The 117,709-nt window shown below is 32.9% G+C and overlaps 13 protein-coding genes and 5 pseudogenes across 18 annotated transcripts; 14 read left to right on the top strand and 4 right to left on the bottom strand.

Moving 5' to 3' along the window:
• Window positions 1-11,293: 11,293 nt before the first annotated feature.
• On the top strand, window positions 11,294-13,097 carry LOC107613211 (topless-related protein 1-like). The gene is made up of 8 exons (XM_021109997.2): window positions 11,294-11,407; window positions 11,524-11,649; window positions 11,766-11,875; window positions 11,985-12,150; window positions 12,269-12,378; window positions 12,474-12,543; window positions 12,646-12,719; window positions 13,032-13,097. The coding sequence occupies exons 2-8, from the start codon at window positions 11,553-11,555 to the stop codon at window positions 13,095-13,097; spliced, it is 693 nt and encodes a 230-aa protein (XP_020965656.1). The 5' UTR covers window positions 11,294-11,407; window positions 11,524-11,552.
• Window positions 13,098-16,255: 3,158 nt separating this feature from the next.
• Window positions 16,256-21,697, top strand: LOC107611639 (putative terpene synthase 2). Its single transcript, XM_088497694.1, has 7 exons — window positions 16,256-16,390; window positions 16,549-16,831; window positions 16,920-17,292; window positions 18,411-18,629; window positions 19,182-19,320; window positions 20,555-20,803; window positions 21,242-21,697. Exons 1-7 carry the CDS (start codon window positions 16,256-16,258, stop codon window positions 21,536-21,538), a joined length of 1,695 nt encoding a protein of 564 aa, XP_088353820.1. The 3' UTR covers window positions 21,539-21,697.
• An 11,534-nt stretch (window positions 21,698-33,231) lies between these two features.
• On the top strand, window positions 33,232-35,306 carry LOC107613213 (uncharacterized). The gene is made up of 6 exons (XM_021110001.2): window positions 33,232-33,312; window positions 33,799-33,891; window positions 33,983-34,117; window positions 34,211-34,332; window positions 35,069-35,178; window positions 35,296-35,306. Exons 1-6 carry the CDS (start codon window positions 33,232-33,234, stop codon window positions 35,304-35,306), a joined length of 552 nt encoding a protein of 183 aa, XP_020965660.2.
• A 7,093-nt stretch (window positions 35,307-42,399) lies between these two features.
• LOC110262420 (sesquiterpene synthase pseudogene) lies at window positions 42,400-43,432 on the top strand (annotated as a pseudogene).
• Window positions 43,433-44,524: 1,092 nt separating this feature from the next.
• HCF173 (high chlorophyll fluorescence phenotype 173) lies at window positions 44,525-50,302 on the top strand. Its single transcript, XM_016314554.3, has 13 exons — window positions 44,525-45,357; window positions 46,312-46,524; window positions 46,634-46,838; window positions 46,993-47,068; window positions 47,171-47,306; window positions 47,437-47,541; window positions 48,047-48,127; window positions 48,766-48,855; window positions 48,991-49,056; window positions 49,356-49,412; window positions 49,511-49,588; window positions 49,671-49,718; window positions 49,845-50,302. Exons 1-13 carry the CDS (start codon window positions 44,794-44,796, stop codon window positions 49,914-49,916), a joined length of 1,791 nt encoding a protein of 596 aa, XP_016170040.1. The 5' UTR covers window positions 44,525-44,793; the 3' UTR covers window positions 49,917-50,302.
• Window positions 50,303-51,021: 719 nt separating this feature from the next.
• On the top strand, window positions 51,022-53,685 carry LOC107612805 (uncharacterized). The gene is made up of 3 exons (XM_016314556.3): window positions 51,022-51,627; window positions 52,322-52,366; window positions 53,217-53,685. Exons 1-3 carry the CDS (start codon window positions 51,173-51,175, stop codon window positions 53,272-53,274), a joined length of 558 nt encoding a protein of 185 aa, XP_016170042.1. The 5' UTR covers window positions 51,022-51,172; the 3' UTR covers window positions 53,275-53,685.
• Window positions 53,686-55,609: 1,924 nt separating this feature from the next.
• On the bottom strand, window positions 55,610-56,884 carry LOC107612806 (histone deacetylase-like protein). The gene is made up of 2 exons (XM_016314558.3): window positions 56,673-56,884; window positions 55,610-56,585 (listed from the first exon to the last, which is right to left on the bottom strand). Exons 1-2 carry the CDS (start codon window positions 56,765-56,767, stop codon window positions 56,216-56,218), a joined length of 465 nt encoding a protein of 154 aa, XP_016170044.1. The 5' UTR covers window positions 56,768-56,884; the 3' UTR covers window positions 55,610-56,215.
• A 1,739-nt stretch (window positions 56,885-58,623) lies between these two features.
• On the top strand, window positions 58,624-59,316 carry LOC148549950 (uncharacterized). The gene has a single exon (XM_088495867.1). The coding sequence runs from the start codon at window positions 58,624-58,626 to the stop codon at window positions 59,314-59,316; it is 693 nt and encodes a 230-aa protein (XP_088351993.1).
• Window positions 59,317-62,778: 3,462 nt separating this feature from the next.
• On the top strand, window positions 62,779-64,074 carry LOC107611640 (protein FAR1-RELATED SEQUENCE 5-like; annotated as a pseudogene).
• Window positions 64,075-68,415: 4,341 nt separating this feature from the next.
• Window positions 68,416-70,729, bottom strand: LOC107612807 (putative oxidoreductase At4g09670; annotated as a pseudogene). Its single transcript, XR_015896512.1, has 2 exons — window positions 70,267-70,729; window positions 68,416-69,159 (listed from the first exon to the last, which is right to left on the bottom strand). The product of XR_015896512.1 is annotated as a putative oxidoreductase At4g09670 (transcript).
• A 1,345-nt stretch (window positions 70,730-72,074) lies between these two features.
• LOC107613510 (protein COFACTOR ASSEMBLY OF COMPLEX C SUBUNIT B CCB3, chloroplastic-like) lies at window positions 72,075-74,101 on the top strand. 2 transcript variants are annotated; one of them, XM_016315542.3, is made up of 3 exons: window positions 72,075-72,196; window positions 72,283-72,326; window positions 73,459-74,101. In XM_016315542.3, exons 1-3 carry the CDS (start codon window positions 72,154-72,156, stop codon window positions 74,035-74,037), a joined length of 666 nt encoding a protein of 221 aa, XP_016171028.1. In that variant the 5' UTR covers window positions 72,075-72,153; the 3' UTR covers window positions 74,038-74,101. The 2 variants fall into 2 exon arrangements, with proteins under 2 accessions (XP_016171028.1, XP_016171029.1); XM_016315543.3 differs by lacking the exons at window positions 72,075-72,196; window positions 72,283-72,326 and adding an exon at window positions 72,827-72,963.
• A 944-nt stretch (window positions 74,102-75,045) lies between these two features.
• LOC107611641 (putative aarF domain-containing protein kinase At1g71810, chloroplastic) lies at window positions 75,046-77,724 on the top strand (annotated as a pseudogene). Its single transcript, XR_015896585.1, has 9 exons — window positions 75,046-75,162; window positions 75,613-75,691; window positions 75,808-75,858; window positions 75,930-76,070; window positions 76,176-76,220; window positions 76,335-76,439; window positions 76,531-76,572; window positions 76,668-76,835; window positions 77,436-77,724. The product of XR_015896585.1 is annotated as a putative aarF domain-containing protein kinase At1g71810, chloroplastic (transcript).
• Window positions 77,725-78,826: 1,102 nt separating this feature from the next.
• On the top strand, window positions 78,827-80,589 carry LOC110265773 (uncharacterized). Of its 2 annotated transcripts, none has more exons than XM_021109022.2 (4): window positions 78,827-79,133; window positions 79,598-79,873; window positions 79,987-80,475; window positions 80,548-80,589. In XM_021109022.2, the coding sequence occupies exons 1-3, from the start codon at window positions 78,956-78,958 to the stop codon at window positions 80,322-80,324; spliced, it is 792 nt and encodes a 263-aa protein (XP_020964681.1). In that variant the 5' UTR covers window positions 78,827-78,955; the 3' UTR covers window positions 80,325-80,475; window positions 80,548-80,589. The 2 variants fall into 2 exon arrangements, with proteins under 2 accessions (XP_020964681.1, XP_088353126.1); XM_088497000.1 differs by having other exon boundaries at window positions 78,869-78,948.
• Window positions 80,590-80,891: 302 nt separating this feature from the next.
• On the bottom strand, window positions 80,892-81,572 carry LOC107611642 (uncharacterized). Its single transcript, XM_016313547.1, has one exon. It carries the CDS (start codon window positions 81,570-81,572, stop codon window positions 80,892-80,894), a length of 681 nt encoding a protein of 226 aa, XP_016169033.1.
• Window positions 81,573-85,035: 3,463 nt separating this feature from the next.
• LOC107614105 (uncharacterized) lies at window positions 85,036-93,554 on the top strand. 2 transcript variants are annotated; one of them, XR_015896918.1, is made up of 4 exons: window positions 85,036-86,328; window positions 86,488-86,589; window positions 91,579-91,640; window positions 93,523-93,554. XR_015896918.1 is itself a non-coding variant. In XM_016316339.3 (3 exons), the coding sequence occupies exons 1-2, from the start codon at window positions 85,245-85,247 to the stop codon at window positions 86,568-86,570; spliced, it is 1,167 nt and encodes a 388-aa protein (XP_016171825.1). In that variant the 5' UTR covers window positions 85,116-85,244; the 3' UTR covers window positions 86,571-86,589; window positions 91,579-91,921. The 2 variants fall into 2 exon arrangements, 1 of the variants encoding a protein (XP_016171825.1); XM_016316339.3 differs by lacking the exon at window positions 93,523-93,554 and having other exon boundaries at window positions 85,116-86,328; window positions 91,579-91,921.
• Window positions 93,555-98,215: 4,661 nt separating this feature from the next.
• LOC107611643 (laccase-15-like) lies at window positions 98,216-101,312 on the top strand (annotated as a pseudogene).
• Window positions 101,313-107,113: 5,801 nt separating this feature from the next.
• On the top strand, window positions 107,114-108,896 carry LOC148549951 (uncharacterized). The gene is made up of 3 exons (XM_088495868.1): window positions 107,114-107,897; window positions 107,968-108,356; window positions 108,429-108,896. The coding sequence occupies exons 1-3, from the start codon at window positions 107,114-107,116 to the stop codon at window positions 108,894-108,896; spliced, it is 1,641 nt and encodes a 546-aa protein (XP_088351994.1).
• A 3,011-nt stretch (window positions 108,897-111,907) lies between these two features.
• LOC148549952 (uncharacterized) lies at window positions 111,908-113,977 on the bottom strand. Its single transcript, XM_088495869.1, has one exon. It carries the CDS (start codon window positions 113,975-113,977, stop codon window positions 111,908-111,910), a length of 2,070 nt encoding a protein of 689 aa, XP_088351995.1.
• Window positions 113,978-117,709: the final 3,732 nt, after the last annotated feature.

Raw genomic sequence — 117,709 nt, forward strand, 5'->3', positions numbered from 1 at the left:
ATTAATTGTTATACATATTAAAAGTAGTAAGATTTTTTATTTAATGTTAAAATAATATATATTGATTTAAAAAAATTAATAGTAAATATAAAAATAATTATTAACAAAAATTTTAGTAAAATCACAATTTAATAATTAAAAAATTATTGAAGGCTAGGTATCTTAGAAAAAATAATTTAATTATTAATTTTTTAAAAATATTTTGGTAAAAATACAATTTAATCAATAAAAGAATAATTTATTAAAGGATATTTTGGTAAGCAAAATTTAATACTAAAAAATAAAATTTTTATTAATGGGTATTTTTTCAAAAAATAATTTATTTTTTCTTAAAAAATGGATAAAATTAACATTAGTTAACACAAAAAATTTAAAATGGATTAAAGAGGAGGTTTTTTAAAAGTTAGAAGGGAGGAGAATGTACATTTATAAAATAGAGGGGAGGGGAGTGTCATTTTAGCATCTCGTAGGGGAGGGAAATAGAATTTTCTCTTTAATTTAACATTTAATTAAAATTTTATATATGCATGTAACATTTATAGTTGTTATATATTTATTACATTTAAAATTATCTATTTATTTCAAAAATAATTAAAGAATGCAAAATAATAAATTTTTTTTGGCTATTTTAAACTGATTTTTATTATCTTTCAAATATTTTTGTTAAGCGAAAATACATAGTGCTCATTTTTGTGGGCACATCGCATTTTTGAAAGTTCAATTCACATTATAATTAAATTTTAATGAATAATTTATTTTTTGAATGTTTTTCCTTATTCTTTAGTTATGTAAAAATTATTTTAAGAACTAAATCTCATAATATTGAACAGTTTGAACAGAAAAGAGAACATATTGTCTCATACTTAGAATGCTATATGAGAGAATGTGATATATCCAAAGAAGAAGCCATTCAAGAATTGCAAAAGGGAGTTACAAATGCTTGGAAGGATATAAATGAGGAATGCCTGAAGCCAACTAAAGTTCCAATGTTGTTTCTAATGCGTATTGTCAACATGGCAAGATTTATTGATGTGATGCACAAAGATGAAGATTGTTACACTCATGCTGAAGGAAAAATGAAGAAATGCATTCAAGCTTTGCTTGTTGATCCGGTGCCAATAATATGAGAAGGAAGGATTAAGAATATGAAACCTCTTATGCCTAAGCAAAATATAATGTAATAAAACTGAAGGAGAATTTTCTTATTTAATATATAAGAAAATATGGGAGAATAACGTTTTTTTTTAACAATGTAAACAATAGGTTAAAAAGAAAATTTATTTTTAATATTTAAAAATTTTGAATTAATTAAATATAACATAGTTAGTAGGTCTGAAATGCAGCCAATTATTCACGTTGTTCGCATCTCTTATTGTTTACCTAATAAAATTGTTAATATATTACCCTTTGAATTATCTAGTTATTTACACTTAGAGATTGTAATAATAAAATTTACAACCTTTGCTGCTAATGAAATGCTATAATATAACACTTAATTATGGTGAATAAATACTAGAAATCCATCAAAATTCATATTTTTGCCTGTTATTTTTAGCTATTATTTCAATGTTTTTAGTTTAGTAATTTAATAATACATATTTTAGCTTATACTTCTAAACATTAATGATTAATTAATGACAAAAAATAATAAATTTTAATGATCACATAATATTCTTTTTTATTGTGTAATCAGTTTATTATCTATGGACCAAGATCCTCTGCCTCACTAGTCACTACTTTGTCAATAAAACAAAAAAAGAGCAATCTCAACAAATTTAAGATTAGACATGTTGGTCGCAATGAAGTTTTATTTTTTTATAAATTCTTGAAAATTATTATCATGAAATAAATTAGTCTTTTTGTTATTTTGAATGGATTAATTTATTTTATAATAATTTTTTTAGAAATTTAATTATCTTATAATAAAATTTGTTAAGAATTTATTTATTTATACTCAAAATTTGGTTGAAAATGAAAGAAAGACTAGTTTAATAATTCTTGAAAATTTTTAGTGAATAAAAATTCATTAATAACTAAAGATTGAACAATTATAAATTGACACATTTGACACTCCAATTGTACATTAGTCTAAATACTTTATGAATTTCTTTGGTTCATATAGTTGGCATGTTCATCCTTACTAAAAATAATTGAATTTATAATAAATTTAAATTGATTGAATGATTAATTTATTTGTCTGTATAAATAAATATTAAAAATTTAAATTTTGTTTTAATTAAATAGTTAATTCACTTGTTCTAAATTTGTTGAGTTAAAAAATACCATAAAAAATTAGCAATAATGATTTTGTTATATAATATATGTTGAATGGCAGCCTCAGAAGACAACCCAGACCTTTATGACTGAGGCTGAATGGTTGAATAACAAATATATACTAACAATAACAGAGTACATCCAGATATCAACAATATCATCTGTTTATCCATTCCTTGTGACAAGTTCTTACATTGGCATGGGAGATATCAAGACATCTTCAAATGGGTAACAAGTAAACCCAAAATTGTTAGAGCTTCCACAATTATTTGCAGGTTCATGGATGACATTGTCTCTAATGAGGTATATTTATGTGAAATATACAAACACAACATAAAAAAAATTCAACTATCATATTAGGTATATACAATAACTAGCCACCAAATTAATTATTCGTATAAAATATATATTGAAATATTAAATAAATATTAAAAATAAGTTTAAAAAATATATGTATTTATATAAAAAGTAAAACGAGAAAGACAATAATTTAAAATGATCTTATTTAATTTAACATCTAAAATTTCATATATGCATTTATAATTACATACTTATTATATTTAAAATTATCCATTTATTTTAACAATAAACTCCACCTATGTTACATTTGCGGTACATAGCTGGTCCCAAATCCGGATAAAGGAGGAGGGTTGTGTTAGGTTTTTGACAACCAACATAAAAATATAGTCGAATCCACATGACATGAATCAAAGACATTATTGCGCTAAAGCTAGGTTGTTTTCCGGAAGTAACATGCTGTATGGCTCGAGTACGGTGTCAAATGAGCAAGAGCCGCTGCATCGGTGTCCGGATGTAGTGCTAAATGAGCAAGGGTTCTCGCATTTTCGTGAATGGACGAGGATAAATAAGCTAGTTCACAAAATAAAAGGTAAAGGTCGGAGCGACAGAAGGTTGAGATTTGGGACATGGAACATAGGCACTCTAACAGGAAAGTCCATGGAGGTGGTGGACACCATGACAAAGAGGAAGATTAACATTATGTGCCTACAAGAAACAAAATGGGTTGGTGCAAAGGCTAGGGAGTTGGATACTTCTGATTTCAAACTTTGGTATACAGGAATGGTGAAGAATAGGAATGGTGTTGGAATTATTGTGGATAAGCAGTGGAAGAAGGACATAGTGGACGTCAAGAGGGTGGGAGATTGGATCATCTCTATCAAACTTGTGGTGGAGGGAGGTGCTTTCCATGTGATTAGCGACTATGCACCGCAAGTGGGTTCGGACGAACAACAAAAAATAAGGTTTTGGGAGGATCTAGAGAGTTTGGTTCAAGACATACATTCGGAAGATAAGATTTTCTTAGGAGGAGATTTGAATAGCCATGTTGGGAGAGAAGTGACTGTGTATGGGAGTATTCACGGAGGCCATGATTTCGGGGTGATCAATGCCGAGGGTAAAACTATTTTAGACTTTTTCTCAATCTTTGATCTTCTCATCACAAATACATGTTTTAAAAAGAGAAACGAACATCTTATAACCTATAAGAGTGGCATGACAAGCTCTCAAATCGAATTTTTCTTGTTGAGGAGAGTCGACCAAAAATTTTGCATTAATTGTAAAATTATCCCGGGAGAGAAATTGACAACACAACATAGGGTGCTCGTCATAGATTTTCGCATTGAGTAAAAATTGAGAAAAAATATCATACAAAGAACCCAAGAACGAGGTGGTGGCGGATGAAAGATGAGGAACAAATAAGCTTCCTAAAACGAGTAGGAGAAGAGGCAAAGTGGGATGGGAATGGAAGCACAGAAGAGATGTGGAGGGAGATGGCAGAAGTTATTAGAAGAACAGTAAAAGAAAGATTTGGTGAATCTAAAGGAATAGGACCAAGAGACAAGGAGTCCTAGTGGTGGAATGCGAGTGTATAAGAAAAGATAAAGATAATAATAGAGTGCTTTAATTAAAGAATGGTCTTTATACCGCAACGCAGATAACTAGGAAAAATATAAGGCGGCTAAGAAAGAGACAAAAGTGGCTGTAAGTGAAGCAAGAACAAGAGCATATGAGGGTCTCTACCAGTCTTTGGACACGAAAGAAGGAGAAAAAGGTATATATAAAATCGCAAAGAGTCGTGAAAGAAGAACGAGAGATTTGGATCAGGTTAAGTGCATAAAGGATAAGGATGGAGAGGTGCTGGCTCAAGAGGAGAAGATTAATGAAAGGTGGAAGAGTTACTTGTACGAGTTATTTAATGAGGGACAAAAGACTCTTCCGAGCCTTGGTCGGTTATGCACAAGGGAAGAAGATCAAAACTTTGACTACTATCGAAGGATTCGAGACTTCGAGGTAAAAGAGGTTCTAAAGCAGATGAAAAATGGTAGGGCAGTAGGACTTGATAATATCTCGATTGAGGTTTGGAAAGGCCTTGGAGGAAAAGGCTTCAACTGGTTAACCAAGCTTTTTAATGAGATTTTAAGGTAAAGAAAGATGCCCGATGAGTGGAGAAAGAGCACCTTGGTACCTATCTACAAGAATAAGGGGGGATATACAAAGTTGCAAAAACTATAGAGGGATCAAGCTCATGAGTCATACCATGAAGTTATGGGAAAGGGTGATAGAACGGAGGTTAAGAAAAGAGACACAAGTAACAGAGAACCAATTTAGATTTATGCCAAGCAAATCTACCACTGAAGTGATATACCTATTAAGAAGGATGATGGAGAGGTATCATAGTAATAAAAGGGATTTACATATGGTGTTTATTGATTTGAAAAAATCGTATGATAGGGTGTCAAGGGAGGTCTTATGGAAGGTTTTAGAAAAGAAGAGAGTAAGGATCGCATATATTCGTGCAATTAAAGACATGTATGATGTGGCCACAACTAGTGTGAAGACTCAAGGTGGTGTGACAGAGGAATTTTCTATTGGTGGTATAGGATTACACCAGGGATCATCCTTAAGTCCATACCTTTTCACATTAGTCTTGGAAGTACTCACAGAGCACATCCAAGAGCCTGTGTGAAGAACGAAACTCTCGCACAATCTAGAATTTTCACAAATAAATTCGCGTTGTAAGTATAGCTTCTAGACCGACAAGAATTCCTTTCTTACAAAAGTTTGGTTGTCACAAGTAACAAAACCCAAATAAATTTATAACCAAAGTATTTAAACATCGGGTCGTCTTCTCAAGGAATTGCAGGGAAGTGATCTTATTATTGGTTATGGAAAAGGTAGAATTTTGAGTTTTTGAAATAAGAAACAAGTAATTTAAATGACAAGGAAAATAAATTAATAATTAATAAAACTCTTAGCAAGGTATGAGAATTAGAAGTCCTATCCTAGTTATCCTTATCAACAGTGATGAGAATTGGGTTTTAATCCCACTGAGTTAACCCTTGCTAAATAAAGGAAGGTCAAGTGGACTAATCAATTTGATCCTCAGGTCCTAGTCAATTTCTAAGGAAAGACTAGAGTTATTGGAATTCAATTCAATTAGCAAAAGTAACAATTATCAATCACGATGAGTTTGATAACTCAAGAGTCTCCAATTAATCAATTAAAACCAAGAATATAAAAAGCTAAATAAAAATCATAAATCTGAAATACCTCAATTGCATTAATAAAAGAAAATCAATTTAGACACAAAGAGTTCATAAACTAAATTGATAAAATAAATAAAAAGGAACATTGAACCTGTAATGAAAATAAGCAGTCTTAAAATTGAGAGAAATCCTAATCCTAATCCTAAGAGAGAGGAGAGAACCTCTCTTTCTAAGAACTACATCTAATCCTAAAATTATGTATATGAATGTATGATAAGTTGTTCTACGTATATCCCTTGATTCCTCCATTATCTGACTTATATTCTGTGTTTCTGGTTTGGATTTCGGCCGAAAAATAGGGTTCAGAAATCGCTGGGGGCGTTTTCTGCAGATTCTTGTACGTGGCGTCTGTCACGCGTTCGCGTCATCTGGTAGTTTTCCTTGTCACGCGTACACGTCGGTCACGCGTACGCGTCAATTGCGTTCTGCTCAGGGCGCGCGTCCGCGTCATCCACGCGTTCGCGTCGCTACATTTTTGCGCTAGGCATGCGTTCGCGTCGTCCATGCATTCGCGTCGCTGCCTTTTCTTCAAAACTCCATTTTTGTGCTTTCCTTCCAATTTTGTATGTTTCCTTTTTGTCCCTTAAGCCATTCCTGCCCTATGAGATCTGAAAATACTTAACACACAAATCACGGCATCGAATGGTAATAAAGGGTAATTAAAATTAATATTTTTAAAGCATAGGAAACATGTTTTTCACATATATCATAAAATAAGGAAGGGAAAGTAAAACCATGCAATTTACATAAATAAGTGGGTGAAGAATTGAATAAATCACTTAAATTGAGCACAAATTACATCATAAAATATGGGTTTATCACTGTGCCATGGTGCATGCTTTTTGCCAATGATATCATCCTTATGGGAGAGTCAAGGGAAGACCTAAATAAGAAGCTGGACTTATGGAGAGAAACTTTAGAAGTGTATGGTCTGCGCATAAGCCATAGCAAGACGGAATATATGGAATGTAAGTTCAGTTTGAGAAGGGACAACCCTAATATAGAGGTGAGGATTGGAGAAAACATCCTACGAAAAGTTAAAAATTTTAAGTATCTTGGGTGCATCATACAGGAAAATGGAGATATTGAATAGGATGTAAATTATAGGATCCAAGCAGGTTGGTCAAAATGGCGGAGTGCATCTGGTTTTATATGCGACAAAAAAGTACCTTTAAAACTTAAAGGTAAATTTTATCGCACCGCTATAAGGCCGGCTATGCTTTATGACACGGAGTGTTGGGCGGCCAAAGGGGAGCACGAACATAAGCTAAGTGTGGCAGAGATGAAGATGTTGAGATGGATGAGTGATCATACGTGATTGGATCAAATAAGGAACGAAGATATAAGGGAGAGAGTTGGAGTAGCACTCGTTGTGGAAAAGATGGTTGAATCGCATCTCAGGTGGTTTGGACATGTGAGAAGAAGACCGATAGAACACCCAGTCAGGAGGGTGGATGAGATGGAAGATGGATAAGGAGCGAAAGACAGAGGAAGACCTAAGAAGACCATCCATGAAGTGGTCAAACGAGATTTACATGTAAACAGTCTCTCTGTAGACATAATACATGACAGAGCACAATGACATCATTTGATTCATGTAGCCAACTCCACCTAATGGGACAAGATTTTGTTGTTGTTATTTTTGTTGTAACTTTAAATTGCATTGAAATGGTTTTTTTTTATTTTTTTTAAATATTTTTGTTAAAAATTCTTCTATAATTATTAGAAAAAAGTTTAAGAGTTAATAATTTTTATTTATATTGGCCAATATTTTTAGTGAATAATCTTGGTCTAGCAGTTTAGTATCTTATTTTTAGTTAATATTTTTAAATATGATTAATTAATTACGAGTCAAAAATAATAAATGGTGTTAGTCTTGTAATACCGTCAGTAAATATTATCCAAGAGAACGAACTTTACTCTATATATTGGTGTATGGTACGTTTCTATGTGGACACTTGTTCCTCTGAAATGGCAAAAAAACTTGTCTTAAGTCAATTATAGTAAACATAATAATAATAATAATAATTCTCTACAACTTTAGTAGATAGATGCATGAAAATGTCAAGTTTGAAAAAGCTAGCTAACTCACCAAATTGTGTTCCTCATATTCGCACCTTTGCACCTAACTTTGTTTCAATTCAAGTACCGCATATACACGTCACTATTATGGAATTTCAAGCACTTTTTTCTTTCTATTCATCATGTAACACAACTACACAAGAACCAAGACTATTATTTGTTGTAGCATGTTAAATATATAAAATATATATTAAAAATAAAATAAATATTATATATAGTAATTGATTTAATAGTTAATTTTTTACGCGTCATATAATTTTTTTTGTTTGTTTTATTATTACTAGCATTTTGCTGGATATTTTGTACCTGTGTTAATGCATATTTTTATATATTAAAGTGTATTTTTTGCATTAAAAAACTGGATTTCATAATAGATGTATAGATTACATTTAAAAAGAAAATTAGGTCACCCCTATATCAATATACTTTTGACTAATTAATTACTATACTAGTTACTAATATTGGTTTAATTTCTACAAAGAAAATAGCTCCTTTTTATGGATATATAAGTTCCTTATTTATATGTGTATCTTTTAAGACAGCGATACCATTCAATAATTCATGAAAATCAGCAATAATTCAATAATTCAAAATAAATGTTGTTAATAAATTTAGGAAAAATTCATGTTCTACCACTATTTTAAATTCATGTGAAATTAATCATTAAAAATTATTAAATAATTTAATATATTTAATCACTACAACATTTTTTGTCTATTGCAACATATATTCAAAACAACACTTTAAAAATGTTGTCTAAAATATATATAGATAACACTTTATACTAGTGACAAAAAAATAGAACTATAACAACATATTTTAAATCAACACACTATAAGTGATGTCTTTGATAAATTAAAAAACACTTATTAAGTGTTGCCCCATTAAATATACAGAAACAACTATTATAAAGTTAATATCTTACTTTTTATAAGAGTTGTCTTTAAATTTATTTTAAACTTTATTTTTTAAGTGTTGTCTAAAGTTTTTAATGCCTCTTCTAAAAAATAAATTTTATCCTTAATACATATTTTAACTTTGATTATCATTTTCTACTAATTTTAAAATAAAACAAATCCAACTTAATAACAAAAAAAATAATAAAATACAAAATTAATTACATTGCACAGGAAAAAGAGAAGACAGAAGGAAAAAATGCACGGTGAGGAGAGAGAGACAGAGAGTGATAAAGAGAAGAAAAGAAAGGGAGAACTGCCATCAAACGAGGAAGAAGAGAAAGAAGGAGAAGAAGATGACGGAGAGAGAAGTTGCCACCGCCACTTTCTTCACCTCCAGCACCGTTTCTGCCTTGCGCTGTTGTTGTTATTTCTACCTTGCGCTGCCAGATTTGCCACTACTGTAATCCCTCTTCTCTGCTCGCCGTCGTCGTGTTTCTCATTACTCGAGCTCACGCCTTGTTCTGCTCTGCTCCGTCGTGTTTTTCTGCTCGCGCCGTTCTGAAACCTTTGCTCTGCTCCGCCGTGGTGTCGTGCTCTATCCTCTCAGGCAAATCAACAACTCTCCGCCGTTCACCTCTTTCACTCAAGCCTCTCGCCTCAGCCTCGATCCTCAGCATCTCTTCCTCCATCGTCGTCGTTGAAGGCTTGTAGATTGATTTTACATACTACTTGATTAATTTAGTTGAATTAATAACAATAGTTCCAGTATACATCTCTCTCTCTCTCCACGCACATCTCTTTCAGTTTAATCGATTGAAGAAGCTCACATAATCCTTTTCTTCTTTTCATTGTTTTTGTAGTTTCGAGCTCGATCATGTCGAAGGACAAAGACTTTACCAATTTGTCGCTCACCTTCAAATACCTCTTAGGTTTGATTTAAATTGTTGTTTCTTTTTTGAGTAATCACAATTTAGCAATGTGATTATAGTTTAATTGTTTCATAATTTTTATAAAATAGTATTGCATTCTTAGGTTTGTATTTTGTTGTTCTGTTTTGTGTTTGGGAGTGCTTAGTTGCCAATCTTTGAACACAGGCATCTTATGGCTCTGTGTTTTCCTATGAAGATTATCAAAGAAGTGTTACTAATGGTGAGCTTCAAAAAAAGATGAATGATGAAAAAAAGATTACAAGGTGTTGCACTTGCTCTATTCTGTTTATTTTTAAGAACATTGTCTTACTCCTCTACACAATCAGTGGTTTGAGTTATCTTCAGTTTATTCATCAATAAAAAGTTTGGAAATATTGATAGTGCACTAATTATATATAACTAATTCACATGAATTAATTTTTATGGGAGAATCGATTTCCCTCTGTTCTTCACAATGCACATTCATGTATGGCATTTTACTAAGCTGATGAAAAGCTTTTTTGTTAGCTGAAACTTCTGCTCTTCTCCGCCATTTTGAAATCTCTGACTTGCACTGCCGTTGCCATTTCTACCTGCGCTGCCGGATCCGCCGCTGCTGTAATCCCTCTTTTCCGCCTTGCGCTGCCTGAGTCGTCTCTGGTTGTCATCGCTGCTCGATGGTTGTCGTCGGCTCGCCAATGCCTTACGTCCTCGCTGCTCTGCCTGAGCTGTCTCTGCTGTAATCCTTACTGCTCACTGCAATCATGTCTTAGGTTAGGGTTTTTTCTCCTCTGTAATCTTAGGAAGCTAATTCTATTCTCAAATTGGGGAAATTGAGGAATGTGTTTAGGATGTATATATGTTCTTTGAGAGGGTCTAGTGTATGTGCTTATTGAATATGCTTTGAGGTTCGAGGCCCAAACATGTTCAGAAACAACTGTATGTACTGTGTATTTTTCCTTTTCTTTCTATTTTCACTTTCATCATCATGATGTGTGTATTTTCTGAGTTTCTTGTGCTGAATTTTCAATGTTTTCCCTAGCTTGTGGTTAGTACGGGCAACCGCAGAAGCTTTCACAGTTGCTGATGCTCCTGCCAAGGTTTTCTTTCTTCTGATGGAAAACACTGAGGAGATTTTTCCATTTTGCGCACAGATCTTCCAGTTCCAGGCTTAGTGGTATTAATTTCTTAAATTCTGAGCTAAGTGATATACATATAGTGGTCTAAGTTTTTTGGCAATTAACTTAATTGAACATAACTTGTATAAAAAATGTATTGCTTTTCTATAACAGTATAGCTTTAAGATAATACTATTATATTGAAGAGATTTTATGCATCTCAATAATAAAAACTAAGCTTCATTGGTATATGTGCAGGTTACTTGTGGTAGCAGCTGAGGTAATCAGTGGATATGTTATCATTTGCCTTCCCTTCTTATATGTTTTAATGTTTGCATTGTACGACCATATGCTCATATGCTCTGGTACCAAGATTTTCTATTTATGATCCTTGATATAGTAATATACTAACTAACTAAATGTCAAGTTTCACCTTTCAGTAATTTGTGGATCACTCATGTGGACAACCCAACGGTGCAAGAGCTCCATCTCCTGCTAATAATCCACTACTAGGATCCTTGCCAAAGGCTGGAGGGTTTCCTCCTCTTGGTGCACATGGGGTGGGCTACTTTACTGATTTGGTTTCGTAGGCATTACATATTGTTATCTTTTGGTTCTTATTTTGGTGCTGGACTATTCTGTGGTTAATGTGTATAGCCTTTTCAACCTACTCTAGCACCTGTGCCAACACCCCTGGCTGGTTGGATGTCAAATCCTACCATTGTAGCACATGCTGCAGTTTCTAGAGGAGCCACTATAGGTCTTGGTATTGCTATAGGTCTTGGTGCACCATCAATCCCTGGTAATACATTTTCTTGCGGCCTGCTATTCTCGAGTTTGTAGTGGTTTTAACATCTAATTGGCTATGGTTCTAAATTTAATCTCTTACTTCTGACAAGTTTCATTGTCTTATTTAAGCTACTTTGAAGGACCCTAGGACCCTTCCAACTAATCCTTCTGTTGACTACCCATCTGGAGATTCAAATCATGTCTCTAAGAGAACAAGACCAATGGGAATGTCGGATGAGGTAATCTGATAACACTTAGGGAAAAAATCACTAGTGGTCTTGTAATTCTTATCTATACAAATTTTTACAACTCACATTTCTGGCATCAACTTTTCATCATGTTGTGCAGGTAAATCTTCCTGTCAATGTGTTGTCAGCCACGTTCCCAGGTCATGGTCATGGCCAGGCTTTTAATGCACCATATGACTTGCCAAAGACTATTATGCGGACTCTGAACCAGGATTCATCTCCTATGAGCATGGACTTCCATCCAGTTCAACAGACTATACTTCTTGGTCTGCTGCCTTTCTAAGACCTTTCAATAGTGTTTTTCACTTGAGTTAATTGTGTGTATTTGATGTTATTGTTCTCAGCTAAACATAAGTTCTTCCTTCTTTTCATCCAATGTATCAGTTGGTACAAATGTTGGGGACATTGCTTTGTGGGAAGTGGGTTCTACGGAGTGGTTGGTCTTGAGGAATTTCAAAGTTTGGGATCTTAGTGCCTGTTCAATGCCATTTCAGGTTCCCCTTTTCTCCTTTATACATGAATTTTTATACCAAGCCCGGCTACTTGTAACTTATAGTTACTGAAATAAAGCTATATATGTGCAATTCAGGCTGCTCTTGTCAAAGATCCAGATGTTTCTATCAACCGTGTGATTTGGAGTCCAGATGGTGCTTTATTCCGTAAGTTGAAAGTTTTTAAATTATTCATTTATGATATTCTCTAATGTATACTTTCTGAAGTCAACGCAACCAATCATTAATATGACTTTGTTCAACAAACAGGAGTTGCTTACGCAAGGCACATTGTTCAGATATACTCTTATCATGGTGGCGATGAAGTACAGCAGCACCTGGAGGTAGACACAAACATTTGCATGCATACACATTGGATAATTCTATCTTCTTACATTAGATTTTACTTATAACCATTTGCAATGCTTACAAAATTTATTTATTGCTTGTCAAGTATCTGTACCTTTAATTAAGGAGCGAAATTTCATTGATTAGAAGACTCTAAAAGCATGTATGTTATTCTAGTACTATTCCCTAAACCTTTATTATTATTATTTGGAATGGAAAAAACATAGCACTATTCAGAGTTGGAATTAAAAAAAAAAAGGTGGAATTACGAACATAACTTCCCCCCTGATTTTCTATTATTGTTACAGGCTTTTAATGCTTTTGGGGAGTCTTGTGGATCGGTGATTCTGGATGCAGGGGTGAATATTATCTAGCTTTTATTTCTTGATCCTCGTTGAAAACCACCTAGATTTAATGTAACGTGTTTTTAGACTTAGTGGCGAAAATTGTGTTAGGAATTTGTTGTTACTTGATTCCCATTTTATTGTAAATTTTAAAATAATTACACATGTATGAACAAAAAATTTTATTGTAAATTTTATTTTTTTGTATTTTTATTACAAAAGTAATTTTTATTTTTATCAAAAAGGCAATTCTTTTATTAGTTGTATATTTTGAATATTAGACAACACTTGTATGGTTGCATATCTAAAAAAAAAAGTAATACTTGTATAGGTTGCATATCCAAAAGAAAAGGCAACACTTGTATAGGTTGCATATTCAAAAGAAAAGGCAATGCTTTAAAAGGTTGCATATTCAAAACTAATAGGCAACACTTTAAAGTATTGCAAATTCAAACTTATAAGCAACACATAAAATGGTTGAATTTTATTGTAAATAGGCAACATTTTTTAGTAGTGGTCAAAATATGAGAAAAGACAACATTGCAAAAGTGTTGTCTCAAACACACTTTTGAAGTGTTGTTGTTTAATTTTTCAACCAAAGGCAACAGTTACCAAGTGTTGCTCTCAAAAGCGTTGCTTTTGAAACAAAAAAGTGTTGCCTTGATCTAAGGCAACGGCTGCATATGCAACGCCGTCCAAAAACGTTGCCTTAGGTCCAAAAGTGTTGTCATAGAGCAAAAGCAACTTTTTGTCAGTCTTTAGGCAACACTTTTTAAATGTTGCCTCAACCTGAAAATGTTGTAGTGAATTAAATTATCAGTTAACTATTTTCTGCTATCAATTTTATAGGAAGTAAGTTTTCATCATATTTTAAAATAATTTTTTTATTTGTGCTTGCGGATATTGCAGAAATTTGACTCTTCACGAAAAATTACTAAATTTTAAAGATAAAAATATGTAATTTTTTTAATCATATTTGTAAATAATCGCATCAAAATTTAATTTCTAAAGTATTTTTGAAAATATATATTTAATATTGGATATTTTAACACATTTTAAAATTATTTAAAAATATTTTTGTCGATAACAAAATTTAAATGTATTTTTAGTAATTTATCCTTTAATTTTTTACTAATAAGATTTTTTGAGTGGAATGATGATGAAAAAAGAAAAAAACATTGTTAGGTTATAAATATAATAAAAGAGATGACGTTTAAGATGGCTATGGTATAATGTCTATGAAATTGATGACTACATTTCTATAATAAATCTGAGATGAACATAAATGATAGACACGTTAGTGCTATAGAAAATTCCTTATACGAAACAACAAGTGGTACTCAAAATTAAATGGCAGGCATGTCTTAAATATTTAAGTAAAAAACATGTGCGTGAATTATGATAAAATCTCCATAGACTAAATATTAATATTGGTGTTTGAAATTATTCGGGCTTTAAATTGTTTTTAAAGTTTTAGTTTAGTAGTTAATTTAGTTAATTTAATCTCTAAAATTAACATCTGTTATTTAAATTAAATTTTTTAGTATTTTTTATTAAAGATGTGCTGACATAGCGTACTAACGTAGATCATCAGTGATATCATGTGTTAGTATGAGATGAAATATTCTTTTTATTTATTTTTCTTTAAAATAGAACATTTTAACTAAAGAAATATTAAAAAAAAGTAATTGTAATTTATTATCATTAATGAATTCTATTTCTTATCAAAATTTTCTAATTTCTATTTATTTGATTTTTCAAATTAATTTATGCACTACAAAAAATTATCAAAATAGCGACCGAAAAAATTAGTTGCTAATAGCGATTGATTTAGCGACTGATATAGAATTTTTAGGACCAAAAAAATTTTTGTCGCTAAATTACATTCAGTGACCGATTTAGTTACTAATTTTAGATTTTCAAACCAGGCATCAGCGACCGATTTAATTACTGATTTTATCAGCGATCGATTCTCTCAATGACCAATTTAGCGACAAAAAAAGTTGTCGCTATTTAGCGACCGATTTTATTAGCAATCGATTTAGCCATCAATATCATTTAGTACTAATTTGGTGGCAATGATAGAAAATCGGTCGCTACCGACCAAAATTGGTCGCTATTTTTAAATTAATGACCAAGGTTTTAGTGACCATCAGAATCAGTCACTATTCTAATAATTTTTTATAGTGATGTAAGTTAATATATATTTTTTGTACATATACCAACAAAATTATAACTACTTCTACTTTAATTATTGTTTTCAACGACCATATATCATATATTTCGTTTTCTATTAAAAATGCTCATTACATTTTTTAAAACTTATGTAGTTATAATTTGCATTTGTTTGGTTGAGTTTTTAAAAAATATTTTTTTGATTTATTTTTTTAAATATTTTTTAAAAATATAAAAATAATTTTATATTTAAATATTTTATATAAATAGATCATTTTATCTATTAATTATGTTTAAGTATAATAATATTAAAATATATTTTTATTTATTTATTATGTAAAAAATATTTATTTTTTAAGTATAAAGATCTTTTTAAAAGAGATGTAAATTATAGCTTATAAAAAAATTATTTTTTAGTATTTTTATTTTTACCATTAAAAATTTATCAAACATACTAAAAAATAAAATAAAAAAATAATTTTTTAACAATTTAATTACACCTAAACAAACTCTTTATATAAAAGGCATATTAATTTATTTTATCTATTATAAATTATAATTAGAGAAATACTAAAAGACTATAAGAATTTTTTATTTTTAGTCATTACTTAACTATCAACTCAATTCATTTAGTATATAGTTTTTTTAGTCTAGTAATTTATTTTTTGATTTCTTACGGTATCTCCCAGTTCGACGAGGTAAAGATTAGTCCGCCATGATACTGAACTCCATTTAAGGGTTTACTATTAGCCAATAAATTATTGCATGCACAAAATAAAATTCTTTTAGTCTAATAATTCAATAATATACTTTATTCCATGTTTTTAAATATTAATAACTAATTAATAAATAAAAATAATAAATTTTGATTACCCTTTATCATTCCTCTTATAATTTTATACCCTGTATGGCACGGAATTTTAAAACTTGTTCCATACTTATATAGTTATATATATTAAGGGTATCTATTATAGAAGTTATAACATAGAATCCGATCCTCAAAAAAATCAAGGATGTCTAATACTAACACTTCAGTACTTGATTGCTTCAAACCTGATGCAAAATTCAACACGCGTGATCGGAACACTGCAAATTATCATCCTAGTATTTGGAAGGATCATTTCCTTCAATATGCTTCACAATCCATGGTATGTATATATATATATTGGTAGCTATAGATAGTGATTATGGTATTTTAAAATTTACATATATTTATACACATATATATAAGCATTTAGGTATATATATCTTTTATTTTATTATTTTGTTTCTTTATTAAGACTTTCAACACATGGATACAATGCAGGAATTTGATGATGAAACGAAGGCACAAATTGAAAAACTGAAGAAAGAAGTAGTCAAAATGCTTATTGATATCTCTAAACCCATTGAAGAAATAGTTAACTTGATTGATTTAATATGTCATTTGGGGATTCATTATCACTTTGAAAGCGAGATTGATGAAGTGCTGCAACAAATTCACAAGAATTATACCCAAAATGGAGAAATAATAATTGTTGATGATAACCTTCGCTTACTTGCTTTGCTTTTTAGGTTATTAAGGCAACAAGGATATCACGTTTCACCAAGTATATACCTTTTTCCTATTCTTTTTAGCTTATTTTTATATTTTGGCTTTAAATAATAACCTTAGTTTAATTTTTGTACAATATCTAGATGTGTTCAACAAATACAAGGATGAGAATGGAAATTTCAGTGAAAAACTTGTGAAGGATGTGGAGGGATTGGTAGAGTTGTATGAAGCATGTCATCTCAGAATTCATGGAGAAGAAATATTAGATGAAGCTTATGCATTCGCTTCCACTAAACTTAAATCCATTGCGACCCAATTGAAGCCTTCACTTGCAGCACAAGTCAATTATAGTTTAAAGCAATCTTTACACCGAGGTTTGCCGAGATTGGAGGCACGCCGTTTTATTTCAATATATGAAGAAGATCCAACCCATAATCAAATTCTACTCACTCTTGCAAAATTAGACTTTAATTTCCTACAAAACTTGCATCGAAAAGAAGTTGGCAACATTTGCAAGTAAGCTCTTTAATTTTAACCACAAAATCATCCTACTAGGTTAAATAAGTTTCAAATTCATCATTTTAGTTAAATGTTTATATTGTTCCACAAAAGTTTAAAATGTTTAGTTTCGGTATATATATATTGAGAATTAGACTGTTATTTTTTTTTTTAATGTTTATGTTATAGTAGGTTAATTGCTGATATATTTATAAAAAATATTAGAGAATTACTAAAATTTATTATTTTTTATTATTAATATTTAAAAAAAGATTAAAATATGTTATTAAATTATTAAATTAAAAAAATTAGATTAATAACTAAAAATAATAGTGAATAATAATAAATTTTTATAGTCCCGTAACCTTTTTTATATTTTATTAGTTATGTTAGCTGTGTTTTAATTTCTGTGCTAATATACATTGTCACGTCAAATTAATGAAAATAAACAACACAAAGAAAAACAAAAAATTATTACAAGATAAAAATAAGAAAAAATTATTGAAAGAAATCCAAACAAAAAAAATATATATTTTGTAAAAAGATTTTTTTTCCTCAATAATTTTGTATTATTATTGCTAGACCTCTAAATAGGGCCAGGAGGGACCTCATCGCCTAATTAAGCATACCTTGTGCACCTTGCATCAATAAGATAAACGTGGGAAAACAACAAAACTAAAACAGTCAACAATAATTTAATACATATTTAAGTTAACAAAAGTCTGATGTGCACAAAAAAATTAACTAACAAATTAGTTATTATATCTTTATGTATAAATATATATTATTGTATAATTTATTTTTAATATATATTTTATATTTTAATATATATTCTATCATTCTATGTATGTGATTAATTTGGTGTTTAATTTTTAATATACACATAAAATAATTAATTAGATAATTACATTTTGAATTTTAAATACATAATGTTTGAATTTTGGAGGTTCATTTTTTTTGCTAATTATTAAATAAATAATTTTTATTCTCTCTTAAGTAGTCTACTTAATTAACCGAATTAATCACATCAATCACTAAATTATTTATTTACTAAACACACCATAATTATATTGTTTTCCAAGAATGCTTCTTGTTCTTATTGTCATTGTTATTGTGTTTTTGTTCTTTAATTTTAGGTGGTGGAAGAAGCTTGACGTTGCTGCAAATTTTCCATATGCTCGAGATAGAATTGTGGAATGTTGTAATTGGGTTCTAGCGGTTTATTTTGAGCCCCAATATTCTCAAGCTAGAAAAATATTGACAAAATTATTGGCTCTTACATCAATTATTGATGATACATACGATGCTTATGGAACTATAGATGAACTAAAACTTTTCACTGAGGCAATTGAAAGGTTGGTAAAAAATTATAAATAGACAATATTTTTTGTTATGCTAGGTAGTCAACCTAATATTTTATACTCTAACTTTAAATAAAATTAATTATATTATCAATTTTTCTATTTTCATTAGATTCTCACTCTTTTTTGAGTTTTTTTCTCTCTCTCTCATAACTCTTTCATTTATTAACAGAGTTAATGCAATTAATTAATTTCATTAGTTTGTTATCAATTTAAATCGATTTTGGATTTTCTTCTTTTTATTAATTTCAAAATTCTTAAAAAATCTATTGAGGTTGCAACTCCATTTGTGCATTTGTGCATTTTTCCAACCATTTGTGCATTTTTCCAAAATTTTTCTAATTTTTTCTAAAGAGCTAAAGTAAAAAACCATACAACATAGTCAACAACCAAAACCTTTATTTCTTCGTATCTGAAATTCTTAAGAAAAATATCATGCCTTTCTTAGTTTTAAGATTTGAAATTTAATTTGGAATTAATGGTCAGGAGATTTGTGATATTATTGCATTGGTACCAAATTAAACTTTTTAAGTTGTTTCATTCTAGGTGGGATATTGGCTGTTTGAATAATCTTCCAAAATACATGAAATTAATTTATGTGTCTCTCCTCAAGATTTTTGAAGAAGCCGAACGAGAACTTGAGAAGCAAGGAAGAGTACATTGCATTAAATATGCCATAAAAGAAGTAAGATTCTCTTTTGACCATTTTACAATATGTTATTTTTGTTATTTTGGTTGTTTACAGTATCTTTCACATAAGAAGGGATATAAATATACAACACTTACTTAAATAAACGAGTGAGTTGATGAAACTAATCTAAATTGATTTCGATAATATTTTACTTGTTTTGTTGTTAACCTTATTCAATTTGAAAATAGAGTGCATCCAACATGTAAATTAATGGTAAATTAGTCTAAATACTTCATGTTTGTTTCTTTGGTTGGCGTGTATATCCTTAATAAAATTAATTGAATTCATCACATTACAATTGTTTCGAGACTTATCTAGAACTACAGTAATTTGAATTTGAACGTGAGATCTAAGATGTTTTTAGGTAAAAAATTCGATATCTTCGCCTGAATTTTTTGTGAGGAGATATGAAGTGATTCTGTAAGGAACTTTAATACTTATAAGTTAGTAAGGATTTTAGATAGTTTTTTAGTATATTAGGTAGCGTTTGGTGGAGAGACAGAGACGGAAAGACTGAGACTGAGAGATAGAGACTAAGAGACAGGGATCGAAATAAATCTCAGTATTCTATTTGGTGCAAAATGGGATACAGGAATTGAAATAAGAATGAAACTCTAATTTAATTTGCACAAAGGGTAAAATTGGAATTAATTAATTAAAATGAAAGTATTTTAGGTATAAAATGTTATTAAAATTTCAGTTTCAATCTCTAAAAATTTCAGTCCCCTGTGTCCCTACTTTTTGGAGGTACTGAAATACTGAAATTTTAGAGATAGAGACAAAAATTTTATTATCAGTCTCTAAATTAACAAACATGATACTGAGTCTCAATCTCTCAGTCTTTGTCTCAGTACTTCAAAACAAACGCTACCTTAGAGTTAAAAAATACCCAAGACAGAAGAGATATTTATATAAATATATAATGGTCACTCTTGTAACTTTCCCTCTTATTCTAGTAGGTAGTTATTTTTCCTTTTATCTAGGGATTGCTATGACTCCACATATATATATATATATATATATATATATATATATATATATATATATATATATATATATATATATATATATATATATATATATAAAGTCAAACACATAGTCATTGTAGAATTGAATTTTATCTTACTTTAGACCTAACTTTTAGTTTTAGGCTAGGGTATGAACAATAATATTTTAAATACATTATTATCAATAATGATTTTGTTATATAATATGTGTTGAATGGCAGTTTCAGAAGACAATTCAGGCCTACATGACGGAGATCAAATGGTTGAATAACAAGTATATACCAATAATGACAGAATACATCAAAACATCAACAATAACATCTGGTTATCCGATGCTAATAACAGTTTCTTACATTGGCATGAAAGATATGGCCACAGAAGACATCTTCAAATGGGTAACAAGTAAACCCAAAATTGTTACAGCTTCCACAATTATTTGCAGGTCCATGGATGACATTGTCTCTAATGAGGTATATACAAACTCAACACAAAAGTTTAACTACCATACTAAATATATATACAAAAATTAGCCACTAAATTAAATAATACTAGAAAGATAATAATCAAAATTATTTTATATAATTTAACATTTAAAATTTTATATATACATGTAACATTTATAATTATATGTTTATTATATTTAAAATTATCCATTTATTTTAACAATAATTAAAGAATGTAAAATAATAAGAAAATTTTGGCTATTTTAAACTGATTTTTATTATTTTTTAAATATTTTTGTTACACAAAAATACATAGTGCTCATTTTTGTGGGCACATCGCTTTTTTAAAAGTTCAATTCACATTATAATTAAATTTTAATGAGTAATTTATTTTTTGAATGTTTTTCCTTATTCTTTAGTTATGTAAAAATTATTTTAAAAACTAAATCTCATAATATTATACAGCTTGAACAGAAAAGAGAACATATTGTCTCATATTTAGAATGCTATATGAGAGAATGTGATATATCTAAAGAAGAAGCCATTCAAGAATTGCAAAAAGGAGTTACAGATGCTTGGAAGGATATAAATGAGGAATGCCTCAAGCCAACAGAAGTTCCAAGGCCGTTTCTAATGAATATTCTCAACCTGGCACGGTTTATGGATGTGATGTACAAAGATGAAGATTGTTACACTCATGCTGAAGGAAAAATGAAGAAATGCATCGAAGCTTTGCTTGTGGATCCGGTGCCAATAACATGAGAAGGAAGGATATGAAACCTCTTATGCCTAAGCAAAATATAATCTAATAAAATTAGAGGAGAATTTTCTTATTTAACATATGAGAAAGTAAAGAGGAATAACGTTTTTTTTAACAATATAAATAATAGATTAAAAAAATAATTTTAATTTTAAAATTTAAATTTTGAATTAATTAAATATAATATGATTAATAGGCCTTAAATACAATCAGTTGTTCACGTTATTTGTATTTCTCATTATTTACTTAGTAGGATTGTTAATATATTATCCTTTGAATTATCTAGCTATTTACCCTTATTGTAATAATAAAATTTACAATCTTTATTGTTTATGAAATGCTATAATATAACACTTAATTATTGTAAAAAATACTAAAAAATCATTAAAATTTATATTTTTTGTTATTATTTTTAGTTATTATTTTAATTTTTTTAATTTTGTAATTTAATAATATATATTTTAGTCTACACTTTTAAATATTAATGACTAATTAATAACTAAAAACAATAAACTCTTATTATCATATAGAATTTTTCGTTATTGTGTAATTGGTCCATTATCTATGTGTCGAAATCTTCTGCCTCACTAGTTACTACTTTGTCAATAAAACAAAAAAAGAGAGCAATCTCTAACAAAATTAAGATTAGACATTTTGGCCGTAATGAATTTTTATTTTTTATAAGTTTTTGTGTTATCATGAAATAAAATGGTCTCTTTGTTATTTTGAGTGGATTAATTTGTTTTATAATAAATTTTTTGGAGATTTAATTGTCTAATAATAAAATTTGTTAAAAACTTATTTATTTATACTTGAAATTGATTTTGATTAAAAATGAAAGAAAGACTAGTTTAATAATTCTTGAAAATTTTTAGTGAATAAAAAATTATTGAAAAAATTAAACTTCTTATCCAATGGACTAAGGCTGACTTTGATAAAATATTTTGAAAAAATTATAAAACATACAAACTCCTCATTTAACATTTGATAAATAAAAAATACTATATATTTGTACTTTTAAAAGATAAAAATACTTTTGAAAGCATCTATTTATACTCTAACTCAAAGATATAGCCAAGTCCAAAAATGTAGCTCACTCAAGAGATTCAACTACTATCCCTATCCGACCTCTAGAGGTCGGGCACGACCACGACAGTTCAGCCTATTTATGTGAATAAATAATTAACTCCTAAAATATCTCTCACTTATCTAAAAGGGAGATCTCAACAACTTTCCTAAAAAAAGGAACAATTATCCATCATTAAAGGTTGAACTACTCTAAAAGGTGATTATCTTTTCTACTATAAATAATATACTAATATCCTCAGGTATATTTAGAATCCAATCTACTAAAAACCTGTTTTAAACCCTTGCTAATTTAAGCATCGGAGTCCCTTGCAGGTGCCACCCCGACCTCCTCACGAAGAACTCGGACGGCGGCACCTCGGCACCAATACAAATCGGACGCTGCCTCAGAAAGAGTTTAGACCTTACGTCTAGGCTAAATTCAATCTAGTTTCAGGTAACCCTTGAAACATTGACGCCGTTACCGGAGACCTAGAAATTTATAGCCAATCATGGCGGACAATCAGCTCGAGGACGGACACATGGTGTCGGAGTCAGAACCAAAACCTCATAACGATGACCGAGCACTCATGATACCTCCACGGCATGATAGAACGAGTGGTCCTCACGGGGAGGGAACATCAAAAAATCCTCTACCAAGGAGAATCCATTTAAAGATACATCCACCAGAGATTGAAGAACCCTTGCATCTAACCGAGATCATGGGACTCGTACACGGGTACCATGGTCGATTAGAGAAACTTGAACAGGAGATCGCGCGACAAAGAGAGGCAGAAAGAGATTTGTGAAAAGAAGTACGGCAACGAAAAAAGTTAGAAGAAAAGCTCTCGAAACTAGAGGCCGGCCTTAAGTCAGAGTAATCGAGCGGATCGAGAGGAAAGCCCTCTTGGAGGATAAGATCCATTCATTGAAGAGATCATGTAGGCTAGGATTCCTAGGATCTTCAAAAGCCATGATATGGACCTCTATGACAGAACGACCGATCCGAAACACCACCTCAACAATTTTAAAAGTCGGATGTACTTAGTTGATGCGTCTGATGTAACTCGCTGTAAAACTTTCTTGATGACATTATCTAAAGCAGCGATGAAGTGGTTTGATAGTCTACCATCTATCTAGGTCAGTAACTTGTTTCAACGATCTTGTAAGAAAGTTTCTCACCCGCTTTTTGATTTAAAAAGATAAGGTCAAATATGCTCCTAGCCTTCTAGGGGTCAAACTAAAAGTCATAGAAACTCTCCGATTTTATATGGAGTGATTCAACAAAGCTTGTTTAGAGATTCAAAATTTACCTACAGAAATAGCGTGATAATGGGTTTGGTCAATGGCCTCAAAGAAGAGTCGTTTCTCAATATATATCTAACCGACATCTGACCTCTTTGTATGAAGTACAAAAATGGATGGAGAAGTACATTAACATGGAAGAGAATTTCCGACTTAGAGAGCTAGTTCTAAGGCAAAACCCTCCCTATCAAGCTCGAGATAAATATAAAGAAGCAAAGAAAAAAGAGGAATACAGCTCGGAGAAACCTCGAAGAATCATAACTACACCCCACTTTGAGTTTCTCCTGTCGACATCTATAGGAAAATCTGTCACACTGAAAAACTTTCACCTCCTTGTCCTATTAAGCACAAGAAAGTTGGAAGTCGGACAGAATATTGCGAATATCACAAACTATATGGACATTCTACCAATGATTGCTATAATCTGAAAAATGTGATAGAGAAACTGGTTAGAAAAAACCCATTAGAGAGATGCCTCGCTAAAAGATCGGACGATCCTGGAAAAAGAAAGAGAGGTGATGAAGACAAAGGTCGATGAGATCGGCCACCACAAACCCCCTGATAGGCACGTACATATGAAAAATGGAGATTTGCGGGAGGGTGAGTAACTAAATCTTCTCGCAAAAGGCATCTCAAGGAAGTATACCAAATCGGGGAGGACTACGACGTTGCCGACTTTTCCACAATTTCATTCACCAAAAAAGATATTCAAGGAGTGACACCTGGTCATGACGATCCTATTGTGATCACTATGATACTCGACAATGCAAACCACCACAGAACTCTGATAGATCGGGGAAGCTTTGCCAATATATTATTCAAACTCATTTTTGACAAGCTCGGGTTAGAAGAAAAAGAGATGAGAGCTTATCTCGACAACCTTTTTGGGTTAGGAGATATGCCTATCCAACCTCTCGGCTTTATCTCCTTGCACACCACTTTTGGTAAGGGGTTGAAGTCTAGAACTTTGAGTATAAACTACATTGTGGTCCACGTAGCATCAGCTTACAACATGTTGATAGGTCGGACAACTTTGAATCGACTAGCTGCGGTTGTTTTCACTCCTCATCTCTGCATAAAATTTTCGATTTTAAAGGGAATTGCTACCATCAGAGGAGATCAGAGGTTGGCACAAAAATGCTATAATAAAAGCTTGAACCTACGAAGAAGCATAAAGGGTAAAGAAGTCAACGCCGTTGAGTTCAGAGGTGTCTGAGCACGAGAAGAACTACGACCACAACCTAGAGAAAAAATTGAAGAGGTTCAAATCGAAGACCAGGGGAAAAAAACAAGTATAGGAGCCAACCTTAGTGAAAAATTAAAAGCAGACCTCGTTAAGCTCTTACAACAAAATTCCGACTTCTTCGCCTGAAAAGCTTCCAATATGTCTGAGATACACCTCGACCTTATGTGTCACAAGCTCGCTATTTACCCGAACTCACGACCTGTAGAACAAAAACGATGGAAGTTCGGCCCTGAAAAAACATAAATTGTAGAAGAACAAGTACAAGCCTTATTAAAAGCCAGGTTTATAAGAAAGGTAAAATATTTTTTGTGGTTACTATAATTTATAATATTATTTCAAATAAAGATAATAGATCAATTAATTCCATCTAATACAATATTCACTACAAAAAAAAGAGTTTAAATGGCATTGATATTACGGCGGTTTTAAAGAATCGCCGTAATATTCGGACATTATGACATTTTTGATGCTGCCATAATTAACTTTGTATTTGGTGGCAGTTCTGGTGATTATGGCGGTTTTGAACCGTCGTTTTCACACGTATATAAAAAAAAAAACTGCAATCCCTAGCTCATTAAATGAAACACATCATACGGCGCTCTCGATCTCCTTTCTCTCTCTCCTTCGTCTCCTCCGTGTAAAGAAGTTCTCCGACAACGTCGTTCTTCCCTCTCAGGCTTCTCCTCTCTCCACCGGTTACGATCATCTAGGTACCTCTCCCTCTCAAGTTAAACTGAAATAGTTACTCTGTTAGAGAAGGCGAAACCGAAACTGAAATTACTGATTTCTTCGTTTTTGTTTATGTTATGGTTTCAAAATTGTTTTTGTTGCTGATTTTTGGAAATTTTGTTTCTCTGCAGCTCTGCGATCGGGTCTTGTGTTGAAGCATTCGATTGACGTTGGTACGGGGGTGATTGATGCTGAGTACAGAAGACCGGTTGCGGTGATACTGTTCAACCAGTCGACGATCTCAGATCTTGGATCTTGGATCTTCCTTCCTCACATCTGCCGTCGACACTGCTTGCAAAGCCGGCGAGGTTATTTTCGTAACCTTACCCCCTCCTTTCTCTTTCTCCCCATTCTCAGATTTAGTGCCAATGTCTTTAGCAGCTTCTGCTCTGCGTGATTTGCGGTTGAGGTTGAGGTAGCATGGTGATTGCCTGATTGAGTGATTGGTGACAAGGTATTTAAAGTGATTACTCATAAAAATTACTAGACAAGTATTATGTAAAAATATAATTATCTTTGATTTTTCAACATATATTTTTTGAATTCATAATTTTAACTAATAAAATTCTTAGTTATATGATTGTTTTTTTTTCTTGTAACAAATAATTTTAACTAATGAGGATGTGTTTGGGATAGAAAAATCTCTGAGGGAATTGGAACAGCTAGCTGACACTGCTGGCTTAATGGTTGTTGGCTCTACCTACCAGAAGTAAGTTCTAAGTTCTAAGTTCTAACTGCTTTGTAATTTATTTGTTTTTCTTGGTTTGGTTTGCCTTCAATTTGAAACATAGCATAGTTCAACACAAAGGTCGACTTCCCAATGCATTGAAGATGAGACTTATGTTTATGTTGCTTGAGAGGAGGGAAATCATGGTCACTGAATTATTTATAGATAGTGAAGATTACAGAAATTATTTAAAAAGCTGTATGGTAACTTAAAATGTTATTATATTAGTATTTATTATTCAGTGGTCAAGATTCAAGATTTAGTTATTTTGTTATAATTTATTCGGTGAAGGAATTTCTTTCTAATTTGTTGAGATTAACCATTGATTGTGGATGACCTCAATTGAAGATTTGTGGTGGTATTTATTCTCTTTATGTGTCTTGTTTAGTTGAAGGTGCCAGAATGCTTCGGTACTATTTATGTGTCTTGTTTATATTTTTTTCAAGCAGCGTGATTTTATCTAAATTAATTGCGCTACAAGCCAAATGGATTTCCTTTTAAAAATTATTTATTTTCTTCTTAAGTGCTGGTCGTTTATTGAATTAATGTAGGTAATAATATCGTTTATTGAATCAAATGGATCAGAGGTATGGCCTTATGTGGAGTGGCTCATTTTTTTTTATATATGGAGGCTTTGTGCGTGTGTTTTTTGGATATGGAATCATGAAGGCACAATACAAATATATGGGGCAGTTTTTTTGGTTAGTGTCAGGTCTAAAAATTCGGATCATGCGAGTTGTTTAGTGGCATGTTTTGCATAGCAAATTGGTAGGTCCGATTTGAGGAGGAAGAGATGTTAGAATTCTGGAAGATGGTAATCGACCCTCCGAATTGTTAGCAGTGTTGATTTTTTTTTTTTGTGTTGTGTTATGAAATCGGAGGGTCCGAGTTGAGTTTTTTATTATTTTTTTGAATTCACTAAAGGTAATCGCATGGTCCGATTTGGTTGGGACTTTAAATAAAAGTTGGTGAAAACTGGATCAGAACAACCACTCTCGCATCTTCTTCTTCTCCTTCTTCAACGGTTCTTTCTTTTGGTTTTTAGTTCCTCTGTTTCCTTACTTGTTTGGCATAATAGCTAAAAATCTAAAACCCAAGTTTATGAGCTTGTTAATGTGATTGAGAGAAATGAGTGACAGAGTGTTATTGAAGGTGTATTATTTTGGTCAGATTTTGTTACAAACATCTGAAGGAGTAACATTTGTTTGTGAAAATCCGTTAGATGTTGTGATTCCTTTCACAATCTCATTTGAAGAGCTCAAAGGTGTGATCTGTGAAAAGATTCATTCTGAGAGGGCAAGAAGGATATCATGTATTCTATATAGATATCCTATACAAGTGTTTGGTGGATTCGTCCAGTTTCAAACCAAATATATAACGGACGAAGCGAGCATGCAAGATATGTTTTCCATGTATATTGAAAATCGGAGTCAACTCTCGTTCATCGAGTTGTATGTTGAGTTTGAGCAATCTGAGGCCGACCGGAATATTCTACGAGAAGATTACAATAGTGACAATGAAGAAGAGTTCGAAAGCAACTACGACGAAGTTGTTAGTCCAGATGGAGATGAGGTTCAAGGTGACGGAGCTATGGCTCCGGATGTGTCTGATGTGGCAACTGCACTGGCAAACGATGTGCCGTTTGAGGAGCCATCATTCATGCGAGTTTTGGATTTGGAAGCCATGCATGTTCTGGAATTTCCAGATTATATCAGTGCACGTACGTAATTCTCCGTATTTATAAGAAGGATTGGAATTTTTTATTAATTTATCTTGATAGTTGGACCAAGTAGCTAAGTGAGGTGTGAAAATATACTTGATCAGTATTTATTTTTGTTTACCTATTTGTGTATTTAACTTTAAGATAATAAATTTATAAGAGAGTTATTGATTTAGTTGAATATAAATTAGAATTTATTGGTTAAGTAGTAAATTAATTAAATATCCGTTAGTATTTATGAGTTAATTTAGTAAATTAAGTAAATACAAATTGGTATTTATTAGTATTTATTAGTAAATTAGTAAATTATATTAATATAAATTAGTATTTATCAGTATAGAATGGTAAACTAGTAAATTAGTTAAATTAAAATTAGTATCTATTAGTAGATTAGTTGAATATAAATAAGTATTTGTTAGTAAATTAGTTAAATATAAATAGTTTGGAGGTTTTTATCATAATTGATGCAGTAAAAATTGTTTCACCTTTATTTTCGAATATTTAAATATTTGTGTTTTTAAAATTGGTTGTATGGCTGTTCTGGTGGCAGAAATTTCTTTTGTCGCAGATGGTGAATTTGCCGTTGGGATGGAATTCAGTTTCAGGGAAGCTGTTATTAAAGCGATAAAAGAGTATACTATACGAAGAAGCGTAGATTACCGGGTGTATGAGTCTGAACTGTTGACATTTTATGCGAAGTGTACATAGTATGGGTCAGGGTATGATTGGCTTATCCGGGTTAACATGATTAGCCGGAAGTACTGTTAGGATATAAGAATGGTATAATGACAGTCACACATGTACGAGAGCCACAATTTCTCAGGATCATTCGAAGCTGAATTCGACCACAATTAAGCAGAAGCAATTAATTTTTCACTTCTTCCAAAATTTTAATAATTATAATAAGAAATATTAAACAAATTAAAAAAATATTGCGTTTCTTTTAAACTGCAACAACAATGTATATAGCATCATTAACACACTAACAATAATAATAATAATTAACACACTAACAATAATAATTTTTATACAAAAATAGTGAAAAAATTTTTAAAAAAAATTTAAAATTAGTCCTAACCATTCTATGTATATTTCTAAGTTCAGATCCTAACAATAATAATAACAACTAAATTTCTAACAATAATAACTATAATTATAAAAATTAAAAAAATTTTAAACCAACTTACATAATCTAGCAAACTGAGATAGTGCATAATATGAAGCTCAGGACGATCAACATTTTTAATTTTATTTTTTTTTAGCATTTTCCTATTTTTTCCATCATGCAAACCCACCAGCAGCAGAGAAATGAAGAACAATAATGGAGTTTTGAGGTTGAAAGTGAAGGCTCAAAGTAATAACTCGGATGGTGAGAGTTTTTGTTGCACCTAGCGAGTTGGTCTGTGGGGCACCATTTGAGGAGCTATGTTTGCGTGCCGCGTGTCCACCATGCAACAAAACGGACCATCCGTTTTTGTTGCTACAAGTCGGACCCTTCGTGTTGCACCTTATGTGTCGTACGGTCCGATTTGCAACACACCTGACACCACATCCATGTTCAGCACCCCCTTTCCCATAACCCGGTGCAACACAATCCAAAAGTCCATATAGAAATTAAAAACTGTATGTGGAGTAGTGTTTATTTTTCTTTCCAGAACATTCATGTTTAATTTGCCTGAAATAATATTAATAATAGTAATAACAATAATAACTGGTTTAATTAGTCTTAAGCAGGATTATTATATATTCTGATATAAAAGATATATGTTCAATTCCTACAACTTCCAATATATATATATATATATATATATATATATATATATATATGGATTTCCGACCACTTTTATTAAATATAATTTATATGTATGCTCAATACTACTTATTATATATGTAAATGGTGCATTCAATCCAAGTTACGGTTGTGGAAATAGTGTCGCATGATTTATATTTTGTTGGCTTAACATAAATCTCGGCACATTGCGGAATTTGATTGGATAAATAGTTTGCTTAACTGTATTATTGTATACTCAATGTGTTATGGTATTGAATATAACTAGCCCCCTGTATATCTTTGAAATTTTATATAACTGATTAATTTCTGCTTAAGGTCTCAGGTTCCACAATATTATCTTTGAGATGGCTCAATTGCTAATCTTATAATGACTTAAATAGTTTATCTGCAAAATTTTATTGTCCTAAGGAGTAATTTTTTTTATGCAATGGTCTACATCATATTTACTTCTAATAAAGAATGTATTGGAGTAAAAAATAAATTAAATTACATGTATTTTTTTGTTGACTAAAAATAAAATACAACTGAAACAAAACAAAAACTTAAGAAGAAGAGAGTATATCGTCTGCTATAATCTCAATTAAATCATGCTTAGGTAGATAGCAGCCATTCCGTATAAGGAAGTTTATTTCGCACAGCATGTTTTAATTAGGTGTCTTTGTATCCTATGAAAAGGAAAGAATGGAAAATGAAAGATCAAATTCCCTACATGCTTCTATGATTTTATTTTGTTGCTAAGAAATTTTCCTCAACCTACACTCAACAGTGATAATCTCATTCTTGAACTTGACAAGCTCATACTTTTTATTTTGAAAAATTAATACATTTAATCTGTTGTAGGATTTATCCGTAATGGCCTGTTTCTCACATGCATCGGGAATCACTCACATAGATTAATTGAGCTTATCTCATTTGATTACAAGTGGCTGCTCTATAAGCCGTTGTTTAGTGGGGTCTGCATAGATATATTTAATAAATGGAAAATTATAGTATACAAATTAATGAGCATCTAGAGATTCCTTTATTTCTTCTGCTTGAGTTCCGGAGCAACACGTGATTATGATGTCGAGGCATGGGGAGGCGGCCTGACAGGGCTGGCGAATAGGGGGGCTCTTCATGAGTGATGGCTGGCTTGCCGCAACTGTAACGGCGCCACATAAAGCCTGGGCAAACATAACGGGTCTTTGGGCTGGACCTCATAATCTCCAAAAAAATGGGCCGATTCATACGCTTTCTTGTCATTATTTGCTCCTTGTAAGTAGTGGACTGAAAAATGAATTTTTCTAGTGAAAATAAATGCAGTCGGGAAAAAAAAATGAAGGAATAAAAAAAACGCTGGAGGGAGACAGGCCAAAAGGGAAACTGTCCGTAGAGTGAAATTGCAACTCCGATGGGGTTATGATAAAGTTACTAAATTAAAAGGAAAATACAGTAGAACAAAATAAAATCTAATGGAGATAAAATAGAAAAATTAAAAGTGTGCCTGAATGCTGTGAGTTATGTGTATTCTAATGGATAGTGTTTAAATTAATTTAATGTAAATTTTTTTATGGTTACTTTTTATAAAAATGAATTATTTTTGAGTTATGTGTATTTACTAAAATGAGAACTAGACTTCGTTAGATATCTTTAAATTAAACAAGATAAGCCAAAAAAAGTTTATTAATCGATGACATATTTTTGTTATTGATAACTGTATGACATCTATTAATATTAATATTTTTTAACATATATTTGAATAATGTCATAGATACTAATTAATTAATAAATTAGAGAATAAGTTGATATAGGAAATTAAATTTTATATAGTTAGTTAATTATAACCGGGTCTACCGATTGAATCTGTGATCCACCGGTTGAAACCGATTAGAAAGAGCCATAAGGTTCGTGAGAATTCAGAAACCGGCAAAGCAACCTCGAACGGGAAAAATCCAGAAAGCGCACGCCGCAACAAACCGACCAGTTAACAACACCACATTCAGTGTCGACCACATTCCGAGTAGCACGAGGAGAAAGAAGAAGTCGATGTCGCGATTCCTCTCAACTCCTACGGCATCACCCGCAAAGCCGTCACCTGAAGTGGTAAAAAGGCTTCCAGTTGTTCTTTGTTCAATCGTGAAAACTTCTTACTCACTGATAACTTGCGTGCCTGCCGTTACACAATCTGGTGGCATTGTTTAGGTGGTTTTAACCTCCGAGACCGACGGAGACACCCCTGCATTCAACACGGAGGATAACGTAGAACGTGTGGGTTCTGGAGTTACTGGACGGCATAGGTGCAACGACCGGCCCCCTGCTCCCGACGACGTGGTCAACGTAGGTAGTCTGCTGAGTATAAAGGTTGAGCGAATCCCACAGGTTAGGATTTACATTCGATCTTTCAACACAGCATGCCGAATCTTATTATGGAATCACGTCCTCTGGTGTGTAAGTTATCAGTAACGTGAACTATATCTTACAGATTATCGACTTGGTCTTCCGTCCGAAGGACATGATGAATTTGTCCGGGCTGGAGTTAGTCGTAGCAACCTACATCTTTAGCAGAGACCTTCCACAGAGGTACTTAAGCACGGTCACGACATGAGTTTAATGTGCTAGAGTTCGACAAGTCAAACTTACTCATAATAAAAATGAAACAAACAGATGAACAAACAATAACAAGTGTCCCACCTCTAGCGAATCAGTTGATTAGAGAAATCCAAGTTTGATTTCCCAGATATAGAAGATATTACAAGTAATTTAATCGTCGATGATAAATAATGTGATAGTTACGAAATCTTTAGAAAGGCACTAGTAGTAAACATTAAAAGTATCAATGTCAACATATTGAGATAACAAAGAAATACTTATTAATCTATATCCTAATTGATGTATTAATTAAATTATTAAAGTTTTTGGTTACATACTTACCTTTATATACCTCAATATCACGACAGCGAAATTCTGATCGACGTCGGCGACTGTATCTCTAGTAGGGGAGCGCTTGCCACAATGTGAGATTGTCGATGATGTGAGTAAATAGTACTAAACACACTAACCATTCCAACGATTGCCAAGCCGACTATGTTAGCTCTGTTAATCCTGCTGACGAGGTTTCCTATTTTTTTAATAATGCAGGTCCTTAATGTAGTGGTTCGCATGCTCACAACTACCTCCGAGCGACAACGTTGGTTCCTACCCACAAGTATTATGGTAAGACCTGCAACCTCAATGTGTACAAAAAATAAATGCGGTGATGTTCAGCACTAGCTGTACGAGTTACCCTAAGTAGGAGCTGTTTAATTAAGTAGGATTTACATACAGAATGCCGAGTGTTTTTCGCTAACCCCTGACAGAAAATGTTTCCAGCTCGAAATTGGAGACACTACCATATAAATCAGCAAGTTAGTGTTAAAGCACGTTATCCGACTATATGCAGCATGAGTATTAAGAAGTGACTCCCGAATCCCGAGAGATGCATTTGATATATGATATCTGTACGCTTCGTTACGAGTTTCGAAGAATAGTGATTCCACTTGTGCATGCTGAGGGCTAACTTTCGTGATTTCAGTGCGCTGTTCATTATTTTTAGGTCGATTAAACGATTAGTAGAGGTTTCTTGTCGATAAATTTTTTATGGGTTTGACCCTGCCCTTGAATACCAAGTCCTCTAACGATGTGCATGTTTGTAACTGTTAGCAAGCTGCAATCGACGGTCGTTCCATGACGTCCGAAAACATGACATCCCTCCGTAATAAGTACATGCGGAGCAAGGTGGATCGTGTCACGAGGGTACGTACACAGGTCTATGTTTTACTTTATGTTGATCACATGGATGGATAAGTTTATTGCGTGGCTGTTGTTGGGTGGGGGGTATCTGTAGATTTATCAGCCGATGTGGTGTGACTGGCACTGGTACCTAATGATTATTGATGTTCTAAGGAAGAAGTTGATCTATCTCAACTCACTTCAGGACCCGCATCAAACTGATGCAAGGAAAACAGGGATGATGCGAGTGGTAAGCAACCATTTGGTTGTTAAAATGTGACGTCTTGCAACCTGATTTTTCATGCACATGAGTATGATTATGAAGTATACCTATTTTTTGTAGGCGTTGTATCTCGAGGGACTCACTTTAGGAAAGCCGTGGCTGTCGGGCGACGGGGGGCTGTGTCCGAGGTTTTCGGCATTTGAATTTGAAGAGCCGGATGTCCCTCAACAAGAGGGGAACTCGTAAGTACATGGCATTTTATATACCATGTGTTCCTAGTACAATCTCTTGTACGTGTTACTATCTTATAATGGAAAATACTAAAGACTACAACCAAATGTGACAAACTGCATTCCATTTGGTTAACCATGTTGATTACTCGCACGTGAGAAAAGTGGCATCTGATCTTTCCATACTTATGCAATTTCAGATTGATCGGAGATAAGTTAATAATAATGAAACAGGAAAATGGTGTAAATTTTAATAACGCTCACAACTATTCTGTTGTTATGAAATCTGGAATTAAGTCACTAAGGGAGAATTTTCATTCTGAGTCCTAGAGTTTGAAATTCAAGATCTTGATTCACCCACCTAATGTCTTTATCCGCTCGGATGAATGTTTACCCACTTACAGATTTTACTCAGATGCATTTGCATGTCATTCACAAGTGTGTCTACACTGTGTAACAATTAACTTAGCAGATATATGTTTAAACTTTTCAGTTGTAATCCTATGGTCTACGAGTGTATTATAACAATCGATTCTTTTTGGATTACCATAAGATAGGGACTCTTTAGAGTGTAGATTACTGTGTAAAAAACATTCCTCTAATCGATGAGGACTGATGAGCGGTCTTGAGAATGCAGATTACTGTGAATGAATGTGAAAATCAACGTGATAGTGAGCTCTTATTTTCTTTCATGTACAATGATGTCTATTGTATTGTTTCCTATCATTTATTGCTTTGTTGATTTCAGTATTGCCAAAATTCCGATAATTAACTGTGTGCCTAAACAGCATGGACTGCGGCATATGGGTGGCCCAATAGATGATTCGGGAACACTTATGGAAAGATTATGGAGTACAGGTATGTTGACGAATGTGATTTACTGAAACATTTATATGGTACCCTGCGTGAATGCTACTAGTAGAGTATTTCTTGGTGGTAACAATTTTGATCTACATCTTTATCCATTTGTTTCAGCATGTGAATAGTGCGACGCGCATGCGGTTAGCTGTGGACTGTGCTGAAATCATACAACGGAATTGCACAGGAAGTAGTCGCAAAGGCATTTGCACACTGGGAGATGAAGTCAACCTAGCCAACTGAAAATTGTCTTTGGATCCGACCAGTGGTTAATAATTTTGCAGGGGCGCTAATCAGGGTCCTTAATTTTTTGCTCCAGCCCTTAATGTTTCGGGACCAACTTGAGATGACATCTCGAAATTGTTTTTTGTTTGTAAAGTGTGAAACATCACTGCCACCCTCTTGTTAATATGTGTACATACTAAACTTGTTTCATAGACTTCAAATTTTTTGGGGTTGTATGCGCTAGTGTATTGTATACCGAAAGGGCTGTTTTAATTAGAAATGATGCTCAGGAGTTTTCAAAAAAAAAAAGATCCACGCCTGAAAGCTTCATCTTCATCATCCTTGCACATTAAAAGGACCCAATTTTTTTCTCCGATTTTGAACGCCACACATGTTAGCAGTATCATGACTTATCCCTTGTCAGGGAAACATTGTTAACGCCTTGGACCGGAAACACCTACCCCGAAGAAAGAATCCCCAACAACCACCTTTGATGACACATTAGTTGTGATAGGCACATGACACATTAAAAACGCACTTCATTCACCACTATCCCTACTTCCACATTTTACTTGCAGTTCACCTGTATAATTTCTTGTATCTCATTTGGTCATGATCGACATGCATTATGTATTTTCTCTTAATTTTGTGGGCTAGTATTAGTAAAAGATGGCCTGCTACACATGGTCCTATGGTTCCTGGGCATCCGGAAAGAAAAAAAAACAACTAATTCACCAGGAAAGTTAAAAGTAAAACAAGCCAACATTCTTTCAATCAAACTACTAATACACATTTTGTATGTGATACATGTTTACACGTCACCAATCAAATACACAGCTATCATATTTTCTTAGTTTGCCCAAATACTCATCGAACTCATGAAGGAAGAAGCTATTCGACCACAGTATACATAAGACAAGATACAGCCTTGACATGAGCACGACACACATGCACAGAACTGATATTTCTCCTGTACAAAAATAGGGAAATAAATAGAATACAAGTTGCTCCTGCGGGGGGTTAAATCCCAACACAGCGACACTGAAACTGCTGCTTCATTGGCAGCAATCGCCACCTTCATTGCTTGGGGACGCTACCAAGTTTTCCAGTGCCGTCCATTCTACGTATGACATTCTGTGTAAGGCCAAAAAAAGTTCGCTATCAAACAATTATAACCACATGGCAGGAGACTAAGAGCACAAAATAAGCAGTATTGAAACCGGGTTCTCCCAACTGTACCTGCCTCAGCCACCTCTCAAACAAATCCTCATTTGTCCACGCATTGAGGTTCCCGAAGCTGGTGCTGGCAGCCTGTGCGGATGGCTGAGCAATGTGCCTGGAGCAATTTTGTGTCGTGTAAAATTGCTCGATGTGTTGCCCGTCGAGGAAGAAGTTAGCCCCCGCACCCCCAACACCGACGGGGTTGCGGCAAAATGGACTGCTACACCTGTGAGTGATAGACGGAGTCGTCCCATCTGCTTGCGTCGGGGGAGTGTCACTAGGGTTCCCGTTCTCCGGTTGCAGTCCCTCCTGATCAAGCAAAACATTTTCACATAGATGATCAATTCTCAATGATTTTGGGTCATCTTATGTATGCCCAACTGATTGTTCTAACAGTAAATTTGTAAATAATATTTTCATCAATTCATCAATTTCATAAATTCTCAAGAAATATCCTACGTAACTTGTTATTTTGGCCTAGTCGACTATAAAGTGCACCCTCAAGGTAGCTTAATGTCAAGACGCTTATCAATATAGATACAGACACGGTTTATTTCACAATGACAGTTGTTTTACCTACCTAACTGCAACATTGAAGGATCTGCCAATCAACATGACTCAAACATTATAATGCAAACATAGCTAGTGTATGAGTAACAAAAGGCATGCTAAGGTCAGCAAGAGGTAACACCAGACTATTATAACAAAAAGCAACAACACTATACAAAAAACTTTACCAACTTCGTTAAATTCTCTTCTGCCGGAATCACATAACATTTGAAGGTAGTTAAAAAGTAACCCAATTGAATCGGAGAGTTGTACTACTCCAACTGACATAGACATATCGTATCAAGTATTATTTTTAGGGGTGTAGTCAATCCATTATTTTGTGGCGTCACATTCTGGCAAGTAACCAAACAACATAACCCACTTGTTTCGAATCTACATAACCCACTTGTCGTCTGAGCTCCTCCTAGGTGACCCCAGAGTAGATGTGATACCATCCCAGGCGATACAGCGAGGTCCCAGACGCGTCCCTGATATGGACCAGGTTCCTGATGTTCCAGACAGACGTCGTGTTGAGCGGAGGCATTGTGTAGGGACACGATCGAGCCAATGCGAGTGGAGGTTGTTGCTTGTTGGAGGATGCCATCAATGTGATGGAAGGGAGGGGTTGTGAACGGCAAGGGGGGAGGGGTCGCGGCCGTAGAGAAGCTAGAGGTTGTGGTCGAGGTAGAGCCCGACATGGAGGGAAAGGCAGAGAGGATGAGGGTAGCAGTGATAAAATCTGGAGTGGTCCTTGATATGTCATCGTCACTATCATCAGCTATCGTGGAGGGTTCCACATCATCATCATCATCATGTAGTGCATCCTCAACCCCATCCAGTACTCCACCCTCTCCGAGAATTGGGACTATAATAGGAGTACCGGATGTCGCAATCACAACCTCCCCCAAGGGTCTAGTCTCACCAACTCCTGCGTCACCACTGCGGTTCAGATTAACTGCAAAGAACAGAGATACAACTAAAACTGCCTCAGATACAATCACTGACATATAAAAAAACTAAATATACAAACTAAGTAGTTAGATAATAAAAAAATTAAATATACAAAATAACATATAATAACATAAACTTAATTAACAAATAATAGTAAATTAAGTAAATAACCAAATATATAAAAAATATAAAAAAAATTAGGTAAGACTAACAGAAAAATAATAAAAAACAATATTAAACAAAAAATTACAATGCTAGAGGTATATAATTTATTCTTCTTATCCTTTCATCCTACAACATAACATTTACTAATCCTTAAGAAATTGTAATATTAAATAGTAAATACAATTTATTTGTTCTATTTTTGTATGACTATGTGTCTTTGTTGTTAGTTTAATAATTCTCTTAAAATAAAAAAGAGTAAAAATAGAATTTTTTTTAAAAAAGAGGAGTAAAGAACCACTTGTTGAACTAGTAATTTTTTTTAATTTGCAAAAAAAAAGGCATGAATTAAAGAGTAGAAGATAAAAAGATTAAAGAGATAAAGAAAAAGAAGAATAAAAAAATTGTTACTGTTGGTCTGCTGCAAAGTGAAAGTAAAAAGTTTGAGTGAATGAGGACATTAGAAGAAGAATAAAGATTTATATTAAAGACCTAAAAAATAATATTACTGTATTAGTACTACTAGTTCACCAAGTAATGAGTTAGGAAGAGGTTGGAAAATAAAAAAAAAAGGGGGCATGTCTACTATTTTTTTTTTAACAAAAACTAAAATGAGGTTGGGGGAGTGCCCCCTTTTAGTTCTATGTGTTTCCGCCCTTGTTTGTGCTCCTTAATCTATAGTTGGTAAATATTTTTTCATGAACTTTCTTTAGGTAGTGCTTGGTGGAGAGACAGAGATAGAAAAATTGATACTGAGAGACAGAGATTGAAATAAATCTCAGTATTCTGTTTGATGCAAAATGAGAGACAGAAATTGAAACAAGAATGAAACTCTAATTTAATTTGCACAAAGGGTAAAATTAGAATTAATTAATTGAAATGAGGGTATTTTAGCTATAAAATGTTATTAAAGTTTCAGTCTCTATCTCTAAAAATTTTAATCTCCTATATCCCCACTTTTTGGAAGTACTGAAATACTAAAATTTTGGAGACAGAGACAGAAATTTTAGTACCAGTCTCTGAACCAACAAACATGATACTGAGTCTCAATCTTTCAGTCTCTGTCTCAGTACCTCAAAACAAATGTTACCTTAGTAGGTAAAGCCTGGGTGGACAATACCTCATTAGGGGAGAGATTATTATAAGAGCATATCACCTTCTTCCACAACGGACACTCCTCTTTTGAAAACCTCCACCACCACTTAAACAGAAGTGCGGTGTTACGAACCATTGCATTTTCGACTCTTAACCCCTAGCTTCTTTGGAACTTGGATCACTTCCCATCTAATCAAAGCCATACCATTCCTTCCATCATCCTTATTCCACAAGAACCTTGTCTGTAACAAAATCTGTTTCTCCGCAATGACCTTCGACATCTTAGATAAGCTTAAATAATAAACCTGCAGGCTACTTAATACAGCTTTGATGAGCACCAGCTTTTTCGCTTTATTGAGAATCTTCGATTTTCATAAGTTGAGCTTCTTTTTCACTTTGTCTATAATTGGCTTTCAAGTCTTGACCAATCTCGGATTAGCTCCTAAAGAAATTTTAAGGTATCTGACTCGCAAAGTAGCTTCATTGCACATTAACAAACTGCACATACTTCGAACCCACTGATGTTCACAATTGATTGGGATCAAACTGGATTTATCGAAATTGATGCTTAACCCCAACATCAACTCGAAACATCGTAGGAGCTTCTTGTAGTTCTTAATAGTCTCCTCATCTGGCAGACAGAACAACATAGTGTCATCGGCAAACTGGAGATGTGACAATTCTATATTGGCTCTCCCAACAAATAAAGGAGATATCCGGCCATTTCTAACTGCCTCTCTAAACATTCTATATAGGACATCAACAATAAGTACAAACTATAATGGAGATAGGGAATCATCTTGTCTCAGACCTTTTTCCATCTTAAACGATTTTGTTGGTGAACCATTTATCAACACCGACATAGAAATTGTGGTTACAGACTCCATAACTCACTCTCTCCATCTTCTCCCAAAACCCATTTTCTGCAGAACAATATCCACAAAGTTCCACTTAACTCTATCGTAAACCTTTTGAAAGTCCAGTTTGATTATTGCAGCTTCTTTTTTTCTCATTTTAAGCTAATGTATCGTTTCACATGCAATAAGAGTCTTATCATATATTTTTCGATCTTTGATAAATGCACTATGAGTCTCTCCAATTAGGTTTAGCATAACTGATGTCATCCTCCTAACCAATACTTTAGAAATCACCTTATACATATAACTAATTATACTAATTGGTTGAAAATCTTTTATCTCCAGCCCCAATGAATCTAACTTGTAAATTAACTAGTATTCATTTTAAATTTGATCATATTTGCAAAATTTATGAGATACATATACTGCTGTATGATCGATCAAGTTTATTCCATTGAAATCTGTTAAAGCCAAACTTGAGTTAATAATCCTTTGACACAAAAAGATGCAAAATTCAAGAATTGAAATTCGATTCTTTAAGTTTTTTATTTTTATTATATGAACAAATTATTTTAATAATTAAGTTTAATTAAAGCTGATTTTTTTGGTGTAAAAAAGGATGTCTTTTTATATGTGTAAAAATACATATACTATTAGTAGTAACTAGGGTATGTTTCTGTATCAAGTTTTTTATTTAAAAAATAAATAAAAATATATAATAATTATTACTATAAATATTTTACAAAGTTATAATTAAAATTTTAAAATTTAATATTTTTAATGTTAAAAATAATTAGTATTTGTCTTAATCAATTTAGGTTAGTTGAGTAGTCATTTTATTAATCTGTTTAAATAAGCATCAGGATTTAAATTCTATCTTGTATGTATAGCAACCCATTAGCTAATGACAGCCTTTAAATTGAGTTTTAATATGTGGTAGATTAGGATTTGCCTTGCCAAGTTTGAAAGAAATAAAATTTTGTATTTTTATATTAGAAATAGAATTTGATATTTATCCTAATAAAATTAAATAATTGATTAGTTATAATTAATGTATTTAAATAAATAAAACAAATTAAATAAAAATATTTTAAAAAATTAATTAAATTATTTAGTTGATATAAATAATTAGTATAATTAATTTGATTTGATTTATTAAATTTTAAAAAATAAATCAAAAAATAATTTATTAAATTAATTAATTGATATAATTAATTTATTATAATTAATTGAATTTAATAAATTAAAAAAAATAAATAAAAAAACACTCTTTTATAAGACAATATTTTTTTTAACTAAATTAATCTATATTTATTGTATTTAATTATAATAAATAACAAATCATCTATTTTAATATATACCTTATAAGGATGTTATGTTTCTAATAAAGTAAACTCACCTTTTTATTGTATTCACTACTAATACCTCACATTAAATTAAGTTGAATTGGTTTATTGGTTAGTTTATTAGTCTGTTTATATAAGTGTTGAAAGTTCGAATTTTAATTTGTGTATGCAGCAATCTATTAGCCAATAACAAACTCTTAAATAAAGTTCAATACTACAACAAATTAAATTAGTCTTTAACATGCTGAACCGAAGAATACCGTAAAAAAAAAATCCCATTATTATATTCGTCTATCAGTTTCATCACGTAGAATTATACTGTAGTAATTTTATAGACAGACAAATTCTATCTCTTAATAAAACACTTATCATACGGTTACAGTATACATTATATTTTTATACATGTAGAATGGCATCTTTTTTTATACAGTAGAATTTGCCTCAATTATATTGATCTAATAACTTAAAGATTAATAACAAAAATTTTTTGTTAAAAAAAAGAATTTAAAAAATTAAAATAGAAGTATAAAAAAATTAATTAAACTTAATTATAAAAATAACTTATTCACTTAATATTTTCATATATAATTTTTATGTATGTGGAACAAATTGGACAGTTATGAATTGATATATTTCACAATCTAATTGTAAATTAGTCTAAATATTCATTAATTTCTTTTGTTTATGTGGTTGGCGTGTTTATCCTTACTAAAATAATTGAATTCATCACATCACAGCATTGCAAATACACTATCATCAATAATGATTTTGTTATATAATACAAATGGCAGTTTCAGGAGGCAACTCAGGCCTATATGACTGAGACTAAATGGTTGAATAACACGTATATACCAACAATAACAGAGTACATACAGATATCAACATTAACATCTGGTTATCCATTCCACATGACAAGTTCTTACATTGGCATAGGAGATATTGCTATAGAAGACATCTTCAAATGGGTAACAAGTAAACCTAAAATTGTTATAGCTTCCACAATTGTTTGCAGGTTCATGGATGACATAGTCTCTAGTGAGGTATATTTTATGTGCAATATACAAAACACAACATAAAAGTTCAATTACAAAAATTAATCACCAAATTAGTTATTCGTTTAAAATATATATTAAAATATAAAATATACATTAAAAATAAATTAATATATATATATATATATATAAAAAATAATATTAGAAAGATAATAATTTAAAATTATCTTATTTAACTTAATATCTAAAATTTTATATGTAACTTTTATAATTACATATATATATTTAAAATTATCCATTTATTTTAACAATAATTAAGAAATGTAAAATAATAATAAAAATGTATACTGTTTTAAATTTGTTTTTATTGCCTTCTAAATATTAATTTTTGTTATACAACAATATATAGTGCTGATGACTTTTGTGTGCATATTGTATTTTTGAAAATTCAATTTCATATTATAAGTATAACTGATTTTAATGAATAATTTTTTTGAATGTTTTTTTTTATTCTTTAATCATGTAAAAATGATTTTAAAAATTAAAATCTCATTATATTAAACAGTTTGAACAAGAAAGAGAACATATTGTCCCACTCTTAGAATGCTATATGAGAGAATATGATATATCTAAAGAAGAAGCCATTCAAGAATTACAAAAGGGAGTTACAGAGGCTTGGAAGAATATAAATGAGGAATGCCTCAAGCCAATCAAAGTTCCAGTGATGGTTCTAATGCGTATTGTCAACATGGCACGATTTATTGATGTGATGTACAAAGATGAAGATTGCTACACTCATGCTAAAGAGAAAATGAAGGAATGCATCAAGCTTTGCTTGTCGATCCGGTGCCAATAAAATGGGAGGAGAATTTTCTTATTTAATATATTATCCTTTGAATTATCCAGTTATTTACACTTAGAGATTGTATGAATAAAATTTACAACCTTTTGCTGGTTAAGAAATACTATAATATAACACTTATTGTGTGGTTGGCCTGTTATCTATAGAGTATAGACTAAAATCCTGTGTGGTTGGCCTGTTATCTATAGAGTATAGACTAAAATCCTCTGTTTTACTAGTCACTACTTTGTCAATAAAACAAAAAAAGAGCAAATTTAATATTAAACATTTTGGTTGTAAAGAATTTTTATTTTTTATAAATTCTTGAAAATTATTATCATCAAATATATTAGTCTCTTTGTTATTTTAAAGAAACTAATTTATCTTATAATAATTTTTTAAAAATTTAATTATCTTATAATAAAATTCGTTAAGAATTTATTTATTTATAATTAAAATATGATTGAAGATGAAAAAAAACTAGTCTAATAATTCTTGAAAATTTTTAATGAATTAAAAATTATTAAAAATTAAAATTTTCCATCCGAAAGATTTCGGTTTAGTTTGATAAAATTTTTGAAAAGGTTTTAAAAAACACAAACTCTCTATTTTGTATTTAGTAAATTAACAAAATTATGTACTTATACTTTTAAAGATAAAAATACTTTTAAAGGTATTTAAGGTAAAATTAAAAAAAAATAACGTGTATTTATCAAAATTAAAAAATTTAATATAATTTTATATATTAATTAATATTTAAATTTAATTTTTATATTAATTTTTATTATAATATTTTTAAATTTTAAACAATATTTTATTAAATATATTTATTATTAATGATACTTATTAAAAATTATTTTTAATTTAATTTATTAAAAATAAATATTAAACATTATGAAACTAAGCCTCTCCCTCTAAAGACTTGGGGTGGAACAAACTGCATCCAAAAGAAAGTTTAAAGGATCAATATTTTTGTTAAAATTTGATCAATATTTAATTAATAAAAAATAATTTTATATTATTAAATATAATTTTAAATCATTAAAAATATTGATAATATTTAATTGATAATTATAAATTATAAAATTTGCTGTTTCCTACCATCTTTATCCAAAAAAACATATGTCCGAGCTGCAACTAAAGAGTATAGAGACGTGTACGTGGAAGCACCCAAGTCACCATTTTCCCTCCTTTCTTCTTTCCCATACCATGTGGTCCATAATTCTCTTACCTTCCTCTCCACAACCTTCACCTTCCAAACAACATCTATTGCTCTTTGCTGTACATCACACTGTTCCCTCTCGCAACAATTTCCGGTTCCCAAACGGTAACTAACTAACTAACAAACAAACACACGCACCTGAAATCCAAGAATCATGAGTAGCGCCGCGGCGGCAACAACCGCTAACACTGCTCTCTACTCAAACACTAGATTCTCTTCGGAGCTTCTAGCACCTTCCATCAACGCCTTCTCCAAAACGCATTTCAGCACGTGCTCTAATTCTCTGAGACCGAAGAGGAACACTCGGTTGATTCTAGCTCCACGGGCTTCTCCTCCTTCCGATTCCGCCAAGAGCACCGAAGACAGCGGCAAAAGAAAAAGGAGAAAGAAAAGTGACGACGGCAACGGCGGCGACGGCGAAGAAGGCGAGGATGATGATAACAGATTGCAACTTAGCCTTGACGACGTGAATCCGGTGGGACTGGGAAGGAAGTCGCGGCAGATTTTCGATGAGGTTTGGAGGAAATTCTCGGGGTTAGGACAGATTTCCAGGACAAGTCGTACGGACGATGAAGAAACCCTGTTCATAAGGGAGGGGCCGATGTGCGAGTTCGTTATTCCCGGTGCACAGAACACTACTGTTCTTGTTGTTGGTGCCACAAGTCGCATAGGCCGCATTGTGGTCCGTAAGCTCATGATCAGAGGTTACCTTGTCAAGGTGCATTGTTTCTCAATCTTTTCCACTTAGAGTCATGTTATGTGTATATATTAGGATTGTTAGGATGTGTAAATTCACCGTGCAGTTGTTTTTCGTGTTGATAGTTGAGAATGGTCACGGTTTTTAACTATCCAACTTCACAACTGCATGGAAGTCTGTGTTAGTAATGATGTGAAGTAGGGAGATCATTCAGCACAATGTTTGTTTATGCATGTAAAGCTGCCTTCCATGGGCATCCAATTATGTCATATATATATATATATAAGGTTAATGCTCACTTTGGTCCCGCTAGGAATGCGCTTCAGTCATTTGGTCTATGTAGGCTTTGATGGGTCAAAATAGTCTCTGTATCTAGCAACATGAGTCGAATTAGTCTTTTGAAGATCTCTCAAGGACTAATGTAACTCATGTTAAGAGACTAATTTGACTCATGTTGCTAGATACAGAGACTATTTTGACCAATCAAAGCCTACATAGACCAAAATGACTGAAGCGTATTCCTACAAGAACCAAAGTGAGCATTAACCTGGAATGTATATTTGACTACATGAGATGAGTCCCACACACCTGTCGAATGGTAGAAAAGGTGTGTTGGCTTGGTGTGGATGACAAAGGTGAGTACGTATAATATATCTCTAGCTCATACAATCTGCTATCTAACGTTATCCATTACATTCAGTGAGTGCTAGTGATGTATGATATATGTATTGAGCCAAAACGAACAAACAGATAACAGGTGGCAATATTTGTGTTTGTATATATGTATAATATGAGGGCAAAACAAGGAAAATGTGGAACAATATCTATAAAATCACACACTCATGTGGAACATCATTGCTGATAATTGCTTTTAGATTTTGTCTGACATAAATTGGTCTACTTTGATTTGATTTGGCCTATTTTTTGGTCTTGCTCTGCTTCATGACTTCAGTTAATTCTTTTTCTGCATTAAAGGCTTTGGTAAGGAAAGCAGATCAGGAGGTAGTGGACATGCTCCCAAGGTCGGTTGAGATAGTGATTGGGGATGTTGGCGATCCGGCAACCCTCAAGGCTGCTGTAGAAGGCTGTAATAAAATAATCTATTGTGCTACTGCCCGCTCTACCATTACAGGTGATCTCTTCAGAGTTGATCATCTAGGAGTTTATAATCTCTGTAAAGCATTTCAGGTGTGACTCAATTCCTTAAAATCTCTTCCCTTATGCCAAGGTGTTGCCTGTATGCAAGCATGTCTTCTCTACTGTGGTTTATTTATCAGTGCTTATATTTGATTTTCAGGATTACAACAATAAATTGGCCCAGTTGCGTGCTGGTAAAAGCAGTAAAAGCAAGCTTGTGATTACCAAATTCAAATCTCCGTCTTCATTGGATGGATGGGAAGTTCGACAAGGAACTTACTTCCAGGATGTAGTTGCCACAAAATATGATGGAGGGATGGATGCTAAGTTTGAGTTCACTGAGAATGGAGAGGCTGTTTTCTCAGGTATGGTGGATCTTAATGAATAATTTTAGCTGGGATTTTTGGCTGCATTGCTTACAAGAGAAGATTCATACGCTACTACTTTTAGTGTAAACAGGGAGTCCAAAAATTCTCCTTTGAGTTTTGACCCTATATATTCTTTTGTTGTTACTTTTAGGGTATGTCTTCACTAGAGGAGGATTTGTGGAACTGTCCAAAAAGCTTTCTCTACCTCTAGGTTCCACTCTTGACAGGTACTGGACACCAAATAAATAATTATTTTGTTTTGTGTTTCTGAAGATATAAACTTATATCTTGATTTATGTATAATGAGTCAAAATCTGTCATGTTGTTAGATATGAGGGTCTGGTTCTTTCTGTTGGTGGAAATGGAAGATCCTATGTATTAATTCTCGAGGCTGGTCCATTGGCGGATCCAAGTCAGAGCAAGTTATATTTTGCAAGAATTAGTACAAAAGTCGGATTTTGTAGGGTAACAATCATTGCCTTCTAATGAAGTTATGGTCCATTGATTCTACATTTTTTTTATTAACCTGCTTTGAATTCTAAGTCATGATAGGTAAAGTTATAGCTTTTGTTTACTATCTTTATTTATGTGGCAGGTTAGAGTACCATTTTCATCATTCCGGCCTGTGCAACCAGACGATCCACCATTGGACCCTTTCCTTATACATACATTGACTATACGCTTTGAGCCTAGAAGACAGGTTTCCTTTTGGCAAGAGCAATTTTAATTTACACATGTTGACTGCATCTTTTCATGTAGATAGATTTACAATCCCTTTCTTGTGCATATATTATGATTCCTTCTCTTGTACTTACACTGACAAATCACAATCTTGTTCATTACATTATTGGACAAAAAGCATGATATTGTCCCAAAACTAAATAAATTCTACAACCTTTTTCTATAGATGAAGAAATTTTTTAGACGGAGAAGAAAATACAAAGATTTTTTGGATGGGGTTAAGATTGTTACATTGTGAACCTAACTCTCTCCCCAAAAGCTAGAAGCTAGTTTAGAGAAAGACTAATGCTGTGAGAAACCACAAGGCAACAAACAAGAGAAATGAAGAAAGCTTCTAGCTTTCCCTCCTTTCTTTTTTAATTCTATTTTATTCCTGGTCTGTCTTTTTACCATGTTAATTTTTGTTTGTTCAAAGTAGGTAATATTTTCACCCATTGCTCATTTTATATTCATTATTGTTTCAGAAGCCTGTCGAAGTAAATGCTGAAACGAAACAGGATTTGAGAAGTTTTAAGCTTATATTGGAATATATAAAAGCCTTGCCTGTAAGTGTTGAACTACAGTTTATTCTTCATTATATAGCATGAACAATAATGTTGATTTGTGTGCATGTCTAATGTTCAATGTATGCTAATTGTAAAGCTTGTTTATTTGTAGATTCCGATGGTAGAGCTTATTCGTATTATTTATTACTTCTTGCTTGAGATGAATGAACCGGATAAATGATGTCCAAATTTCTTTTTCTTGTTATATTCGTGGGCAAGGATGCCAGCAACAGTATGGGTCTTAGTCTTAGCAGTTAATGTTATCAAAGCCTCGAATTTTCTGTCTTTCGCAATATGGAACTTTTGTATGGTGCTCTCAAAAATTCACTTCTCTCTTACACACTCGCTCCCTCACTGACACGAGTGCACATGCGCCCAATTGTATGTTTCACATTAGTTGCATGAGTTTATACCGATCCTAATCAAATAATTGTTCTGTGCATGGTATCATGCTATTGTCTGTTGTCATGTTAGCTATGTGAAAAATTCTTGCACAGCATAAATGTCATTGTTTGAAAGCAGAAAAACCAGCAAGCTGAATGTGCTTAATAAGGCATCTTGATGATATATATTCGGCATTAACAGTGATTATTCCTTTTTGTGTGGTGTTAATCTTTTGTTTGTGTGTTACACTGCAGACTGGGCAAGAAACCGATTTTGTTCTAGTTTCATGTTCGGGATTAGGAATTGAACCTTCTAGACGGGAGCAGGTTCTTAAAGCCAAGAGGGTTAGCTCCATCCCTTGAGTATTTGTTGGGATTTATTTGAGACTTTCTTCTTCTCTATTTATATTTTAATTATTTAGTTATATATCCTGGGTGAGGACTTATACCTGATTATGGAGCACTGTTGAATGTGTCCAGGCAGGGGAAGACTCCTTAAGAAGATCTGGTCTTGGATACACAATAGTTCGTCCCGGACCCCTCGAGGTGAACTCTATGTTGCAAATTGGAGGATATAGTTGTTAAGCTTACCAAATGGCTTCTGGGTTTCTAGCATATGCTTAATTGTATCATTGGAAACACTATAAGTGTCTTAGGAGTTAGAACTGAAGTTAGGTAAAGAAACAAATTGAAATTAAAGAATTGAAGACGAAATGGTCTATTTATAGGCATTTAAACAAAAAGTGTAATGTTGAAAGATGTTCGGCATATTCATTCAGTTTGTGGAGTCATAATCGTAGTTTTCTGTTCTGTTCTTGTTGTCTAACATTCAGATTCTCTGACAGGAGGAGCCTGGTGGGCAGCGTGCTCTAATATTTGACCAAGGAAATAGAATATCTCAGGTCTGTGTATTCTATTAAATATCAGATACAAGTATTTTTCTGAGTTTATTTTTCGTTTTCCAATGCATAAGCCTATACCTTTTCCAATGCATATCCAGGGCATCAGCTGCGCCGATGTGGCTGATATATGTGTGAAAGCACTACATGATTCATCAGCTAGAAACAAAAGTTTTGATGTGAGTATAACACTATATGCTAAAAAGAATAAGAATAGGCTTAAGCCAAAAGAAACTAAACTGAAGTCTTAACCTTGCCTAGGTTTGTTATGAGTATGTTGCTGAGCAAGGGAAGGAGCTGTATGAGCTGGTAAGTGAACAATGGTTAATATCATGTGTGTTGGAAAGAAATATAATGAGAAAAAAAAAGTACTTCTTTATGATCTGGTATGCATTCATGCAAACTCATCCCTTTTTTTAATTTGTGTTTGCTTAGGTTGCACACTTGCCTGACAAAGCAAATAACTATCTCACTCCAGCACTTTCTGTCTTGGAGAAGAATACCTAATCACCTCCAGTTGAATACAAAATACTTTAGGTTATGTTTTGCCTGGGGATAAAGAGTGGATTGAAAATCTTTGTGGATGAGTTCTACGTGTAATTTTTATAAATTACACTCTCATTCATGAACATTGTTATACCATTTTAACTCCTCCAACCAAACATAGCCTGAAAGCTAGATTTTAATGTATATGTGTATGTTCATATTCTACCCAAAATTTAATCTTTTTTCCTATAGTCAATAGATGAAATGCATTATGCAAACAAAAGCATGGATATGTAGAGCCTTGTTTGATAAGATGTACAGACTGAGTTCTTGGATCATTGGATGTAATTCTTGTAACAGCTTCTGAAGTAAAGGGAAAAATCAAAACTGCGAAAACCTTGCTAAAAGGCATCCCGTCTCGATTATTGTTGGTTAACCCTTTTTAATAATATAATCTCTTGAATGAGCACTAGGATCACGAACAAATGGAAGTAAGAGAGGGCTATGCTAGAGGATAAGCTTGTGAATTCTGATTGTCTTGTTATCGGATCACTGCCAATTAATGGGTTGCATAATAATTGGACAGTTCTAAACCAAATTGAAATTCAGCTTGTCACATGATCTGATGGCTTCTCGTGTGATTTTTACATGGAATATAGTTGTGCAAATATAGTTCCCATTTTCGTTAACTTCCCTGGTTAGTTTTCATGGCACAGAGAGGGCCAGAGAGGCTTCACCACAACACTTGTGGAGGACATGCATTCATGATGGTTGTGGACTTTGTGTCTCTTGAAAGAGCCACACTAGATTTTAGGAAAAAAAAAAAAAAAAAAGAATAACTGTTGATTGAAACAAATAAAGTTACTTCAGGAATTTGATATTAAGATGAGATCAAGCTTGAATGAGGAGTAAAGTGATTGCTATCAAATTAAGACAGTAAAACATATATATAATAGAAGTTATAATTTTAATGGCGATTAATAATTCACTTTATAATCTTATTATTTTTCGCAGTTTAGAAGATTGTGCATTTTGACACATGCATATAAGATGGAATATTTATTAGATAAAAACAATGGGATGCTAAACGAAATTAGATTTAAAAAAAAGAACAATGGGTTGAAATATGATTTTTCTTTTTAATATTCACGTTTAAATATGCAGGAACTAGAGAAATAGTGGAACATTTAGAAAGAAAAAAAAAATAACATGGTAATTTAATATAAGAAATTGTGGGGATAGAATAGAGAAGAAATTTTGGCAAGAAAAGATAGATAATGCAAATTTATGGCCCAAGTTTATCGCCCCACTCTGCTTGTAGTTCCTCTTTGCCTTTCCTACGAGATTATGGCACATCAACAACAAGAAGAAGAAGAAGAAGCACCGCCATCAGCTGCAACTGTTCCAAGAAGAATAGTAGTAGCAGTATCCAAAGCAGAAGAATCGTCAATTCTCCCCCGATGAGCGGAGCACTCATCGGATTCCTTACGGCTTCGGCGGTTATGGCTTCTGTGGCAATGGCGGCAGTTGACGCGATTGGCGAACCGGCGGAGACTCTGTCGAACATACCGCAGACACTTTCCGGTGAGTGCGCGGCGGAGAAAGACTGCAAGAGAGGGAGGATACAGAGACCCAAGTCAAGGAAAGCGGAATCTTGCACAATTAAGTGCGTCACAACTTGCATTCGTGGTGGTGACGGTTCTCCGGGAGAAGGCCCTCTTAACGTTCGAAGGTATATCAGCAAATCAAATTTTTCCTTTGAACATTTTTACCCAAAGGATAGCTAACTTGTTAGACACGTATTATATTAAATAATTTTATCAAATTATTAAGTGAATTTAATTTTAATGTACTATTAGATTTACACGAGCATTCAATCATGTAATTGCGTAATGTTATATCATAAAAAATAATTATTTTTTATATTGACCGCATCTAAAAAAATAGATGTAATTAAACAGTATAATTCAGTGCATTAAAATTAAACTTTTGTTGTTCTAGAAAATAGAAATGGTTTAACCAATTAGCATGTATTAACATGTTGAGTTGTTAACTTGCTATTATAATTCTATAATCAGGAACTAAGTTGAGTTGTTTTAGTGGTTAGCTCACTAGTTTGTTTAACCAAGTGTCGGAGTTCAAATCCCACCTTGTGCATGTAGTAATCCATTAGCCAGCGACAATCCTTAAATGGAGTTTTGATCCATGACGGATTAGTCATTGGCCTGGTGTACTTGTTTTGGTATTGATCTAAAGATATAGCAAAAAGTGATGAAATAGTTTCACTTAAATCTTGAGATTAATTTCTTAATTCTTTCCATCAAGAAAAATATAAAGATAAAATGTTAAGATCTCTCTGTCTCTCTCTTTTTGAGCCAATATTGATTATAGTGGTTTAAATACTATTTGAAATTTGAATGTTTCAGGCCTCTGGTTGTTTTCAAGCAAGGTTTTCGAACTCGTCAATACTGGTAAATGAATTCAACTACTATCTATACATATGCTATGAATTGTGTCAACTAGTGCCGGCTAAACCACTAGGATCAATAGAATACAATATTGAAGGTTTTGAGCAGTTTAAACTTCATTACTGACAATGTAACACAAAAAGTTAGAGCCATCTTTATGTTCCAAAATTAAGAGGAGTTACAAGCTAAGTTTGATGATTGATCCTTGCTGACACATTAGCATAATGTTAAACAGAATTTGTCTTTCGGATGCTACAAAGCAATGATCAAACTTTAATAGATTATTTTCTTAGCAACTTAGATTTTCAAGAACCTATATTGAAGTTAGAATGGTCTTTAAGCTTTTTTATTGCTTAAAAGTTAAAACAGTTTCTAACGTTTTTAAATTAGTCCTTAAATTTTTTATTTTCAATAATACCCTCATTCTTCTCTCATAATTTTATACCAATCCTTCATCGTCTTTCTTTTTTATTTTGTTCTATCCCTAACCCTAACCATCACCACCACCAACTTGGGGGTTCTTGCTGCTTTGGTGGTGGGTTTGATTATTGATTTTGTTGTTATTATTGTTGTTGTTATGGTGGTGGTAATGGTAGTATTGATGTTGGAGTAGTGTTAATGAGATTAAAAAGTAAAATATTTTGGAAGAAAAACGATACTGAAAGGTTTCGAACAAATTATGGACTATTTTAAAAAAAAAAAAGTTAAAGATTCTCTTGATTGTAAATTCAAACGTTAGTGACCAAAATAATACAAATTTACTCTTTAACTTTTAAAATTAATATCTTTACTTAGAACCTTGCGTAGACACTCCAACTATTCAACTAATTAGTTCATGTGTTTTCCTATGCAGTCTGGTGGAATGTTCGGACATTTGTAATTTGATAGGTGATGCTGATGATGGACCTTAAATTTCTATACTTTCTATATTATTCAAATTAATTTTCATAAAGAAAACAGGCTGACCTCTAAAAATAGCTGAGTTTCTTAATCATCGTAATTATATTTACCTATTCATGTTAATGTATGAAAGAATAGTTATCAAAAGGTCGTATCTCTATAAGGACATCATGCCACCTTTTTGTTTTTGGGGTGAGGGAGAAGAATAAAGAAAAAAAAAATTGGTAACCTTTCAAATTCGTTGGCCAGTGTAGAGGTGTGTGAATAAACTCATCTGAGTTTGGTCCAAATATTTCCCCTCCTTGCTCTGTTGTTGTTAGGGTAATCCTGACTTTTTTTCGTTGTAATTAAGTAATTATTGTTTGTTGACTCCTTTTTAATTGTATTTTCATTTGATTGATAGTTGTTCATATTGTTCAAAATTTTTATTGTCTTCCTAGCACTCCCTTTTTTTTATAAGATACATCATATATTCCAGCAATGTTCATTATGAGTGAGAAAAAAAAAAAAAAAACATGTAAATTATCATTACATATGATCTGTCGCACACATGTTTATATATACTCGAAAATTGATTGTAATTAGTCATTATACTAACAGTCGACATTATGAAAATATTATAATTGTATATTCTAATAATAAAAATTATTTTACGTGGTTAATGTAATAATAATAATAATAATAATAATAATAATAATAATAATAATAATAATAATAATAATAATAATAATAATAATAATCAGTTTTGAATTATTATTTAAAAAATTTTAGTTGATTTTCAAGATAGATTTTTCTTGAATAAGAAAAAGAAAATACACCCAAACATGCTTTTATAAATTACGAATTAATACTCAAATTAATTTTTGAAATTACACTTTCACCTTAATAGATTTTAGAGTTTCAATTTACCAAATTTGGTTCCGGCAACTTGATATTTGATCTTGTTTTTGTCACAAAACGCATGTTACACTAGACTCTCTAACAGTTATTTGATGTGATAATTTATTTTTTTTTTAATTTACTCCTTAAAAAACCTTTAAAATCTTTAAATGAAATTAGAATTAGGATTTCAAATATTTAGTAAAGAGTAAATTGAAGTAAAAAAAAAGCTTCAATTCAATTATCATTTCAGACAGCCGCTAAGAAATCTAACAAGGTAACTATCAACACGTCGTTAACAGTTTTGTGATAAAAATAATGTGAGAGACTAATATAAATCACAAATATTAAATTAAAAGATCAAATTAAATAAATTAAAACTTTAACAATTAAATTAAGATATAAATATAATTTCAAAAACCATTTTAAATATTCACTAAATATTATCCTAGAGTCTCAGTTGTCCAAAGTATTATTAGAATATTTGTAACTATATCCTTTGTAACAAGAACAAATTCATTGGATATTTGGAATTGAAAATAAATTCTTAACCACAATAGTTCTCTGTGACAAGAGTAATTTTATTGGAGTTGCAATTGATAGTAAATTCTTAAATATAGTAATTTACTTGTCTACGTTATATATCCCTTCAATCTTAAATTCTTAATCCAATTCGAAATCTTCTAACTCTGACACCATCAATGGGGTTATCGTTAGCATAAATTAGGATGTTTGATTATTAAAATTAAGTAATTATTCACATAAAGATGTTTTTATATTAAAATAATAACAAAAAATTATTAAATATTTGACTAAATATAATATGTGCTAATACAATAATACTTTAACTATCATTTTTACGTAAAAATATTTTTGTGTGAATAATCATTTTAAAATTAAGGATCCAAATAAAGACTTTATAATAAACTATCAAAACAACTCTCAATGCAGTTTTTGCTACAAAACTCATTTCCAAAAAAAATTCCAAACATAACAAATTAGACCAAATTTAGAATATAAAGTTGTAATGGAAACCTCCTACCTCCTAATTGTTATTTGTTACTCAAATGAGATAAAAGAAACATCCTCACATAAAGATACTAGTGATATTTTAAGTAAGCCACATGCAGTGTGATATAGGAAAGGGGAGTGCTAGGGAGACAATAAAAATTTTGAACAATATGAACAACTACTAATCAAATGAAAATACACTACACCCTAATTTAATGCTACTAATTAAATTTACTCTTTTAAAACCCTATTAATTCACATTATTTACACATTGTTCAAAAATCTTGTTTGTTACCTATACTTTTCCTAAAAAAAAAATAGTAACACGTCTCAAGTTTTAACCTCTGGAAACTCGAATGTTAAGGACCTTATAACAAGTCAAATCTACAAAAATAAACAAAGAAAAGATAGAGAATGATATTCAACTGAAAAAGAGAGAGGAAACAAAACAAAACAGAACAGAATAGAACAACTCTAAATAAAACAGGGTAGTACAAATGAAGGGAGAAGGGATTCGTAATTTGTACTACATCTACATGTACTACAATGAACAACCCCCACACACATCCAACAAAGTACTACTACTATGGGAAAATTGCAATATTAAACATTTGAGTATGCTCATAATTCATTTTAAATTACCATTAAATTAAGAAAAACTCTTGAAAATTAATCATTTTTAGTATTTTTTATTATTATTTGATCAGTACAAACACTAAAATAATTTTAACAAATAAATTTTATTAATTTATGTTATGAATTCTAAAAAATATGAATATAAATTATATTTATTTATGTGTATAAATTTGAATAAATATAAGTATAAATTATATATTTTTTGTATATAAAATTTTTATAAATATAGATATAAATTATTATTAATCAAATATTTAAGGATTATATAAGGTTGCTTTTAAATTATATTCGAAACAGATTTTTTCTTTAGTGGGATATTTCAAACATATCTTTACGAGATGAATGTTTATAGTGACAAACAATATAATTGATAATAACTACGTATACACACATGTTAAAACAATTATTTGATCAATTTTCGGTTTTTCACATAGAGAAGCAACTCTCTTTGTTGTTGCTTCTTAGTTTAGTTTTGTCCACCAAGAGCGGTGGCGCCGTCTTTGATTGGGAACCAACGGCCTCGTACCTCCGCCGTGCCGCCGGCCTCGGAAGATTTTCCGGAACGATGGTTTCCAGCGAGCTGCCGTGCCAAGGCGGGCATGCCCTTTTCTCACTCCATTTGCTGCCGCTGCCAACCGAAGAAACTAAGGATGAGTTATTTGATGCCACTCTACTTTTCATGATCTCCTCAGCAAAAGCTTCATGACCCAATAAAGAATTATTGATGATCAATTCCAACCCTATTAATGTCACTCCCACCATAACATGTCTCTTCCAATTTCCTTCAATTTTCACCCTTTATATTATATTACAAGAAGGAAATTATATTATTATATATTTGTATGAATTGAAGTGTATAGATATGAATATATTAAAAACTTACAATGAAACTTGAGGTGGCTTTATGGGGATTAGAGAAGCATTTGGAGCTTGGTTTGAAGTTGGAATGGGAAGGTTGAGGAAACAACTCGTTCTCATATCTTATGAATTTGAAGATTCAAGATTCAATCAATTCCTTCCTTTGATCCCTTTCTTGTTTTTTTGGGTGTTGTGTTCTATCAAGTCTTAATTAATGTAACTTAAAGAGAAAGGTGCCTATATATGTACATATATAGTATACGAGGAAGATGAAATAAATATCTTATATCTTATAAATCGGTAAATAGAAAATTAAAAAAAAAAAAAGAAAAAAAGAAAAAAAAAAGCGGTGCATGGATGTTAGTCAAATCATCACGGCAACTTTTGACGAACAAGAAATATCTGTCGTATTTATTTTCCGTGCAAAATATTTAACAACATATTTATTATTCATCAAATGTTGAATGTAATTTTAATAAGATTTGTACTGCTTTATTCAATATTAAATGATAAATTATTCGATACATATAACATCCTATACAAAATAAATAAGTTGATCATCACTTATATAATTATATAAAAATATCTTTATATATGAATAATTAATTATGTGATGTATACACTAAAATTTAGTCATTAAAGTAACTTTATATAAAATGAGTTAAAATACATATATTTATAGTAATTAATTTAATGATTAGTTTTTAAAATACATATAATATTTTTAGAAGACAATAATTAAAACATAAATAATATTTATTTTAGGACAATTTACCATAATAAAAAAACAAGCCTCCAAATGTATCACAATAAACATTTTGCAAAATGGATGTCGAAATACATTTTTTTCATAAACTATATAAACCGCGACAGGAGTCCCGTGGTTTACGAATGCACGTAATCCGCTACAGGGGTGTCGCGGTTTACGTTCGAAGCAAAGCATCACATAATATGCGGTAGGGGTGTCGCGGTTTATGCTTTGTCAAATTCGCCTATATATACCACTCAAGATAGAGAGTGGGGCATTTGAGGTGAGTCATTTTCACACTTTCACAAATGGATAGTGAAGAGAGCTTGTTGGGTCTAGTCCACTGCTTTGGTAAAATAAAAAAAAAAGTAATAGGCATGGTGTTAAGTCACTGATAAAGAACCACTGAGCATTTTTATCCGTTCGAATGATACTTTGTCGGATCTAAAGAGGAACATATTGCAAAAGGCAGGGTTTTATGGGGCCAAGTTGGTGAAGAAGGTGTTCTACAAGATTCCGATGGCGGTCGTGTCAAGTGGTGTGCAGTATGAAACATTTGTGATAGGGTCGGATGAAGACATGGAGGTCTTGTTTCATTGTTGGCGGAGTTTTCCGGAGATGAGAATACATGAGTTGTTTGCCAAGTTGGAAGACCGTGTTGACAGTTCCAGGGCTTCAGCGCCAAATCCTCAGTCGACGACGGTTAGCTAGAACACCTAGTTTGATTACTGGTCTTGTTGGTAGTGGTGAGCCGGATCATGTTGAGGATGCAATGTGGGAAGATGATTCGGACGATGAGTCCGATCACATATCGGGGGATAGTGAGGAGGAGACTCCGATGGCCCCACCTGCACCTCAGGGGCCATCCAGTTCTGGGTCCCACCAACAATCGCCCCATTCCTCGATGCTGAACGTGGAAGCAGTGAGTCAACAACCGGATGAGGCACACACCTACGGAGGCCAAGGATTATACAAGGGCAATACTTCTGGAAAATTTCAGATTGCATATCGACCATATTGCATTCGACACGTTGCATTGCTCTCAGTTTCAAGGGTCAGGATGCAAGGCGGATGCTCGTGAATGCGGCGTATGCCAAGACTGAGGCTGAGTTTGACTACTGGTTTGATATTATGAGGAATGAGAATCCGGCCATGTGTGATTGGGCCAATCAACTTGAGTACGATAAAGTGGACCCAACACCCGGATGGAGGCAGACACTTCGGCCACATGACGACGAACATATTAGAGTGTGTCAACTCTGTCTTGAAGGGGACACGGAATCTGGCAGTTACTGCACTTGTGAAATCCACATATGGGAGGTTAGCAGAGCTTTTTGTCGTCCGAGGACAGACAACAAAGGCACAATTGGGATCAGGCCAACGGTTTTGCCAAGCGCTGGTCAAGGCGATAGAGCGCAACTTGAAAGATTCTAGGTGCTTCATGGTTACTCTGTTTGACAGACATCAGTCTGAGTATACCGTGGCTGAGACGACTCCTACCGGTAACTTTTCGCTTGGGACGTATCGGGTTTCTCTCAGAGATCGCACTTGTGACTGCAGGTACTTTCAAGCTCTCCATTACCCGTGCTGCAATGCGATTGCATGCTGTGCTCAGTCCCGGTTAGACTGGGCTATGTACGTCCATGAGGTTTATACCATGAGTAAGGTGTTCAGCGTATACCTGATGGGGTTTTTGCCCCCTATTCCAGAGGGTCTGTGGCCATCGTGCACCGGTCCTACTATCGTTCCTGATCCTAACATGAGACGTGCCAGAGAAGGGCGACCGAGGTCAACAAGAATCCGTAACACCATGGATGAGGCCGATACTAGTCGGCCGAAGCGATGTGGGCTATGCAGACAGACAAGACACACTCGCAGGACTTGCCCTCAGCGAGGATCCGCCTCCAGTGCCGAGGCATAGGTGTCATTAGGTCGTCATGATTAGCTTTCATTTTTCTTTTCTTATTTGTGTTCTTGTCCTGTTTTAGTTGTACCTACTGTTCGTTTTACGGTGACGTGGTTATTGTTAGCGATTCTCTATGTCGTTGTGATTCTCTTGAGTAAAGGTGTTCTAATTTTGTTGGTAATTCTATGAGTTCAAGAGACTAATTTCAATTAAATCAAAGCACCAACCTATGTTGCGCCATACATAAAAAATGCAAACCAAAGTTTCATCCAAAAACTACTTATCCTCCATGAAAAATGAACTTAGTCCACACTAAAGCATAAACCGCGACACCCCTACCGCGGATTATGTGATGCTTTGCTTGGAACGTAAACCGCGACACCCCTGTAGCGGATTACGTACATTCGTAAATCGCAGGACTCTTGTCGCGATTTACATAGTTTATGAAAAAAATGTATTTCGGTATCCATTTTGCAAAATGTGTATTGTGATAAATTTGGAGGTTTATTTATTTATTATGATAAATTGTCCTTTATTTTATTAAAAAATTAATTTAATATATCAAATTATTTACGGATACTATTGTTTTTATCTATAAATAGGTAAAATATATTTTTTGTCTCTAATATTTGTCATTTTTTTAAAAAATATCCCTAACATTTAATTGTATTCAATTTTGTCCGTAATATTTTTGGTTTGTATCAAAATTATCTCTGAATATTAATTCTATGTAAAATATTTGGGACAAAGTTAAAAACGTTTAGTAAAGATAATTTTGAAACAAATAAAAAATTTTAAGAACAAAATCGAATGAATTGAAAATATTAAAAATAAAATTAAATAAAATTAAATATTAAAAATATTTTTAAATAAAATTACAAACCATAGAAATAAAAAATAATTAATTAAAAATATTTTTCATGGTAGGAACGTGGTTGTTCTCCCAAATGCTTGCCGTGTTTGCACATAGAAGAGGACAGAGAAGTCGCCATCTAAGGAGCCTTTCATTCTAACTTGTGTACTCTTCTTTCCATGAATCTTGGGTTGAGAAGTTAGACTTCTCTCTACATCCCTAATACACCAACTTCGTATATTTTGCATAACTTAATTAATTAATTAATTAATTTCAATTTGAAATGTTCAAATCTTAATGGATCCCTAACAAGATGCCAAGAGATTATTAGGTATTTTGTGGTTTTGGAAAAAAAATGTTTTATTTCATTTAATGTGCTTTCTGTTTTTAGATTTATATAATTGAAAAAGTAAACAAAACAATATATTATATAAAATCCTGAATACAAAATATACTATAAATAAAAGAAGTCGTGGTTAGAATTAATATTTGGGAGTCCCTTTTTTTATGACCTATTAGAAAAGAAGACTAACATTTCTTTTGGTATATAAACGGGCCAAAGTCCCAAAAAAAAAAATTATACTGAGAATAAACGAGGTAAAAATGTCTTTTGCTTATTATATTTATTAGTAATTTAACTATTTTTTAGGAGGAATATTCTAAAAATAGAATCTTGAGTCTAAATTCAAATTTTTACACACTAAACAATCTGTATATTTGTTGTCTTTTTTATAGATATTCACAAAACAAATTTGCCAATTTCTTTGTTTCCACCTACTAATGTCCTTAATCAAAGTATTTGAGTTTTAAAAATTTTTCTGGATTATTGATATTAATATCTACAACAGCCTTGGAGTCACACCCCCACTTTCACATTCCTTAAACCCACAAAGTCCACAATCTATGCTAGTTCTATTCCCTTTTTGATTTATCAAAATTTTACCACAAACGCCGAACACTTCCTTATGTTAAAAGAAAATCCAGTCACCCATTTGTATCTTCGATGGTATTTACGTTAGTCCATAGTTTCTTTGTCCAACATAATTAAAGTTTTTTATTTGCAGAATAGTCATTAGCTTATTATTACGATATTAGTATTGCAACTCTTCTTAATTATAATAATAACTCAATATTGGTCATTTATAATTATAGAGGTAAATATCAAATCGTTACTCAAAAAATTTTGACTTTTATAAAATAGTATCTGATTTTTGTTATTGACAAAATAGTCTCTAAAAAATTTTAAAATTTAACAAACGTGTCCCCAAACTCGTCGAAACACATCTCCAACGAGCACGATCCTAATATGGTCACCGTATTCTGGTGACCTGATAACTCCCCAACCCAAACCCTAATCCCTCCCCCTCCCCCGGCACTCCCTTCTCTCCTTCTCTAATGCACTCCCCTTTCCCAATGCAGCCACCTCTCCCTACCCAACGCACTCCCCTCTCTCCCCCCCCCCTCCCTTTTAAGTAGCTTCCACTCCTACCTTAAAAGTGAATCCACAATATCAATATCATTATCATCATCATCATGTGGTGGCTGCAACATCATCAATAAAGATTTTACACTCTTGATGTCCCCACCATCACCACCATTATTTATGTTATGTTGAGTAAGTTGTTGAAAGTTTAGATTTTTCAGCCTAACATCAACAGTAAAGCCAACCCCAAATTCAATTTTAGGTGGAATTAGAAATGAGACTTGGTGTTCATGTCCTTCAGTAACAACCTGGAGGTTGATAATGTTCTTGGTGATGACAACGAAAAGAAAAAGGTGAGACCTTTGGGCTTGTTCCTTGATAATGTTCTTGATAATGTCTTTCATTAACATACATACATACATACATATATATATATATATATATATATATTAAGTCATGTTTCTTTTCCTTTGTTCCCAAATGTTTTCGTTGAAAATTTTTCCATTATATATACATAATGGACTAATAATAATAATAATAATAATAATAATAATTCTTTTATTTTTTTTGAAGTATTTCATTATAATAAAAATTACTTAAAATTCTAATAGATCTTAAACTCAAAATATTATTAAATTTAATTTAATTACTTTTAGAAAAATATTTTTTTTTAAATTAAATAATAAATTACAGATAAATTATTATGTAATTTTTTTCAAAAATCCAGAGTGTCACAGTAAGAATTTTAAGCAATGTTTGATGGAAACGATTTTTCACATTAAATGGATGAAGAATATCAAATAGATAATATTAAAAATATTGTCATAGTTGATTTTCTGAACAGAAATGCTCATGAGATGAAATGTTTTCTTTTTTCTAATTTTCAGACAGCATTATTTCTATTACCATTATGCAAAATCTACTGGTTTTGGTGTTAGGAAAAGTAAGTCTTGAAAAAATAGTAAAGAAAAATATGTGAAGCAATTATTTGTCTTCTCTCGTGAGAGATTTAGACCAAAGAAATATTATAATATGAAAAACAGAAAAAGGGAGCTAAAATCTAAGACTCATTTGCCTAGCTAGGTTTGTAGTTCATTTTGTGGCTTACACCAGAAGATGACATGTGACTTTGTTTGTTCACTCGCACAATCATAAATCTCTTTATCGTAGGTTAATTGGTTTTCTTCCTACATATAGAAAAATGACAGAAGCTGATGCTGGTCAAATAAATATGAAGGATGCAGGCATTAGCATGCCCCATATATATGCTATGTTAGCTAATCAAGCAGGTGGTTATGAGAATGTTAATTATACCTTAAGGGATATGTATAATGAGATTGCTAGGCGAAGATGTCATGTCCTAGGTGATGCTAGAGCAGCATTGCGATACCTCAAAAACCAGAAAGATGAAGATCCTTGCCTCTATTATAAGCACATAGTTGATGCTAAAGGGATGTTGCGAGCTTTATTTTTGTGTGCTAGAAGAAGCTAGTTACAGTATGAAGTGTTTGGAGACGTGCTTGCCTTTGATAAGACATACAAGAAGAAAAAGTACTTGTGTCCGATAATAGTATTTTCCGGTGTGAATTATCACAACCGAACAGTGGTATTTGGAAGTGCTCTAATTATTGATAAGAGTAAGGATGTCTACGTGTGGTTGTTACAACAACTATTGGCAGCCATGAAGAAAAAAACACCTGTATCTGTGATTATAAACATCAATGAAGTTTGCAATTGAGGTAATATTCCCAAATGTCCATCATAGATTATGTGCTTGACACCTCATTTGGAACGTCACAAGTAATGTTGGAAACCCAAAATTCACATCTATATTTAAGAAGTGTATGCTAGAAAATTATGAGATTACCGAGTTTGAGTAAAAGTGGTTTGAGATGGTTGAGGAGTTTAGTATAGCTAAAAGAATTGGATTATTGACATGTATGAGAAAAGGCATATGTAAGATACTACACATTTTCAAGGCAAGCTTTTTGTAGGATTTAGGACAACTTCTTGATGCGAAAGTTTGCACTCTATTATTGCGAAGTATGTTAAATCGCAATATAATTTGGTTGAATTCATAAAGCATTTTAACTGATGTCTTACCTACTAACCTACATATGATATAAGGAGGTTGAAGCTGACTATGTTTCCATATTTGGTCTTCCGATACTTAAAACAGCATTGGAACCTTTAGAAAGGTTTGCATCAAATGTCTATACACGAGAGAGATATTATTTTATTTCGACTAATGTTTGTTAGGCCTGCAAGAATGAAGGTTGTACAAGATGAGGCATTTGAGTCATTTGTGCTTTATACAATATCTAAATATAGAAGTTTAAATACTTCATGGGAGGTGTCTATTGATAACGAAATGACGAATTTCAATTGTTCATGCTTAAGGATAGAATCTTTTAGAATTCCATGTGAGTATATAGTTTGTGTGTTGGTGTTTCTTAACATCCTTGAGCTGCCAAAGTCTCTTGTGTTGACAAGGTAGTTGAAGAATGCCAAGACAAGCACTTTTGATTCAAATGACTTTACTTAGGACTCTATAATATTGAGCCAATATGGATGCTTGATAGATTGGTGCCGGCAACTGTCCTATATTGCTAGTCGAAGGAAGGAGAGATTCCACCTTATTCGGGATACTGTTATAAGCCTAATCGAAGATTTCAAAATTGAGGATGGACAAGAGAAGCAAGTTGGTGCTGAAGTTGATGGTTCGAATGACATTTTTTCTAAGAATCCACAAAATTGTAGATCTAAGTGTTGTCCAGGTGAGAACGTGAAACAAAAACCACAATGACGCGGTATTTGTTGCATGGAAGGGCACAATAAAAAATCTTGTCCATTAGCAAAGGATATTCAACAAACCAATGCTAACTGTGCAACTTCTCATGACATAAATGGGAACCTTTTCTAGAAAGACTTGGATGCAGATGCAGAAATGGTAATAACTAGTTCAATAATTTGCGTACCACAAAATGCTAAATTATATAATTTTCATTAATAAGGATACAGATTGATCAATATTTTGTTTGCAGAGATTTTGAACATCTGATATTAAAGAAGATTATGATGAAGAACAAGAAGAGTTTGGATAAGAAGTTTTGATGCAAGTGCCAACATGGAACTTAGTGAATAGATCTCAATATAATGTTACATAATTTTAGATGTCAATTTTTTTATAATTGTTATGAATTATGATGAATCATAAGAATTGAATGGTAGTTTAGCTTCATAGAGTTGCTACCAGCAGTTATGATGTTTATGCTTTTGCTTTTGCATTACCATAACTGACTTTGATGTTCATGGTTAATTGAGATTTTATCTATATATTTGAACATTAATCAAATTATTGATGTGTGTATTGGCATATATTTTGAAGCTATTATCAATAAATTATTTCTTGCGTTGAATGTTTGGTTTTGGTTAGACGAGTGAGATTTATCCATCTCCCTCCACCATGTCCAATTTAGGAAGAGCCTCCAAGCCCTTAAAATCATGAATATTCGAATTGGTATTATTGAATTAGCATTCCATTAGCAAATAGGGTGGTTAAGTATGTAACGAAGAAATTATTGATGGATTTCAAGGTTTCTTTCAAAATTATTTAACTATTAATAGTTCATTTCTTAATTGATAACTTTTCACTTTGTGCCAACGATGGGAGATGTTCTTGCTTCACTGACCCCAATTTATGCAGTGGAAAATGTTCTTACTATCCTCCCGCATAAGATAGATTATTTTGTTTGAAATCGTGATTTTAATTTCTGTTATAAAACACTGCAATGGTGGATCAGCAATTGGTGTCATTATTGAATTCCTGTCTACGCTTTGTTGAGTAAAATCAATACTGCTAACTGAATATTTGGTTAGCAAATTTGCTTGTACTCTTCATAGTCTTTGCATTTATTTTCATTATGGCACATCTTAAACTTCATCATCTTGAGTGATCTCTCTATATTGTCAGAAACCTTAATTAGTTCCTCCATAGACTTCTTTAGTTCTCTCAAGTCCTTCACATCTCTCCTTAAATCCAGTAAATAAACAACACCAAAGTCTATGTTAATGGTTAAACAAGTAGGGAGTGTAGACATGTTTAAATGATTCTATTCCTTTAGATTATTGAATTAGTATAATCTAATGGTTAACATACTTCAATTGCATGTAATAATTCATCTGTAGACATATTTTGCAGTTGCGGCAAAGTCGGATCTTGCGTAGAGGTTGCACTCGTTGCAACAAATTCCACACCATTTATACGCATAAAAGGATCAGTTTCAAACCTGCAACTAAATATTGGCAACATTAATTGGCAGTATATGTAAAATGAGCATTGAAATCAATGAAAAGTTAAATTATTCACTTGGAATTTGTGACGGAATTAGATGCAACTGCAGTGACATCCTCTGCAATGGCCATTGAAATTGTAAAATGTATCGTGACAAGGTTAGATTGGTTGACAACAGCAATAAAAGTTTACAAACGGTATCCATTATAGGTTTTATAAAGGAACAATCATGGGAGACAGACGGAGTGAAATAAATTGATTTGTCCTCACATTTTTGCACTCACCAAAATTAGGAAAAGGAATGTAGTATGCAGGATCCTTCAATACACATTTAATTCGATGCTAAATTTAAAAACTTAGCTATCACATTTATGAGCATTCAAATTTTTGGAAATACCTAGACGTTGCGCTAAATGTCAAATTTTAAATTTTAATATGTCAGATTTTAAATTTAAAATGTGGTATACAAGATCATTCAATACGCATTTAATTCGATGCCAAATTTAGAAACTTGCTATCACATTCATGAACATTTAATATTTGGAAATATTTGGACATTACGCTAAATGGCAAATTTAAATTTTAATCAAATTTTAAATTTAAAATTTAGAAACATGCAAGAAAAAAAATTCGGTTATGGAGATTGTAGGATACTATAAGCTTACTCTACTAGCTGTTAAAACCGCTTCATTTTAAAGAAGGAAGTAGTCATCACAACTGTTGTAGTCTCTGAATCTAACAAGTTCATGCAAAAACTCTATGGTACTACGTCTTGTTAAGCTTTTTTGAATTTCTTTCTTTCTTTCCATTAAAGATATGTTGAATCTTGTCACCATTTAGTGATACTTTGGTAGTTTCTTGTGTTGTCATAATTTGAAAAACACTTGTTATTCTTTCCTAAATAATGAATAACTCTTTATCTTTAAAAAAAATTATTAGTTAACAATGCTATTAATAATAAAAAAATATAACAATAATATAAAGGGCAATTTACCATAATAAATAAACTGACCTCCAAATTTACCAGAATACATATTTTGCAAAATGGATACCAAAATGTATTTTTTTCATAAATTATGTAAACCGCGACAGGGATCCCGCGGTTTACGAATGCACGTAATCCGCTACAGGGGTGTCGCGGTCTACGTTCGAAGCAAAGCATCACATAATCCGCGGTAAGGGTGTCGCGATTTATGTGTGATTTGCAAACGTGCATAAACCGCTACAGGGGTCTAGCGGTTTATGCTTTAGTGTGGACTTAGTTCATTTTCCATGGAATATGAGTTATTGGATGAAACTTTGGTTTGCCTTTTTTATGTATGGCGCAACATAAGTTGGGGTCGTGGGATGTGGTGTTTATTTATTTATTTTTGTTCTTATTTCTTTTCAGACTATGCCTTCTCTAACTATGGACTTATTTCATTGGCTAAGTTCTCTGTCATTTTGATCAAGGAAATCTCAACGATGATCCTGATTCTTCCTTCAAGTTTAAGAACAATTTATTTTTATATAATATCAAATGTGAAATAAATTAGAATCTTAAAATAATTAATTACATTTATATAGATCAACCATTAAAAAATAAGACTAGTAAGTTAATCTATTATTCATCATAACTCTTTTAATTCAGGTAGTACGTACTCAGTACTAAATAAAAAAATTTAACAAATATACTTTCAATCCTAAATTTTAGAACTATAAATTTTAGAACTAAATTGACTATAAATTCAACAAATATATTTCATATTTGATATTATATAAAAATAAATTGTTAACTTAATAAAAAATTAAATAACTAAAAACGTACATTTAATAAAAATATAATTTTATATTTTAAAATATTAAAAAATACATTTTAAAAATAGACTATCTAAACATATTTTTATTATTTTCAACATTTAGAAATAAGATATCTTTAAAAAAAAATTAAATGTAAAAAATTGAAAATAAAAAATAAAATCTAAACCTATCCCTAACAATCCCCTTCTCTCTTTCTGTGAAACATCCAAGCTTATTATTATTTTAGTAAGAAAATTCAATATGATTAGACATGGGTGAAGCATTGAAACTGGTGAAAACTATGCTAAAGTTAAAGGTTTAGGTTGAAAAAATGTTCAACTGGGAGCAAAAAACACATATACACAGAAATCCCCAGACCCCTACCGTATTTTCTAGCCATTTTACATATCAACATAAACCACTGTAGGAGTGTAGCGGTTTATGCACCACATTTGCAATTCACACACAAACTGCAACACCCAATAGCGGATTATGTGCAGTTTGGCTTGAACGTAATCCGCGACACCTCTGTAGCGGATTACGTGTATTCGTAAAGCAAGAGCTACAACAACCAGTCATAAATAAAAGCAAAATGTAATAAGTTGTTACAAGAAAAAAACATTACTTTCAGTGTAAATTGTAAAACAATACCAAAACTAGTTTTTTCAATCTCTTTCCATAGATGCTGAACTCCTAAAACTAGTTGTTGATATAGGAATTGAGATTCCTAAAATAAAAACATTAAACAATGAAAGTTGTGTTCATTCACCATCACCACCATTGAAATACACAAGCAACGAGTTTCCAATGTTTTTAAGAACAGATTTTTACAATGTCTTAATACAAAATGAAGGGAAAAATGTGTGACTTAAGCAGCAAGGTACAAGCTCCTTCATTCTTGAATTTGAACAGGCTCAAAGCCCCTTTCAATTGAAGCCTTCACAGCATCTAAGACCAGCTGTGTTTTCCTACTAATTGTTGGCCACTTCATCTCAGGTTTCGAGTTCTTGAATTTGATTTCGGTCACCAATTGCAAAAACTCTTACCATAAGAACCTCCTGAGGGAGATCAGTGTTTACTGTATGCTTGCTTGGCTGAGAAGCCCATTTTGTAACAAGGTCATCAAAACCTGACTCAGGCTGCATAAAACGATGCCTCTTTCTCTTCATAAGGGATGATAAAGTCATGAACATGCAGAGTTCCTTTTGTTCCAACGGCAGTTATGTCCATTGCCAAGTTGGCCATGAAGGAGCAATAGAAGGTTGCTACTTTCCCGTCTTCCCAGTGCAGCAATGCGCCGCAAGCCATTATCACCCCTGCTTTGTTGAACACAGGATTGCGCGAGGCAATTACAGTTTTCGGTAATTCATAGTTGGCAGCCCACAGGATTGCCCTAACACAATATCAACCTTCGTCGCCAAGGGAACCAAGAGCATCAAGATCCGGCTTTGCGCGAATGTCGTTCTCCAGAAAATCAGGGTCAACAGCAAATGTAAAATAGGTCTGAATCTGAGCAACCCAGAAAGATCCATATATCAACATAAAGCATACATGCAATATAAAACATTAAGATTAAGATTATGTTAAATTAACTGATGTGGAAAAAATGATGAATATACATCCTTAACTAGGACAAAATAAGAAAGCTGAATACAAAGCAAACAAAACTAAGAGACACATTAAAAAGCAAAAGGATCAAATACACAAACAAAAAGCTAAACATGAGACTTTTCTTCCTTGCTTTGGCTTTTATACTACTTATAGAAACTTCTAAAAAGTTCCTAACAACATAATTTAGATGTAGCCGCATGTTTTATATCAAAATAATTGCTTATTACTTTGTATCTAGTACAAACTTTTTTTACACACAACAAATAATCATCATATGTTGACACACAACTCTTTTGACTATCTCAATCAACACATCAAATATAAAACACATTTATCAAAATTAATCTCGCTTCTACTCTTAGAAGTGAGCACGGGTCGGTTTGGTTCGGGTTCAAGATGAAATTAGAACCAAACCGATTAAAATGTAATTGGTTCAATTTGATTCGGATTAATATTTTTTATGTATGTACCCGAACCAAACCAAACCGATTAAGAACGGATTGGTTCAGTTTAGGTAATTGGGTATCGATGACTTTGAAATTCATAAAAAAACCAAATTTTTATCTTAAAAATTCAACAATAACATCAATAGAAATAATCGAAACATGTTAAACATCAAATACATTAAAAACTAAACTCATTAAAATCTAAACATACTAATAGTGAATAATCTTTGTCTAATGGAAATACAAATTTTTTAATTAAACAGCAATTTATTTATTTAATTAATATATAATCGGGTTTATGGGTTGGTTCGGATTCTACACCCCTAAAATCGATACCCGAACCAATCACTAACAAAGGCCATCGGTTTGGTTCGAGTTGGACCCGATTACCCGTTGATTCCAGAACCAATTTAATTGGTTTGATTTGGATTCGGACAGATAATCGAGTACCTACTACCGTGTTCACCCCTATCTACTTCCACTAAAAACTAGTTGTTTATTTCGAATAAATAAAAATAAAAATTGAGAATATAATGAAACTAGAAGTAACGTATATTACCGATTTGAGCTGGCCAAAACGGTGCGCATCGGAGAGAAAATCCTTCATCTGATTGGTCCTAGGGTGGTGCATCCACATGGTACCATCCATGAGCTGCACCCCTCTGGATTCACAGGCCCGAATGATCTCATCGAACTGAGACGCATTCAAGGCCACGGGCTTCTCAAGCAGCACGTGCTTCCCCTTCTAAGTTGCAACCACGGCCCAACGCACGTGCGGGCTCGTCGGCAGAGGAACGTACACGGCGTCCACCTCGGGATCGTCCAGAACCTCCTCGTAGGAGCCGTACACCTTGGCGTCCTCCGGGTAGCCGTTGGCGGCGGTGAAGCGCCGGGCCTTGTCGATGGAGTAGCTACCGATGGCGTGGAGTGTGGCATTTGGAGCTAGTTTGATGGCGCGACACTTTCCGGGCTATGTCGGCGCATCCTATCACGCCGAATCGGATTACCGGCGTTTCTGACATTTTCTTTGTTTCTGTCAGAAAAGACGAAACGAAAGGCATTTCAAAACGTTTGGACCCTTAAATGGTTCCAAAACAAAACATGTTTTTTAAATGTTTTAATAATAGTTAAATAGTTTTTTTTTTTTAATTTTAATTATAAATTAACTTAATATATTTTATTTAATTATAAAAATTATTTTTTATTTTATAAATTATTATTTTATTATTAATCTATTATATTTATTAACAATAAAAAACAAAAATAATAACGAATCAGATCTTTTATTCATCGTAATAACGAATCAGATTTTTTATTAAATATAATTTTTTAATCGATTGAAATAGTAAAAAAATTTATTACAATCAATAAAAAATCTGATTTGTTATTATTTTTATTTTTTATTGTTAATAAACATAATAGATTAATAATAAAATAATAATTTATAAAATAAAAAATAAATTTTATAATTAAATAAAATATATAAAATTAATTTATAATTAATATTAAAAAAATTATTTAACAATTATTAAAAAAATTTAAAAAATATATTTTATTCTAAAACTATTTAATGGTCCAAATATCCTGACAAAATCAAATCCTTTGGCCAGTGAGTTGTGTGTTGTGTCCAGTTTTCACTTCTCACTGGTCAATGAAACCTAGGGGTGCACAAGACTCGGTCTGGCCCGAAGACCCGGACCGGACTCGATGACTTCGGGGCTAATTTGGTCCGACTTCGTTATGGCCCGGTCAGACCCGAGATTTTAATAGATGGCCCCGGTTATTTATTAAATCGGGTTCGGGTCAAGCCTCGGGTCACCCGGCCCGGCCTGTTGGACCCGTGTAGTTGTTTGCTACTTAATATTTTGTTGTTATTGGTTGGTATTACACTATAAATTATTATTATTATGTTAATCTTGTGTTGGTTGTTAATTTTGTTTTAATTGTCTTTTGAACTTTGAATGTTTAATGTGTAATTGATATAATTATTATTATGAAACTTTAAATTATTATTATTAGATTCTAAATTATTATTATGCGAATGTTGCATTGTTATGGAATAATTATTTTTAAAAATTTAGAGGTTCAAAAAATGTAGAATCTAATTTTTGGTGATATCGTGATAAAGTTGATCAAGACCCGGACTTCACCCGGTCTAGACCCGGCTTAAATGTGGCCCGAAAGTAACACGATTTCATCGGGTCTAGGGTTGGGTAAGGGTCTCATAAATAGACCCGGTCATTATTTAGAGTCGGGTTCGGGTCACGGCGAACCCAACTTCACCCGGCCCCATGTGCACCACTAATGAAACCTAATAATGTAACAAATTAATTAATATATATTTTTTTATAAATATATACTATTTATTATGAAGGAGATAATGCTTTAGCTTAGGTTCCCTAACCGCCACCATACTGTGTTTTGGTGAGGACCCAAATAGATAACAATGGCCACCCAATCCTATCTGCTCAACTCCGTTTATCTCAGAGGTACTCTCTTCATTCTCCCATTTCTCAAACTCGCTTTCTTTTCATTCCAACTTCTTCTCTTTAATCTCCCTCCCACAATTTTGTAGGCTGGCAACCTTCAATTTCCAAGTCAAGCACTTTCGCTGTCCCAGTGAGTTGGAACTTCATTTGCCTCAAATTTTCTATTTGCCATGCTTTCTGCAGCTGAATTTGACAAAACCCACTTCAAAGTTTGATTTTTGCAATCTTGCCATTCATGTTCATATATAGAAAAATTAAAACTGTAGAAAGGGGCGAAGTTGAGTGTAGAAGTAGAAGACACACCATTTGGGTTCGGAGTGGAAGAAGGCGCGGCGGGCAGAGGTAGTTCTGCGGGTTGTGGTTGTGGGTCCTGGTTCAACCATGCAGGTGAAGCCATTTATGAAGCACTGATCTGCATTCAGAATCAGGAACTCGAAAGAGTGAGTGCGATATTAGGAGCTAGGTTTTATGAAATCGCAGCGAGAAATGAGAATTGTAAGTGGGTAATAATAATAATAATAATAATAATTTGTAACGGCGCATAGGGTACAAGAAACTTGGGAGAAGAAAAGTGAAGGATGGTAAAGACAAGCCAGTGAGAAAATTAGGAGTGAGTTTGGCGCTTTATGGGGTTTTGAGTTTTAGAGATTGAAAAGGGAGGTTTGTCAATAATATAATTGGGGTGAGGACTGAGGTTGGTGTTGCCTCCTGCTTGCGATTCATTCAACGGGGTAGCGCCTTACTAAAGTTTAAAGACTAAAAAGATGGTAAAATACTACGTTTTTAAAATGGGTTTAGCTCTAACTTTTGTACTAAGAGCTTAGAATTTGCCTAGCGCTTTGGCTGTTAATTTTGCCTTATGCTTTAAACTAAAGTTCCTGATATGGTAAAGCTGCAAACTTTTAACTGTGTTCTTGTAAAATATACTAGTTATTGGAGTATGAGAAAATGACATTTCAAATTTCTTGTCACTTGTGTTGATTAACTCAGCATGAACTAGCTCTGTTGTTTATACTACTAAATATAGATATGTTGATTGGTAGAAATGATTTATCCTTTGAGTTATCATCTTAAATGTTCTTCTAATTACTAAATGAAGGAAGAATTTAGTTATTTCTTCTTTTTAAGATTGTAAAACATGGATTGTATCTTCTCTTAATCTAACATTTAGACAGATTTTTAGGATGCTGCATGGTATAAAACTGGCTTTTCTAGGAAGCTACAAATTTTCTCAGGATGCTTTTGAATTTTATTTGTTGTAGGTAACTTCCAAGTATCCTACTAAACGAAACATCAATGGAAGTACTTCTAGGACCTTGCAATGTTGCTCGTGTTACAAAGAAATATCTGAGGCAGCAGCAGCAGCTACTACTGCACAGACCACACTTGATTCAAAAGCAGTCTTAAACAGTGTCAAACTCAGCATACCTGAGACATCATTACATTATGTTCCCTCAGATTTCATGAAGAGGTTGGTTCTTGCTGACTTGGATCCTGCCACTGCAAAGCTAGCAATTGGGTTTCTAGGCCCTTTTCTCTCAGCATTTGGTTTTCTCTTCATATTGAGGATAGTGATGTCATGGTACCCTAAACTACCTGTGGGGAAGTTCCCTTATGTAATAGCCTATGCTCCCACAGAGCCTCTTCTCATAGCAACAAGGAAACTGATTCCTCCCCTTGCTGGTGTGGATGTTACCCCTGTGGTCTGGTTTGGATTGCTTAGCTTTCTTAATGAGATATTAGTGGGTCCACAAGGAACTTTTAAATATTATGAGAAACTTTTTGCAGTCAAAGTTAAATATTTTTTTCCTTTCAATTTACTTTGGGCAGGAATAGACTGAATACATTGTAGAAATAGAAATATGCAATAAAATTGTTTGCACTTGGTCCACAGAATTACAGAAATATATGGCTTAAACATTCTTTTGTTAGAATCCCTTGTTCTGGATGCAATTTAATGTTTTTCTTGTGCTTTCATTTAGCAATAATTTATGCAGTATTAATGCTTTAATTGTTAGTTGTTATTTGTTATTTATGAGCAGGCAGTTATGTGGCTCTATACCTGATGTGGTGATTCCTTTGATGTATAAGGACTATACAACGCACAAAGTTCTCGTGATGGAATGGGTTGAGGTATTTTACTATTTGCTGTTTGCTCACCACATTTTAGCACACAGACATTTCAATCCCTGCATGGAGTAGAATTCCTCAGATAAATTTATTATATATCCTAAATCCTAATAGAAGAGTTCCGAGTTTAGAACATCCTCTTTTGTAATGCTTTGAATTGGAATGCTAGAACCTCCTTAGATAAATGGATTTATATGCCAGCACGAATAGTATTCCAAATTGTTTCATGCTTCTTTAAGCTCTAGTTCCTGAAAGAAAGTATACAAAGGGATTTATCTTTTTGGATTCTCTCGTTCATGCCTGCTGGAAAAATCTAGTCTGCTGATGGATTATCTTTCTATGGGTTTGTAGGGGAAAAAGTTGTCAGAAGTGAAGGATCTCTACCTTATTGAGGTCATACAATGTCACTTGTTGCAAACAAGTTGTTCTAGATTTCAATCTGCACAGCTTTTTAATATTATTTCCCTTATGCTGATTAGATAGGGGCTCATTCAATCAACTTCTTGAGTGTGGATTCTATCATGCAGATCCACACCCTGGAAATCTTCTTCGAACGTATGATGGAAAATTAGCATATTTAGGTAATTGAACATTCAAATTTGATACTTTGATTATATGTCTTACTCTTTTTCTTGTATTCTTTGGCTTCTTGGTTTGTTATTATAAACTTAAATATGGTATTTTGTTTATTTGTTTTCTGTTTTCCTTTCTTTTGCTCCAGATTTTGGTATGACAGGTGAGTTTAAACAAGAATTGCGTGATGGATTCATCCAAGCTTGTCTCCATCTTGTAAATCGCGATTTTGATGCATTGTCCAAGGACTTCGTCACTCTTGGGTATTTGTTTTCACCTACGTTACACTTTCAGTTTTCAAAAAGTATTATCAGTATAGGATTGGCCCATGTGAAATATATAATGAAGGATCTTGCGCCTTATAAGCCTTGTAGCTTAAGTCCTCAGTATAGTTGTCCCTAATAAGGTTCTAATCACGAAGCTTGAACTTTAGTGGACCTATGCATGGTCCATGCCTAAGCCCAAAGAATTCAGGAAGGGATGCTTAGATATATGATAAAGTATCTTTTGAGTCAGGGATAGGTACTTGACAGCATACTTGTAAATTTTATCAGGTTTCTTCCACCGACTGCAGACAAAGAAGCTGTTACAAAGGCTTTGACAGATTTTTACTTTAATAAGTGATTTAGAAAATACTTGTGACTTATGCAGGTTTTTAAAAATACTTGTTAAGGGAAGCTACTAATTCTGTTGTCTGAATTATTTGTATGCAGGTGTCTTCCAAAATGCTGTTGCCCAAGGAGTTCGCAATATCAGCTTTGGCGACCTTTTAGGAAACTTAGGAACCACCATGTAAGTTGTCCACTATTATGTAACATTTTTGTCATCTTGGTGGTAGTTGCCTACTTGTTTTGTTTTCCTTTGGCATGCTACTTATCTTCTTATTCCTGTTCTCTAAAAATTTTCAGGTATAAATTCAAATTTAGAATACCTTCATACTTCTCTCTTGTCATTCGAAGGTAGTAACATCACAAAATGGCTTAAAACAAATGGTTTTGTGTCAAACTCTGAACAATATCTTGTCTTTTAGCCTTGCTGTGCTGGAAGGAATTGCAATTTGATTTAACCCGGATTACAAAGTTTTGGGTAGTACTTGCCCTTGGATCGCTCGAAAAGTACTTACTGACAGCTCTCCCAGCTTAAGGCTTCTTTGGAGACTCTTCTGTATAAGGTAAAGACAAGATTGGATTCTTTTTGTTTCATTTCTTTATTCAATTATATTGTAATATTTTCTAAACCTCTTAACGTAGCCCTTGGTTCCTTACCTCTTTTCCAGGATGGTGTTTTCAGAGTAGACCGTTTAGAGTCTTTGTTGACAGAGGTGAAACCTTTCTGTCTCGTTTTCTTCTTTTTTTACCATTCCAATTTTCTCCCTAGTAAGATCCCTTTTATGCTGAATTTGTTTTAAAGTTCTAACCTAAGATGGTTCCTTCAGTCTCTTCGTGCCAAAACAGAAAAGTCCTTAGTTAAACAACAACCTGAAGGCACTGATTCAAGAATGGCAATGAAGGAAATACTTTCTTTTACTTTAACAGAAAAGGTATTAACAGCCAGTTCCAATTTCATTCTACATTGTAACTACCCTCCAACTTTTTCCTCACTGATGTTGGACTTGTAATGAACCTTTGCAGGGTGAATATGTGAGAGAAATAATTGTTCAAGAGTTTGCTAAAGTATGTTAATTATTAATTGTTCATTAAAATCATAATAGAAATGTGAAACATGAAAAATGAAAACTTTAAAATTAATTGAATAAAATTAAATGCAGGGTTTTGATGCACTTGGACTAGCAACCTTGGAAACAGCTGCTTCAAGGGTTCCTTTCAGTGGATTCTTTTTTTCCTCTTTAATGATCGAAGAAGATGTGAACAACCTCAGAACCTTCCAACGCCTTCTACTCTTGTTGTCAGGGACCAGATGAAAAGAAGATAACAATGTAAGATTTCAGTTATCCTTAATTGTAGATAGACCAACTACTGCACAATTCTAGATGTTGATGGATTCATGGATATGATGATCTTAGGAACAAATTTCTCTCTTTAAAATTTTTCTTTACATGCCATTGTTGGGTTGGTGATACTTGCTTCAAATGTTCGAGATATGAAGAGTTCAAGTATTATTTAATAGTTATTACTTTATATTTTTAAGTATTAGAATGTCAAATTTAATTTCATCTATTTTGATTTTGTTTATTTAGTTAGTAGATTGGACTTTACGTTAGGATTTTCTTTATTGAATAAGTGCCTCTCTTGTTGCATCGGGGAATTGGATAAAAAGTTGAGTGATTCCCTTCAATTCAATTTCCAAACTATGATGTAGACAAGTTAGGTTGAGGAGTCGCTTTCTTGTTACGTTAAGAAAAATTTGATAAAAAGTAGAATGATTTTCTTTATATTCAATTACAATCTATCCCTTTTGTTTTATATTTTAATTTCAATTTATCTTTTTATTCAATTTCAATCCTTATCTTCATGTTTATCGATTGTTTTGTATCAAGTGGAAATTAGTAGTCCTTTCAATGTCAAATGACATGCAGGGAATCATACAGGTTAGCCAGTACCAGAACCAAACACTTCACATGGAGAACCTATCATTAGTTCCAACTCAACTTGAATCTGTTCAAGAGATTCTTCCTGTTCTATCTATCGTTTGGATTTTCTTGAATACAGCATTGTAGCTATTTCCTCAATTCTTCTATGTTTGTAAAATGTTAACAGCTACCACCAGAATCCCAGCAGCAGTTACTTCAGTTGCCAGCTAATATGGTGAGACAGTTAATATCTCGCGCCGCTGCAAGAACAATAAGGAGGATTTTCTTATGAACTCCGGGCAGTATACATGTGTCACACACTGAGCAGATGAATTCTGTTTGCTCTAATCAACTCACCATCACCAGATAACATTGAAACATGTAGGATCCATATGACAGGGCATTGAATTTGTACATAAGCATAAGAATAAGCAGCATAGCTTATGCACATTGCTGATTCAGCAAGAGATTTTGAGCCTTACAATTCATGTTCAGAAGAACTTGTTTTGGATACTATCTGAAAAAATGAAAGTATTCATAGTATCTTCCATGGTATCAACTCTGGCCATGTTCGTTTTCTCTTTTGGGATTGTTCTCTATATGCATGGATGCAAAACATATTATTATTATTATTATATGGAAGCTGTATTATAATTCATTGTATCTCGAATTCGAATATGAAAATGAAGAACACAACAACAAAAACGTTGACTCAATTCTTGTTCAAAGCAAGACGATGCAATCATGCAATATCTTATTGGCGTGTGAGAAGAGTTCTTCAAATACCATGACGAAATTTAAAACGAAATTTCTACATTCCAAGCAATAAAATTTGAGATTGAAATAAATGAATGTTAAGATGAAAAATTAATTCAGCAGGGATGTTTATGATTTTTTTTTTTTTTTACCAAAGATAAGAAACTCGAACTCGCAACCTCTTAATTGAGTATGGGGAGACTATGCCATTTGAGCTATTACTCATTGGCAGGGATGTTTATGATTAGGCATTAATATAAATTATATTATATAATTTACTATATTTCGGATTGAATTTTAATTTGGCTCAAGTTTTGACATTTTGGATTTAATAGGAACTTGCTCAGTTTTGACCAAGTATGTATATCTCTTAAATTTTGTTGAAATTACATAATGAAAATTTAGCATTCAGTTGCTTGGTCTTGGGAGGCAAGTTCCTCTGCCCATTTTTTAGGTAAAGAATGTGAAGTTGTAACATCCAACACTGTTTTCAAGGTCCGCATTGACCACACACACAAATTAAACGCCTTAAACTTTGGATATTACCTTTGAACACTCTCTTTTATCTTTCCATCACTAACCCCTTCCAAAAAAAGCAGCTGTTACTAATTCAACTTCCATCTGAAAATAAAACAATAAAGAAATACGGGCCTGCTACACATACAAGTTTACAAGCTTACAAGTTGGCCCAGCCCAAATAGAACTCACGCGCATAAAGAGAAATAACATGGCGCGTCAAAATCACGCGCTCAACACTCAAACGGTTACGTATGGCAGATTCTTCCACTTCTTCCACTTCTCAAAGCGCTTCGAAAACAAGGAAACCCTCCCATTTTCGAACGAAAATCAAAGTTCAAAATATACAAATCGTTGTTCAAAACCTCCATCAAAACACCATCAAACTCTCCGTGAAGAATCTGAAGAGAAAACAAAGCAACAATACTCAACGTAAGTTCATTAAGATTCTTGTATATTTTACTTTTCTTCTACGTCGTTCTTCTAGGGTTTACTATTATTCTTGCTTCTTTGTTACACTGTTCTAAGTTCTACGTCGTTCTTCTAAGTTCTACGTCGTTCTACGTTCTTGTTCTAAGTTCTCCTGCTATTGTTGTTGATTTTTGGGGGTTTATTCCGTAGATTGGGGGGTGTATACTGCTTAACCTTGTAATGTGGCTTGATATTGAAGCATGGTTGAGTGATATCTATATGGATGTATCTGAATAATATCTATGGGTGTATCTCACTGTTATCAATGGGTGTATCTTGCTGATATCTTTGGGTGTATCTGACTCATATATATGGGTGTATCTTACTGTTATCAATAGGTGTATCTTGCTATTATTAATGGGTGTATTTGACTCATATATATGGGTGTATCTTACTGATGTCTTTGGGTGTATTTTTCGTTTCAGAGAAAATGGCAGCAAGAAACCAAACAAAAGACCTTAAGTGTGCCACACATCTCCTGAGTGATAAGTTCAGAAACATGACTGAGGAGAAGAAGGCAATTGTGAGGGATTTCGGATTCGGTGGGTTGATGCACATCCCACCACTAAGGGTGGATCACCAACTCTTAAGGGAGTTGGCAAACAACTTCAAACTTGGGGAGAACAGACTGAAGACAGGATATGGTTCTTTCCAAATAACACCAAAAAAAATAGGTCATGCGCTTGGCATCAATGCAACAGGTAACTAGCTTAAAATTATAGGTGTATATTAAGTTGTTGCTTGGGTGTATTTAAGTTTATGGTTGGGTGTATTTGAACCGACTTGGATACTTTGTTGTCTTCCTTTTTTGTAGGAGATCTATTTCCTGAGAAAGTTGAGTATAAGAAACTTTCTGATGATGACAAAATAATTTATAGAAGATTCCAGGGTAAGACCCTCAAAAGTCTTACCGATGAAATGATGGAAATCGGCGTTGGCAACGAAGAGGAACGCCTGATGTTCAAGAGGATATTCATCCTCTACATACAGATGGCGTTCCTTTTGCCAACGACGATAAACAAAATATCGCCCGTGCACCTGGCCCCAATTTTTAAGATGGAGGGCATATCGGAGAGAAACTGGGGGGCATGTTTTGACCTTCATGGTCAAGGGCATCACAGACTACCAGGAGAAGAAGAAGAAGGTAATTAATGGCTGCCTCTTCGCCCTGATGATAATCTACTTTCATCTTTCAAAAAACAAATGCAAGAAGAGGGCTGAAAGACCACCAAAGCCCTGGATTGCCAACTGGACTAAGGAGCAGTTGGTGGAAAGAATGACTGCAGAAAGAGAGGAAATTTTGGTAAGTAAACATAATATGTTGGGTGTATTTTATTTACCTGAATGCTGCTAACTAAAATATCTCATGTTTCAGGGGATTGTGAAGATGGTAGAGACAAAAGAAAAAATGAAAAAATTGTATTGAATGAGTTAAACACTCTTTGAAGCATGCCACATCAGTTTTATCATTAAGTACAGACATCCGATTTTTATATAATAGAATAGACTAGTGTATGAACCCGTGCTCAGCACGGAAAAATTATATGCTTCGATATTTAAAACAAAAATACAAAATAATTATTATTTTAAGAAATTTATAAAATTGTTATCAAAATCAAAGTTTAACTTAAAAAAAGTGGGTAATAATTATTTTATATTTTTTATGGTAAAATAATTATACACTGATACAGAATTTAAAATAAAATTAAAATATTTACATTAGAATACTATTTTTTTAAAGACTTCTCTATAAACAACATTGATGATTGAATTTGCAGACATTCCTACGTGATTCATAAGTAAAACTTTTAAACCTCTCTTACTCTTAAATCTTGAAAGTGCCACATATAGTTGGCCATGTGTAAAAACTAGTTTGGGTAAGTACAATCCAACATGAGATAAAGTTTGTCCCTGAGACTTATTAATTGTCATGGCAAACGATACTATTATGGGAAATTGTCTTCGTTGGAATCTAACTGGGACGGTTTCATTTGTTGGTACCATATTCATTCTTGGAATCAAAGCAATATGACCAACATTGTTACCCGTTAAGACTTCACATTCTATGACATGATTTCCAAGCTTTCTAACTTGTAGCCTTGTACCATTATAAAGACCACCGGATTTGTCAATATTCCTCAGTAACATCACTGGAACACCAACCTTGAGTATTAATTTATGTGGAGGCAAACCAGAGCAATTTATGCTATTCAGTAATTCAGGACCATAGAGATCTAGTTGACTCTCCATATTCCCTTCATCCATACAAATGGAATCCAAACTAAGATATAATTTTTCCCCTCCAGGAATGATAGCCATCAGATGGTTGTTGACCTCTTCAACGATGTCTAGTGTGGGAGCCAGTATAGTTCTTGCTTTGAAAAAATTCTTTGAGGACATGTTTTCCAAAATATTTGTATAAGAAAAATGAACCAATTTATCAAATGCCTAGTCCGAAGAAGGAATAACAATATCTCCTGGAAGACATATCTCATATTCACCATCCATATTGTCACCTATTAAACTATCACCAACTTTCAATAACCACTCACTAAATTGCTCTGTCTCATCTTGTCCGTCAACAGGATCTAATTTGTTCACCCTTGCATTTTTAAATCAGAATTTATGAAATTTGCTAATAGTTAAATAATCAAAAGCCTTGTATAAATATTCTGCTGGCCACACTACTGATCTATACACTGTACCTTGCAAAGAAATCCCTGGCAGCTGGAAACTCAACATTGATAAACAGTTTCGAATTGTAGTTTGTGTTTGAAACACCTATGACCCCTACAAAAAAACATAACCATCTTCTTTAGACTCTGCATGAATTTTTTTGAACCGAACACAATTGAATCCGTTCAATGGAACTGAAGAATCTTGTACCGGACGCACAATCGTGTCCCTCTTGAAGTTGATTCTAAATTCGTGTCTAGTAGGCTTGAACTTGATGGTATTCAAAGCAACTACAAAATTAGTGACCACGTACATGTTGCCCTCAGCGAGTAGGCCCTCGAAGATAGAAACAAATATGCCTTTAATAGAGCATTGAATTGTATCCCCCTGAATGCATTAGTTTTATAGATTCATAGATAAATGAGGTTTATTGCTCAGTCATTACGAAAATAAATCTCAAATGCAAAGAGAAGATTTTACCTCTTCATCAAGGACAACCATCTCAATAGGTGCCTTCACCCCAGAATTCGCAAAGTGAGAAACGGTCCAAAGTCTAATGACACATATTTTGAGCTTCCACACCTTATGCTATGGACCAGCATTGATACACTTGATGAGATCATACCTAAAAACAAAGTCCTCATATTTAGTGAAAGATAAAAAAAAAATATTGTGAAATTCACCACATGGCACATGAACTCACCTAGCTGCCATTGCTACATGCCACAACAAAATTACTCAAATATTATGAACTTCAGTACAGATAAAGAGTAAATATGGTGATCATCCATGCTATATTTATAGAGAGTCACAACACTGTTCAGCCCCAGTATTGGTAAAGATTGCAAAAATCTTGACGTTTCTATCAAAATCCAACTAAAAAAAAAAAAGACGGAAAGTTTTTAGACTATTCAAGATTAAAGAATCTGAATCATATCAATAAAATAATTATCAAAATTAGGATAGAAATTAACGGCCAACATTTATTGTGTTTCATTTACATGGCAAAATGAGGTTTAATTTTAAAAGAACAAAATAAGAAGCAATATATGATGAAGAGGAAATCACCGTATTTACATGCAATAATTAGGTACTATAAATCACAAAGAGTTTCGAAAAGACATGAAATTATTTTATTTTTGTATGTTGACAAATCATTCTGTATCATAAATACTGGCATTTCAAGACGTACAGAATTAAAAGGGTATGATAATAAGATTTGATATATAGCACCAATTTTTTGTTTCTTAATCTGATATAATTCCGGTTGGTTCATTTATTTTCAATTTTAAATAATGAAAATATTAGTCTAGGCTATATTTCTGAAAAGGTTCAACATACTCTTTATATATATTTCTACCACAGAGAAATAAAAAATGCAAATATAAATTTTTTAATTAGACTTTTTTTAAACTTCAATATTATTAGTTTTGAGGGGTACGATTAGAATAGAAGTTCAAAATTGAAGGAAAAGGTTTGTTAACAGTTGCATACCTTCAATATGACCAAAGGATGTGTTGATCGTAGCAAGCCATTTATCTCTTTCACCCTGCATCCGTTCTATAAGCATTCTCTTTTTATGATCCTCAGTTAATTGCTTCATGCGCTTGGCCTTCAGCCTCTGCTATTGCTTTAACTATAATAGTTTCTTCTTCTATCTCAGTACACTCTCTCTCAGTCTGACGCTGCGGTGGCTGCGGGCTCGCGATTTGGGGAGCTAGGGTTCTTCTTTCAATTTCAGAGAGGAGAAGAGAGGAGTGTGGGAGTGGGACTGGATTACGGGCTTAAGCTGTTGGGAATTCAGTTTTTTTTTAAGTCAAAACGGCACCGTTTGGAGGTGTTATTAACAAATCGGAAACCCTTTAATAAAACCAACCAGTTTTAACGGTTTTCCGATTAATCACATATTCGACCGATTTTGTAATCAGTTTTTTTGTCAGATGGTTTATTCATAACATCTTTTAAGCGATTTTTAAATTTTATAAAATTATTTATAACAATTACAAAAAGTAATCATAATAAAAAATTTTAAAATTTTATAAAAATATTTTATTTAAAATTATTTGTAAAATCTTAGTTGTACTCTGTTTCAAAATAAATAATTATAATGATATTAGTATTTTATATAACAACCCATGCAAAAAAATTCAAATTTTATTTTTTCGTTCATTTTTAATAGCTCATAAATACAAAAAAATATTGTACGAAATTTAAATTATTTTTGTATTAATTTTTATATAAAATACCCATATCATTATAATTATTCAGAAATTGCATATAATTCGAATATTATGAATTCAATTTATTATGTATTTGCCTAAATCGAATTTATTCAATTCGATTTATATAGAAATGCAAATTCAATTTATTTAATTTAATTTATTTTTGTATGTGGTATGATTTGATTGAAAGAGCAACAATTTATACTGCTTCGTAGATTCTTCTATAATTTTATCTAGTATCAATAAAATTCAACTATCACTGATTTAAAAAAAAAAATTAAAATCTAAAACGATGGTACAAAATAAATAAAGAGGATAGATTTAATTCTTCTATAATTGTATGCGTTTTTTTTTTCCTGATTTGCGTTTTTATCACAATCCACAAATTCTATAGTTTATAAATTAATGTTAATTCATATATAGTATATAAATAAATTTAATTAGAATAAATAACAATTTATTTATTTTATTTTAGACTTTATAAATAAAAAGAGTAATTCACTAATACAACGAATTATAATTAATGTAGTATAATTAATTAAGTAATATAAATTATAATAAATTATATTAATTATATTAATATTTACATATCTAATCAAATTAATTAGTTGATATAATTAAGTTAGTGCAATAAATTATATTGAATGAGTTAAACACTCTTTGAAACATGCTATATCAGTTTTATCATTAAGTACAGACATTCGATTTTTATATAATAGAATAGATAGATATAATAACAAAAAATATAGAAGAAAAAAGATGAATATAAATGTGAATAGATTGTGCGAATATATACTATATATGAAAAAAAATTATCGCTGATTAACATAAAATTTGCCTTTTAAGTGAGCAAATTTTATAAAAATATTAAAGTTCGTCATTACAGTGGACGACCTTGTTTCAAAGTCCAAAAAAATGTGTTCTAAAACTTATGGATAAAATTATTTGTTTTGAAAAATAAATATATATTTTTTAATTTATTTCGAACAATTTTTCCGAACAAGATTTATCTTGAATTTTCTTTTTCGCGGACCAAAGGATTGGCTGGGTGAGAAAAAGCGGGGTTTGCATACGATCTTAAATAACCGAAACCCTAGCCTACGTCTGCCTTCTATCTCCCAGCCTTCTACATAACAAACAAATAAATCCTTTCTTCTCTGTGTTCATATTGTTGATGATGGAGTCGGCGGAAACAGGAGCATGCCTGTGGATGGTGACAAACGACTACATCTTTGGCATCCGCGTTGAGAAGTTAGAAAAATTGGGGAAGAATGAGGATAGGGATTGGAAATCCCATCTTGAGCAGGCTCCGTTTGATTTCTGTTTGAATCTTCCAGAGTCCAGCATGTTGGATTACTTTATCTTCGACTCGAAATTTTTCTTAGTCGGTGGCAGCAAGATCTACCAAATCTCCTATGTCGGCGGCAACACGTTGGGCACATCTGAGGCAGTAGAGACGGGCGCACTCCCTCCGCTACCGACCGAAGACTTCATTTTCCTTGCAAACATTAAAGATGACGTTTACTTGTTGGAGCATGGTGCGGTACCACCGTCAGGAAGAAAGACGGGGTTATGGGTTTTATGTCCCAATCCCCGTCCCCCGAGCTGGCATTCCGCGCCCGCTCCTCCAACCGAAGTCAACTCTGATGATTATAGTTTGCCTGTTGGTTTTGTGCTAAATGATAAATTCTTTTTGCATCCCCTGTCCGCACCAGGAATTGCATATCTCTACGATCCCCAACTTAAAGCATGGATTAAACTGGAGCGCACATTTTTTGTTCCTGGTTATGATCTTTTCGTGCGTGTGCGGTCCCTTGGGGATGTAGGCGATGGCAGTGTGGTGCTGACATGGAAAGTGAAGGGTCTTCCACGTGGTGTGAAATATGACATACAGGCTTTGCTGGTGGATAATAAAGATTATTGCATTCTTCGCCATCAAGGCCTTGATGAGTTGTGTGAGGCGATCCAACCATCCTTCTTTGATGATTTTTCCTCCGAGCTCAACTTGGTTGACCTTGGCAACAGCAAAGTATGTGTTACCATCTCTGGTCTCGCAGAAGGCATTCCATCCTTTTGCATTTTAGTAGTTGAATTAGGGTTGGTACAAGAGGAGCAAAGGTTCTTATCTGTGCGTGTACTCGTGAATCGAGTCTTCGATACGAGGCCTTATTTCTTAGTTGACCGCGTTCAAGTGCTCTACACCTCCTTTCTTTTCTCCCTCAGAAAGGGTATGCCTCGCAAACATCCATATTCCCAAGGTATAATGTTGCTTTTGTCAGCATGCTTCTTGTTATTCTGTAAGAGTTACCATTAAATTATATCCATCAAAAACATTGTTAGGGATTTGGTGAATAAATTTTCTTTATTTTTTAAAAGACTTGTTATTCTTAAGACTTGAGAACAAAATTACGTTACAGATTGCATCTCTCCAAGGAAAGAGCCCAAGCTAGCTGGTGGGACGAATCCAAGCAACCCAACAACAGTATTCGAACAAGAATGACTAACTTCAACCTGTTCATGTATGCTTTGTTTTATTGTTGTTCCCTCTGCTATGATTACTTGTTTTTCATTGGCGATCAGATTTTGAATACTGATGTGTTTATTTCGCTATTAAATAAAGTTAGACATGTTAGTAGGATTTCAATGTTCATATATCATTTTGTACTTTTTTAGGTTATAATCTTTTTCATTCACAAAATTGAGAAAATATCAAGTTTTAGTCAAAAAGAATAGATGAATCAATAAGAGCATATGAGTCAGAGGAATAAGTGATGTATCTATTTAGGTGAATTCTATGATGTAGAAGGAAGATTCTTTCTACACCTATATATTTGTGTTGTTAAAAGGGTTGTGAGACAAGTGTATAGAGAGAATGTGGTTAAAGACAATCTATTCATAGTAACTGACATACTTCATATGTTATATCAATATCACGTGATGATGGTATATAGAGGAAGCTGCTTAATTGTGTTTGTTATGATTAATTATTAAAAATGATATTGGGCTTAGTTGTAGTTGTGTTTTTAGTTTAAAATTTTTTTTTGGTGACTGTTTAAATTATTTTGAGAAAGTAAAAATAATTTTTGATTGTGGATTAACCTATCGATCCCAATATATTTTTGTCCTATCAAATTTTGAATGTGTGTTTTGTGAATTGTTAAGCTTGCAAAAGGACTATATGTACTCATCAAAGTAACTCCACTAAACTTGCATAAAATTCAGACTCTCTTTTTTCATGAATTAATTTTTTTTATTCACATATGAAAAATTAAACTTAACTCCCAAATATTTATTAATAACTACTTATTTTAATATGTATATATAATTATATATCCATATATAAATATATATTTAATTATTTATATATAAATAAATAATATTTTTTCAAATTATATATTACTAATTAAAATTTTTATTATTAGGTAATTATATTCTAACTGTTCTCTTAATAAGTTTTAACAATTATTTTATAAAAATTATTTAAATTAGTACTTTAAATACTAAACACATATAGCCTAAATGGTAAACATTTATTTAAAAATATTCAACGTTAAATCTTACACCCCGTATCCCCTAAATCTTAAATCATATCTTTTAAATCCTAATCCATAAATCTTAAACTTTAAACTTAAATTTTAAATTTTAAACTATAAATTTTAAACTCCTAAATTTTTAACTTTAAATTCTAAATCTTGTAGTTAAAGTCAAATTGTGACTCTAGAAGTAATACTTCGAACAAATATAATTACTTTCAAGTATTTTTACGTGGAAAAATGTTGTTTATACCATTAATTATATCTATATAATAAAAAAAAAGTTTAGGGGGTCAGCAGTTAACCAATAAAAAAAATAAAGTAAATAATTCAACACCATTAAATATAATTTCACACTATTAAAAATATTAATAATAATTAATTAGTAATTATAAATCACAAAATTTAATGTCCTTAGCACTCCTCTGTAATAAAACTATTTGATATATTCCATTCAAATTACATGTCATAATTACTAAATTGGTATATCAAAAATTTAATATCATCATATTTTAATGAAGTATATAAATATATTTCATTGACATATTAATCAATTAGGCATCTTTTTATATATACTCAATCAATAGTTGAAATTCATTCGGCTTCTTTTATAGCTTTTTGAAAAAAAAAAAATATTAGGGTCATATTATTATTATATAAAAAAAAATATAATAATAATAATAATAATAATAATAATAATAATAATATTAATATTATTATTATTATTATTATTATTATTATTATTATTATTATTATTATTATTATTATTATTGTGTCACGTTAATAAAATTGGTACATGTAAAATTAATATACTATGAAAATATATCATATGTATTATAGTTAACAACCAAAAAAGTTTTCGAATTATTCAAATCCTGATAAAAATGTACTCAAGTTTTATTATCAACAAAAATGTATTTAAATAATTTAAAAACACGATAAAAATGTTCAACAGTAAATATGTATTTTCAAAAAATGCTTTAGAGATTGAATTTAGATGCGATTTTTTGCAATCATGATTAGAAAAATGAGATATTATTATTCTTAAAATTTGGTGACTTTTTTACTAAGTATATATTTTCTTGTGATTTTTTAAAAATATTATTGATTGTTAACAAAAAAAATTACAAAAAAAAATTATATACTTAAAAAAATGATCAAATTTTAAGGATAATAATATCTCATTTTTATAATTTTACTTACAAAAAATCACATCAAAATTCAGTATCAAAGACATTTTTTGAAAATATATATTTATCGTTGGAAATTTTTTTCGCGTTTTAAAAATATATATTTTTCAAATAGTTTCATTTATAAAAGAGTGCTAAAGGTAGTAAATTTTGTGATTTGTAATTATTAATTAATTATTATTAGTATTTTTAATAGTGTGAAATTACATCTAATAGTATTGAATTACTTATTTTTTTTATTGGTTAAGTGCTGACCCCTAAACTTTTTTTTTATTATATAGATATAATTAATGGTATAAACAATATTTTTTCATATGAAAATACATGAAAGTAATCAGACTTTTTTGAAGTTTTGCTTCTAGGGTCACAATTTGACTTTAACTACAAGATTTAGAATTTAAGGTTAAAAATTTAGGAGTTTAAAATTTATGGTTTTCAATTTAGAATTTAGGTTTAAGGTTTAAAGATTTATAGATTAGAATTTAAAAGGCATGATTTAACATTTAGAGTACAGTGTAAGATTTAACTAAATATTTATAAATGAATGTGGGCTATATGTGTTTAGTATTTAAAGTACTAAATTTAAATATTTTTTTTAAAATAATTGTTGAAACTTATTAAAAATACGGTTAGAATATAATTACTTAATAATAAAAATTTTAATTAGTAATATATACCTTGAAAAAGATATTAATTTATTTATATATAAATAATTAAATATATATTTATATATGAATATATAATTATATACACATATTAAAATAAGTAGTTATTAATAAATATTTGGGAGTTAAGTTTAATTTTTCATGTGTGAATAAAAGAAATTAATTCATAAAAAAAAGAGAGTATGAATTTTATGTGAGTTTAGTGGAGTTACTTTGATAAGTACATATAATCCTTTTGCAAGCTTAACAATTCACAAAAATACACGTTCAAAATTTCATAGGACAAAAATATATTGGGATCAATAGGTTAATCCATAATCAAAATTTATTTTTACTTCTCAAAATAGTTTAAACAAAAAATACAACTACAACCAAGTCTAATATCATTTTTAATAATTAATTATAATAAATGCAATATTAACCAGCTTATTTTTAATAATTAATTATAATAAATACAATTAACTAGCTTACTCTATAGGGGTGAGCACGGGTCGGTTTGGTTCGGGTTCAAGATAAAATTAGAACCGAACCGATCAAAAAGTAATTGGTTTGGTTTGGTTCGGATTTGCGTTTTTTTGTGCTTGTACCCGAACCAAACCAAACCGATTAAGAGCGGCTTGGTTCGGTTTGGGTAGCGGGTACCCGATGACTTTGAAATTCATAAAAAAAAAAAAAACTAAATTGGCAAATTTTATCTTAAAAATTCAAGAAATACAATAAACATGTAACATCAACAGAAATAATGCAAACATATTAAATACGAAATACATTAAAAACTAAACTCATCAAAATCCAAACATATTAATAGTAAATAATCTTGTCTAATGAAAATATAAAAGTGCAATAGAAATATTAGAAGTTAAATACAAAAGTCTAGTGAATAATCTTTGAAAGAAGCTAAAACAAAAACACATTAAAATCTAAACATTAGTGAGATAGGATTAGCGTTATGAGTTAGAAAACACATAAAAAGTCATATATATTTATTTATTTAATTAATTATGATCGAGTATACGGGTTGGTTCGGGTTCCGCACCCCCAAAACCGATACCCGAACCAATCATCAGCAAATGTCATTGGTTTGGTTCGGGTTGGACCCGATTACCCGTCGGTTCTAGAACCAATTTGATTGGTTTGGTTCGGGTTCGGGTGGGTAATCGGGTACCCGCTACCCGTGCTCACCCCTATTACTCTATATATCAGTATACCACTATCACGTGACATTGATGTCAACATGAAGCATGTCAGTTATCATGGACAGAGTTTACCTTTAACCACACTCTCTCTATACACTTGTCTCACAATCCTTTTGACAGCACAAATATATATGTATAGAAGGAATCTTCCTTCTACATCATAGAACTCACCATCTATTTAACTTGTGGCTTATTCCTCTTTTTCTTTCTTTCTTTTTGATATTTTAATATTTTACTTTTCTGAATTTTATATTTTTACTTTTTTTTTAAGTTAAGAATTTTCACATAAGGTGTTTGGAATTTGAGATAGATTTTACCTTTGTTGATGTCTTGATCTTTTCTTAATTTTATTGTGGCATTTATAAAATGATAAATGATCGACAAACATTCAAATTCGTTTCTGTATAATTTTTAAATTTCATAAATTATTGGTACCATGTTGATTATAATTTATATAAGCCTTTATTGATAAAGAAAAATATGCAATTCCAAATTTCCAACGCAGTTGACACTTTTGCTCTTTTTAAGCCTTTGATAGTCTTTTTCTTTGTAAAAATTTTGAGCTTTTTTTCCTTGGTTTTAGAATTTCTTTTGGTTAAATTGCTATTAGTTATTGAATCATTATTTCAAAGCCAAGGTTATAGTAGGGGCCTGTTGACACTTAAAGGGTGAATGCTAAGATATGGTAGGGTCTTGTGGGGAAGGAGATGTTGCTGTTGTCTAATTATCTTAGAATTTAGTTTATTTAACAAATTATGCTCTTTCTCATTTGTTTTTTGGTGATTTGTTTCTCTGGCTTATTTAATTATATATGTCATGAGAGTTATTGTTTGTGCTATTTCTAAATCTAGATGAATGAATGATAGTTAACGGAGATCACAGCAAAATTTGAATTTGACAGAGGAGGTTATTTTTGGTCTGCAGATTAAGTGTTATATGAAGCAGTTGTTGTCGATTCTCGGACATTGTCATGCTAGGGGTGTGATGTACTGGGATATCAAGGGATCAAATCTTCTGGTGAATAATGAAGGGATACCGAAGGCGTGGTTGAATATAATAGTACATTGAAATTTTCTTAGTGCGGTATTGGTTGGATTTGATGATTTTTATGAAGAATAGTTCTGGTAGTAGTAGCTTCTGCTTGTCAAATCTATGGATATAAGACTTTTAAAAGAAAATTAGATATAGAGATGTCGACTATTTTACATAACATCCTTTTCAGCAATAATTTTTATATTATCAATGGTTGGAATTGTTCTGTTAACCTGCAACATTTTCCAGGTTAGACAGACGGTGGTTGCGATAATGTCAAAATGTGACATAAGGTAAAGATCTGCTACCCTTCCCCCTCCCAAAACCAAAAAGGGTCGTGCAATATTTGCTAGCTGGAGTCCATTATATTTTCCCAGGTTTTGGTTTGGGTTTAGTAATCTCAGGAATAATTCGAGTGCATGATGATATGCTTATGGTTGAATTTCATCTGTGTTTGTGAATTACAGTTCCTTAGTTATTGCTGCAGATTATATATATGCTACCTAGGACATTTGTTAGTTAAGCATTAAAAAGAGATGTCCTACGTTGCATGAGAGTTCAATCCTTAAGTAGAGTTTCACATTTCTTAGGAAAATTCTTTTTGTTTGTTATGTTAAAATAGTTGGAACATGGAATTAATTAAGTGCATACTTTCCCTATCTGGCTATAAATCTCGGATTTTTGACGAAAATGTGCAGAGATATATTTATGTACATTAAAATTTTTATATTTTGAATGGTTTTGTCTCTCCTATTCAATAAAAAAAAAACACAATAAAATATTCATGATACGAGATATCTATGTGTTACGGGTCTTTCTATGATGATTTTACTTGCTATTGTTCTAAACTTCTAAAGGCTTTATTATTTCACTTATGAAAGCATTAGTGGTATGTTATTCGTGATCCTAATCAGCAGTAGCTTAAATTCCAGCAGCTCCCCAACATCCTATATTGTTGATGGCTCAATATTATTGTTCATTACGGTCAGTGGTTTTAATGTATAATAGCTTACCTAATAGGCTTTAGCCAGGACTAAACCTTGAAAATGAGATCGACTATTCATTTACAAGGCATTTTTTGAGTTCGTCGAACAATTGATTGAAATTTTAAGACTTTTAATTTCTTTTAAAAAATATAAATAATAGTAAATAGGGGTGTTCAAAACTAAATAAAATAGACGATCGAAATAAGAAAATTAAATTATTATACGTGCATTCAATTATATAATTATATCAATAAAAATAATTATTTTTTAGGATAAGTTATTGAAATAAATTGTTTGAATACAACATTTGAACAATGAAGAGGCATTCCTCTAGCGGTTAATCAACGCATTCCTCTAACGGTTTACATGTGCCTCTATAATTAATACTATCATATATATAATATACACCAATAAAAAGAATTTATAATTTCATTATATTGCACAAATTTTATTTTTTAAAAAAATTAATTAAATTTAAAAATATATTTTTTCTAGATTAACTTTAATATTTGTAGACAACAACGTTATTATTTGAATAAGATAAATGAACTAAAATTACAATTAAAAAAAAACTAACAAATAAGGTATATATTTTTAAATTTCACGAAATTCCAAATACCAAAAAATTTAAATGCCTCAATTGAATTTTCATTAATTATAAAATTTTTCATTTGATTGAAATCAAAATATTAGTTGCATTTATAAAAAAGGTTTAGCCAACATGTACTTCAATGTACAAAATTTAAGTTTCTAATATATTTTGTATTTATTAAAAAATTAAAACATGTTTATTATAATAATAATCTTATCATATACTCAAAAAAAAATATTTATAAAATTCTTTATATAGGTAAGGTAATTAAAAAAATATTCGAACAAAAAGTTATTCTTTATATACTCTTAAAAAAAATATTCCTTAAATTTTATAAATTCTTTCGAATAAAATAAATCATGCATTGAAGAGAAACTAAGTCTAAAACCATACAAAATAATTTGTATATATATTGATATATTATATTACTATATAAAAAAATATTTTGAGTACTCTGATGTTTTAAACGTTTTAGTAATTTTAACTATTAATTTTAATTATATATTATAGTTGAGATTAATAATTAAAATTACTATAATACTTGAAATACTTTTTATGATATATAATAAAATAATTATCAAAAAGAAGAAAGAAACACAAAACTAAGAATATATTGAATTGGGACATGAATAATGTATAAAAAAAATAAAATAAACAATATAAATTTATTATATAATAGTAATGATACTATAGAATAATGATAACAATATATTTTATATAGTATATAGGATAACACGATGATCAAATAAAAGATATAGATTGAATTGAAATGATACATGCGAAGTAATTGCTGTAAGAGTGCCGCAGTTTCTTTTTTGTTCAGTTTCTTCAGAAATCGCTATAGGATGTAGCGATTTCTACTTGCACGCTTTTCAATATAAACTGTTGTACCCTCTAGCAGTTTACGTGCCATCCCTAATCCGCTATATCTCTTCTGCGTTTCTATAGAATTATAAAAGTTGTATTTGCGTTTTCATTATTCATATGTTGTATTATGGTAATATTGTTTTTTAAATAATTTATTTCGGTAACTTGTCCTATTTTTTTATATTAATTGAGTGAATAATTATACAAAAGAATAGATGTGATTATACGCAAAAAATAAATTCTCTGGCCATGTAAAACCCTCCCCTTAAGAGTCCAATAAAAATATCAAGACACTTTGACAAAAGTAAAGAAAGCCAAAAAAAAAAAGTGATAAAATTAGTAAAATGAGAGGTTATTATACTTGAATTTGTAGAAAAGAAAATAAATAAAATGATAAGATAAGTGATTAATTATCATTAAATTTGTAATTTTTATCATATATACATTTTATTATTTTAATTTAAGAGTGATTAATTTCTTATTTTATTACTTTATTAACTCTCATAATTTAAAAGATCTTTAGCTAGTACACTTATATGTTTAGGACGCAACTAAATTTTTACTATCCGAATTATATTATTGAATAAAATTGCTAAATATTAGTGAGTATTCACATAAAAATAACAGATAAAAATCACTAAATAATCAGACATATTTTATTAAATCACTTAACATAATAAGTGTAAATATCACTCGTGTTATATTTATGTGAAAACATTTTATGTCAATTACTCTCATAAATCTAATACTATCTAATATCTAATCTAATACTATTCTTTTAATAGAGGATTTTAAATTAGTAGAATTCAATACTTTTAGTTATGAAAGTACTGTTCATGATATATATATCATTCACCACATGCCATACAATAATTTATACATACATTCTCATTGGTTAATTGGCTTATGTCATCCATTACATGCCATGTTTCAATTTATTTGTACACTTATTGGCTCCTTTCACAGTTGAGTTCTACTAAGATTGAGCGTGAAATTTTCAATTTTCAATTCAAAATCAAAATTGAAAAGGAATTGAAAAGGAATTTACTTTATTTTTCTCTCATTATCTTCTTCAGTTCCTCCTCTTCTGTTTTTCTTCTTCTTCTCCTGATCTCTTTATCATCGGATAACTTTTCTGTCATTTGGTGATACCGTGCCAAGATCATGGTGGTCACCAATGTGGTGGTGGTGGATACAGACAGTGACGGATCTAAAAAATTTTGATAGTGGGCGCAAAACATATATAACATTATAATAATTTTTATAATAAAATATTATGTTTAAATAAAAAATTAGTTATTAAATTATCTATTATAAATTTGTGTATAAATACATATATCATTTAACTTATTTTTAATATGTATTTTATATTTTAAAATTTATATTTTAAGATTTATTCTGTACAAGTGATTATTTTATGTATACGTAGCATAATTGTTGTTATAATTATATTTTGTTATTGTAAAATATGATTAGGTTTCAAAATATCTAATTACAAATTAAAATACTAAAATAGTAATTTAAATAATAACATATAATTTAAAATTTAATTTTTTATATTTCATATTTTGAAACCTTGACAATATAATTAAAATGTCTTTTTTTTGTATATGTCGTTGAACAATCATTTAAAATTCGACTTTCATACAAATTAGCTCTTGATGATATTCATAGTTGAAAAAGTTCATTCAATTAGTGTAGTTATTATGAAAAAAAGTAAAGCTAATTTTAAAAGAAGAAACACAAATGGATAGATAATATTCTTTCGAGTCGATCTCTAAGAAAGAACACCAATCTTATTTAAATTTGAAAATTGATCATTATAATAGACATCTAATATGAAGTTTTCAAATTGGCTATTAAGTGTCGAAAGTTGAATAAAAAATTATTATGGGGTTAAATTTAATAATTTAGTGAGGACAAATAAATATTATTATCATATACTACTCAATAAAATTCTAAATTGTAGTGGGGACACTTGCCCCCACACCCACATGAGTGGATCCGTCCCTGGATACAGAGAAGGAAGCGGTGAAAGAGAGTAAATCGATGGAAAGATATTTTTATTTGTTCTTTTTCTTGTTGGGCCAAAAAGTCTTTAATAGGCCTTACATCCATGAAAAAGATATTTGTATTAAGTCTACAAAGCTCATTTTTTTGCCTTGTTAATTAATTATAATAAAAAGTAGATACAGTATATTTAGTATTCAACCCTATCGTTTTCCTTATCTCGTGTAAAAGTAAGTATTAATCTCTACATACAAGCCTTTTCACTATACAAGTTCTGCAATTGCCGAAAATTTCTAATCCCTAAAATGCGCTTCTTATGGTACGTATGTTTCACGCGCCTTATTAAACTACTCTTCTACCTTAGCCCATGACAATAATAAAGAAGTCTCATAGCCCACAAATTCAGCCCAAAAAATACATAAATTCAATTACAAGTTTAGTCTTTATTATCTTATCTTATCTTATCTTTATCTTGTCTTTAGTTGTTCTTATTTTATCTTTATTTGCTTTTATCTTTCATAGGACAATGCTCTATATATATTTAGTTTTACCCTCATAATTTACAACATACTTCAGTACAATTCAATCAATCAACAATCAATAAAAGTTCTTTTCTTTGCTTTTCCTATTCTTTCACAATTTTATCATGGTATCAGAACCTTGGTATCCTCCTTGAAGAGCATACATAAGCTATCATCTTTCCGGTGAGAAATCACCCTACTTTTTCAACCTCCTCCCACGATGAATAATCAATCTTTCAATTTAGCTCAGCAACCAATCTCTATTACATCCATCCAAGTAAAAATTCAACATCAGTCTTGGTTACACCTATTCTAACAGAAACAACTATCATTCATGGAATAGTCACTATGGCCTATCTGTGTCTTCTTCTGGCAGTTTCATCTGCACCTTCTTCCAAGAGTTTCGTCTGCATTCTGTTTCAGCAGTCATGTCTGCATTCTATTTTAGCAAGTTCAATCTGTTTTAGCAGCTCCATCTGCATTTTTATTGCGCTCCACGCGCCTTCTTTTATTGCGCTCTACGCGCCCTTTCAAGACCAATCTTATTACGCCATATGTACCCTCTGAACACCAATCTCATTGCGCTCTACGCGCTTATTTTTTCATTTTTCTTTTGAAGATCACTGCTCAAGCACAGCATCTCCTTTTATATTTTTGTCGTCGGCAGCTCAAGCTCCGCCGCACGCATTTTTGAAGATCGCTGCTCAAGCGCAGCATCTCCTTTTATATTTTTGCCGCCGGCAGCTCAAGCTCCGCCGTACACATTTTTTGAAGATTGCTGCTCAAGCGCAGCATCTCCTTTTATATTTTTGCCGCAGCCGTCGCACACATTTTTTGAAGATTGCTACTCAAGCGCAGCATCTCCTTTTATATTTTTGCCGCCAGCAGCTCAAGTTCCGCCGCACGCATCTTCCTCCGCGTCACCACGTCAGACGCGTCTTCCTCAACAATTTCATCGGAACTTATCCAAGTTGTGGATTATTGACATCTTCCATCCACCAGCTTGCGGGGGCGTATTAAACTACTCTTCTACCTTAACCCATGAAAACAATAAAGAAGTCTCGTGGCCCACAAATTCAGCCTAACAGAATACATAAATTCAATTACAATTTTAATCTTTATTATCTTATCTTTATCTTGTCTTTAGTTGTTCTTATCTTATCTTTATTTGCTTTTATCTTTCATAGAACAATGCTATATATATTTGGTTTTACCCTCATAGTTTACAACACACTTCAGTACAATTCAATCAATCAACAATCAATAAAAGTTCTTTTCTTTACTTTTCCTATTCTTTCACAATTTTATCACGCCTCCTTAACAGATTTTCCAATCAATCAACGCGCGAATCTATAACTTTCTTTTTCGAAAGGATTTTGTTTCCTTTTTTGAATTCCTTCTGCGTTTTCTTACCTTCTCTCTTCGATCTCTTTCGTGCGTTTCTCTCTTCCTTTTCCTTTGCTGTTTACGTAAGTTTTTCTCTCTGTTCTCTTTCTTCGTTTTTTCATTTTTCATTGTTTTTAAAATCAAGTTCTGAAATCGTTTTGAAGATAATGGATGATTCAACTTTAGATTATCAGCTGAACCAGAGCGAAATAGATTTTGAATTTGAATTCAATGAAGTTCCTGAGTTGTGGTTTAATTCCAATTAATAATTGAATCTAAATTTAAATCCAGTTAGTAGTTTATGATTGTGTAGCTGAATAATGGGTGAACCTTGTCTGTGAAATTTGCTGTTCATTGTTCCTTGTTTGAATTGAATCTAATGTACTAATTCTGATGAATTTTCTGCATTTTATATCAGGGGTGTAAATCAAGAATATTTGGGTGTATTTCAGGAATGTTTGGATGTATTTACAGTTTATGACTTTTCATCTCATTGAGGGTGAATTGTCTTATTGTTTTAGTTGAATTGTTTTAGTTTCTGTTTATTGATAATTCATGAATCTGATTTTTATTATTTTTTATAATAGTTTTATAGTTGTATTTGCATTCTATAGTTTATACTTGTTCTAATATAGTATATTTTGGGTGTATTTTGCAGCAAATTTATGGTGTTGATGAGCAGTTTGTATCCAAAATTGGGATGACCTTTAACACCCTTAAAGATGCTGCAAAATTCTACAAGGATTATGCGAAGGTTGTAGGTTTTTCTACAAGAGTTCGTAGCACAAATAAAAAGGGAAACGAAATTAAGAATCAATTGATTACATGTAGCATAAAGAAAAAATGGAAATTGAAAATATCTTCGACTGAGAAGACAAATCCCTCGGCTGGATTTGAAGTAGGAAAATCGAAAAAATATTTATTGTTTTGAGTCCAATCAAGTGGTTGAGGTGTGGTTCAATTCAGAAGAAAAAAATGTAACATTAAAGAAAATATTTTTCTGTATTTGCAGCAAATTTGGGTGTAAAACGAAGATATTTGGGTGTAATATGAAAATATTTGGGTGTAAAACGAATATATTTGGGTGTATTTTTATTCTGATAAGTTCTGCATAATTCAGAACTCTTCTTCTTCATTCTCCTCATCTTCTGCTGCTGCTTCTTTTTTTTTCATCATCATCATCATCACCATCTTCTTCTTCTTTTTTTCTTATTCATCTTTTTCTTTTTGTTTTACCTTCTCAAGTTTCTTTTGTTTTACTCTCTTAACAAGAATAAAAACAAAAAAAATCAAACAAAGAAGAAGAAGAAACACATAATGCTGCAAAATTACTTAGAAGATGATGAACTTACATTCATTTAACTAAAAGAAAGAAAGAAATAAGGAAAAGAAGAAGAAAAAAATGCAGCATTAGAGGAAATATTTTTCTGTATAAAAATGCTATTTGTACACTAAAATCAGCCACTAAAATTAGCCACCAATGTATTTATGTATAAATACATGTGTGCTTTAATTTATTTTCAATGTATATTTGTATTCTAGTATACTTTGGTGGCTGATTTTAGTGTACACGTAGCATAACTCATTTCTGTATTTGCAGCAAATTTGGGTATAAAACAAAGATATTTAGGTGTATTTTTATTCTGATAAGTTCTGCATAATTCAGAACTCTTTATCTTCCTCCTCCTTCTCTTCTGCTGTTTCTTCTTCTTCATCTTCTTATTTCATATTCTCATAATTTTTTTGAGAGAAAAAAATCAAACAAAGAAAAAAAATATATAATGTTACAAAATCAAAAGAAAAAGAGGAGAAACACGACGATGAAGATGAAACACGCGAAGAAAAAGGAGGAAAAACACAAAGAAAAAAAGGAGAAGAAGAAGGAAAAAGAAGAGGAAAAAAAACGCGGAAAAAAATGACAGTTGTGGTTTTCATCGAGGAAGAAGAATAAGAGTCGTTTATAATGGTAAAGGAGTGCTTTAGAAACGTGATGCGCGTGTTAACGCTTCATCTCCTCCATTACCTTGTCTTCCTTACTACAATGACACAAATGCAGCTTTTGATTTCTTAGGAAGCCTTAGAGGCAAACCGACATACCCTCATAAAGTCCCAACAATAATCACAACTCGTATCATTAGCACTATTTCTATCAACACATTCCCATGCCCTGAAGGTCAGACATATTCACAAACATGTGAAGGGCCAAATGGAACACGTTTAGCAGCTAGCATGAACAACATATCCTGAGTTACCAAACATTTCCATCTTGGATGCATATTATTACTACTTAAATGGTGTCTACAGTAATAATTTTCCTAGTTTTCCTCCTTTGGTATTCAACTTCACTGCAGAGTGTTTGCCATTGATACTAGAGATACCAAAGAGAAGAACCATGGCTAGAGTTATAGAGTATGATTCAACAGTGGAAATTGTGTTTCAAGGGACAAACTTGGTTGCTGGGATAGATCATCCTATGCATATACATTGAACTGGCTTCTACGTTGTTGGACGTGGATTTGGAAATTTTGATGAAAATGAGGATACAAAGACATACAATCTAATTGACCCTCCTCTTAGGAACACAGTTCTTGTGCCTATAAATGGTTGGGCTACCATAATTTACAGAGCTGGTAACCCAGGTATGTTTCATGAAATAACATTTTAGTTTAATGTGAAATGATTTTATTAGTTTCATGATTTAGGATTTTTTGTTAAATAAATAAAATAGATTGATTATTTACTCATATGTATTTAAAAATATCTATATTTTTTTTCTTTTTTTATTACTATTTAATTGATAGTAATAACTTCAAAAGTTATATTACATGTATTTCGTTAGTGGTGTAATAATAGAAAAAATATAAATAATTTTATAAAAGCATATATGAGTAAATAATCAATTTATTTTTTAAAAAAAAACCCATCGTTTTGCCTTGCTAAGCAATTAGTTTGGATTCTATGTGCTATCTAATAGTTTAAAAAAAAGAGTATCAATTAGCAAGTTAATTCAATTTATGAAACAAAATATGTATATGAAACACAATTCAATTTTAATTGCTCTTATCTATTTTTATTTTTTCTACACCTATGTTGAGAATTGAAACTAATTGTTGCTTGAACACTTCTGTTGATGAATTTAGGAGTTTGGTTTGTGCATTGCCATCTAGAACGGCACCTGACTTGGGAAATGGAAACTGTGTTCATTGTGGAAACGGATGCGATGAAAAATTACTTCCTCCACCTCCAGATCTGCCTCCTTGTTGAAGAATTATTGCCATTTAGGGCTCTTATTCGCTTTCTTTTATGTAAAAAAGGGAGCAAATTTAAAATTATTAACTAAAAAATTTAGTCATCTAAACTTTTTCATATATTAATGTTATAAGCAATTTATATAAGGATGGAACACTATCCAAATCTGGGGATACCCACTCTACCCCTATCCATTTGGGGCGGGTTCTTGGCGGGGTGGGACGCAGTCGGATTTAGATAATACTCGCTTCTATTTACTGCGGTATATATATAATGTATATAAATATATATAATTTCAATATATATAATATATGTAATATATATAAAATAATTAGTAAAATGATTAATAATATTGTATCATATTTAAATTTTTACTTTAATTTATATTATGCATGTAATGACAGTTATATAAATTTTAAAATTTAATTTTATTTGTTGGATTTTAATAATTATAGGAACATAGTGAATACTCGTGAAAACGGATTAAGGTTCAACTTTTTACTATCTATGAATAAGAATAAAACGAGTTCTATACAGATTATTGTAGATTTGTAGAGTGAAACAGAATCAGATAGAGTAAAAACCCGCCCTACCCACCCCATTATTACTCTGAGTTCTGCATCACTACATGACATAAGTTATTTATGATCTTTTCTGTAAAGCAACCGGATAATTATGGTTCAGTACATACCAATTATATATATATGAACCATCATTTTTCACTTTTTGAGTAGATAAAATCGCCAATTCTCTAAGTGGATTATTAGAGCAAGAGCAGGACCCTGTTGCGGTTTACATAGATTATAAAAAAAATGCATTTTGGTATTTGTTTTGTATTTTGTGTAATATGATAAAATTGGATGTCAGTTTATTTATTATAGTAAATTGTGCTAATATAAACATACCTTACTCTGCTATAAAATATAAAATATGCTTTAGCAACTTTAGTCTAATCAATTTTTTTTATGTTATAGGTTTGACTTAATAATAATAATAATAATAATAATTTGTACTAACTAATAATATAATTGTCAGCTAATAATAACAAAATAACAATAATACTATTAATGAATAGTATAACTTATGAACATTGTAACTTTTTTTTTTACTTTAATCGTAAATATAAATTCAACTTACATATATAAAAAAAATTTTACTCCATTATAAAATTAAAATTACTTTAACACTTTTATTTTGATGAGTTTGACTAACTCATAAATTTGATTATTGAATCTGTATTTATGAGATAGTTTGAACTCAATAATAGTTTGACTTAATATATATGTATATATATTATTTATTTGAACTAATATATACTATCTTCGTCATATTTGAGCTATTTTGTAAGTTTAAACTAACTCGTAAATTTTTTATAAGCAAAATTTAAAAAGGAGATTCTATTTTCTCATTAATTAACTTTTTAAAAAAAAATATGACAATTTTATTATTATATAAGCACATATTATATTTATCACAACTACTTCAAAAAATATACAAATTTTTAATATAATTTTTTTTACTCAACTCTAGTAAAATCATATTTTTCTTCATCCTTATCCTAACCACAGTGCTAACATTTTTTTCATATAATATGAGCAGATTTTGAGTTATAAATACTTTTTTTAAGATTTTTTTTGTATTATCTTTTTTTATTAATTTCACAATAATTTTACCTTTAACATGCAAACAAAACGAATGAGTGAATACAAGCTCTTCGATGCATCCTTTAGTCTTTTACATATTGCGTTTTATCTATTACTATTGATAGCATTTCAAATTAGGGCCTCGGATAAGAATAGATAAACATAATATATTACCCTTAGATTAATTCCATTAGATAGGGCGACGACATTTACAATACATATAAAATATCATCTTTTAACTTTTCAATGGAAAAGTATTGGATACCAACAGTCAATTTGTCAGCTTTTGACAACTCAATTAACAGTTAATAATTTTAAATTATTTTAATAAATTTAAATTTTAAAAAATGATATTAATGAGAAATTTGAATAATAAAAATTGTGTTGAGTAACCGCCCACAAGGTCACTGTGATCAGCGTCTGTCTTCTTCTTAGACCCATGATCGCAACCCACCCCTCTTTAGGTGTTGTCGCCATCATGGTATTTGCACCGACACCATATCACCGAAAACACCTCTATAACCACAAAAGACACAAGCGCATAAAAAAAAACGCCTCCAAAAAAGACACCTCCAAAAAAGACACAGTTGTCAGAAGACACGACAATAGAAGGGAAAGAACCTGTACGACACGTCTTGGAGATGGTGCTGGTTGCGGCCATGCCGATATGTTGGTGCGCGGCACAGCGACGGACCACTTGGAATGATTTGCGGGATGGGTAACGTCGTCTTCCTTGCATGGTGACTCGGGTTGTCGTTGCCAGCGTCTTGTAGTGGATGGATGCTCGGGTCGAGGCTATCGGTGCAGTTGTGCGAAGGTTGACGGCACGCGAGGCTATCTTTGTTGATAGTTCTGGTTGTCTTCTCCGGCGTCTTGTCGCGGGGGGACGCTCGTCAGAACCGGGAGGGGGCGGTGGTGTAGTTGTCTAGGATTTGTGGGCACTGTGAGGGAGATGGGAGAGGAGACGGAGAGGGGGGTGTGGCGCAACTGCTTAGATTAGGATTAAGTTGGGATGTTTTTTTTATGTTAGTGGGTTTTGGGCCCACTCCAATAAGAGTTGGCAGATTCTATGTTGGTTAAGGATTGATTCTCAATACAGTTGACTTAGCAGAGAGATCATAATTTATTGAGAGAGTGAAATGAATTAAATTGCATAAAATAGGATAATATATGCCATATTTAAAATGGTTATAGGCAAAACTGGCATAGTGCTAAATGATCTATATATGTTTATTCTTGTTAAATAGGTTCAATTATTATCATTAATTAACTCTTTAAAAGGAGTTATAACTATTTTCATGAATGTATCTTCAACACTAATCAATCATTAATAAAAAAAAAGTTCATCACCAATCTTTCACTCACTCACTTTAATTAACACAGTTCAATCAAAGATGTATTTATTCATTAGAATGATTTTTCATTATTCCCTACTCAACCATAAGTTTCAATAAATATATTGCGTTAAGAAAAATGCAAGATTACTTACTGACTTTTTTTGAGTTAATAGTCAAAATTGTCCCTGAAAGATACCTCGATCTCCATTTTCGTCCCTGAAAGATAAAATTAATCGAATTTGTTCCTGAAAGATACCCAACCTAGTCATGTTCATCCTTCCGTCATCTCCTTCGCTGAGTTGACAAACGTTCGCTGACGTGTGTCGTTAACTGCCAGCGTGGCAGACGCCAAATTGTACCCTGTTGTTGCTGACAAGATAAGTCTTTTATATCAAGTCAAATTAGTCCTTGAGTAGATAAACCCTATCCCCTTTTCAATTTTCAACCCATTTTCTTCTCTTCTCTCACGGCTCATACCAATTTTCAAACCTCATAACCTCCTTCTCCTTCCTCCTTCCCTCCATTCTCCCACTGCTGTGTGACCCGATTGGAACCCCAATTCTAATCCTATCTCCATTCCCATCATTTTCGGATTCTTCCTTTCTCTTATTGCAATCAAAGAGATCAAGAGGGATCACAGTGAAGCTGGCTCCAGCTACAGCCAGCAAGGTAGCAGCAGCAACATGGCCAAAGGTGAATGCTCGTTAATGTCGAGCGGGAAGGCCAAGATGTGAGAGGAAGACCACGACCCAAGCTCCAGCGACGGCGGCATGGATGAGCTCCTCGCTGCTCTTGGTGACAAGGTTCGCAACTTAGACATGGCTGACGTGACCCGATTCTCCTTCTTCTTCCCCCTTCCCTCAATTCTCCCACTGCTGTGTGACCCGATTGGAACCCCAATTCTAATCCTATCTCTATTCCCATCATATTTGGATTCTCCCTTTCTCTTGTTGCAATCACAGAGATCAAGAGGGACCACAATGAAACTGGCTCCAGCTACGGCCAGCAAGGTAGCGGCAGCAACAGCGTGGCCAAAGGCGAATGCTCGTCAATGTCGAGCAGGAAGGCCAAGATGTGGGAGGAAGACCACGATCCAAGCTCCGGCGGCGGAAGCATGGACGAGCTCCCCGCTGCTCTTGGTTACAAGGTTCGCAACTCAGACATGGCTAACGTGGCCTAGAAGCTGGAGACTAAACGATGACGTTTCAACGGTAGGAGAGCATTGTATCAAAACTGCATCGTTTTAATTGTATGCCACGCTGACAGTTAACGACACACGTCAGCGAATATTTGCCAACTTAGCAAAGGAGATGACGGAAGGACGAACGTAAGTACGTAACTAGGTTGGGTATCTTTTGGGGGGCAAATTCGATTAATTTTATCTTTCGAGGACAAAAATGGAGATCGAGGTATCTTTGAGGGACAATTTTGATTATTAACTCGACTTTTTTTATTTATGGCTAGATTTATTCTATTAGCTTATAGTTGATCTCTTATATGTCTTTTCATTGATCTTTTGTGTGGCTCACCATCAATTTCAGGTTTCTGAAAAAGGAGCACTTTCATTTGATGCTGAGGAGGAGCCTCTGATAAGAATATCTTCGTATTGGAGCCGCCAGTGAAAAGAAGATCCAACAACCAAGATTGCTTTTTTATTTGATTAAAGCTCACCCGAATCCAGTCGTCACTCTTTGTTCTTACCCACAATTTGATCCTCCATCCAAACCTAAGCTTCTCCTCCTTCAATGAAGAAAACCTCCTCCTCTGAGAACACCACAAGATGTCGACAACAATGAAGATGCGAAGAAGTCACAAATCTCAGGGGGCGGGTGGGCAGGAGTGAGGAATAGTCTCGATCCAGGTTCTGACAGTTGTGTTCGTGGGGTTTCTGATGACATGCTCGGCATGCTAGGAAAAATTGCTACTAGTGCCAGTTTTTATTATGGTGGTAAAGAAGAAGAGATTCGATCTGCAAAAAATGAATAACAAGAAAAAAAAGACTCATTTTAAAAAACATTAAATATTAGGTAGTGTTTCGTCCTGAACGAGCCGAGGTCAGTAGCCTCCGGTCGAGCACCTGGATTCGCGGTTGAGCTAAACGTCGTCCAGGTATAAGAGTGCGGACTTAGCCTTGGCCTTCTAAAACACGGCGGCGGGAGCACCTACACAAAGCACTCCGACGCTCAAGTAAGTGTGTGAGTTATAAGCAAATAAAGAGTAATAATCAGAAGTAAGTGTAGAACCTGAGTTTTTATGAGTTAGAGGGTCTAGTTTTATAGACGTTTTTGGGTTGGTAGTGGACTTCATAGGTTCCGATATTCCTGGTCAGTGCAGTTAGTAGTATCTTTTTGATATGTATGGAGGCGTGTTTGAGTAGTGTAATATGTTTTGGGTAACGGTTTTGGGAGATAAGGTTTATTGTTTTGTTTGTTTCCGACCTTTAAGGTCGGTTCATAACTGATTATTGCGTGGTACATGTCATAGCCCCCCAGGTCGTCTAGCGTTCTGTATAGATCGGTAGGCGAGCTTTCTTGTCTTTCATACGTGGCTAAATATTGTTTCTATTTTGAAAAAAAAATTGAAAAAGGGTTTATTTGTGTTCTTCGCAAGTCGTGTCGCCTTTATTGCTTTTTATTGTCTTTTGGGTTTCCCATGTTCCTTAGTGGTTGTGAATTAACTTACCCACTTCAATAGTGGGCTTGCAATAATAGTCATTCTCTGTTTTGGAAATTACGCTGCGTTGCTCCCTCTTCTCTCCGTTTTATTTTCACTATGTCTTCGAAAGGTTAGTGTTTCTTGACTTTTCTTTGACTGTTTGCTTTTCGTGTGTTTTTTCATGGCGGGAGAGAAACTAAAAGAGAAATTGAAAGCTGTTGAGGTTAGGGAAGATGACCCATATCACTGGGTCCAAGATGATGTAAAGACCCATTCTTCTTCTTTTGTCAGTGTCGAATCCCTTTCTGAGTTGAGGGGTATGGATTTTGTTAAGGGTGGTTCTGGTGTTGTCGTTGAGCTTCAGCCCTGTTCTAGTAGTGATAGGGTTTGTGAGAGAAGGGGCGACTGGGAGTATTTCTATATGTATACTCCATGCATGGTTGAGATTGGTGTGAAGTTTTCTTTTTCTTCTTTTGAGTGTGACGTCCTTACTCAACTTAACTGTGCTCCGTCACAGTTACACCCAAATTCCTGGGCGCTCCTTCGTGCCTTCCAATGTTTGATGGATTATCTCTCCTTTTCCTGTTCGTTGTCTTTGTTCTTCTCGCTTTTTCAGGCTAAGGGAGTTCGTAAGGGTTTGTGGGTCTGTCTTAGTAGTTTCCCGGGTCGGTCCTTGTTTCTTCTGTACAAGTCTTCCTTTAAGAATTTCAAGTCTCTTTTTGTCAAGGTTCGTTCGTCCGAGTTTGAATATCCCTTTTATTTGGATGATGAACTTAGTGAGAAGTTTCCCCTTTACTGGTGTTCTGAGCCGAGCCAAATCCTTGAGGCTTCCGAACGGAGTGAGGAGGAGGAGTTTGTGATGAATTTTCTCGTTGAAAGTGTTGCTGCTGGGGAATTTATGTCCATTCCTGATATTTTGCGCTTGTATGATTTGGGTGATAGTGAGGGTTTGAGGGCGCATATAGGTAATGCTTTTGGTATTTTATGTTTTGTGCTGGTCATTTGCCGAGCTTTCCTAATGATAGTTTCTTGCAGGTGGCCGAGTTCCTTTGCTAGACCCGAACAAGTTGCAGTCTTTCTTAAATAAGAAAAAAGAAAAGGGGGTTAGTGGCTCTGGTGATCGGAAGGATGCTAGAGAGCAGGCCTTCTCGTCTGTTGCTCATCCTGCGTCTTCGTTTAAGAGGAAGAGGGATGATACCTCCTTAGAGGTTATTTCAGAGGGTGATCAAGAGGCTGTAGGTGGTGGTGGACTTGCCTTTGATTGGCAGAAGAAGCTCCATGGCTTTATTGTTGGATCTAGTTCACATTCCCTTTGGAGCAAGCAGTTTAACTTTGCGGAGCTTTCTGATAGGGCCTCGCAGTATCCTGGGGACATGCTTATGACTCGTCGGGTTGGTATGGAGGCGCTTGGTAAATTTGTTCAGGTACCTTTACTTTCGTTATGTATCCTTTCGATCTGTTATAGTTTCATTCTTACTTTATAAGTGTGTTTGTAGGTTGTTGCTTCTCGTCTATTTTGTGTTGGTCGGACTGCCGAGCTTATTGGCACCGAGCAACAAGAGGCTGTGGACAAGGTTTCTTCCTTGGAGAAGTCATATGGAACTCGGATCGTTGATTTGGAGAAGGCTGTGAAGGAGAAGGATGATGCTGTTACTAGCGCTGTGGCTAAGGCAAAGAAAGCTGAAGACGAGGTGGTTCGCTTGAGAGATCAAATTCGTTTGTTGCAGGCTGAAGTTAAGGAGCATGATGTAGCTAAAGGTCGGCTTACTTCTCGTGTCCATGAGCTGGAGGAAGCTGGGATGGAAATGTTTTCTTATGGCTTTGATCGTGCTGTGAGTCAGATTGCTTTGTTAGCCCTAGAGTTTGATTGTGACAAGCTTGACATGACCAAGATAGTGGTTGGTGGAAAATTAGTTGTGGACGGCACTGTGGAGGAGCATGATGAAAATGTTCCCTCTTCTTAGTTTGTTTTGCTCTGTGTAGTTTGGACATGTACTTATGACTTTATTTACTGTTTTGGTTTGGATGACCGAGCTTTGGTCATATTTATTTTCGAATTTTGTATGGTTTTGGCCGACGTTGGGCCAAGTTGACAATGTTTTGTTTGTGATTGTCTATAGCATATGCTTTGTTTTGTTATCTTGTTTTGACATTGTTAGATTCTGTTTGAAAAAATTTGTCACGTTTATTTGAATATATTGGGCGTCCGGCCTCATGAAAACCCTCCTTAGGCAAAACCCTTCCTTTGGGAAAAAAGCTCTAAGGGGGAAAAAGAGTACCTTCATTCGCTAATTTGTACAAACTATGATCTATACATTTTGAGTGAAGATATATTCCAGTTTCCTGGTAACGTTTGAAGTTGATAGGCCCCCATGCCGAGTACTTTTGTTACTCGGAAAGGGCCTTCCCAATTTGCGGCGAGCTTGCCATGTGCTGGAGGTCGTCTGGCCTCCTCTGTTCATCTGAGCACTAGGTCGCCTTCCATGAATGTCCTCGGTACTACTCTCTTATTGTGTTTTCTTTCTGCCATTCTTTTCTGGGCTCTTTGTTTGATGGCGACGATTTCCCTGTCTTCTTCGGCTAGGTCAAGCTCGGCATTTCTGGCGCTGATGTTTTGTTGTTCGTTGTATAGCTCGGCTCTTAATGTCGGTACCCCGACCTCAACAGGGATTAGTGCTTCTGAGCCATAGACTAACTTGAAGGGTGTTTCGACCGTAGTGTTATGTACTGTGGTGTTGTAACTCCACAATACTTCTGGTATGAGCTCGGCCCATTCTCCTTTTGTATTGTCGAGCTTCCTTTTTATTGCCTGCAACACAACTCGGTTAGCAGCTTCGGCTTGCCCATTAGTTTGTGGGTGTTCGACCGAGCTAAAACGATGCTGTATATTAAAATTTCTTAGGAACAAACCGAGCTTATTGTCTCTGAACTGTCTACCATTGTCTGATATTATTTCCTTTGGTATTCCAAAACGGCATATTATATTTTTCCATATAAAAGATCGTACCTTTTCGGCTGTTATCTTTGCTAAGGGTTGTGCTTCTATCCATTTTGAAAAGTAGTCTATGGATACCAAAAGGAATTTTACCTGTCCTGGGGCTGTTAGAAATGGGTCGAGGATATCAAGTCCCCATCTGTGGAAATGCCAGCTTACCTCCATGCTGTGTAATACCTCGGCCGGCTTTGTTGAGATGGTTTCATGTTTTTGGCATTTGTCACATGTTTTGACTTTTGCTATGCAATCTCTTTTCATGGTCGGCCAGTAGTATCCTGTTTGGACTATTTTTGCAGCGAGAGCTCATCCTCCTATGTGGTTTCCACATACACCTTCGTGAACTTCGTCCATTACCTCTCTGGCTTCATCTTTGTTTAAGCATCTTAGTAGTAGTTGTGAGAAACCACGTCTGTATAGCTCTCCTGCTATCTTTGTGTAGAAGCTTGCTTTACGCCTGAACTGTTGGGGGTTGAGCTCGTCACTGGGTATGATACCTGTGTATATGTACTCAAGAAAAAGTTTTCTCCAATCATGGAGGTGGTTAATGTTTTCTATATATAATAGTTCAATGATGGGTTTTGTAAGTGTACGTTGTGATAATGCTGATGTTTGTGTACCCGCCCTGGTGGCGGCGAGCTTGGATAGTATGTCTGCCCTGACATTTTGTTCTCTATGCACATGCAATATAGTAAAAGAACTAAAATTTGAAATTAGATCCTTTGCTAGGAGCCAGTATTGTTCTAGCAAAGGATTTTTTACCTGGAATTCTCCTCGGATTTGTTGGACCACCAGGAGGGAGTCGCAATGTGCTGTTAGGCTCTGCACTTGGTGGCTTAGGGCGATCTTGAGTCCTGCTATGATGGCTTCATACTCGGCCTGATTGTTGCTTGCCGAGAAGTGGAATTGGAGGGCTTGTTCGGCTACCACCTCATTTCCCTCTTTCAAGATTATGCCGGCACCACTTCCTTCTCGGCTTGACGCTCCGTCCACATGCAACTCCCATGTTTTATTGTGCTCGTCAGGCGTTAGTTCCGTGATGAAATCGGCGAGAACTTGTGCTTTGAGGGCCGACCTGGGCTGAAACTGAATGTCGAACTCTGAGAGCTCAATTGACCATTTGGTCAGGCATCCTGCCAGCTCTGGTTTCGTCAATATTTGCCTTAATGGGTGATTTGCCCTTACTATTATTGTGTGGCTTTGGAAATAGTGTCTTAGTCTTCTTGCTGTGACCACGAGTGCCAGGGCTAGCTGTTCTATCCTCGGGTACCTTTGTTCCGTTGGTTGTATGACTCTGCTGACGAAGTATACTGGCTGTTGTGTCCTTCCTGTCTCAATGACAAGAGCCGAGCTTATAGAGTGATTGGAGATAGACAAATATAAATATAGAGGTTTACCAACTTCAGGTCTTTATAGTACGGGTGGTGATGATAAGATGGTTTTAAGCTCGGCGAACGCCTTCTCGCACTCTGGGGTCCACTGGAATTTTTTATTCTTTAAGATCGTCTGGAAGAATAGGTGTGACCGTCTTGATACTGCTGGCAAGAATTGAGAGAGTGCGGCTACCCTTCCTGCTAATTGTTGTACTTCTTTTATCGTTTTGGGGCTTGCCATGTTGAGTATTGCTTTACCTTTCTCAGGGTTTGCTTCAATTCCTCGAGAGGTTGGCATAAATCCGAGGAATTTGCCTCCTTGGACTCCAAAGGCGCATTTTTCCGGGTTGAGTCTCATATTGTATGATCGGATCTGTTCGAATATTTCTTTGAGGTCGTCGCAGTGTGTCCGATCTTTGGTGGTCTTGGCTACCATATCGTCTACATAAATTTCAATGTTCCGATCTATTTGGTGCCGGAATACTTTGTCCATCAGTCGCTGGTAGGTTGCACCTGCATTCTTTAGGCCAAATGGCATAACTCTATAACAGAAATTACCATGCTCAGTTATAAATGCTGTCTTTCTTTGGTCTTCTGGATGCATTAGAATCTAGTTGTAGCCAGAGTATGCATCCATGAAGCTCAAGCTTTTGAAACCCGAAGCGTTGTCTACGAGTTTATCGATGCATGACAAAGGGTAAGCATCTTTGGGGCATGCTTTGTTTAAATCTGTAAAGTCGACGCACATGCGCCATTTACCTGAGTTTTTTCTTACCATTACCACGTTTGAGAGCCACGTGGTGAAGCGGATTTCTTTGATGAAGTTGGCTTTAAGGAGCTTCTCTGTTTCTTCTAAGGCCGCTTTTGATTTCTTCGCACCGAGGTTTCTCTTCTTCTGGGATATAGGTCGGCTTTTCTTGTTCGTGGCCAGTTTGTGGCAGATGATGTCTGGGCTAATACCGGGCATATCTGTCGGGGTCCAGGCGAATAGATCAGCGTTGTCTTGTAATAATTTTATCAGCTCCGATCTTTGTTGTCCCTCTAGTGCTTGGCCGATGTAAGTTACCTGTCCCGGGGCTTGGGTTAGTTGGATCTTATGTAGCTCATCTGCTGGTTGAGGTCTTTCCTGGGCGTCTCCTCGAGGATCAAGCTCGGCCAGGGACAAAACTTCCGTGCCATGTATTGATTGGACTTCACTTTGTTTCTGGCTTGTGTCCGATCTCTTTAAGCTTGCATTATAGCATTTCCGAGCTTGTTGACGGTCAGAGTGTATTGTTGCTATCTTGCCGTCTTGTGCCTGAAATTTAACACATAAATGATAAGTAGATATGACTTCTCTGAACATGTTCAGAGCAGGCCTTCCGAGGATAATATTGTAAGGACTAGGGCAGTCAACTATTAGGTACTGTATGTCTAAGGTTCTTGATAACGGGTTGTCTCCCATCGTTGTCCTTAGCCATAGATAACCCTTTATCGGTACTCTCTCACCGGAGAACCCTACTAATTCTCCGGATGAGGGCTGTATTAGTTTTTCAGATAAATTCATTTTTGAAAAAGTAGAGTAAAAAAGGACATCTGCACTGCTACCTGGGTCCAAAAGGACTTTTCTTACCAAAAGATCGCCTGTCTGGACAGAGATTACCACCGGATCGTCTGAGTTAGGAGCGGCCGAGCATATGTCAGCTTGGTTGAAAGTGATTTCCAGGTCAGGTGTGTTTTTGTTGTTTGGCGGTGTTGTTCCTTCGATTGCTAGCATTGCACGGTAGCTTCTTTTTCGTGATGAGATTGTCTCGCCTCCTCCTGCGAATCCCCCTGATATGCAATTTATAACGCCTTTGGGTGGGTTGTTGTTTGACCATTTATTGGTGTCTTTGCTGGCCGAGGTTTGCTGACGTTCTTCCTTGTTGCTTTCCCTGTGTTTTCGTCCCTCAATGTACTTATCGAAGAGGCCCTGCCGTGCTAATCTTTTTAGGAGATCTTTGGCTATCACGCATTCGTCGGTTGTATGACCATATTTCTGGTGGAAGGCACAGTGTTTGCTTTTGTCGACGAATCGCTGATCTTGGTAGCTCCCTACTCTGGTTGGTGGTTTTATAATCTTGGCATTGAGTATTTTTTTGATTATCTTTTCTCTCTTCGTATTGAATCTGGTGTAGTTGTCGAATTTTGGGGTGAGCTTGAATGGTCTGCCGAGGTTTTTAGTGTTCGCCGATCTGAAAGATCTGTCATCCTCTTTTCTCGGTCTCCTTTCGGTTTTGTCGGCCTCTCGGAGTTCTTCGATCTCCATTTGTCCTGCTGCTCTTTCCCGGAATTCGTCCAGTGTTTTTGGTTTGGTAACCGCGATTATTTCTCTGAATTTTCCGGGTCTGAGACCGGCTTTGAGGGCATGTAGGTGGACGGCAGGGTTTAGGTCAGGTATTTCCATGGTGGCATCTGTGAACTTGGTCATATAATCCTTTAAGCTCTCTTGTGGACCCTGGCAGATGGTGTTGAGATAGTCCGATCCATGTACATAGATCCGAGCTGCTGCAAAGTAGTCGATGAAAGACCTAGCCAGTTCTTCGAAGGAAGCGATTGATCCTACAGATAATTTCGAAAACCAAAGCAGAGCAACCCCGTCAAGATAAGTAAGGAAAGCTCTGCAAAACACAGGATCGTTATTAGGCCCGTTAAAAAACATCATAGATTGAAATTTTTTTATGTGAGCCCGGGGGTCACCAATCCCCTTATATGGCTCAAGAGAGGAAGGGAGTGTAAAATGCTTTGGCATTTGGTAATTCGTGATTTCCTCAGAAAACGGGTTGTCCAAGGTCAGTTTCTCCTGGGGGGGGGGGGGGTTGACACCTATTAGATCGGCTCCGCCTTGGGTTGAACCTTTGGAATTGCCTTCCTCTTGTTTGCTGCTCTGGGTAGATAGCTCAGCTAGTCTCTTGACTTCCGCTTACAGTTCGGCCATCTGGGCCATGAGTTCGGCCTGACTGGGTTGATGAACTCCGTTGTCAGCCATGTCACAAGATTGATGAACCCTGCGTGGAAGAAGAAAATAAAGTGGAAAGTGGAAATAGAGTGGGGTTAGATTTCCGGCCCCACGGTGGGCGCCAGATGTTTCATCCTGAACGAGCCGAGGTCAGTAGCCTCTGGTCGAGCACCTGGATTCGCGGTTGAGCTAAACGTCGTCCAGATATAAGAGTGCGGACTTAGCCTCGACCTTCTGAAACACGGCGGCGGGAGCATCTGCACAAAGCATTCCGACGCTCATGTAAGTGTGTGAGTTATAAGCAAATAAAGAGTAATAATCAGAAGTAAGTGTAGAACCTGAGTTTTTATGAGTTAGAGGGTCTAGTTTTATAGACGTTTTTGGGTTGGTAGTGGACTTCATAGGTTCCAATATTCCTGGTCAGTGCAGTTAGTAGTATCTTTTTGATATGTATGGAGGCGTGTTTGAGTAGTGTAATATGTTTTGGGTAACGGTTTTGGGAGATAAGGTTTATTGTTTTGTTTGTTTCCGACCTTTAAGGTCGGTTCATAACTGATTATTGCGTGGTACACGTCAGGTAGTATTTTAATAAAATTAAATATTTAATTAGGTTTTAGACCTGAACAGGTGATGAACAATACTAATATGATGAGGTTGACTTTCATAATAAAAAAGCGCTGAGTAGGGTGAAGGTCTTGCCAAGTAAATATGATTATGGGCATGATATTATAACCGCATTGCAGAGATGCTAAGTGAGGACATCATTCTATTTTTTTTTCCCATCTATTAAGCTCTCTAAAACAGGAGCGGGTGCAAACTTTGTTTGGTTGGTTAGCCATTACCAATGAGTAGTTCTCTATTAAGTCCAACTTTTCTTTGATTCGAGTTGAATAAGCACATTTTCAAGGAGGATAGATCTCTAGAAGAAAATAACATTCACAAGTTTATTGTCCATCTGGCTAAAAACTACTTCCTGACTCTGATAGAAGTATCACAGGTCAGAAAAACAAAGCAGGAAATATTATGAAAAAATAGATCCCTTGGTTATTTTCTAACTATTCGTAGATCAAACTATATTCTGATAGCTTTATCAATAAAGATGATAGCGCAGTGTGCAGTGAAATTTTAAGAGATTGAAGGAAGATTCCTGAATTGCTTTGGTTCAAAGTTAAGGAAGTTGATCTAAACGGTGAGTTTAACAGAATTATGGGGTATTCTTTTGGGATCCGGATTTAACCCTAAGTTTAAGCATCTTCAATATAACATTGTAAGTTGACTCGATGGTAACAATAAAGCTTTATTTTCAAAATACTATTGAGCTACATTCGACAAGAGTGATGACTATTAAAGACGGTTTAGTAGACTGAACAGTTTGGATCTTTATCACGAATTCAGAAAAACTCACACTTTTGGAGATAGATTGGCGATTCATGGTCTTGGTTTGCAATTTGGATATCATAGCTTTCATAATTTATCTTCATATTAGTTAGGCTTGGTTTGGTAAAACTTTTATTTTTCGAAAGTAATTTATGAAACCTGTCTTTTAAAAAACAACTTTTTAAAAGCTGCAGCACTTGCGTTTGGTAAAACCATATCAAAAATAGCTTTTAACAAGCACAAGCACTACAATTGTATTTGGTAAAATAGTTTTTAAAAATTAAAAAAATTATAATAAACATATTTATAACGAAGAATAATTTTTTTTTTAAATTTTAGAGACCAATAATTTAAATATTTATTTGATTTATTCTCTATATTAATATAAATAGAGTTATCAATAGTCAATAATAAAATTGTATGTAATCCAATGTTAGTACTGATACATCCATTACTCATCTATATATATTGACTCACTTTTATAAATCACAGAAAATGGGACACATATCTCAAGTAAAATTATATATCTATATTTATATATGTATATATATATATATATATATGTTGTTATTATAATTTTGACTAATGTTCATGAAGTTGGTGTACGAAAATTTTATGATTGGTTTCCATAAATCAGGTCTCCTTCTTCACGTTCTAAAGAACAGAGAAAAACAAATATCTACTAGAAAATACAAAAACAACTCACAAAAAATAATATAAATAGATAGAAGTTTATAGCTAATACGTGATAGAGATGTATTTATGTTGAAATTGTGAAGATTAAGTTGGAAAATAAAAAATATATGAAGATTGTGTTAGAATTTGTGAAGGTTAGGTTGAGAAATTAGAAATATATGAATATTTCAATTGCAATACAATGAAGAAAATATGTGTGAAAAAACAAATAAAATCTAGTGTTAATAATTAATAATGGTAATTTTGAATATTTATTATATTAGATTTTTTTAAATTTTGATAAGCACAAGCCAACTTTGAAAAGCTCCCTCTTAGGTGCTTTCAAAAGCACTCATAACTTTTAAAAGCTGCAAGCACTAGCACTTGGGCTTTTTAATTTACCAAACGCAAAATGAGGTACTTGTGCTTTTAAAAAGCACAAGCACCTCTTCAAAAAACTTTACCAAACCCAGCCTTAAGCTATTGGTACAACGTTTGTTAGAGTAGTTTTAATGTAATTTTCTTTTAGGTTTTTTTTTTTTTACGGCACGGCTAATAATACGTTTAAAAAAAATTAATTTTAATTTTAAAAATTAATTTTAAATTAATTAGATTTAATAATAATTTTAATTTTTTTTATTTTTGAATATTTTTTTTCAAATAACGTCATCTTCCATCTCTTCGCACTATCCTCCCGTCTCCTCTAATCATCTGCCATTTAGTAGGGATGTTTGCGGTGCGGTTTGGTTCTATTTTAAGGGAAAAAGTCATCCGATCCGAACGCTTAATTTATGTGCGGTGCGGTTTGGATTGGATGAATTTTTTTTGGAAATCCGATCCAATCCGATCCGATTACAAGCGGTTTGGATCGGTTTGGATTTGTAATTTTTTAAATAAAAAAATTAAATACATATAACAAGTCTCAACATCAAATTTTAAATAATCAACAATGACATAACAAGTCTTAACAATATCTTAAAAAGCCAACGATAACATAATAATAGAAATAAAATTATAGGTTAGTTAAAATAAATAAATAAATAACATTTTGAACATAAAATATTTATTAAATAATAATAATACACAAATAATAAAAAAATATATAATAAATTGAACATGTTATAAGTATAATTATAAATATAATAATAAAATAATAATATTATAGCCCATTGTGCGGTTTGGATTGGATTGGATCGGTTATGAAAGGTAGATCCGAAATCCGATCCAATCCAGCGGTTTGCAAAAAATAGAATCCAATCAAATCCGAATTAGTGCGGTTTTTGGTTTGGATCGAATTGGATGAGCGGTTTAATTTGGATCGGTTTGGATTTGAACACCCCTACCATTTAGGCCTCTGTCGTTAGGTCGCCACTGCTATATCGC

The sequence above is a fragment of the Arachis ipaensis genome, chromosome B8 (genome assembly GCF_059453495.1).
Source record: "Arachis ipaensis isolate K30076 ecotype BB chromosome B8, ASM5945349v1, whole genome shotgun sequence".
Taxonomy (NCBI): Eukaryota; Viridiplantae; Streptophyta; class Magnoliopsida; order Fabales; family Fabaceae; genus Arachis; species Arachis ipaensis.

Excerpts from the sequence above, each read along its gene's own strand:
- LOC110265773 (XM_021109022.2), top strand. The coding sequence starts at position 78,956 with ATGGCAGATTCTTCCACTTCTTCCACTTCTCAAAGCGCTTCGAAAACA. Across the intron at positions 79,134-79,597 it reads ACAAAGCAACAATACTCAAC|AGAAAATGGCAGCAAGAAAC; the intron begins GTAAGTTCATTA and ends TTTTCGTTTCAG. Across the intron at positions 79,874-79,986 it reads GCTTGGCATCAATGCAACAG|GAGATCTATTTCCTGAGAAA; the intron begins GTAACTAGCTTA and ends CCTTTTTTGTAG.
- LOC107611642 (XM_016313547.1), bottom strand. The coding sequence starts at position 81,572 with ATGTCCTCAAAGAATTTTTTCAAAGCAAGAACTATACTGGCTCCCACA.
- LOC107613213 (XM_021110001.2), top strand. The coding sequence starts at position 33,232 with ATGCAGGTCCTTAATGTAGTGGTTCGCATGCTCACAACTACCTCCGAG. Across the intron at positions 33,313-33,798 it reads TCCTACCCACAAGTATTATG|CAAGCTGCAATCGACGGTCG; the intron begins GTAAGACCTGCA and ends TGTAACTGTTAG. Across the intron at positions 33,892-33,982 it reads AGGTGGATCGTGTCACGAGG|ATTTATCAGCCGATGTGGTG; the intron begins GTACGTACACAG and ends GGGTATCTGTAG.
- LOC148549951 (XM_088495868.1), top strand. The coding sequence starts at position 107,114 with ATGGCGGGAGAGAAACTAAAAGAGAAATTGAAAGCTGTTGAGGTTAGG. Across the intron at positions 107,898-107,967 it reads GGGTTTGAGGGCGCATATAG|GTGGCCGAGTTCCTTTGCTA; the intron begins GTAATGCTTTTG and ends AGTTTCTTGCAG. Across the intron at positions 108,357-108,428 it reads CGCTTGGTAAATTTGTTCAG|GTTGTTGCTTCTCGTCTATT; the intron begins GTACCTTTACTT and ends GTGTGTTTGTAG.
- LOC148549952 (XM_088495869.1), bottom strand. The coding sequence starts at position 113,977 with ATGTTTTTTAACGGGCCTAATAACGATCCTGTGTTTTGCAGAGCTTTC.
- LOC148549950 (XM_088495867.1), top strand. The coding sequence starts at position 58,624 with ATGACGACGAACATATTAGAGTGTGTCAACTCTGTCTTGAAGGGGACA.
- LOC107613211 (XM_021109997.2), top strand. The coding sequence starts at position 11,553 with ATGTCAAATCCTACCATTGTAGCACATGCTGCAGTTTCTAGAGGAGCC. Across the intron at positions 12,379-12,473 it reads CCTGTTCAATGCCATTTCAG|GCTGCTCTTGTCAAAGATCC; the intron begins GTTCCCCTTTTC and ends TGTGCAATTCAG. Across the intron at positions 12,720-13,031 it reads AAGTACAGCAGCACCTGGAG|GCTTTTAATGCTTTTGGGGA; the intron begins GTAGACACAAAC and ends TTATTGTTACAG.
- LOC107611639 (XM_088497694.1), top strand. The coding sequence starts at position 16,256 with ATGTCTAATACTAACACTTCAGTACTTGATTGCTTCAAACCTGATGCA. Across the intron at positions 16,832-16,919 it reads AGGATATCACGTTTCACCAA|ATGTGTTCAACAAATACAAG; the intron begins GTATATACCTTT and ends TACAATATCTAG. Across the intron at positions 19,321-20,554 it reads TTAAATATGCCATAAAAGAA|TTTCAGAAGACAATTCAGGC; the intron begins GTAAGATTCTCT and ends GTTGAATGGCAG.
- LOC107613510 (XM_016315542.3), top strand. The coding sequence starts at position 72,154 with ATGGCCACCCAATCCTATCTGCTCAACTCCGTTTATCTCAGAG. Across the intron at positions 72,197-72,282 it reads CAACTCCGTTTATCTCAGAG|GCTGGCAACCTTCAATTTCC; the intron begins GTACTCTCTTCA and ends ACAATTTTGTAG. Across the intron at positions 72,327-73,458 it reads CAAGCACTTTCGCTGTCCCA|GTAACTTCCAAGTATCCTAC; the intron begins GTGAGTTGGAAC and ends TATTTGTTGTAG.
- HCF173 (XM_016314554.3), top strand. The coding sequence starts at position 44,794 with ATGAGTAGCGCCGCGGCGGCAACAACCGCTAACACTGCTCTCTACTCA. Across the intron at positions 46,839-46,992 it reads TGGAGAGGCTGTTTTCTCAG|GGTATGTCTTCACTAGAGGA; the intron begins GTATGGTGGATC and ends TGTTACTTTTAG. Across the intron at positions 48,128-48,765 it reads AATATATAAAAGCCTTGCCT|ACTGGGCAAGAAACCGATTT; the intron begins GTAAGTGTTGAA and ends GTTACACTGCAG.
- LOC107614105 (XM_016316339.3), top strand. The coding sequence starts at position 85,245 with ATGATGGAGTCGGCGGAAACAGGAGCATGCCTGTGGATGGTGACAAAC. Across the intron at positions 86,329-86,487 it reads CAAACATCCATATTCCCAAG|ATTGCATCTCTCCAAGGAAA; the intron begins GTATAATGTTGC and ends ATTACGTTACAG.
- LOC107612806 (XM_016314558.3), bottom strand. The coding sequence starts at position 56,767 with ATGAGAACGAGTTGTTTCCTCAACCTTCCCATTCCAACTTCAAACCAA. Across the intron at positions 56,586-56,672 it reads AAGCCACCTCAAGTTTCATT|GGTGAAAATTGAAGGAAATT; the intron begins GTAAGTTTTTAA and ends TATAATATAAAG.
- LOC107612805 (XM_016314556.3), top strand. The coding sequence starts at position 51,173 with ATGCAAATTTATGGCCCAAGTTTATCGCCCCACTCTGCTTGTAGTTCC. Across the intron at positions 51,628-52,321 it reads GGCCCTCTTAACGTTCGAAG|GCCTCTGGTTGTTTTCAAGC; the intron begins GTATATCAGCAA and ends TGAATGTTTCAG. Across the intron at positions 52,367-53,216 it reads TTTCGAACTCGTCAATACTG|TCTGGTGGAATGTTCGGACA; the intron begins GTAAATGAATTC and ends TTTCCTATGCAG.